The sequence below is a fragment of the Entelurus aequoreus genome, linkage group LG17, assembly GCF_033978785.1.
Source record: "Entelurus aequoreus isolate RoL-2023_Sb linkage group LG17, RoL_Eaeq_v1.1, whole genome shotgun sequence".
In the NCBI taxonomy this organism is placed as follows: Eukaryota; Metazoa; Chordata; class Actinopteri; order Syngnathiformes; family Syngnathidae; genus Entelurus; species Entelurus aequoreus.
The window spans coordinates 12823221-12941912 of NC_084747.1; the positions used below are offsets into that span (position 1 = coordinate 12823221).

Sequence of the window (118692 nt, forward strand, 5' to 3'; positions counted from 1 at the left end):
AAAATAATACTGTCTTTTTTTTTAAAGAAATGGGATGTAGCAATAGGAATTGCTTGTTTGTGTGTTGTTCCTGCCCGGAAGGTTTAGAGTGACGCACCGGAAGAAGTGTGCCGGTTATGTGGTATGACAACTGCTGAATAAAAGTTCCCTGTGAGTAGGGTAAAGCTCAACCGTCCAGTTTGTAGAGTCATTGAAGACAGAACAAGTGTATCTGATAAAACAGCAATGTTGTGACACTCTTAAACAGGGCATCTACTGTACATGCATATGTGACAACAACATTGTCGATTTTTCTTTAATTTCTATCTCCAAATTATTTTGATAGCAAAAATGTTTTCGCGATAAGGAGCACTTCAATTATGAGCCATAAATGTAAGAAAATATGAAAAGGGTCGCTAGTTATTTAAAAGGTATATTATTTTTTAAAGCGCAGTTGTCGATTGTTAATGACCGGAAGTTGCACACTTCTGGCGCATGCGCACACACATCGAACAGTGGTAAAGCAGAAAGTCCAAGATGGCGGACTAAGCGGCGTGGCTTTCCGGAGAAGTTTCACATTTACGATCCTATAGATTCAAAAATAGCATCAAATACCTCAACTATTCGCCACCAAACGGACTTTGAGTGTGGAGCGACGGCGTGTTATCTGAAGTGAAGATTGAAGACGTGATAGAAGATGGACGACTACTGCTATGCTAAGATGGCGACGTCCGCTAAAAGAGAACATGAAAGAGAATCAGCGCCACCAACGGAGAACAATCTGAAAAGCGAAGATGAAGGTGAGTGTGTTGCGTTCCCTCATTTTAAAGCTATTTGAATTCCAAGCCCTAAAAGTAGAAATCAGCCGACTTTGTTGAACAATGTAAACAAAGAACCTCGATCCAAAATGTCGGAAATGTCTGTTAGAAGTTACCGCAGTAGTAAACAGTAGGCAAGCAACGATACTTGCTATAATCCTGCGTGAATCCGCCTTTATTGACCGTGATCCTGTGTGTGTGAGAATGTGTGTGTGAGTGAACTACTGTATTCGTCCTAACTGGGAGATTAAACACACCCACTAATTTAATCAGAAAAAGGCATTTGTACATGTCAATATTGTTGTACTAAAAACTCTGCAGACACTCTTTTTTTAAATCATTTTTGAGTTTGTGGATGAAAACATTTTGTCCCTGAAATAAACATTCAACTTGTTTAATGTGTTGGTACACATTATTTTACAGTACCTCAAATTCAAACTGCACTTTAATGTACTTTTATTAAAAATAAAACTCCACAATCGGGGCACCGCTTGCCTTTTTCCAAGCACTGGCAAAAAGTACTGACGTTTTCAAGTAATTAAAGAATATAAATAATTTATTATTTGAAAATATTGTTCAGTAAATGTTGACTTGAAATAAGAATCCTACATTATTTAGTACACCACTGATACTTTGTTTCCTGCAGAATGTTTGTGATGACAAGCAAAAAAAAGGAAAAAAGTTTGTTCTCTTTACCCCCACAAAATGTACAGAAAATAAGCAAAACTGTGGTCCTAAAACCAGGTATGGACCGAAACGTGGGTGACCTGTACCGTTACACCTCTAGTAAACACAATTATAGATATGAACAAAATGACAGTTGTCAGCTGTGAGCATATATTACCTCCATCAAACATGGCGGAAATGTCTGTTACAAGATACTGTGGTAGTAAATAGTAGGGATGCAACTGTACTCGCTATTATCCTGCACGGGACAATCTGCCTTTAATTAAACAAAAAAAGTGACATTAATCAAGATCGGATGGTATGCAAAAAATAATCGTGATAATTTTTTTGGCCATATTGCCCAGCCCTATTCCATCAGCATTTCAGTTCAGTTTCAGCATTTGGACAGTTTCTACAGAAATGAGTTATGTTCATACGTTGTATTTTTTGTTTAGCACTTAGCAATAGTGGTAGTTGCTTGATCTGCTCATCAGTCAGCTTCTAAAACTTGTAGCTCATCCTCCTTATATTCAGGCTAAAAAATATAAGGTTCTGGATCATAATTTGTCCCAAAGTATTCTTTGATGGCACTCATGAAGTCTGCCTTTATTAGTAATAGTTGGTGGTGTTGTTGAAGGAAATAGCGAACGTTGTGATGTGTCTGTGAAAATAATGCGGCCACCGTTTGCTTAAAATGATGAAAATACGTAAATATTACATGTTATTATGAATAGGCTTGGGTATCGTTTGAATTCGACCGATTCCGATTCTTTGTTTCGATTCCGATTACTGACGGTTCTCGATTCCGATTCTTTTAAGAGGTAGGGTCAAAAAAAAGTTTAGGATATTTTAAATGAGCTAGCTAACTTACAGTCTTTCTGAATGAAATAGTCTGACATTCTCCATCAATTTTAATTCTATTAACTTTTTATGAACTTTACTATAAATTCCTCACAGGGCTGTTTTCAACTAGAATATAAATATAAAATCTATGAACTTGAATATAAATATTATAAATTATGAATACATTTTCCCAGGGGTACACTTTCCTCAAGAGAGCTTTATTTTTGAAAACCTCATGAAAACACATTTACACATAAGTGTATGATGCTGCAGGAAACCTCATGAAAACACATTTACACATGAGTGTATGATGCTGCAGGAAACCTCATGAAAACACATTTACACATAAGTGTATGATGCTGCAGGAAACCTCATGAAAACACATTTATACATAAGTGTATGATGCTGCAGGAAACCTCATGAAAACACCTTTACACATAAGTGTATGATGCTGCAGGAAACCTCATGAAAACACATTTACACACAAGTGTATGGTGCTGCAGGAAACCTCATGAAAACACATTTACACATAAGTGTATGATGCTGCAGGAAACCTCATGAAAACACATTTACACATAAGTGTATGATGCTGCAGGAAACCTCATGAAAACACATTTACACATAAGTGTATGATGCTGCAGGAAACCTCATGAAAACACATTTACACACACAAGTGTATGATGCTGCAGGTACTTAAACATGTTACCATGCTCCCACTGATGGGCTAACCTGGTGCAGAAAAGCAAATAAACAATAAGAAACAACTTGCAAAACCCAGTCCAGATTAGCAGCAGGTACAGTATAAAATCAGAGGCAGTTCTTGTTTAGGAAAATGACCATATTCAGGCAGGATGCGTGAGCGTTCTGGACAGATAGTGTCTCCTGCTGTGGAAAATACACGTTCGCTGGGTGTGGAAGAAGCTTGAACGCATAAATAGGAGAAAGCTAGATCTGACAGCAAAGGATAAGTCTTTTGTTGGTTCCACCGGACAACCACCATGCAGCAGGGTCGTCAGACATAAGTATCGGTGAAACGTCCTGGTGCATCTGCAGCTCTCTCTCCACTCGTTTCTTGATGGACATGGAGCTCTGTTATTTCGCGGTTATTTCATTTTTTTTGTAAAGAAAAGCCACACTTTCGACCGCCGACACCCGCTATCCATGCTTGAGCTTGATTGACTCGCTCGGCTATGCTAACACTTCCGGCGGTGGGCGCTTCTTCGTTGGTGTTCAGCGGCTTCTTCTTCCGGTTTGGCGGACATATTTTTTTCCGGTCGGCGGACTGGGTATTGTCACGCCAATTCGTGACAGTATCGAAAATAGGAATCGAAATTTAAACTTTTGAACGATTCCGGGAGAATCGGAAAGTTAGTCCCGGTTCCAATCGATACTCGATACCCAACCCTAATTATGAATGTGCCTGTTATTACATTATATATATACTTACAGCGTGTATATAAAAAGTTGCTGGAAGCTTTTGGATATTTTTTAGAGTTTTTTTATAGGCGAAATAGAGTGCATCTCCATTACCTGCATTGTTAGCTGACTTTGCTAACGTTTATTTACGAGTTAGAATGAGTGATGGGCAGTAGTGCACAACAAGTAGCGACGCTATGTAGCTTAACTACAGTTCCCAGTAGCGTGGCGTTAGCTTCACTTCTTTTTGAACCCGTAGTGATTCCTGTAACTTAGCTATTTTTCGACCCATGTAGTGACATAGCGTCCATCAAACGCTACAAAGAGAGAAAATAGACTGCTAATCAAGGGCTGGGAAAAAAAGCCTGTTGTTCTTTTAGATTATATTTAAAATTGAGTTTTTGTGGTATTGTTTTTACGTTTTCTAATTAACAAATAATTGTTTTATTTATTTTGACTCCAAAATCACTCAAAATCATTGTGATTATTATGTTTTGCCATAATTGTCCAGCCCTAGACGAGGTATTGGAAAGGACTTCATGATAAACTATGTATCACGGTACTTGAGTCACGATACAATAGTCTACTGCAATATTGTGACATGGAGTTTTACTACGATTTTTACAAAGTTACTGAAAAATGTAAATTTAAACAGCTTAAAATAAATGTTTAAATATGTACACTAGATGCCAGTTATAATATATTGTACAAATTGTGTCAAAACCAAAGTAAATAAAATGATCATCGCAATTATACAGAAAGTGAATCACATTTTTTGCATTTAATATCTAAAAAAGTCCTCTACTTCTTAACTATAGACTTCTTTGAGATAGATATTATCTTTTTTAGTTTTGTGATGTTCACTATTTTGCCAAAAGTATTTGGCCACCAAGCCAAATGATGACAATCAGGTGTCCTAATCACTTGGCCCAGTGTATAAAATCAAGCACATAGGCATGGAGACTGTTTCTACAAACATTTGTGAAAGAATGGGTCGCTCTCAGTGATTTCCAGCGTGGAACTGTCATAGGATGCCACCTGTGCAACAAATCCAGTTGTGAAATTTCCTCGCTCCTAAATATTCCAAAGTCAACTTTATTATAAGAAAAGTGAAGAGTATGGTATGGTGTCAGAGGTCTTGCTCGTGATTGGTTGAAAAGGTATCTTGGTGGCAGAGAACAGTATGTACATATGAACAATGTGGATTCAGATAAAAAGATTATAACACTTGGAGTACCCCAAGGTTCTGTACTGGGACCAAAATTGTTTTTATTGTATATTAATGATATCTGTAAAGTCTTTAAAAAAACTCAACTGTCTTCTCTTTGCTGATGATACAAGCCTGTACTGTTCTGGGCAAGACCTTGGTCAGCTCCTAGAGATTGTACAGAGTGAACTCCACATACTAAAGCAATGGTTTGATGCCAATAAACTATCAATCAACCTAAATAAAACAAAATATATAATTTTTGGAAATAAGAAAAATAACATACAGTGTCACATAAGAGTTGATGATCTGGAGATAGAAAGGGTGTATTCTACAACATTTTTGGGAATCTATATAGATGATAAATTAAATTGGAAACTGGACATAAATATTCCCAAGACAAAGATGGCAAAATGATTGCTATGTTACATAAAATTAAAAACTCTGTAAATCAAAAGGCTCTTAACATGCTATATAATTATTTTGTACTCTCATATCTTAACTATTGTGTTGAAATCTGGGGTAACAATTACAAATCAAACATAAACTCTATGTTCCTACTTCAAAAGAAAGCCATTAGAATTGTAAATTATGCGGATTATCATGACCATACCAATGCTCTTTTCATTAAATTAAAAACATTAAAACTGCACGATCTTGTTGACCTCAACACTGCTATTGTGACGTATAAAGCTCATAACCACATGCTGCCTGGGTGTCTACAGGAGAGGTTCAAACCTAGGGAGAGTCCCTATGACCTCAGAGGTTCAGCTGTCTTTCAGCAAGCAAACATAAGAAGGAGCTTAAAAAGTAGATGTGTTTCTGTCAGGGGGGTTCATCTGTGGAACAGCTTGGATGATTCCTTAAAATGTTCCAGTTCCATTCACACATTTAAAAAACACTTTAAGACCAATGTCTTGGAAAAATATATCACTCTTGAATCAACACTGTAGTTAATACTATGATCAATGTTAATTACAAACTAAACGTGGGATATAAATAATAATGGAAGTATAATAGTTTGTATATAGTATATAATTGGTACAAAGGTTTAACTAACACGTGTACAGGGATATTTCACATGTCTTTACTGTGTATATAATTGAACAGTGTTTATGTTGTGTACAAGGTGTATTTATAATATGTTGTGCAAAGGAAATTTCATATTTTTAGGAAACTCATCTTGTATTTGACATTGTTTATAGGGTTAGGCGCAATAAGTGTTCAACTTCAGCCTAAACCCTTTCGGTCTGCAACATTTTCAATTTATGAATGTACAACTGTTTGTTTTTGTAAAGCTGTTTGTTAATTTTGTTGACCACTGACCGAATAAATAATAAACTAAACTAAACTAAGAGTTTGGGAACAACAGCAAGTCAGCCACCAAGTGGTAGGCCACGTAAACTGACAGAGAGGGGTCAGCTGATGCTGAAGCGCATAGTGCAAAGACTTTCTGCACAGTCAGTTGCTACAGAGCTCCAAACTTCATGTGACCTTCCAATTAGCCCACGTACAGTACGCAGAGAGCTTCATGGGTTGGGTTTCCATGGCCGATCAGCTGCATCTAAGCCATACATCACCAAGTCCAATGCAAAGCGTGGGATGCAGTGGTGTAAAGCACATTGCCACTGGACTCTAGAGCAGTGGAGACGCCTTCTCTGGACTGATGAGTCACACTTTTCCATCTGGCAATCTGATGGACCAGTCTGGGTTGGGAGGTTGCCAGGAGAACGCTACATTTCGGACTGCATTGTGCCGAGTGTGAAATTCGGTGGAGGAGGAATTATGGTGTGGGGTTGGTTTTTCAGGAGTTGGTGCTTGGCCCGTTAGTTCCGGTGAAAGGAACTTTGAATGCTCCAGGATACCAAAAATTTTGGGACAATTCCATAGAATGGCACTTCAAGTTCATATGTGAGTAAAGGCAGGTGGCCAAATACTTTTTTTTACAATATAGTGTATTTCAATATTGTCGAAGCAAATTTTTTCTACTTTCTGTGACTCTAGCTTAGCTTTTCTGAGTCTATGACAAGTCATGTAAACATTGATCCATCATTCTGGCAAGGCACTAAATGAATGGCCATGAAACACTACACACTAGGGTTGTCCCCATACCAATAATTTAGTACCGGTACCGGTGGTACTTTAACTTTAACTTAAATGTTTGGATACTTTTCCAAATAAATGTACACAGATAAGCCATGTAGCAGGTAAACCACATTTATTAAAGACAAAACACAAATTGTAGACATTTGTTACAAAATGTAGTCATTTCACTTGCATTAGTTGACTGCTAATTGGGCAGTTTTAACTGCACTAATATTTGGCATCAAGCCAAGCAGCTGTGTGCGCGTCTACGTATCTACATGTGCACAGCAGGGGAGCTGGTTAACTTATGAGAGTAGTATGTGTGTTTGTGAGAATGTCAACGTGTTGTCTGAGTGACGTCAGTGAGTGAGCGGGCGAGTAAAGAGAGAGCAGCAGGACAGGTGTAACAACTACATTATACCTGTCACTATTTAAACTCCTTGTGCAGATCTGAATGCTTATTATTTAAATGTTGACCTAAGTCTGAAGCAAAGGTGGTAATACTAATCACCACATTTGGCGAGGCGTGTTTTAAAGCAGCTGATGAGAGGGTAGTGTATGTGTGTGTGCACCTTTAAGAGTGGCATTATGTGGGGTGAGTGACGTGAGTAAGTGAGTGGGCAAGTAAGGAGAGGTAGTGGTAGCATGTGCAGGAGTGTTAATAGCATGGTGGATGTCCGGGTGTGCCCTGTGGAAATAATAAATAAAGTGAGCAAGTTGTAACTAATCGACGGCCTTGTCCTTCCGACCAAAGAGCGGAGCTTTATGGACCCAGTGTTACCCCAGACAAAACATGGGCCCTGGAGGGAACGTCTCCCCTGCGCTCCTCGACCACGGTCTGGGAGCCGATATACTGTACAACTCTACTACACGTACAGTACATAAAAGAAAGTGTGTTTTTGTTGTTTGTGTCTTGCAGACGTCCAGCAGCTGATCGGCAATCCAGAAGAAGTTTCCCCTCAGTTAGGGGGGAGCTCCACTTTGAAGCAGGAGACTCCACAACCACCCTGCATTAAAAAGGAAGAGGAGGAACTCTGCATCACTCAGGAGGGAGAGTGTCTTCTAGGACGAGAGGAAGCTGATCACACCAAGTTTCCACTGAGTATTCTCTCTGTGAAGACTGAAGATGATGAAGAGAAACCACAAGTAGACAACCTCTTAGCTCCACTATCAGATAGTGAGGCTGAAGACGAGGTTGAAGAACCTTTGAGCAGCGATACAGACTGTGAAGGTGATATGAGGACTCACACTGACAACAAACACTCTGAGTGCTCTTCAACGAAGAGAGGTAAAACATGTTTGAGCTGCTCAGTTTGTGCTGAAAGTTTTACTAAAAATTGCCATTTGACTCAACACATGAGAAGACACACAGGTGAAAAATCATTTAGTTGTTCAGTTTGTGGCGTAAGCTTTTCACAAAATAGCCATTTGACTCGACACATGAGAACACACACAGGAGAAAAACCATTTAATTGTTCAGTTTGTGGCGTGAGCTTTTCTCAAAATAGCCATTTGACTGCACACATGAGAACACACACAGGAGAAAAACCATTTAACTGTTCAGTTTGTGGCAAAAGCTTTTCTGTTAAGAGGAATTTGACTGAACACATGAGAAGACACACAGGAGAAAAAACATTTAGTTGTTCAGTTTGTGGCAAAAGTTTTTGTGGTAAGAGCAATTTGACTCAACACATGACAACACACACAGGAGAAAAAACATTTAGTTGTTCAGTTTGTGGCAAAAGTTTTTGTGGTAAGAGCAATTTGACTCAACACATGACAACACACACAGGAGAAAAAACATTTAGTTGTTCAGTTTGTGGGAAAAGCTTTTCTAAAAATAGCAAATTGACTCAACACATGAGAACACACACAGGAGAAAAAACATTTAATTGTTCAGTTTGTGGCGTAAGCTTTTCTCAAAATAGCCATTTGACTCGACACATGAGAACACACACAGGAGAAAAACCATTTCATTGTTCCTTTTGTAGCAATAGCTATTCAGTTAAGAGGAATTTGATTGAACACATGACAACACACACAGGAGAAAAAACATGTAATTGTTCAGTTTGTGGCAAAAGCTTCTCTGTTAAGAGGAATTTGACTGAACACATGAGAAGACACACAGGAGAAAAAACATTTAGTTGTTCGGTTTGTGGCAAAAGTTTTTTTGGTAAGTGCAATTTGACTCAACACATGAAAACACACACAGGAGAAAAAACATTTAGTTGTTTAGTTTGTGGCAAAAGCTTTTCTGTTAAGAGGAATTTTACCGAACACATGAGAACACACACAGGAGACAAAACATGTACTTGTACGGTTTGTGGGAAAAGCTTTTCTGTTAAGAGGAATTTGACTGAACACATGAGAACACACACAGGTGAAAAACCATTTAGTTGTTCAGTTTGTGGCAAAAGCTTTTCTGTTAAGAGCACTTTGCTTGAACACATGAGAACGCACACAGGTGAAAAACCATATAAGTGTTCCATTTGTGGCAAAAGCTTTCCATATAATAGCTCTTTGTGTCGACACATGAGAACACACCCTGGAGAAAAAAACATTTAGTTGTTCCGTGTGCTGTAAAAGGTTCCCACATAATGCAGACGCAGTAAAACACATAAGATCACACAAGGGAAAATAACCAATTAGCTGTTTAGTTTGTGGTATGTTGCTCATATGTGGCGACATCCACCCTACCCAGGACCTCCTCACTGCTTCTTTCACAAATATCTGAGGTATTCATACAAACTTGGATTATTTGGAGCATAATCTTATCCACTCATGACCCCATGTCTTCTCTGTATCTGAAACCTTCCTGAACAGTAAGATAGATGATGCTTCAAGTGCTTGGTTACTCCTTCTTCAGTCTAGGGACCTGGGGCCTCATGTGTCAAGTTTGTGCACGCTCTAAATCCTGCACTACACCCTTTTTCACTGCATAACTAACTGCCAACTTTTACTCCTCAGACTGATTGATTGATGTGCAAATCAGAGACATATGAACAATTAACCCCCAACACCCACAACCCAACCCCCACCTCCCTCGACATTCGGGCATAACAGGTTCAATCCGGCCCCCGAGATGAGTTTGCGAAGTGTAAAATGCAGCTGCATTTTTTAATGAAAGAAACTGCTGTTCTAATTGTGTCCACTGGATGTCGCAATAGCAATTATGTTAGGGAAGCATTGATACCGGGGCGAGTAAGTATACCAAGTAAGAGGTACACGGTAAAGCGGGGCTGTGACTCCTCCCCCTCCACCCAACGTAAAACAGGAGTAAAATAAGCAATCAGTAACCCCACTTAAAATGCAGCATGAGACACTGCACACTGATATAGTTCTGTGAAAATGATTGTCTTCTGTGCAAATGTAAAGAAAGTGAACAGTGTGTGATTTACTGCAATACTGTCAGTCTTTTAACTTTTTATTTGTGCTTTGTTGAAATTGTTCACACTTTGCACTGCTTTGATTTTCCTATCAATACACATTATGTCTAGAAGACAGGAAGTAACTCAACACTCTTGAATAGTTTCTACCTCAGTTTGTATGGTTTGTTGAGTTAGCACAGGATTAATATGTGGAAATGACAAATGAGGTAGTTGATACATAGAATAGTTTTTATTCATGCTTTATTTTGTTTTTTGTTCAATCCTAGATGGGTTGTGACTTAAAGTTTAATTGCTTTGTAGAAACACTGAGATTAAGTCTAAGTTCATTGTGTTCTTTAAGGTGTTTTTGAAAATGCACCATTTTTTTCCTTCTAAATGTTTAACTAACTTGAAGTGTTTTGTCAAGATGATTATTTGTGATATGTACATTTTCAGAATGTGCTTGTTCTATTTTGGGCCAAAGTAAAACAAAGAAAACAATCTGAAGTTGTCGTAGTCCTATTCTTATCATGCCATGATTTTACCCGTGCCACCCACGTGGAAATAGATTTTCCTCCATGCGGCCCCTGAGCTAAAATGAGTTTGACACCCCTGCTGTAATGTGACTCATGTGAGCAGGTTACTGTATAAACACATTTTGTTATAAGTTATAAAAATGTGTTCAGTTCTCAGAGACACATCAATGTCAGGCTGACAATCGCTCTTCCGCTTTCTCCAAACACGAGAACAAAGCAGCTCCTACTGACTTGTGATTGGTCAGACCGTGCCCATCTTAATCACATGGCTAATTTCAATATAATAAATTGCGATGTAACACAATTGAATATCTTACATTCTTAGACAGTAATGTGTTTATATAAATTTAGATTGGGTCCAATCAATCAAGCAATGTTTATTTATATAGCCCTAAATCACAAGTGTCTCAAAGGGCTGCACAAGCCACAACGACATCCTCGGTTCAGAGCCCACATAAGGGCAAGGAAAAACTCACAACCCAGTGGGATGTCAATGTGAATGACTATGAGAAACCTTGGAGAGGACCACAGATGTGGGTGACCCCCCCCCCCCCCCCATCTAGGGGAGACCGGATGCAATGGACGTCGAGTGGGTCTGACATAATAGTGTGAGAGTCCAGTCTATAGTGGATCTTTAATCTCTTTTCTAATGAGTTCGATTTTCTTATTAAAGAAATTCATAAAGTCATCTGCCGAGTGGGTGGCGCTACTGGGAGGAGTCCCTTGGTCTGTTAGCGATGCTACTGTACTGAACACATATTTAGTATCATTTTTGTTGACGCGGATGAGATTTGAGTAGTATTTAGCTTTAGCTAAGGTAAGCATGCCTTTATATATTATTAAAGACCTACTGAAACCCACTACTACCGACCACGCAGTCTGATAGTTTATATATTAATGATGAAATCTTTACATTGCAACACATGCCAATACGGCCGGGTTAACTTATAAAGTGCAATTTTAAACTTCCCAGGAAACTTCCGCTTGAAAACGTCGCGGTATGATGACGTATGCGCGTGACGTTACGAGGGCAAGGGAAGTGTTTGGACCCAATTCAAATACCTCTGTTTTCTTTGACAAAATTCCACAATATTCTGGACATCTGTGTAGGTGAATCTTTTGCAATTTGTTTAATGGACAATGGAGACTGCAAATAAGAAAGTTGTAGGTGCGATCGGTGGAGCGGCGGACTACAGCAACACCAACACCAGGAGGTTGTATTGTGTTTTGAGCAGGATAGCAGACGCACTACAGTGAGTAAGCCCGCCGCCGCATCTAAGTTAGCTTCTGTTTTTTTAGCTTCGCCAAGCTGAATATTATTAATCGTGTATTTACATGTTCATGGTTTAATATTATTTTTGATCTTCTGTCTATCCATCCAGTCAGGGTTTTTTTTAATTTAGTTTCTATCTGCATTTGAGACTGCTATGCTATCATGTTGGCTACATAGCTAGGTTAGCTTCTATTTTTTTTAGCTTCGAAAAGCTGAATATTATTAATCGTGTATTTACATGTTCATGGTTTAATAGTATTTTTGATCTTCTGTCTATCCATCCAGTCAGGTTTTTTTTAATTTAGTTTCTATCTGCATTTGAGACTGCTATGCTATCACGTTGGCTACGTTGCTAGGTTAGCTTCTATTTTTTTAGCTTCGCAAAGCTGAATATTATTAATTGTGTATTTACATGTTCAGTCACTGTGAATGTCCATTTCGCGTGCTCGACTCTCATTTTCAAGAGGATATAGTATCTGAGGTGGTTTAAAATACAAATCTGTGATCTACAATAGAAAAAGGAGAGTGTGGAATCCAATGAGCCAGCTTGTACCTAAGTTACGGTCAGAGCGAAAAAAGATACGTCCATCACTGCCTCTGTAGTCCTTCACTGTAACGTTCCTCATCTACGAATCTTTCATCCTCGCTCAAATTAATGGGGTAATTGTCGCTTTCTCGGTCCGAATCTCTCTCGCTCCATTGTAAACAATGGGGAATTGTGAGGAATACTAGCTCCTGTGACGTCACGCTACTTCCGGTACAGGCAAGGCTTTTTTTATCAGCGAGCAAAAGTTGCGAACTTTATCGTCGATTTTCTCTACTAAATCCTTTCAGCAAAAATATGGCAATATCGCGAAATGATCAAGTATGACACAGAATGGATCTGCTATTCCCGTTTAAATAAAAAAAATTCATTTCAATAGGCCTTTAAACTATCACTCCATGCTTGATGGAAAACCTCAAGTTTAGTTGCGCGCCATTTGCGTTCCAGCTTTCTACATGATAGTTTAGGAGCTCTAGTTTCTTCTGTAAACCAGGGGGTACGCCTTTTAGGGGCCCTTTTTAGCTTTAGCGGTACTATACTATCAATGGTTTCGCGCAAGGCGTCATCAAAGTTGTTAGTGAGGTTATCAATATGTTCATACAATATGTTCAATATGTATCAATATGAGGTTATGCTGTTTGTAATGAGGAAAGACGTTAATGTGTCTTGTTTTCATGTTTGCATTTAAGATAGTTGGCATTTAGCATGATAGCTGTTAACTTGCGATTAACATGCACCTGGGGATAGGTTGATTGGCAACACTAAATGGAATGGTGAATGTGAGTGTGAATGTTGTTTGTCTATCTGTGTTGGCCCTGCGATGAGGTGGCGACTTGTCCAGGGTGTACCCTGCCTTCCGCCCATGTGCAGCTGAGATAGTCTCCAGCACCCCCCGCGACCCCGAAAGGGACAAGCGGTAGAAATTGGATGGGATGGATGGATAGTAATGTTAAGTGCCTAAGATGGTAGTTATTGATTAGCAGTGCGATGAGGGCTTTCTGCTGGTGAGTGATTAGCACTACAGTTAGAGCCACCTATCGCTAGGTAGAAATGAGCAGTTTCACCAACATTTTTATGTGAAACCATATTACTAACTGTCTGGTGTTTTACAGGATTCATGGAAGTTTATTGTCATACCAGCACACGATACACATGAGATGGCACACAATTTAGTAGCATGTGAACAATAGGATTGGTCCTGGTGGAGATCTACACTCTTAGTGCTTTTCTTCTTTATTCAGAGTAATCATTTGACTTTCTAAAGGTTTTTAACTAAAACAACTAAGTAGGTTGAAAAATATTTCTGTGTTTCTTGTAGTATTTAAAATGTAGGTGATTTTTGTCTTCGATGTTTGCCCTTTTTCTGGTTTTAACAACAGCCATCGAAAAAGTCTGTGCACGTGCTTGTATATATATATTTTTTTATTTTCAAAGAGTCGTTGTCGATTATTTAATGTTAGATACAAGATTAAAATGCTTTTATTTTGAAAAACAACTGCTGTGGTGTGGGAAACGGAAGTTGCTGGCTTATAGCGCATGCGCAAATGTACGTAAAGCGAAGCAAAAAGACGAAGACTGCATGCTATGGTTGTTCGGAGATTCTTTGAATTCACGATCTTAAAGTCAAATATCAACAAATATCTCAATTCATATTTTCCAAAGTAACGAAACGTGCATTGAGTTTGGAGCGATATCTGAAGTGAAGATTGAAGACGTGATAGAAGATGGACGACTACTGCTATGCTAAGATGGCGACGTCCGCTAAAAGAGAACATGAAAGAGAATCAGCGCCACCAACTTCCAGCAAATCACCAACGGAGATAAAGACGAAAGATGAAGGTGAGTGACTTGAAGTTTTGTCGTTTGAAAACTATTTGAATTCCAAGCCCTTAAAATCGAAATTAGCCGACATTGTTGAAGAATGTAAAGAAAGAGCCGCCATGATTGTTAGCTTGAAGAATTTGAGTTTGAGTTTATTTCGAACATGCAAGCATACAACATGATACATCACAATTTCCAGTTTCTCTTTTCAACATGTTCGAAAAGGAGTAGGAAGAAGCAGAGCTTATTTAATCCTACCCCTTTTCTATACATAACAGTTGCTAAAACTTTTTGTTCACTTCCTGTTCACTTTGTAGTTCAGGTTCTTCATCACGTACACAGCTACTTTTCCTCTATTTGTGTTGGTTCTGTTGATGTAGTTTAGTTCATATTCTTCCAGATCAAAATCTATTCCTTTTTTTATCATCAATCCATGTTTCTGTGACAGCAATCACCTTGAAGGGTTCGTTGATGTGTTCCAAAAAGTTCTTAATGTTGTTGTAGTTTGCATACAAGCTTCTGCTATTAAAATGAATAATTGACAATTTGTTATCACATTTATTGTTGCCATTATATTGATCATCTGTATAATAAAAACAATTACTGATGTGGGAGAAAAATGTTGTATCTGGATCTATATCATTTTCCAAATCCTGCTTTTTGTGATCTTTGTTGCAGACATTTTTTTAGTTCCATATTTTCTTGTTCAACAATCTTTGATGTTGTTTCAATAATCTCTATAAGTGTAGGTGGATGCAATCCTGAATCTAGGTCCTCTTGTTTAGTCGTCCCTTGGAACATAGTAGTGTCCATGCTGAATTTAGGTGCTTGTTTTCTGTCAGAGTCCATTATCATCGTTGTTGTGGTAGCTGTGTAAACTTGAAAAATTGTCCAGGTCTTTGATGTCATGGACAACAAATACTCTTGCTTCTGGACTTCCATTCAGCTTGATGTAGATTTTACAGTTGGCGCTCCAAGTTCCCTGGATTTTCCCCTGCTTTCTCAAGTTGCATGCTTTCTTGGCGATTCCAGCATTATGTTTTGTGAGATGCTCATCCATGTACACATTTGTTCCCTTCAACTTCTTTCCCTGTCTCAGCAATGCCATTTTAGACTTTCTGTTTTACGAGTTTCACGAGCACGACTGGAGTGGCGTTGTTGTTTCTTCCGTTCAGTGGGATGCATGTTTCGATGGTATTAATGTCAATTTCAATTTCTTTTGATTGCAGAAAGTTGACCACTTGCTGTTCTGCTGAGACCATATCCATTTCATCTGGTTCACCTTCATTATTCACAGCTTTCGCATAGGATCTTGGTTTAATTCGGTGCCCTGTCACGATGATATCATTCACTCGTTTATCCTGATCCATTTCATCTATGATATTCCTCAGCATGTTGTTGTCTTCTTGAAGGGTCTTCATTTGTTTGCTCATTTCAGTGGCTTCATTATTTCTGGAGTTGTTCTCTTTTTTCATTTCTTTAATTTCTTCTTTAATTTCTTTTATATCATCTTTCCATCCATCCATCATTTCTTTCCATTTTTCTATCATTTCTTCTTTAAATTCCTGGAGTATTTTTTGTAGTATCCCTTCTTGATTCCCATCATGTTCTGTATCAGTCTTTCCTTTAGCTTTTGGCATTGCGGCAGTCGCTGACGGCAGTTGCTTCTTTAGCGACTTGCGGCACTTTTAACTTGTTTTTTCAACAATTCCGTACCTTGCGCCGTTCAGAGATCAATTTGAGGTGTCAGCCTGTCAACTTATATCACTCTGCGACGTCTGAATCACTTTAAAGCAGCTGTAAACTCGCCGTAGCTTTTGATTGCATCAAGGCCATTCGAGGGAGTCAAATCGTAGATTAAGATGTTGTTTTCCTTCGAGCAGTCAAAACAATGGTCCGTGCTGGCTCTCTCAGCTAGGCTAACGGCTCTTCCAACTCGCCTTATTTCAGCGTATCCGTGCCTCTCAACTGACCAAAATGAGATCGAAGATGCAGGGTGACTCTCCTGTGGCTGTGATCGCAGTGGCAGTGGAGTTCACATCAGAGGAGATGAAAGAATACAAAAGTCAAATTTAGAAACTAAAAGCAAAACAACAACTCTGTTAGGCTCGTTTGGTGTGTTTTTATATTATTGAGGTAAGGTGAGTATTTAGTCACATTTAACAAAGTCTCTGTACAGTTTGTCGTGTCGTCAAGTAACAGAAAAGAATGGACGTGTTCAAGTCGCGAGCAACGACTCGTTAGCAGCGTGTTTTGAAGACTAGCCTACAGTTGTTTGGTCGATGTCTGAATTTTTTCATCAAAACAGAAGAGTTCCTCATTTATGAATTGTATTTCCTTGTTCTTAGTAGATAAAGGGAACTGCGAAAAATGTCAATATTGGCTTTATTTTAACAGAACATCTTACACTACATTAAACACTCACAGTCAAAGAACAATTTTACAAGGTTCAAATATAAATTAAAGGGCATTAAACACATTGGGCTCAAAGAAAAATTTACAATTTTCCATATTACATATAGTCTGCTATAATCAAGGATTAGATTAGAATAGAACATCAAGTTTTACAGACATTCTATTAAATTATTCATGATTTGAGGTTGCCACTCCTGGTCTGTGCTTTAAGAAAAATAAAATGTTTAATTATTAATTAAGTACTAAAAACCAAAATATGGATAAATGTACACAGATAAGCCATGTAGCAGGTAAAACACATTTATTAAAGACAAAACACAAATTGTAGGAATGTGTTACAAAATGTAGTCATTTCACTTGCAATAGTTGACTGCTAATTGGGCAGTTTTAACTGTGCTAATATTTGGCATCAAGCCAAGCAGCTGTGTGCGCGTCTACGTATCTAAATGTGCACGGAAGGGGAGCTGGTTAACTTATGAGAGTAGTATGTGTGTTTGTGAGAATGTCAACGTGTTGTCTGAGTGACGTCAGTGAGTGAGCGGGCGAGTAAAGAGAGAGCAGCAGGACAGGTGTAACAACTACATTATACCTGTCACTATTTAAACTCCTTGTGCAGATCTGAATGCTTATTATTTAAAGTTAAAGTACCAATGATTGTCACACACACACTAGGTGTGGCGAAATTATTCTCTGCATTTGACCCATTACCCTTGATTACCCCCTGGGAGGTGAGGGGAGCAGTGAGCAGCAGCGGTGGCCGTGCCCGGGAATCATTTTTGGTGATTTAACCCCCAATTCCAACCCTTGATGCTGAGTGCCCAGCAGGGAAGGTCATGGGTCCCATTTTTATAGTCTTTGGTATGACTTAAATTTTGACCTAAGTCTGAAGCAAAGGTGGTAATACTAATCACCACATTTGGCAAGGCGTGTTTTAAAGCAGCTGTTGTGAGAGTAGCGTATGTGTGTGTGTGTGCACCTTTAAGAGTGGCAGTATGTGGGGTGAGTGACGTGAGTAAGTGAGTGGGCAAGTAAGGAGAGGTAGTGGTAGCATGTGCAGGAGTGTTAATAGCATGGTGGATGTCCGGTTGTGCTCTGTGGAAATAATAAATAAAGTGAGCAAGTTGTAACTAATCGACGGCCTCGTCCTTCTGACCAAAGAGCGGAGCTTTATGGACCCAGTGTTACCCCCGACAAAACATGGGCCCTGGAGGGAACATCTCCCCTGTGCTCCTCGACCACGGTCTGGGAGCGGACAAACAGGAAAGGTGTAAAGCAACCCTTGCAGAGCGGCGCCTTCCTGTTTAAAGTGTCACCTTTATTGTTAGTTTAGAAGCCCAAATACCTCCATATTGCACTTCACGCACCCTCTTTATTAACCGGTAGAATTGTCCTTTGTTGCCTTTCTTCCTCTCCACCATGTTATTGCTTGTATGCACTTTGTGTGTGCGTTTTGACACACTCAACATCATGCGCCTCGGCTCTGTAGTCACCGCCACACAGCGGCATTCAGATGAAAGAACGGTACCGGTACTTTTCAAAGGTGGTATAGTACCGATTTCAATTGATTAGTACCACAATACTTTATTAGTAGCAGTATACTGTACAACCCTACTACACACACATACAGTACATAGAAGAAATTGTGTTTTATTGTTTGTGTCTTGCAGACGTCCAGCAGCTGATCGGTAATCCAGAAGAAGTTTCCCCTCAGTTAGGGGGGAGCTCCACTTTGAAGCAGGAGACTCCACAACCACCCTGCATTAAAAAGGAAGAGGAGGAACTCTGCATCACTCAGGAGGGAGAGTGTCTTCTAGGACGAGAGGAAGCTGATTACACCAAGTTTCCACTGAGTATTCTCTCTGTGAAGATTGAAGATGATGAAGAGAAACCACAAGTAGACAACCTCCTAGCTCCACTATCAGATAGTGAGGCTGAAGACGAGGTTGAAGAACCTTTGAGCAGCGATACAGACTGTGAAGGTGATATGAGGACTCACACTGACAACGAACACTCTGAATGCTCTACAAAGAAGAGATGTAAAACATGTTTGAGCTGCTCCATTTGTGCTAGAAGGTTTAATAACAAGAGCCTTTTGACTCGACACATGACAACACACACAGGTGAAAAACCATTCAATTGTTCAGTTTGTGGCAAAAACTTTCCTCTAAATTTTCGTTTGACTGAACACATGAGAATACACACAGGAGAAAAAACATTTTACTGTTCAATTTGTGGTAAAAACTATTTTTGTAAGAGCCGTTTGACTCGACACATGAGAACACACACAGGTGAAAAACCATTCAGTTGTTCAGTTTGTGGCAAAAGCTTTTCTCAAAGTTCTGATTTGACTGAACACATGAGAACACACACAGGTGAAAAACCATTTAGTTGTTCAGTTTGTGGCAAAAGCTTTTCTGTTAAGAGCAATGTGATTGAACACATGAGAACGCACACAGGTGAAAAACCATATAAGTGTTCAATTTGTGGCAAAAGCTTTTCCGTTAGGAGTAAATTGACTCGACACGTGAGAACACACACTGGAGAAAAAACATTGAGTTGTTCAGTGTGCTGTAAAAAGTTCTCACGTAATGCAGATGCAGTAAAACACATAAGAACACACAAGGGAACATAACCAATTAGCTGTTTAGTTTGTGGTATGTTGCTCATATGTGGTGACATCCACCCTACCCAGGACCTCCTCACTGCTTCTTTCACAAATATCTGAGGTATTCATACAAACTTGGATTATTTGAAGCATTATCTTTTCTACTCATGACCCCATGTCTTCTCTGTAAAAACCTGCACTACACCCTTTTTCACGGCATAACAAGCTGCCAACTTTTACTCCTCAGACTGATTGATTGATGTGCAAATCAGAGACATATGAACAATTAACCCCCAACACCCACAACCCAACCCCCACCTCCCTCGACATTCGGGCATAACAGGTTCAATCCGGCCCGCGAGATGAGTTTGCAAAGTGTAAAATTCAGCTGCATTTTTTAATGAAAGAAACTGCTGTTCTAATTGTGTCCACTGGATGTCGCAATAGCAATTCTGTTAGACAAGCAAATAGTTTATACCGGGGCGAGCAAGTATACCAAGCAAGAGGTACACGGTAAAGCGGGGCTGTGACTCCTCCCCCTCCACCCAACGTAAAACAGGAGTAAAATAAGCAATCAGTAACCCCACTTAAAATGCAGCATGAGACACTGCACACTGATATAGTTCTGTGAAAATGATTGTCTTCTGTGCAAATGTAAAGAAAGTGAACAGTGTGTGATTTACTGCAATACTGTCAGTCTTTTAACTTTTTATTTGTGCTTTGTTGAAATTGTTCACACTTTGCACTGCTTTTATTTTTGTATCAATACACATTATGTCTAGAAGACAGGAAGTAACTCAACACTCTTGAATAGTTTCTACCTCGGTTTGTATGGTTTGTTGAGTTAGCACAGGATTAATATGTGGAAATGACAAATGAGGTAGTTGATACATAGAATAGTTTTTATTCATGCTTTATTTTGTTTTTTGTTCAATCCTGTGTGGGTTGTGACTTAAAGTTTAATTGCTATGTAGAAACACTGAGATTAAATCTAAGTTAATTGTGTTCTTTAAGGTGTTTTTGAAAATGTACCATTTTTTTCCTTCTAAATGTTTAACTAACTTGAAGTGTTTTGTCAAGATGATTATTTGTGATATGCACATTTTCAGAATGTGTTTGTTCTATTTTGGGCCAAAGTAAAACAAAGAAAACAATCTGAAGTTGTCATAGTCGTATTTTTAAGTTATCATGCCATGATTTTACCCATCCCGCCCACGTGGAAATAGATTTTCCTCCATGCGGCCCCTGAGCTAAAATGAGTTTGACACCCCTGCAGTAATGTGACTCATGTGAGCAGGTTACTGTATTAACACATTTTGTTATAAGTTATAAAAATGTGTTCAGTTCTCAGAGACACATCAATGTCAGGCTGACAATCGCTCTTCCGCTTTCTCCAAACACGAGAACAAAGCAGCTCCTACTGACTTGTGATTGGTCAGACCGTGCCCATCTTAATCACATGGCTCATTTCAATATAATAAATTGTGATGTAACACAATTGAATATCTTATATGCTCAGACAGTAATGTGTTTATTTAAGTTTAGATTGGGTCCAATCAATCAATGTTTATTTATATAGCCCTAAATCACAAGTGTCTCAAAGGGCTGCACAAGCCACAACGACATCCTCGGTTCAGAGCCCACATAAGGGCAAAGAAAATCTCACAACCCTGTGGGATGTCAATGTGAATGACTATGAGAAACCTTGGAGAGGACCACAGATGTGGGTGACACCCCCCTCCACCCCCATCTACGGGAGACCGGATGCAATGGACGTCGAGTGGGTCTGACATAATAGTGTGAGAGTCCAGTCCATAGTGGATCTAACATAATAGTGAGAGTCCAGTCCATAGTGGGGCCAGCAGGAGACCATCCCGAGCGGAGACGGGTCAGCAGCGCAGAGATGTCCCCAACCGATGCACAGACGAGCGGTCCACCCCGGGTCCCGACTCTGGACAGCCAGCACTTCATCCATGGCCACTGGACCTTTGCCCCCCTCTCCATTGTGGAAGGGGGGGGGCAAAGGAGAAAAGAAAAGAAATGGCAGATCAACTGGTCTAAAAGGGGGTCTATTTAAAGGCTAGACTATACAAATTAGTTTTAAGATGAGACTTAAATGCTTCTACTGAGGTAGCATCTCTAACTGTTACCAGGAGGGCATTCCATAGTACTGGAGCGCGAATAGAAAACACTCTATAGCCCGCAGACTTTTTTGGGGCTCTTGGAATCACTAATAAGCCGGAGTTCTTTGAACGCAGATTTCTTGTCGGGACATATGGTACAATACAATCAGCAAGATAGGATGGAGCTAGACCGTGTAGTATTTTATACATAAGTAGTAAAACCTTAAAGTCACATCTTAAGTGCACAGGAAGCCAGTGCAGGTGAGCCAGTATAGGTATGTGTATATATATATATATATATATATATATATATATATATATATATATATATATATATATATATATATATATATAAACGTAATATGATCAAACTTTCTTGTTCTTGTCAAAAGTCTAGCAGCCTCATTTTGTACCAACTGTAATCATTTAATGCTAGACATAGGGAGACCCGAAAATAACACATTATAGTAATGGAGACGAGACGTAAAGAACGCATGAATAATGATCTCAGTGTCGCTAGTGGACAAAATGGAACACATTTAGCGATATTACGGAGATGAAAGAAGGCCGTTTTAGTAACATTCTTAATGTGTGACTCAAACGAGAGAGTTGGGTCGAAGATAATACCCAGATTCTTTACAGAGTCGCCTTGTGTAATTGTTTGGTTGTCAAATGTTAAGGTGGTATTATTAAATAGATGTCGGTGTTGAGCAGGACCGATAATCAGCAGTTCTGTTTTTTGGGCGTTGAGTTGCAAAAAGTTAGCGGACATCCATTGTTTAATTTCATTAAGACACGCCTCCAGCTGACTACAGTCCGGCGTGTTGGTCAGCTTTAGGGGCATGTAGAGTTGAGTGTCATCAGCATAACAGTGAAAGCTAACACTGTATTTGCGTATGATGTCACCTAGCGGCAGCATGTACATGCTGAAGAGTGCAGGGCCAAGAACCGAACCCTGGGGAACTCCGCACGTTACCTTAACATACTCCGAGGTCACATTGTTATGGGAGACGCACTGCATCCTGTCAGTAAGATAAGAGTTAAACCAAGACAAGACTAAGTCTGACATACCAATTTGTGTTTTGATACGCTCTAATAAAATATTATGATGGACGATGTCGAAAGCAGCACTAAGATCAAGAAGCAGCAACATAGATGACGCATCAGAATCCATCATTAATAATAGATCATTAGTCATTTTTGCGAGGGCTGTCTCCGTAGAGTGATTTGCCCTGAAACCGTATTGAAAGGGTTCACAGAGATTGTTAGACACTAAGTGTTCACTTAGATGCTGTGCAACAATCTTTTCGAGGATTTTCGAAATAAAGGGAATGTGGGACACCGGCCGGTAGTTTACCATGAGGTCAGGATCGAGGTTAGGTCTTTTGAGCAGAGGAAGAATAACTGCTTTTTTGAATGCTAGGGGAACAGTGCCAGAGGAAAGTGATACGTTTATAATATTTAGCACTGATGGCCCTAATATTACAAAAAGCTCCTTCATAAGTTTCCCAGGAAGTGGGTAAAGTAAACATGTTGTTTGTTTTATCCCACTTACACGCCTCAACAATTCCTCTAATGTTATTTCATCAAAAAGAGAGAGTCTATTTTGGAGGGCAATATCCGTCGTACATACAGTCATATTAATGTGTTAATAGAACCCAGTTGTAGCTGGGATGCGTTGTCTTTAATCTCTTTTCTAATGAGTTCGATTTTCTTATTAAAGAAATTCATAAAGTCATCTGCCGAGTGGGTGGAGCTACTGGGAGGAGTCCTTTGTTGGGTTAGCGATGCCACTGTACTGAACACATATTTAGTATCGTTTTTGTTGAGGTGGATGAGATTTGAGTAGTATTTAGCTTTAGCTAAGGTAAGCATGCCTTTATATATTATTAAACTATCACTCCATGCTTGATAGAAAACCTCAAGTTTAGTCGTGCACCATTTGCGTTCCAGCTTTCTACATGATAGTTTAAGAGCTCTAGTTTCTTCTGTGAACCAGGGGGTACGCCTTTTAGGGGCCCTTTTCAGCTTTAGCGGTGCTATACTATCAATGGTTTCGCGCAGGGCGTCGTCAAAGTTGTTAGTGAGGTTATCAATATGTTCATACAATATGTTCAATATGTATCAATATGAGGTTATGATGTTTGTAATGAGGAAAGACGTTAAAGGCCTACTGAAATGAATTTTTTTTATTTAAACAGGGATAGCAGATCCATTCTATGTGTCATACTTGATCATTTCGCGATATTGCCATATTTTTGCTGAAAGGATTTAGAATAGAACAACGATGATAAAGTTTGCAACTTTTGGTCTCTGATAAAAAAAAGCCTTGCCCCTACCGGAAGTAGCGTGACGTAGTCAGTTGTTCGCCTCCTCATATTTTCCTATTGTTTTCAACACAGCTAGAGCGATTCGGACCGAGAAAGAGACGATTACCCCATTAATTTGAGCAAGGATGAAAGATTCGTGGATGAGGAACGTTAGAGTGACGGACTAGAATGCAATGCAAGACATATCTTTTTTTGCTCTGACCGTAACGTAGGTACAAGCTGGCTCATTGGATTCCACACACTCTCCTTTTTCTATTGTGGATCACGGATTTGTATTTTAAACCACCTCGGATACTATATCCTCTTGAAAATGAGAGTCGAGAACGCGAAATGGACATTCACAGTAATTTTTATCTTCACGACAATACATCGGCGAAGCTCTTTAGCTACTGAGCTAACGTGATAGCATCAGTCTCAAATGAAGATAGAAACAAAATAAATAAACCCCTGACTGGAAGGATAGACAGAAGATCAACAATACTATTAAACCATGGACATGTAAATACACGGTTAATAATTCTCAGCCTGGCAAAGCTTAACAATGCTGTTGCTAACAACGCCATTGAAGCTAACTTAGCAAGCGGACCTCACAGAGCTATGATAAAAACACTAGCGCTCCACCTACGCCAGCCAGCCCTCATCTGCTCATCAACACCTGCGTTCCAGCGATCGAAGGCGCGACGAAGGACGCACCCGATCACAGATGCGGTTGGCGGCTAGCATCGGCTGGCGCGTCTGCTATCCAAGTAAGTTTTCTTTGTTGTGTTGCTACAGCCAGCCGCTAATACACCGATCTCACCTACAACTTTCTTCTTTGCAATCTCCATTGTTCATTAAACAAATTGCAAAAGATTCACCAACACAGATGTCCAGAATACTGTGGAATTATGAAATGAAAACAGAGCTTTTTGTATTGGCTTCAATGGGCTACCGATACTCCTGTTTCACTGGCTACGTCACGCGCATACGTCATCATCCAAAGGCGTTTTCAACCGGAAGTTTAGCGGGAAATTTAAAATTGCACTTTATAAGTTAACCTGGCCGTATTGGCATGTGTTGCATTGTTAAGATTTCATCATTGATATATAAACTATCAGACAGCGTGGTCGGTAGTAGTGGCTTTCAGTAGGCCTTTAATGTGTCTTGTTTTCATGTTTGCATTTAAGATAGTTGACATTTAGCATGATAGCTGTTAACTTGCGATTAACATGCACCTGGGGATAGGTTGATTGGAAACACTAAATGGAATGGTGAATGTGAGTGTGACTGTTGTTTGTCTATCTGTGTTGGCCCTGCGATGAGGTAGCGACTTGTCCAGGGTGTAACCTGCCTTCCGCCCATGTGCAGCTGAGATAGTCTCCAGCACCCCCCGCGACCCCGAAAGGGACAAGCGGTAGAAATTGGATGGGATGGATGGATATAGATGTTAAGTGCCTAAGATGGTAGTTATTGATTAGCAGTGTGATGAGGGCTTTCTGCTGGTGAGTGATTAGCACTACAGTTAGAGCCACCTATCGCTAGGTAGAAATGAGCAGTTTCACCAACATTTTTATGTGAAACCATATTACTAACTGTCTGGTGTTTTACAGGATTCATGGAAGTTTATTGTCATACCAGCACACGATACACATGAGATGGCACACAATTTAGTAGCACGTGAACAATAGGATTGGTCCTGGTGGAGATCTACACTCTTAGTGCTTTTCTTCTTTATTCAGAGTAATCATTTGACTTTCTAAAGGTTTTTAACTAAAACAACTAAGTAGGTTGAAAATATTTCTGTGTTTTTTGTAGTATTTAAAATGTATGATTCTTCGTTGTTTTCCATTTTTCTGGTTTGAATAACAGCCATCGAAAAAGTCTGTGCACGTGCTTGTATATATATATATTTTATTTTCAAAGACTAGTTGTCGATTATTTGATGTTAGATACAAGATTAAAATGCTTTTATTTTGAAAAATAACTGCTGTGGTGTGGGAAACGGAAGTTGCTGGTTTATAGCGCATGCGCAAATGTACGTAAAGCCAAGCAAAAAGACGAAGACCGCATGCTATGGTTGTTCGGAGATTCTTCGAATTCACGATCTTAAAGTCATATGATTCACAGCAAATATAGCAACAAATATCTCAATTGGTATTTTCCAAAGCCACGAAACGTGCATTGAGTTTGGAGCGATATCTGAAGTGAAGATTGAAGACGTGATAGAAGATGGACGACTACTGCTATGCTAAGATGGCGACGTCCGCTAAAAGAGAACATGAAAGAGAATCAGCGCCACCAACTTCCAGCAAATCACCAACGGAGATAAAGACGAAAGATGAAGGTGAGTGACTTGAAGTTTTGTCATTTGAAAACTATTTGAATTTCAAGCCCTTTAAGTCGAAATTAGCCGACCTTGTTGAAGAATGTAAAGAAAGAGCCGCCATGATTGTTAGCTTGAAGAAGGCAGTGGAGTTCACATCAGAGGAGATGAAAGAATGCAAAAGTCAAATTTAGAAACTAAAAGCAAAACAACAACTCTGTTAGGCTCGTTTGGTGTGTTTTTATATTCATCATGTCGTGGTTTAGAGGTAAGGTGAGTATTTAGTCACATTTAACAAAGTCTCTGTACAGTTTGTCGTGTCGTCAAGTAACAGAAAAGAATGGACGTGTTCAAGTCGCGAGCAACGACTCGTTAGCAGCGTGTTTTGAAGACTAGCCTACAGTTGTTTGGTCGATGTCTGGATTTTTTCATCAAAACAGAAGAGTTCCTCATTTATGAATTGTATTTCCTTGTTCTTAGTAGATCAAGGGAACTGCGAAAAATGTCAATATTGGCTTTATTTTAACAGAACATCTTACACTACATTAAACACTCACAGTCAAAGAACAATTTTACAAGGTTCAAATATAAATTAAAAGGCATTAACCACATTGGGCTCAAAGAAAAATTTACAATTTTCCATATTACATATAGTCTGCTATAATCAAGGATTCAATTAGAATAGAACATAAAGTTTTACTGACATTATATTAAATTATTCATGATTTGAGGTTGCCACTCCTGGTCTGTGCTTTAAGAAAAATAACATTTGCAATTATTAATTAAGTACTAAAAACGAAACAATGGATAAATGTACACAGATAAGCCATGTAGCAGGTAAAACACATTTATTAAAGACAAAACACAAATTGTAGAAATGTGTTACAAAATGTAGTCATTTCACTTGCAATAGTTGACTGCTAATTGGGCAGTTTTAACTGTGCTAATATTTGGCATCAAGTTCTACGTATCTACATGTGCACAGCAGGGGAGCTGGTTAACTTATGAGAGTAGTATGTGTGTTTGTGAGAATGTCAACGTGTTGTCTGAGTGACGTCAGTGAGTGAGCGGGCGAGTAAAGAGAGAGCAGCAGGACAGGTGTAACAACTACATTATACCTGTCACTATTTAAACTCCTTGTGCAGATCTGAATGCTTATTATTTAAAGTTAAAGTTAAAGTACCAATGATTGTCACACACACACTAGGTGTGGCAAAATTATTCTCTGCATTTGACCCATTACCCTTGATCACCCCCTGGGACGTGAGGGGAGCAGTGAGCAGCAGCGGTGGCCGTGCCCGGGAATCATTTTTGGTGATTTAACCCCCAATTTCAACCCTTGATGCTGAGTGCCCAGCAGGGAAGGTCATGGGTCCCATTTTTATAGTCTTTGGTATGACTTAAATGTTGACCTAAGTCTGAAGCAAAGGTGGTAATACTAATCACCACATTTGGCAAGGCGTGTTTTAAAGCAGCTGTTGTGAGAGTAGCGTGTGTGTGTGTGTGCACCTTTAAGAGTGGCAGTATGTGGGGTGAGTGACGTGAGTAAGTGAGTGTGCAAGTAAGGAGAGGTAGTGGTAGCATGTGCAGGAGTGTTAATAGCATGGTGGATGTCCGGTTGTGCCCTGTGGAAATAATAAATAAAGTGAGCAAGTTGTAACTAATCGACGGCCTCGTCCTTCCGACCAAAGAGCGGAGCTTTATGGACCCAGTGTTACCCCCGACAAAACATGGGCCCTGGAGGGAACGTCTCCCCTGCGCTCCTCGACCACGGTCTGGGAGCCCACAAACAGGAAAGGTGTAAAGCAACCCTTGCAGAGCGGCGCCTTCCTGTTTAAAGTGTCACTTTTATTGTTAGTTTAGAAGCCCAAATACCTCCATATTGCACTTCACGCGCCCTCTTTATTAACCAGTAGAATTGTCCTTTGTTGCCTTTCTTCCTCTCCACCATGTTATTGCTTGTATGCACTTTGTGTGTGCGTTTTGACACACTCAACATCATGCGCCTCGGCTCTGTAGTCACCGCCACACAGCAGCATTCAGATAAAAGAGCGGTACCGGTACTTTTCAAAGGTGGTATAGTACTAATTTCAATTGATTAGTACCACGATACTTTATTATTAGCGGTATACTGTACAACCCTACTACACACACATACAGTACATAGAAGAAAGTGTGTTTTTGTTGTTTGTGTCTTGCAGACGTCCAGCAGCTGATCGGTAATCCAGAAGAAGTTTCCCCTCAGTTAGGGGGGAGCTCCACTTTGAAGCAGGAGACTCCACAACCACCCTGCATTAAAAAGGAAGAGAAGGAACTCTTCATCACTCAGGAGGGAGAGTGTCTTCTAGGACGAGAGGAAGCTGATTACACCAAGTTTCCACTGAGTATTCTCTCTGCGAAGACGGAAGATGATGAAGAGAAACCACATGTAGACAACCTCTTAACGCCCCTATCAGATAGTGAGACTGAAGATAAGGTTGAAGAACCTTTGCGCATCAATAAAGACTGTGAAGGTGATATGAGGACTCACACTGACAACAAACACTCTGAATGCTCTTCAAAAAAGAGAGGTAAAAAATGTTTGAGCTGTTCAATTTGTGCTGAAAGTTTTACTAAAAAGAGCCATTTGAATCAACACATGAGAACACACACAGGAGAAAAATTATTTAAGTGTTCAGTTTGTGGCAAAAGCTTTTCTCAAAATAGCCGTTTGACTCGACACATGAGAACACACACAGGAGAAAAACCATTTAATTGTTCAGTTTGTAGCGAAAGCTTTTCTCAAAATAGCCATTTGAATCGACACATGAGAACACACACGGGAGAAAAACCATTTAATTGTTCAGTTTGTGGAGAGAGCTTTTCTCAAAATAGCCATTTGACTCAACACATGAGAACACACACAGGCGAAAAACCATTCCGTTGTTCATTTTGCGGCAAAAGCTTTTCTCAAAATAGCTCTTTGACTCAACACATGAGAACACACACAGGCGAAAATACATTTAATTGTTCAGTTTGTGGCAAAAGCTTTACTATTAAGAGGTATTTGACTGAACACATGAGAACACACACAGGTGAAAAACCATTTATTTGTTCAGTTTGTGGCAAAAGCTTTTCTGTTAAGAGCACTTTGACTGAACACATGAGAACACACACAGGTGAAAAACCATTTAAGTGTTCAGTTTGTGGCAAATACTTTTATAAAAATACCTCTTTGACTGAACACATAAGAACACACACAGGTGAAAAACCATTTAATTGTTCAGTTTGTGGCAAAGGCTTTTCTGTTAAGAGGAATTTGACTCAACACATGAGAACACACACCGGTGAAAAACCATTTAATTGTTCAGTTTGTGGCAATAGCTTTCCTCAATTCAGCTCTTTGTGTCGACACATGAGAACACACACTGGAGAAAAAAACATGTAATTGTTCAGTGTGCTGTAAAAGGTTCCCACATAATGCAGACACAGTAAAACACATAAAAACACACAAGGGAAAATAACCAATTAGCTGTTTAGTTTGTGGTATGTTGCTCATATGTGGTGACATCCACCCTACCCAGGACCTCCTCACTGCTTCTTTCACAAATATCTGAGGTATTCATACAAACTTGGATATTTTGGAGCATAATCTTATCCACTCATGACCCCATGTCTTCTCTGTATCTGAAACCTTCCTGAACAGTAAGATAGATGATGCTTCAAGTGCTTGGTTACTCCTTCTTCAGTCCAGGGACCTGGGGCCTCATGTGTCAAGTTTGTGCACGTTCAAAAACCTGCACTACACCCTTTTTCACTGCAAAGTTGAGATGTATTAAAACTGACGTTGGGATGCTGGTTAACTGTTCCCATAACAAACTGCCAACTTTTACTCCTCAGACTGATTGATGTGCAAATCAGAGACATATGAACAATTAACCCCCAACACCCACAACCCAACCCCCACCTCTCTCGACTTTCGGACATAACAGGTTCAATCCGGCACACGAGATGAGTTTGCGAAGTGTAAAATTCAGCTGCATTTTTTAATGAAACAAACTGCTGTTCTAAATGGGTCCACTGGATGTTGCAATAGCAATTCTGTTAGGCAAGCAAATAGTTTATACCGGGGCGAGCAAGTATACCAAGCAAGAGGTACACGGCAAAGGGGGGCTGTGACTCCTCCCCCTCCACCCAACGTAAAACAGGAGTAAAATAAGCAATCAGTAACCCCACTTAAAATGCAGCATGAGACACTGCACACTGATATAGTTCTGTGAAAATGATTGTCTTCTGTGCAAATGTAAAGAAAGTGAACAGTGTGTGATTTACTGTCAGTCTTTTAACTTTTTATTTGTGCTTTTTAGAAACACTGAGATTAAGTCTAAATTCATTGTTCTTCAAGGTGTTTTTGAAAATGCACCATCCCCCCCCCCCCCCCCCCCCCCCATAATTTTCAACTAAATTGAAGTGTTTTGTCAAGTTATTTGTGATATGTACATTTTCAGAATGTGCTGGTTCTATTTTAGTCTGAAGTCAAATAAAGAAAATAATCTGAAGTTGTCATAGTTGTATTTTTAAGTTATCATGCCATGATTTTACCCGTCCCGCCCACGTGGAAATAGATTTTCCTCCATGCGGCCCCTGAGCTAAAATGAGTTTGACACCCCTGCTGTAATGTGACTCATGTGAGCAGGTTACTGTATAAACACATTTTGTTATAAGTTATAAAAATGTGTTCAGTTCTCAGAGACACATCAATGTCAGTGTAGCTGCTGACAGAAGCAACATGTATATTTGATATATGAATGAATGATCTTTATTGTCATTGTGCATGTACAGGTACAGGTCCAACGAAATTTACATTGCTTCCCTGAGGTGCTTTGCTTTTTTTTTTTTTTAAAAGAAGAAACCACACAATATACAAAAACAACACAATATACAATGTGGCCTAAGACCACTCTAAGAGGCAATGTAAAAGAAAACGAGACAGAAAAAAGTATAAAGTGACTAGAGAGGAGTAATGCTGAATCCCAGTGTGCTAAGGGGGTGGGAGTCAGCATTTCCTACCTCCTATGCTGTGCAGGCTTTTTATTGTGGATTAATTGTGTGAATAAATATGATAAATATTGTCCAGTTGGCATGTAATCGCTGATTGCACAGTCCCGGATCGTGATTGCTTCCTTATGTTGCACGTGAGGGAGTTTTTTTTATTTTATTTGTTTTTATTTACAATTTAGCTGCGTTTAGTGCAGTTATGGCCAGGGGGTAGAAACTGTTCTTGAGTCTATTTGTGCGGGTTCGCATGGTTCTGAAACGTCTGCCGGAAGGCAGCCGATCGAAGTGGCTGTTGCCGGGGTGGGATGGGTCCTTGAGTATGTTGGCTGCCTTCTTCAGGCAGCGGGAGTTATACAGTTCTTCCAGGGAGGGGAGGGGGCACCCGATGATTTTTTGGGCCGAGTTGACGACCCTCTAGAGAGCTTGCCTCTCTGCTGCTGTGCAGCTGCAGAACCATACGCAGATGCAGTATGTGAGGATGCTCTCCACAGAACAGCGGTAGAAGGACACCAGCAGATCCTGTCTCAGGTGGAGATTCCTGAGTACTCTCAAGAAGTAGAGCCTCTGCTGTGCCCTCTTGACGATGGCCGTGGTGTTGGTCCTCCAGGACAGGTCCTCCTCCAGGTGAACTCCCAGGAAGCGTAGGGATGAGACTCTTTCCACACAGCCCCCGTCGATGTACAGGGGCTGTATGGTAGTTTTTCTCCTCCTGCTGTCCAAGATCACTTCCTGGGTCTTGAGCTGGTTCAGCTTCAGGTTGTTCACCCTGCTCAACACTGCCGTCTCGTCGACCCCAGAGATGCAGCCCACCACCGTTGTGTCATCGGCAAACTTTATGATGTGGTTGCCGGGGTGGGTGGCTGTGAAGTCGTGGGTGTAGAGTGAGTAGAGCAGGGGGCTCAGCACACAGCCCTGAGGTATATAATGTCATAGTTGGTGAGAATAAACAAATACAATGCATAAAGATAAGTTCATTTTGTACACATAATGTGATTAAAAAGGTATTTCCTTGGGTTAATTCATGAAAGTTTATTTTAACTTTATTTTTGTTACAAACCCATGTCAATTGAGTGGGGAATATATTTTTGTTTCCGGTTTGGTCACGTTGGGGGGACAATTAATATGTGAGGGAATTAAAGGCCTACTGAAAGCCACTACTACCGACCATGCAGTCTGATAGTTTATATATCAATGATGAAATCTTAACATTGCAACGCATGCCAATACGGCCGGGTTAACTTATAAAGTGCAATTTTAAATTTCCCGCCACACTTCCGGTTGAAAAAGCCTTCAAAGGATGACGTATGCGTAAGCCCGAGGAACAGAGGTATGCCTTCTCCATTGAATACAATACAAAAAAGCTCTGTTTTCATTTCATAATTCCACAGTATTCTGGACATCTGTGTTGGTGAATCTTTTGCAATTTGTTTAATGAACAATGGAGGCTGCAAAAAAGAACGTTGTAGGTGGCTGTAGCAACACAAGGACCACTTACTCGGATAGCAGACGCCTAGCCGATGCTAGCAGACACCTAGCCGATGCTAGCAGACGCCTAGCCGATGCTAGCAGACCCACCGCACAGATGATCTGGTTAAGTCCTTCGTCGCGCCGTCAATCGCTGGAACGCAGGTGAGCACGGGTGTTGCTGAGCAAAGCAGATGAGGGCTGGCTGGCGTAGGTGGAGCGCTAATGTTTTTATCATAGCTCTGTGAGCTCCGGTTGCTAAGTTAGCCTTAGCGTCGTTAGCAACAGCATTGTTAAGCTTTGCCAGGCTGAGATCTATTAACCGTGTAGTTACATGTACATGGTTTAATAGTATTGTTGATCTTCTGTCTATCCTTCCAGTCAGGGATTTATTTATTTTGTTTCTATCTGCATTTGAGACAGATGCTATCACGTTAGGTCATGCTAAAGATGCTAAAGAGCTTCGTCGATGTATTGTCGTGGAGATAAAAGTCACTGTGAATGTCCATTTTGCGTTCTCGACTCTCATTTTCAAGAGGATATAGTATCCGAGGTGGTTTAAAATACCAATCCGTGATCCACAATAGAAAAAGGAGAGAGTGTGGAATCCAATGAGCCAGCTTGTACCTAAGTTACGGTCAGAGCGGAAAAAAAAATGTATTTCACTGCATTCTAGTCCGTCACTCTAACGTTCCTCATCCACGAATCTTTCATCCTCGCTCAAATTAATGGGGTAATCGTCACTTTCACGGTCCGAATAGCTCTAGCTGCGTTGAAAACAATAGGAAAATATGAGGGAGTGAACAACTGACAACGTCACGCTACTTCCGGTAGGGGCAAGGTTTTTTTTTATCAGAGACCAAAAGTTGCGAAATTTATCGACGTTGTTCTATACTAAATCCTTTCAGCAAAAATATGGCAATATCGCAAAATGATCAAGTATGACACATAGAATGGATCTGCTATTCCCGTTTAAATAAATAAAAAATCATTTCGGTAGGCCTTTAAGGAAGCAGCATGAGACGACAAGTGTTTGATGTGGAAGACGTTAATGGAGTCTCGGATTGAAAATAAACTTTATTCCCTTGGAGTTTATGAGGCCAACGAGGTATGATTACTTCTGATATGTTTGTGAAATCTATGTGTTTTCTTTTTTGGATGTCAGACTAATTGTAAGTTCTGTTTGCTTATTTTATTACTTCTGACGGCATTATATTTGGCATCGTTGGTAACGTGAAGAAGACGTGGCTGAAATAAATGTCTGAGAAAAACGAACGACTTGAGCCTTGATTAAGACCTCGGAGGGAGTAACACTGATAATGGGCCACAATTTACAGGTCAGTGATTTGATGAGTTTTAAAAAAAAAAAGTATGGGTTTCAACTAAGGCTGTCAATGTTAACGTGTTAACGCATGTGATCATTAAAAAAGAATATATCGCGTTACCATAAATGAATGATGATTAATCACAGTGTTGGTTTTGACCGGCGCAGGAAGGCAGTGCGCATCGCACAGGCAGCGATGACGTCACACACCAGTGGTAGAGGGATGTGCTCTGCGCCCACTTTCGCTTCAAAACAAACCTCGATGGAACTTCAGATAAAAGTGAGGTTATTAGTCAGTAATGCAGCGACAAACTTTCTTATCATCGGCACACATCAAGTTCAAAATAGAATCAAAGAATCAGGACGCACTTTGTCCTGTATGTTTATTAAGTAAGTGGCCAACAGAGCCCATTATTTTGTTTTCATGTTCCCGGGTGTGTGTAAAAGAAAAAGGTCAATGGTGACGTCACACGCCAGTTTTGACACAGCAGTTTGGCTACAGTCGCCAACACGCACCGAGTAGGCCTCTTGTCAGTGATTGTAAACCAAATAATGATCAAAAACATTATATTTACAGAAATTTTCATGAAACGTTTTGCGGAAAAAAATCGTAACTTTACAGATTTTTACTAAATTATTAAGATCAACCACCTTTAATAAAGTGACGATGCAAACAGTTCTGCAGAAAAATACCTTTATTCTACAGAGTTTTTCCAAATTATTATGATCAAACACATTTAATGAAGTGACAATGCTGGCAGTTCCACAGAAAAATACCATTATTTTACAGATTTTTTCTGAATTGTTCAAATCAACCACCTTGAATAAAGTGACGCTGCAAACCATTCTGCAGAAAAATACCTTTATTCTACAGCATGGGTGTCAAACTCTGGCCCACCGTGTAATTTCACTTGGCCTTCCAAACCCCGGTCAGCCAGCCAGCCAGCCAAACGAGTGCTGGTCCAGTCACATAACATGTGCGGCTTCTGCACGCACACAAATTAGAATGCAACGCATACTTCATCAACAGCGATACAGGTTACACTGAGGGTAGCCGAATAAAAAACTTTAACACTGTTAGAAATATACGCCACACTGTGAATCCACACCAAACCAGAACCCTTTGCAGCACTAACTCTTCCGGGACGCTACACGGAGGTTTGGTGGTAGCGGTGGTGTATTTTGTAGCGTCCCGGAAGAGTTAGCGCTGCAAAGGATTCTGGGTATTAGTGATGTTGTGTTTATGTTGTGTTACGGTGCGGATGTTGTCCCGAAATGTGTTTGTCATTCTTGTTTGGTGTGGATTCACAGTGTGGCGTATATTTCTAACAGTGTTAGAAAAAATGTATACTGGCACCCTCAGTGTAACCTGTATCGCTGTTGATGAAGTATGCGTTGCATTCACTCGTGTGTGCGTACAGAAGCCGCACTTTTCTTGTGACTGGATCTGAACGATGTTAGAATGGATGAAAAGCGGACGTGACGATAGCTCGTAGAGTACGTTAAAGGTTAATTTGTTTAACCTTGGCCCGCGGCTTTGTTCGGTTTTAAATTTTGGCCCACTCTGTATTTGAGTTTGACACCCCTGTGTTAGATTGTTAGTATGGACATAGACTTTTATATAACAAGCTACATATTTAATGAAAGATCATTACTGTAATTTTACATGAATTATTTGAAAGTAATTTAAGAAAACAGAAAATGCTATGTATAATTAATTTGGTATTTTTCTTTAAAAAAATTGAAATATACATAGTTTGTCATTACTGGCATATTACGTAAAATAACAGGCGGATTGTTTATTTACAGATAATGTCTTCAATTCTACAGTTTTATAAACTATTTTTTTTAAAAAAAGAAAAATTACAGTAGAAATTTAGAGTAAATTAACCATAAAAATAGGATTTTTTTTTTACAGTGTAAAGTCAGTGTACAAAAGTGAAAATAGAAGTGTTCTGCTGTCTATGCTTGCAATAAGAGCAATATTTATGTGAGCGTGTTTGTTTCCTCACTGAGTGCAGTTGGTCCGAGGTCGAGTACAAGTCATCCTTCAAAGAGGATATTACTGATAAAAGTCAAGAGGAAAAAACGTTTTTGTATTTTCAAAAGGGTGAAATGCTATAATGTTGAAAATGTATACTGGGGTAGTGTGAGTTTCACACTTTCACAACACTTACTTTGTCAAACAACTTGCCATTTGCTTGAACCCACTAAAAGACAGAATGCAACATTTTCGATTTTTGTTTAATTTCTATATCCAAAGTATTTTGATATACATTTTAAATGTGAAAAAAACCAAGTTTATGATTTTTTGTAAAAGGAAAAGGGAGGAAACGATCAAACTGTCAATAGATGGAATTGATATTGAAAGGGTTTCTGAACTTAGAATTTTAGAAGTGATACTGGATGACGGTCTGACATGGAAATCTCATATTGCACATGTGCGGAAAAATATGTCTAAGAGTAATTTTATATTCAACAAGGTCAAATATGTGTTAGATTATAGGGCAATGTGTATATTGTATTGTGCACTTATATTGCCATACATCAGCTACTGTGTGGAAGTGTGGGGGAACACATATAAGAGTAACATAAAGACATTGTATCAACTACAGAAAAGAGCTATAAGGATTATTCATAAAGAAGATTACTTAGAACACACTAACATATTATTTATTAATTCTGGTTTCTTGAAACTACAGGAGCTAGTAAAGTTACAGACATTATGTGTCATGTTTAAGGCTAAAAGTAAAACATTACCAGCAAATATACAAAAAATGTTTGTCATCACTTCTGAGAATGAAGAGCGTAGAAAAAAGGTCATTTCAAATATCAGTATTCAAGGACAACTTTAAAACAAATGTGTATATCAGTGGTGGGGGTTAAACTATGGAATTCTCTTTACAATGAGATAAAAGACTGTAAAAATATATTCCAATTGAAAAATATATAAAGACAGAACAATAAGATCATATGGACAGCCATAAGTGTTTACATTTTGCTTTATATTGATTATTTTACTTGTTTTTTTTTTCCGGTTTTGTATTTGTTTTGTATCATCCCTTGAGGTGTAGATTACTTTTTTTGTTCGGTTTGTACTTTGCACTTGTTGTGTTTTTTTGTGTGTTTTTTGTTTGTTTTCATTATATTTGTTTGGTTTGAATGATATCCATTAAATAAGACTATGTATTATGTTGAAGGGGGCAGGAAAATACAATATTTTTCTTCATCCTGCTCCTTCTCAGGCATTGGTGTGTAAATGTGTGTTTAGTTTCTGAGGTTTAATTGTCTATCGATCAAAGATGCACATCAATGAAGGAGATAAATAAAAAAATTAAAATGAATGAAAATATCAAAAATGTTTTCGCGATAAGGAGCACTTCAATTACGAGCAGAGATGTAAGAAAAGATGAAAATGGCCGCTAGTTATTTAAAAAGTATTTTATTTTTTAAAGTGCAGTTTTGTCGATCGGAAGTTGCAAACTTCTGCCGCATGCGCAAACACATGGAACAGTGGTAAAGCGGGGACTGCGGTCTGGTGGCCTGCCATTTCCGGGAAGAGACCTTGCTGAGGGTGTGAGGCTTTTATTCATTTATTATTATTATTTATTTTTTTTAAATGTAATTATTTGTTTGTGTGTGGCGTCGCGCGGGTCTCGCTCCCTGTTGGGTGGGGTCCGTGCCTGTGTGGCCCGACCTTGCGCTGTGCGGGGTCTGTGCTGGTGACTTGATGCGGTGGCGGCGCGGCCCCCTTGTCTGGTCTGGATGTGTGTCTCGGTTGTTTCACTGTACAAACATACATATACACATACATGTACATATACATTCACTGTACAAACATACACATACATGTACATATACGTACATTCACTGTACAAACATACATAAACACATACTGTACATATACATTCACTGTACAAACATACATAAACACATACTGTACATATACATTCACTATACAAACATAAATATACACATACACTACCGTTCAAAAGTTTGGGGTCACCCAAACAATTTTGTGGAATAGCCTTCATTTCTAAGAACAAAAATAGACTGTCGAGTTTCAGATGAAAGTTCTCTTTTTCTGGCCATTTTGAGCATTTAATTGACCCCACAAATGTGATGCTCCAGAAACTCAATCTGCTCAAAGGAAGGTCAGTTTTGTAGCTTCTGTAACGAGCTAAACCGTTTTCAGATGTGTGAACATGATTGCACAAGGGTTTTCTAATCATCAATTAGCCTTCTGAGCCAATGAGCAAACACATTGTACCATTAGAACACTGGAGTGATAGTTGCTGGAAATGGGCCTCTATACACCTATGTAGATATTGCACCAAAAACCAGACATTTGCAACTAGAATAGTCATTTACCACATTAGCAATGTATAGAGTGTATTTCTTTAAAGTTAAGACTAGTTTAAAGTTATCTTCATTGAAAAGTACAGTGCTTTTCCTTCAAAAATAAGGACATTTCAATGTGACCCCAAACTTTTGAACGGTTGTGTACATGTACATATACATTCACTGTATAAACATACATATAACATACATATACACACACTACACATATACACTCACTGTACAAACATACATATACCACATATGCGGTCCTCTCCAAGGTTTCTCATAGTCATTCACATTGACGTCCCACTGGGGTGACTTTCCCTTGCCCGTATGTGGGCTCTGTACCGAGGATGTCGTTGTGGCTTGTGCAGCCCTTTGAGACACTTGTGATTTAGGGCTATATAAATAAACATTGATTGATTGATTGATTGATATAACATACATATACACATACATGTACATATACATTCACTGTACAAACATACATATACACATACATGTACATATACATTCACTGTACAAACATACATATACACATACATGTACATATACATTCACTGTACAAACACATATACACATTCTGTACATATACAAGTACATATACATACATACACTCATGCACATAATCACGTTTCATGAAACATATATTAACGTTGTTGCCCTAGGGTAAACTGCATAACACATGGCACACTGACAAAGCTTAACCTATTGTTACTATAACAATCTACAAGGTTAATATAGGTTGCTTCTCTTTCTTCCCCTCCATTTTTCTGCATTCTTTCGTATCTGAAGTTATCATTATGTATATGTATTGTTGCATTTGAACAACTGTATTGTTGATAATAGAGGTAAATTATTGGTATTGTTCATTATCAATAGCGCTATTTCTATTGGTATTTGTATTGCTCCATTTGTAGTGTAATAATGCTCATTGTCATTCCTTACATACTTTTACCATCATATTTCTACATGTCGTATTTGCTGATGTTGATCTGTTGTTGTTGTTGTTGTTGTTGTGTTTTTGTCTCTCTGTCTAATCCCCCTCTTGTCCCCACAATTCCCCCCTCTGTCTTCTTTTTTCTCTCTTTCTATCCCCTCCTGCTCCGGCCCGGCTGCACCAAATGATAATATAAATACATTTAATAAAGTCAAAATACAAGTAAGGCAACAAGAGAAGTATCCTACACTTCTCTTTTGTAAAGTAAATCTGAACAGCCGATATGGGCATCTACATCTACTATATGATTTGCCTGAGAAGCTGGACAGGACAAAAAAAAAAAAAATGAAACAGTGGTAAAGCAGAAAGTCCAAGATGGCGGACTAAGCGACGTGGCTTTCCGGAGAAGTTTCACATTTACGATCTTATAGATTCAAAAATAGCATCAAATACCTCAACTATTCGCCTTCTCTTAAGCCCACCAAACGGACTTTGAGTGTGGAGCGATGGAGTGTTATCTGAAGTGAAGATTGAAGACGTGATAGAAGATGGACGACTACTGCTATGCTAAGATGGCGACGTCCGCTAAAAGAGAACATGAAAGAGAATCAGCGCCACCAACTTCCAGCAAATCACCAACGGAGATAAAGACGGAAGATGAAGGTGAGTGACTTGAAGTTTCCAAAAACGTTTAGAGCCTATCGTGAGCCTTGAAACGAGCGTGAATGAGACATTAGCCGAGTTTGTTGAACAATGTAAACAAAGAAGCTGTTAGCATTTTTACCTCGATCAAAAATGTCGGAAATGTCTGTTAGAAGTTACCGCAGTAGTAAACAGTAGGCAAGCAACGATACTTGGTATAATCCTGCGTGAATCCGCCTTTATTGACCGTGATCCTGTGTGTGAGTGAACTACTGTATTCGTCCTAACTGGGAGATTAAACACATCCACTAATTTAATCAGAAAAAGGCATTTTTACATGTAAACATTTTTCAATCAGACTTTTTGTTTGTGTCTGCAAAGTTTCTCATCATCTGATACAACATGTACTAAAAACTCTGCAGACACTTTTTGTTAAAATCATTTTTGAGTTTGTGGATAAAAGCATTTCGTCCCTGAAATAATCATTAAACTAGTTTTAATGTGTTGGTACACATTATTTTACAGTACCTCAAACTCAAACTGCACTTTAATGTACTTTTATTAAATATAAAACTCCTCAATCTGGGCCTTTTTCCAAGCACTGGTAAAAAGTACTGACGTTTTCAAGTGATTAAAGAATCCATCCATCCATTTTCTACCGATTATTCCCTTCGGGGTCGCGGGGGCGCTGGAGCCTATTTATTTAACCAGATAAGAAAACCCATTGAGATCAAGATCTCTTTCACAAGGGTGACCTGGCCAAGAGGTCAATAGCACATGTCACAGAGCAGTTTCAAAAATAATACATTAAGACATACATTTTGAAATACATAAGAGAACTGTAAAACAACAGAGATTTACATCTTCAAACTATCTCAGCTACAATCGGGCGGAAGGCGGTGTACACCCTGGACAAGTCGCCACCTCATCGCAGGGGCCAACACAGATAGACAGACAACATTCACACTCACATTCACACACTAGGGACCATTTATATATATCCCGAGGCCGGGATTGAACTCACGACTACTCAGGTCCTTCGTATTGTGAGGCAGACGCACTAACCCCTCTTCCACCGTGCTGCCCAATAATTTACTATTTGAAAATATTGTTTAGTAAATGTTAACTTGAAATAAGAATCCTACAGTATTCAGTACACCACTGATACTTTGTTTCCTGCAGAATGTTTGTGGTGAGGAGCAAAAAAAAAAAAAAGGAAAAAAAGTTGTTCTCTTTACCCTCACAAAATGTACGGAAAAGAAGCAAAACTGTGGTCCTAAAACCAGGTACGGACCGAAGCGTGGGTGACCTGTACCGTTACACCTCTGGTAAACACAATTATAGATATGAACAAAATGACAGTTGTCAGCTGTGAGCATATATTACCTCCATCAAACATGGCGGAAATGTCTGTTACAAGATACTGTGGTAGTAAATAGTAGGGATGCAACTGTACTCGCTATTATCCTGCACGGGACAATACGCTTTTAATGTAAAAAAAAATAATAAAAAAAATAATCGAGATCGGAATGTATGCAAAAAATAATTGTGATAATTTTTTTGGCCATTTTTCCCAGCCCTATTCCATCAGCATTTCTGTCAAGTTTCAGCATTTGGGCAGTTTCTACAGAAATTAGTTATGTTCATACTTTGTATTTTTTGTTTAGCACTTAGCAATAGTGCTAATTGCTTGATCTGCTTATCACTCAGCTTCTAAAACTTGTAGCTCATCCTCCTTATATTCAGGCTCAAAAATATAAGTTTCTGGATCATAATTTGTCCCAAAGTCTTCTTTGATGGCACTCATGAAGTCTGCCTTTATTAGTAATAGTTGGTGGTGGTGTTGAATAAAATAGCAAACGTTGTGATGCGTATGTGAAAATAATGCGCCGCCATTCGCCTAAAATTATAAAAAATGATGAAAATAGGTAGATAGTACATGTTATTATGAATGTGCTTGTTATTACAGTACATATGTACTTACAGCGTGTATATGAAACATTGTTGGAAGGTTTTGGATATTTTTTTTATTTATTTATTTATAGGCGAAATAGAGTGCATCCCCATTACCTGCATTGTTAGCTGACTTTTGCTAGCGTTTATTTACGAGTTAGAATCAGTGATGGGCAGTAGTGCACAACAAGTAGCGACGCTATGTAGCTTAACTACAGTTCCCAGTAGCGTGGCGTTAGCCTCGCTCCTATTTGAACCCGTAGTGATTCCTTTAGCTTAGCTATTTTTCGACCCATGTAGTGACGTAGCGTCCATCAAACACTGCAAAGAGAGAATATAGACTGCTAATCAAGGGCTGGGAAAACACCAAAAAATATTGCTATAATCATCTTAATTTATTGTTACTATGATTGTTAGTTTACATGTTATTTATTTGTTACTAATGTATATCTGGTTGTTCTTTTAGATTATATTTAAAATTGAGTTTTGGTGGTACTGTTTTTACTTTTTCAAATGAATAAATAATGGTGTTATTTATCGTAATTCCAAAATCACTCAAAATAATCACTATTATTATGTTTTGCCATAATTGTCCAACCCTAGACGAGGTATTGGAAAGGACTTCATGATAAACTATGTATCACGGTACTTGAGTCACGATACAATAGTCTATTGTAATATTGTGACATGGAGTTTTACTGCCATTTTTACAGGTATTGTTTGTGTCTTTGTATCAGATGTCCAGCAGCTGATCGGTAATCCAGAAGAAGTTTCCCCTCAGTTAGGGGGGAGCTCCACTTTAAAGCAGGAGACTCCACAACCACCCTGCATTAAAAAGGAAGAGGAGGAACTCTGCATCACTCAGGAGGGAGAGTGTCTTCTAGGACGAGAGGAAGCTGATTACACCAAGTTTCCACTGAGTATTCTCTCTGTGAAGACTGAAGATGATGAAGAGAAACCACAAGTAGACAACCTCTTAGCTCCACTATCAGATAGTGAGGCTGAAGACGAGGTTGAAGAACCTTTGAGCAGCGATACAGACTGTGAAGGTGATGTGAGGACTCACATTGACAACAAACACTCTGAATGCTCTTCAACGAAGAAAGGTAAAACATGTTTGAGCTGCTCAGTTTGTGCTAAAAGTTTTGCTAAAAGGAGTCTCTTGACTCAACACATGAAAACACACACAGCTGAAAAAACATTTAACTGTTTGATTTGTGGTCGAAACTATTCTGTTAAGAGGAATTTGACTGAACACATGACTAGTGGTTAGAGTGTCCGCCCTGAGATCGGTAGGTTGTGAGTTCAAACCCCGGCCGGATCATACCAAAGACTATAAAAATGGGACCCATGACCTCCCTGCTTGGCACTCAGCATCAAGGGTTGGAATTGGAGGTTAAATCACCAAAAATGATTCCCGAATGCAGAGGACAAATTTCACCACACCTAGTGTGTGTGTGACAATCATTGGTACTTTAACTTTAACTTAACAACACACAGGAGAAAAACCATTTAATTGTTCAGTTTGTGGCAAAAGCCATTCTATTAAGAGGAGTTTGACTGAACAGATGAGAACGCACACTGGACTAAGTTCAGTTTGTGGTAAAAGCTTTCCTCAAAACAGCTCTTTGTGTCGACACATGAGAACACACACTGCAGAAAAACCTTTAGTTGTTCAGTGTGCTGTAAAAGGTTCAGAATCAGAATAAGAATAGTTTTTATTGCCTTTGTTTGAGAACGGGTTCACAAACTAGGAATTTTTCTTGGTGAAAAGATGTTTAGTAGCTCTTTGAGAGTAAGAGAGAAAATGGACACACAATTTATACACAGACACAAACAAAACAGAGCGCACAATAGCACCGAGGCAGCCAGGATCGGCGCCATGATGATCTAAGATCATCATTCCCACATAAAGGGAGAGACCTTGTTGGTCCTGCTTGGAACGAGATGCAATCTTCTCGCTGGCGTAAGAGAGAGTATCGATCTGCCAGAGACGGTCCACATTCTTGAGAAGTTCAATATATGGGGATTCAGTCGTAATGTGCAGACAGGAAGGCTGATGGGAAGAGACGGAGATCACAGACGGACCTTGTAGGGACCAGCCTAGGTTAGTACGGACTGCTATGGGCCCGCCAGATGGGCCTGCTCGCAGCGGCTCTGTCGGAGCAAGGAGCTGAGACATATCAGAACCTATGAGGAGTAGCGGTTGCGCTTGATGGATAGGCAGCAAAGGGAGTCCCTTGTAGCGTAGCATTTTTGGAGGGCCGCTACTGGATTTGCGTGCTACTAGATATGTGTGCTACTGGATATGTGTGCTGAGGCTAAGATTCTCAGCTGTGAAGGCAGTTTCAATCCAATACTTCTTGCTTGGCTTGAAGATGGGGGAGACGTGAAGGCTGACTGACGAACCATTGAGCACCTTCACTTCTTGTTGAACAGTTCTCAGGTGAAGGGTTTCAGGATGCTTAGCAAGTTGTAGCTGCTCTACTGCATAAAGGAGGATGAGTGTTCTCTCAGAACCATCATCCAGCACAGCAAATGTCTCTAGAGTGCGGTCCCCATTTTGTAAGAGCACTTTAACAACTTTCAGCAAAACTATTTGAGGGCTTTGAGGCTGTTCCAGGTAGACTGTGGGTTTTTGGTTCCTCATCATCAGGACTTGTTGAGATGACTCTTGGATTGTGTCATGCAGTACTGTGAGGTGTGTCTCTTTGCATAATTTACAAGGGCATTTAAGTGTACATGCTGCAGCTTTGTGGCCACGACCACACTTCCAACATCTGTCACCTTCTTGGATGCACTTATTGATCTCACTGGTATTCAGTTTCTTGAAGTCCAGGCATGAGTTGAGATAATGCTCCTTACTGTTGCAAAATGGACAATAAGGACTCGGTTTAAAGGGTTGTGACTTTGTCAGATTGGTGCTCTGGCTGCTACCGGTCTCACCAGAACATAAGAGAATTGACGCTGTCCTTTGTTTGGGCCATGGACTATTATAACCCCTCTTGGCAGGAGGAGGCACCGAGTTGTAGAGGTGAGTGGCTCGGCTGGCCAGGCTTGAGCTTTAACTTGGAGCCAGGATGCCAGGTCGGGCAGGGTGTAAGTTTGGTCGGTACCTGGCTGTAGGATACCTTGACAAAGACAGTATTCCACAAATCCGTCTCGGTGAGCAGGAGGCATTTTACTTATGAGGCGGTCAACGTGAGAACCACATTTGAGCTCGTATCCAAGGGGTCCCTCTAAAGTTCGTGGCATACCAACTAAGGTCTGAACTGAGAGAGCGAAGGTGTCGAAAGCTTCTGCATCCCCCACATTGATGGCTGGCGAGTTAAGGATAGCTCCTAGTTCACTCCAGTGTTTCCCACACATTCATTTATTTGTGGCGGCCCGCCACGAAAGAATTAAGGCCGCCACAAAAAAAATATATATATATTTTGTATTCTTTATTTTTTTGTGTCCTGTCAAGCTTCTCAGGCAAATCATATAGTTGATGTAGATGCCCATATCGGCTGTTCAGATTTACTTTACAAAAGAGAAGTGTAGGATCAAGATTTTTGGAGCTCTTTGTTCAGTGGATCAGATGTTTGATGAAGCTTTGTGTCTATCTACCACCACTACTGTTTTCTGTTTATTTGTTACTGACTGTGACAGGACACCTGTGCCTCTGTTTCACTTTATGTTGCTGGTAAATAATATGGTTGTAGTAGTAAGCTAAAGTTAAATTATTTAGTATGCACTAATTAAAGGGGCAGAGCTTTAAGAGACATTTTAGCTTTTATATTTTTATAAGATATATTTTTTGTAAGAACCACAATTAATAAATATATTTCAGTGAATAACTTATTGTTCAAATCTGTATATAAATATGTACATAAAGTGTTGTAATTATATTGTAAAATGGATGTATGGATGGATGGATGGACGTTTAAAACAAAACTGTTATTATTAATTAGTAAGTATACATTTTTTGAGCCTTTTTAGAGAAAATCATATCATTGTAGTAAATTATGCAAATTACTCGATGGTGTCATGGTGACCACGCCCATAGCCACGCCCCCACCGCCACAGGTATCTTGGCAGTTTAGGGGAAACACTGCACTCTGTGCTAGTTGTCTAGGCTGGCCATATTTGTCTTGTAGAGCACCTAGTGCAGCTGTGTACGGTTTTGGGTCATACATGAAGGACTCGGCTAATTGCATAGCGTTAGGAAGTTTGAGCTGATTTAGTAGAACTTGATAATTATATTGCTCGCTGAGGTGAGGGTGACTATTCATCAAGTTCTCTAGCGCCATCTTGAGTGGAGTGAAATCACTTTCCCGGCCACTCTCAAACCTTGGAAGTACTGGTTTAGGAATGCCATAGGATCTAGCGATCAGTGTCTTGATTCCCGGGTAGGACCAGGGTGGTGCTGCCGGGGCTGGGAGTAGCAGATGGTAAGGTGTATTGAACATAGTGCCCAGCTGGAGGAGGTGCACCAGCTGGAACTGGTGGTTGTGGTACAGAAGTTTGCATGGTTTGTGGCACTGCGGCTGCATGTGTCATTGTTGATGCATAACTAAATGTGGGAAAGACTGGCATATGTTGACTTGTGAAAGACACAGTTGCAGGCAAGGTGACAGAGACAGGAGCGATAGTGGGGGCTACTAATGTTGGGACACAAGTTTGTGCACCTTGGACAGGAATGGGAATCGTTGTCAAGGGCTGTGTCATCGGGATAGCGGCAGCAGATTTCATTGGAGCTATTGATGGGAGCTGAAGCATGTCAATGGAGGGCGGAGCTGACGTTGTTGACATTGCATCATCTTCGGACTCTGACAGGAAGGACTTAACAATATGGGCAATGTGGAAGTCTTTCTCCAGTTTCTTTAAGCGTCTACGCCGTTCCATTTCCCTTGCCATACTCTCCTTGGCGAGGTGAGCATCCTCTTGTAGCCTTTGTCCTTCTTTAGCTTGGGCATCCAATCTCTTCGCCTCCATGTCAGCTTTCCTTTCCTCCTCTATCTCTTGCTGTAGGTCAGCGAGCTCCAAACTTTTAATTTGCTCCTGTAGAGCAGCTGTTTGAACATCAGGAATAATGACGTCACAAATGGAATTACCAAATTAAAGGCACAGGAAACATTACATAACTAGTTAACTGCACACGATAGGCTTTCGTACAGTGAGCAAGTTGTAACTAATCGACGGACTCGTCCTTCCGACCAGAGAGCGGAGCTTTATGGACCCAGTGTTACCCCCGGCAAAACATGGGCCCTGGAGGGAACGTCTCCCCTGCGCTCCTCGACCACGGTCTGGGAGCCCACACACAGAAAAGGTGTAAAGCAACCCTTGCAGAGCGGCTGCTTCCTGTTTAAAGTGTCACCTTTATTGTTAGTTTAGAAGCCCAAATACCTCCATATTGCACTTCACGCACCCTCTTTATTAACCAGTAGAATTGTTGTTTGTTGCCTTTCTTCCTCTCCACCATGTTATTGCTTGTATGCACTTTGTGTGTGTGTTTTGACACACTCATCATGCGCCTCGGCTCTGGTCAATTGATTAGTACCGCGATACTTTATTAGTAGCGGTATACTGTACAACCCTACTACACACACATACAGTACAGAGAAGAAAATGTGTTTTTGTTGTTTGTGTCTTGCAGACGTCCAGCAGCTGATCGGTAATCCAGAAGAAGTTTCCCCTCAGTTAGGGGGGAGCTCCACTTTGAAGCAGGAGACTCCACAACCACCCTGCATTAAAAAGGAAGAGGAGGAACTCTGCATCACTCAGGAGGGAGAGTGTCTTCTAGGACGAGAGGAAGCTGATTACACCAAGTTTCCACTGAGTATTCTCTCTGTGAAGACTGAAGATGATGAAGAGAAACCACAAGTAGACAACCTCTTAGCTCCACTATCAGATAGTGAGGCTGAAGACGAGGTTGAAGAACCTTTGAGCAGCGATACAGACTGTGAAGGTGATATGAGGACTCACACTGACAACAAACACTCTGAATGCTCTACAAAGAAAAAAGGTAAAACGTGTTTGAGCTGCTCCGTTTGTGGCAAACGCTTTTCTCGAAATAGCTTTTTGACTGAACACATGAGAACACACACAGGTGAAAAACCGTTTAATTGTTCAGTTTGTGGCAAAAGCTTTTCTCAAAATAGCTCTTTGACTCGACACATGAGAATACACACAGGTGAAAAAACATGTAATTGTTCAGTTTGTGGCAAAAGCTTTTCTCAAAATAGCACTTTGACTCAACACATGAAAACACACACAGGAGAAAAAACATTTAATTGCTCAGTTTGTGGCAAAAACCTTTCACGAAATAGCCACTTGACTCAACACATGAGAACACACACAGGTGAAAAACCATTTAACTGTTCGATTTGTGGTAAAAACTATTCTTTTCAGAGCACTTTGACTCAACACATGAGAACACACACAGGTGAAAAAACATGTAATTGTACAGTTTGTGGCAAAATCTTTTCTCGAAATACCTCTTTGACTCAACACATGACAACACACACAGGTGAAAAACCCTTTAATTGTTCAGTTTGTGGAAAAAGCTTTCCTCATAACAGCTCTTTGTGTCGACACATGAGAACACACACAGATGAAAAACCATATAAGTGTTCAGTTTGTTGCAAAAGCTTTTCTGTTAAGAGCCATTTGACTCAACACATGAGAACGCACACAGGTGAAAAACCCTTTAATTGTTCAGTTTGTGGTAAAAGCTTTCCTCAAAACAGTTCTTTGTGTCGACACATGAGAACACACACTGGAGAAAAAAACATTTAGTTGTTCAGTGTGCTGTAAAAGGTTCCCACGTAATACAGACACAGTAAAACACATAAGAACACACAAGGGAAAATAACCAATTAGCTGTTTAGTTTGTGGTATGTTGCTCATATGTGGCGACATCAACCCTACCCAGGACCTCCTCACTGCTTCTTTCACAAATATCTGAGGTATTCATACATACTTGGATTATTTGGAGCATAATCTTATCTACTCATGGCCCCATGAAACCTTCCTGAACAGTAAGATAGATGATGCTTCAAGTGCTTGGTTACTCCTTCTTCAGTCCAGGGACCTGGGGCCTCATGTGTCAAATTTGTGCATGCTCAAAAACCTGCACTACACCCTTTTTCACTGCAAAGTGGAGATGTATCAAAACTGACGTTGACGCATAAGTGAGGCTGGGTAACTGTTTGCATAACAAACTGCCAACTTTTACTTTTCAGACTAATTGATGTGCAAATCAGAGACATATGAACAATTAACCCCCAACACCCACAACCCAACACCCACCTCCCTCGACATTCGGGCATAACAGGTTCAATCCGGCCCGAGAGATGAGTTTGCGAAGTGTAAAATTCAGCTGCATTTTTAATTGAAAAAAACTGCTGTCCTAAATGTGTCCACTGGATGTCGCATTAGCAATTCTGTTAGGCAAGCAAATAGTTTGTACCGGGGAAAGCAAGTATACCAAGCAAGAGGTACACGGTAAAGCGGGGCTGTGACTCCTCCCCCTCCACCCAACGTAAAACAGGAGTAAAATAAGCAATCAGTAACCCACTTAAAATGCAGCATGAGACACTGCACACTGATATAGTTCTGTGAAAATGATTGTCTTCTGTGCAAATGAAAAGAAAGTGAACAGTGTGTGATTTACTGCAATACTGTCAGTCTTTTAACTTTTTATTTGTGCTTTGTTGAAATTGTTCACACATTGCACAGCTTTTATTTTTCTATCAATACACATTATGTCTAGAAGACAGGAAGTAACTCAACACTCTTGAATAGTTTCTACCTCAGTTTGTATGGTTTGTTGAGTTAGCACAGGATTAATATGTGGAAATGACAAATGAGGTAGTTGATACATACAATAGTTTTTATTCATGCTTTATTTTCTTTGTTGTTCAAATCTAGATGGGCTGTGACTTAAAGTTTAATTGCTTTGTAGAAACACTGAGATTAAGTCTAAATTCATTGTGTTCTTCAAAGTGTTTTTGAAAATCCCCTTTTTTTTCAGAATGTTTAACTAACTTGAAGTGTTTTATCAAGAGGATTATTTGTGATATGTACATTTTCCGAATGTACTTGTTCTATTTTAGGCCGAAGTAAAATAAAGATATAGATGGTATATAAAACCTCATTGGTTTTAAATGGCAGCTTTAAAATGTAGCGTCCATCCTGCAACTTCACAGATTGCTCCATGATTGAATCTTGCCTCCTCTCTGGACATTTCCATTTTGTCCTCCGTATCCTTTTCATTGAAGTCATGCTCGTACTGCCTCCTCAGTAGCAGCTCCAATGACTCCACAGACACTCGGTTCACGGAGACAGAATCATTGTTACCTTCACAGAGTTTATCAGGGCCACTAACAACCCAACCTAGTAGGGTTTTGATGACTATGAACAACCTTCCAGGGTTCCAACAGTTGAGAAGCGTTAGTTCCAATTAACAACTCCACCTGAGCAGGAATCTCTGGGATGTCAATGTGATCAAGGTAAGACCACTCCCTGAAAAAGTCTGTTTGGATTTTATTTCAGAATCCGAATCAGAAGCAGAATCAGAATCAACATAGTTTTATTGCCATTGTTTGAGAACGGGTTCACAAACTAGGAATTTTTCTTGGTGCAATCGTGCAACATAAAACACATACAACACATATTTGGTAATAAAATGAGCTGTAACTGAGCTATCAGATAGACTTAGAAGGAATTCAAGGAGCTATTGAGTTATTGTTCATTTGCCTGATGGCCGAGGGGAAAAAACTGTTCAGGTGGCGGGAGGTGTGGGTCTGGATGGACCGTAGTCTCCTGCCTGAGGGGAGAGGGGAGAATAGTTTGTGTCCAGGGTGAGAAGAGTCAGCTGTGATCCGACCCACATGCCTCCTGGTCCTGGAGGAGAACAAGTCCTGGAGGGATGGGAGCTTGCAGCCAATCACCTTCTCAGCAGCACGTACGATGCGCTGCAGTCTATGCTTATCCTGGACTGTGGCGCCGGGGAACCACACTGTGATGGAGGAGGTCAGGGTGGACTCTATGATGGCTGAGTAAAACTGCACCAGCATCTCGGTCGGCACCTTAAGTTTCCTCAGCTGCCGCAGGAAGTACATCCTCTGCTGGGCCTTCTTGATGAGGGAGCTGATGGTCGGCTCCCACTTGAGGTCCTGTGTGACGGTGGTGCCCAAGAAACGGAAGGAGTCCACAATGGGGACGGGGGTGGAAGAGTCAACCAGGGTGAGGGGGGATGGTGGAGCTGTGACTTCCCTGAAGTCCATAATCATATCCACTGTTTTCTGGGCGTTCAGCTCCAGGTTGTTGAGGCTGCACCAGGACGTCAGCCGTTTGTTGCATTCACTGGCATTGTTTTTTGAGTGTAAGCCTCAGGAAGACTGTAATGCCGTTCTCCATTAAGTTTTGACACTTCCAGGCCACTTACAATATAGGTTGACACAGATGTTTTGGGCACCATTGTTAACAGGCATATTTTTGATCTTTTTTTATTGAGGTTCAGCTTTTTCATGAGACCTTCAGTACAAAATGTACATGTTGATCCATTGTCCAGAAATGCATAGGTTTTAATGCTTTTGTTGCCTTCTCTTGGTTTTACCTGGACTAGTATGATTGACAGCGTTCCATTGCTCCTGGCCCCTGTTTGACTTCTAAAGGTTTTAGCCGTTACAAGTGTGTTATTTACCCTTGGTTCAGGTTCACTGCTGTCACTGGTGCTCACTGCCTTGTCCACTTTGTTAACTTGAATATGTAAAACTGTTGGATGATTTAGTTTGCATTTTCCACAGGTTATGCATTTATCACAACTGCTGCTCCAATGTCCAGTCTTAAGACGCCTAAAAGAAGCTCCTTTTTCCTTTAAGAAGTTGATCTTGTCACGATGTTTGATTTTTATGAACCCTGGACAGTCATTCACAGAATGATGTTGTGAACAGAATAAACAACTGCTTTTGCTTGGACTGATTTCCATTGCTTTGTTATGTTAGACTTAGACAAACGTTAATGATCCACAAGGGAAATTGTTCCACACAGTAGCTCAGTTACAAAGGATGGAAAGGACAATGCAGGTATAAAATAGACTAAAAATGTACCGTAGTAGCAATATAAAATTTAACGTATATGTAATATTTACATAATATATGTACAGTATATGATGTATACTGATATATTATATTATATGTTTATATCATATATACAATATATAACAATTACCATGTACAATATTACAGTAGGGGCAGCACGGTGGAAGAGGGGTTAGTGCGTCTGCCTCACAATACGAAGGTCCTGAGTAGTCGTGAGTTCAATCCCGGCCTCGGGATCTTTCTGTGTGGAGTTTGCATGTCCTCCCCGTGACTGCGTGGGTTCCCTCCGGGTACTCCGGCTTCCTCCCACCTCCAAAGACATGCACCTGGGGATAGGTTGATTGGCGACACTAAATTGGCCCTAGTGTGTGAATGTGAGTGTGAATGTTGTCTGTCTATCTGTGTTGGCCCTGCGATGAGGTGGCAACTTGTCCAGGGTGTACCCCGCCTTCCGCCCGATTGTAGCTGAGATAGGCTCCAGCGCCCCCCGCGACCCCGAAGGGAATAAGCGGTAGAAAATGGATGGATGGATGGAATATTACAGTATATGTAACAGCTGCAGCATAAAATAGAGAGTAGATCCAGCAGAAAATAGACATTACAAACAAATTGAGATAGCTGACATAGAAGGTGTCAGGTAATAGACGGATATCATCTATTGCTGTATGGTGAGTGATTACACAGCTGGATGGAGTGCGGAATTTAGGAGTTTTTGAATTGAACACGTTCTTGTTTGTCAATAGTACAGACATTAGTCGCAAAGTTCCTTCTCCTTACTTGAGGTTTAATTGCGTACACATCCCTCTTGGCATGAATAACCTTTTCTGGTTGTTGAATATCTCCAAATACTGGATCAGACAAGAGTTTGACCTGATGTTCCAGAAAGCAAGCAACATCATTAAAGCATGGTCTGCGTTGTTGATTCTCACGAATGTCATGTGCAACACTTCTGAATCGTTCTCTTACTTTAAAAGGGAAGTTTTGACCGAATGAGCTTGAGATTGGCAGACATGTCCAGCTCTCTCTTGTCAATCATGGCGTTGTTGCAACCACAGAGAAAAAGGCATAATCCTGGAGGGAAGAAACATTTTCTGCTTTAACAACAGGCCAGTGATTAACCTTTTCCATGTAGGCTGCTGTAATCGTTGTGTCATCTCCAAAATGTTCCTTCAGAAGAGCTTTAGCTCTCTCTCAAACCCTCTTTTTGCAGTCATATGTAAGCAACTTTAGACAAGATCTCTTGGTCGCCCCCTAGTGTCTCTTTCCAGATAGTACCGGCACTTTTATCCTCCACACAATGTTTGAATGCATGCATGAAAAGATTGAATTTCAAAGGATCACCATCAAAAACGGGTATTTCTCTTGGTGGAAGTTGTTGTTTTATCAGCAGTTAAAATATTTGTGAAAAGTATAATTATTGTTGGTTGCATGTGCATGTGTGACAGTTGCATTCCTTTGTAACGGGTGTAGTTTCAATTTGGTGCCATTAAGTTGTGCATCTGAACTCTCCCTCCTTATAGCAGGTAAGTGTTCAGGTTTCACAGGTATGACAGATGCTTGCCTTTCATCAGGAAGTTGAATCCTTTCACTTTTTCAAAATAAGACTCCATTCCATCGTGCTCTGAATATGCTCTTAACTTATATTTCGGCATCTGAAGCTTCAATCTGTGTTTCAAGTTGCATTTTCTCCATCCTTTTGCGCAATGACTGCGCCTCCTTTTCCATCGCATGCATCCTTTCCATCGCTGAGATGCGCGGCTCGTTTGGCATCCGCTTTGGCTTGCACAACACTGATGGATGCAGTAGATGTTATACTTGCTTTTGAACTGCTGCTTTTAGATGAGGCATTTGAACCAACATTTGACACACTATCCTTATGGATTGTCAACCATTTTGTCTGTTACACATGCTTGATTTTTTGCAACACTTACAAAATTAATTCACACTCAAAAGTTTTGTTATTAACCAAATTTTGTGTTTTTCTTTTTTTTCCACAGGCAACAACTCAAGCAGTTCGTCATTTTTTGCATCATTAATCAACCTGATACACACACCGAAATGTTGGTTGATGTCTACATGACCAGGTTCACTCATCAACCATTGTATTTTATCCTTTAAGTTGGCGGCCTTACTCAGCTTAGATTTCCTCCATGTCTCCAAGTCTCACACTTTGGCAAGCAGTGCCTTCATTGTAAGCTTTACTGTTCCTTTAACTCCATTGTCGGGTGCATCAGGGAAAGCAGAGAGGAGGAGTTTCTGAGCCTGGTAAGGGACTTTGCTGTCTGGTGCCACAGGAACCTCTTGCAGCTCAATCTGTCAAAGACCAAGGAGCCATCATTGACTTTGAGAGGTTGAGTCCAAAGTCACAACCTATTGTGATCGAGAGAGTCGAGGTACAGACCGTGGACTCATTCAAGTATCTCGGGGTGTGTGGGTGGACAATAAGCTGGACTGGACTGTAAACAAGGACCACTTGTACAGGAAAGGACAGAGCAGGCTGTACTTCCTGAGGAGGCAGCGCTCCTTCAACATTTGCAAAAAACTCTTGTGGATGTACTGCCAGTCTGTGGTTGCCAGTGTTCTGTTCTACATGGTAGTGTGTTGGGGGGGGGGGCAGCACATCTAAGAAGGACAGCTCCAGACTGGAGAAACTGATCAGGTGGGCCGGCTCTACGATCGGAATAAAACTGGACTCACTGGTGACGATGGCAGAGAAGAGGACTGTGGAAAAACTAGTGAGCCTCATGGATGATGCCAGTCACCCTCTGCATAGCGTTATCAGTAGCCAGAAGAGCCTGTTCATAGACTGCTTCATCCCAAGTGCAGGACTAATACACTCAAACACTCCTCTGTCCCACGCCATTAGACTGTACAACTCCCCTCTGAGGGTGAGGGGGGTACTAGGATGATAGGGGATGCAAAACAATAACATATACCCCCATTATTTACTTTTTAAATTATATCTCAATTCTGTACACTGCTGCTGGAATTTAAATTTTCCTGAGGGAACTGTCCTGAAGGAATCAGTAAAGTACTATCTATCTATCAGTTCCATCATTAATAGGTACACCATTTAAATTGCCCCCTTGTGTGGCTGCTTCACGCTACTCAACTTAATCGTTTTGATTTTCATCCTTTTAAATCATTTTATATCACCCTCCATCCAGCCATTTTCTACCGCTTGTCCCTTTCGGGGTCGCTGGAGCCTATCTCAGCTGCATTCGGGCGGAAGGCGGGGTACACCCTGGACAAGTCGCCCCCTCATCGCAGGGCCAACACAGATTGACAGACAAGATTCACACTCACATTCACACACTAGGGACCATTTAGTGTTGCCAATCAACCTATCCCCAGGTGCATGTCTTTGAAGGTGGGAGGAAGCCGGAGTGAACCCACACAGTCACAGGGAGAACATGCAAACTCCACACAGAAAGATCCTGAGCGCAGGATCGAACCCAGGGCCTTCGTATTGTGAGGCAGATGCACTAACCCCTGTTCCACCGTGCTGCCCCATTTTATAACCTACTCAGGGGCCTAGTGGTTAGAGTGTCCGCCCTGAGATCGGTAGGTTGTGAGTTCAAACCCCGGCCGAGTCATACCAAAGACTATAAAAATGGGAGCCATTACCTCCCTGCTTGGCACTCAGCATCAAGGGTTGGAATTGGGGGTTAAATCACCAAAAATGATTCCCGGCCGCACCGCTGCTGCTCACTTCTCCCCTCACCTCCCAGGGGTGATCAAGGGGACGGGTCAAATGCAAAAAACACATTTTACCACACCTAGTGTGTGTGTGACAATCATTGGTACTGTGGAGAATGCATATAAGTTTAAGAGTTATTTCTGTATTCATAGTCATGTTTAAAACAGCTAGTGTTTTTCCATTTGTACTCTTTCTATTTTTTGTCTTATGTCCGCAAGTAAACTATGTGTGTTACCTTGAAGGCTTGCACTGTAGGAGATGGAATACTCCCTTTTGTCTTATCTGGAGTAGAACAATGAGGCCGTGTTCCTTTCCGGGACAGGTGGGGGCTTTCTTCATGTGCAAGAAGTTGGCTCTTCCGTTTGAGTGTCAGATCAACTAGAGTAGCCGATATGAATGTATTGGTTAAGCTGATCTCCTGAAATTTTCAGTGAAACTTGATAATATTCCTATTCTGTCTTGGTGATCTCTTACTCAGCATATATGTCATCGAAAAAACTCGGGATTGACCAGTGACTTTACTTCCTTGGGGGGGGAAGTCTGGTGAGACGCAACAGTACTTTAACTTTAACTTATCACACAAACCCCAAATATGTTTTAAAAAACACCAATAGTTTTTCAACATAGTCAACTTTAACTGTCTTGTTTTAACACCAAAGCTTTGGGTTTTTTCTTGTGTGCACACTTTTTTTTTTTGCTTATGGAGTTGACTCCATTTACCTTCGCTCCTTTGTGGCTCACCACTCCTCGTTGTTGCACCCAATGCGCCGGCAGTGTTCCAGCTACCGTGGCCTTCCTCGGTCCTCCGCTTGGCCTCGCCTCGCCACGCCGCTCACCTGGCTAGCACCCGCTGCACTCACGTTCCTTTCTTCTTGTGCATAACTCAAAAGAGCTTGTTTTTGACTGGAATTATGGAGACGCACTTCCGTTCATGCATTCGCGGCTTTCGGCAGGCTTTCCTTCTTATAACAAACTTGTACCATTAAGTCGTTAAATAAAAGAATAAGCGAAGTTGCTGTGTGATACGAAAATCCATTATATTTTTTTCTTAAACAAAGCATTAATTCTTATAACACAAAAACTCACACTGCCTGCGGTCAAAAACAATAAGTCTCTGGTGCGCCACACCTGAGTGCAATCACTGCGCGACTAAATGTCCTTTGCCTCTGGCTCCACAGCGCCACTCAGGCTTTTGGGCAAAATGGCTCCACCATCAACTATCTTAAATGCAAACATGAAAACAAGACACATTTACGTCTTTCCCCATTACAAACATCATAACGCAATCTAAACTTATATAAACACATTACTGTCTGAGCATATAAGATATTAAATTGTGTTACATCACAAATTATTATATTGAAATTAGCCATGTGATTAAGATGGGCACGGTCTGACCAATCACAAGTCAGTAGGAGGTGCTTTGTTCTTGTGTTTGGAGAAAGCGGAAGAGCGATTGTCAGCCTGACATTGATGTGTCTCTGAGAACTGAACACATTTTTATAACTTATAACAAAATGTGTTTATACAGTAACCTGCTCACATGAGTCACATTACTGCAGGGGTGTCAAACTCATTTTAGCTCAGGGGCCGCACGGAGGAAAATCTATTTCCACGTGGGCGGGACGGGTAAAATCATGGCATGATAACTTAAAAATACAAGTAAGACAACTTCAGATTGTTTTCTTTGTTTTACTTTGGCCCAAAATAGAACAAGCACATTCTGAATATGTACACATCACAAATAATCATCTTGACAAAACACTTCAAGTTAGTTGAAAATTCTGAGGAAAAAAATGGTGCGGTTTCAAAAACACCTTGAAGAACACAATGAACTTAGACTTAATCTCAGTGTTTCTACAAAGCGATTAACCTTTACGTCACAGCCCATCTAGGAATGAATAAAAAATCAAATAAAGCATGAATAAAAGCTATTCTGTGTGTCAACTACCTCATTTGTCATTTCCACATATTAATCCTGTGCTAACTCAACAAACCATACAAACTGAGGTAGAAACTATTCAAGAGTGTTGAGTTACTTCCTGTCTTCTAGACATAATGTGTATTGATAGAAAAATAAAAGCTGTGCAATGTGTGAACAATTTCAACAAAGCACAAATAAAAAGTTAAAAGACTGACAGTATTGCAGTAAATCACACACTGTTCACTTTCTTTACATTTGCACAGAAGACAATCATTTTCACAGAACTATATCAGTGTGCAGTGTCTCATGCTGCATTTTAAGTGGGGTTACTGATTGCTTATTTTACTCCTGTTTTACGTTGGGTGGAGGGGGAGGAGTCACAGCCCCGCTTTACCGTGTACCTCTTGCTTGGTATACTTGCTCGCCCCGGTATAAACTATTTGCTTGCCTAACAGAATTGCTATTGCGACATCCAATTAGAACAGCGGTTTCTTTCATTAAAAAATGCAGCTGAATTTTACACTTCGCAAACTCATCTCGCGGGCCGGATTGAACCTGTTATGGCCGAATGTCGATGGAGGTTGGGTTGTGGGTGTTGGGGGTTAATTGTTCATATATCTCTGATTTGCACATCAATCAGTCTGAGGAGTAAAAGTTGGCAGTTTGTTATGCAAACAGTCACCCAGCATCACTTATGCGTCAACGTCACTTTTGATACATCTCAACTTTGCAGTGAAAAAGGGTGTAGTGCAGGTTTTTGAACGTGCACAAACTTGACACATGAGGCCCCAGGTCCCTGGACTGAAGAAGGAGTAACCAAGCACTTGAAGCATCATCTATCTTACTGTTCAGAAAGGTTTCATGGGGTCATGAGTAGATAAGACTCCATAGATAAGATTATGCTCCAAATAATGCAAGTTTGTGTGAATACCTCAGATATTTGTGAAAAAAGCAGTGAGGAGGTCCTGGGTAGGGTGGATGTCGCCACATATGAGCAACATACCACAAACTAAACAGCTAATTGGTTATTTTCCCTTGTGTGTTCTCATGTGTTTTACAGCGGCTGAATTATATGCAAACCTTTTACCACAAACTGAACAACTAAATGTTTTTTCTCCAGTGTGTGTTTTCATGTGTTTAGTCACTTGGCTGTTAACAGAAAAGCTTTTGCCACAAACTGAACAACTAAATGGTTTTTCACCTGTGTGTGTTCTCATGTGTTTATTCAAACGGTTCTTTAAAGAACAGGTTTTACCACAAATTGAACAGTTAAATGGGTTTTCACCTGTATGTGTTCTCATGTGTTGAGTCAAACGGCTCTTTAAAGAAAATGTGTTACCACAAATTGAACAGTTAAATGGGTTTTCACCTGTGTGTGTTCTCATGTGTTGAGTCAAACGGCAATTTTGAGAAAAGATTTTGCCACAAACTGAACAATTAATTGTTTTTTTACCTGTGTGTGTTCTCATGTGCTGAGTCATATGGTTATTTCGAGAAAAGATTTTGCCACAAACTGAACAATGAATTGTTTTTTTACCCGTATGTGTTCTCATGTGTCGAGTCAAACGGTAATTTCGAGAAAAGCTTTTGCCACAAACTGAACACTTGAATGGTTTTTCACCCGTGTGCATTCTCATGTGTCGAGTCAACATGCCATTTACAGAAAAGCTTTTAGCACAAACTGAGCAGCTGAAACATTTTTTACCTCTCTTCTTTGTGGAGCGTTCTGAGTGTTTGTTGTCAGTGTGAGTCCTCATATCACCTTCACAGTCTGTATCGCTGCTCAAAGTTTCTTCAACCTCATCTTCAGCCTCACTATCTGATAGTGGAGCTAAGAGGTTGTCTACTTGTGGTTTCTCTTCATCATCTTCAGTCTTCACAGAGAGAATACTCAGTGGAAACTTGGTGTAATCAGCTTCCTCTCGTCCTAGAAGACACTCTCCCTCCTGAGTGATGCAGAGTTCCTCCTCTTCCTTTTTAATGCAGGGTGGTTGTGGAGTCTCCTGCTTCAAAGTAGAGCTCCCCCCTAACTGAGGGGAAACTTCTTCTGTATTACCGATCAGCTGCTGGACGTCTGCAAGACACAAACAATAAAAACACACTTTCTTCTATGTACTGTATGTGTGTGTAGTAGGGTTGTACAGTATACTGCTACTAATAAAGTATCGTGGTACTAATCAATTGAAATCTGTAATATAGCATCTTTGAAAAGTACCGGTACCGTTCTTTCATCTGAATGCCGCTGTGCGGCAGTGATTACAGAGCCAAAGCGCATGATACATATAAAAAACTCTAAAAAACATCCAAAAGCTTCCAGCAACTTTGTATATACACACTGTAAGTATATATGTAATGTAATAACAGGCACATTCATAAAAAACATGTAATATTTACGTATTTTCATAATTTTTTATCATTTTAAGCAAACAGCGGCACATTATTTTCACAGACGCATCACAACGTTCGCTATTTCCTTCAACAACACCACCAACTATTACTAATAAAGGCAGACTTCATGAGTGCCATCAAAGAAGACTTTGGGACAAATTATGATCCAGAACCTTATATTTTTGAGCCTGAATATAAGGAGGATGAGCTACAAGTTTTAGAAGCTGAGTGATAAGCAGATCAAGCAATTAGCACTATTGCTAAGTGGTAAACAAAAAATACAAAGTATGAACATAACTCATTTCTGTAGAAACTGCCCAAATGCTGAAACTGAACTGAAATGCTGATGGAATAGGGCTGGGCAATATGGCAAAAAAAATGATCGGGATTATTTTTTGCATACATTCCGATCTCGATTAATATATATATATATATTTTTTTTTACATTAAAAGCGTATTGTCTCGTGCAGGATAATAGCGAGTACAGTTGCATCCCTACTATTTGCTACCACAGTATCTTGTAACAGACATTTCCGCCATGTTTGATGGAGGTAATATATGCTCACAGCTGACAACTGTCATTTTGTTCATATCTATAATTGTGTTTACTAGAGGTGTAACGGTACAGGTCACCCACGCTTCGGTCCGTACCTGGTTTTAGGACCACAGTTTTGCTTATTTTCTGTACATTTTGTGGGGGTAAAGAAAACGACCTTTTTTCCTTTTTTTTTTTGCTTGTCATCACAAACATTCTGCAGGAAACAAAGAATCAGTGGTGTACTGAATACTGTAGGTTCTTTGTTTACATTTCTGTTTTTAGGGATTGGAATTCAAATAGCTTTCAAATGAGGGAACGCAACACACTCACCTTCATCTTCGCTTTGCAGATTGTTCTCCGTTGGTGGCGCTGATTCTCTTTCATGTTCTCTTTTAGCGGACGTCGCCATCTTAGCATAGCAGTAGTCGTCCATCTTCTATCACGTCTTCAATCTTCACTTCAGATATCGCTCCAAACTCAATGCACGTTTCGTGGCTTTGGAAAATACAAATTGAGATATTTGTTGCTATATTTGCTGAGAATCATATGACTTTAAGATCGTGAATTCGAACATTCTCCGAAAGACCATAGCCTGCGGTCTTCGCCCTTTTTTTTTCTGCTTTGCTTCAAGTACATTTGCGCATGCGCTAGAATTCAACAACTTCCGTTTTCTACTCCACAGTAGTTGTTTTTCAAAATAAAGGCATTTTAATCTTGTTTTAAAGCATCCATCCATCCATTTTCTACCGCTTGTCCCTTTAGTATCTATCATTCAATAATGGACAACTACTCTTTGAAAATAAAAAATATATATATATAAAAGCAAACTGACAATATAACCTGGTCCCTACACACTGGAGCTCTTGTAAAAAGAGTTCAGCAGCGCATGCACTTTTTGCGTGGGATGAAAAGAGCACAGCTCCCTCTCCCCATTCTCAGCACATTTTACAGAGGCACTATAGAGAGCCTACTGACCAACTGCATCTCTGTCTGGACTGGAGCCTGCAGTGCCTCAAACTGGAAGTCTCTCCAGAGAGTGGTGAGGACGGCGGAAAAGATCATCAGGACTCCTCTTCCTCCTATCCAGGAGATCGCAAAAAGCCGCTGCCTGACCAGGGCTCAGAAAATCTGCAGAGCCTCCTCCCACCCCCACCAAGGACTGTTTTCACTGCTGGACTCTAGAAAGAGGTTCCGCAGCCTCCGTAGCAGAACCTCCAGGTTCTGTAACAGCTTCTTCCCTCAGGCCGTAAGACTCTTGAACGCATCATAATTAAATTATCCCCTCAACTCCCCCCAAAATGGATTAACTCGCTGGAATAAAAAAGACAATATAACATACATCCATAAACGTGGACGCATGTCAAAAAGTGCAATATATTTATCTGTACAGTAATCTATTTATTTATTTATATATATTTATTTATTTTATATATATATTTATATATTATTTATATATATTTATTTATTTATATATGCACCTTATTGCTTTTTTATCCGGCACTACCATGAGCTAATGTAACGAAATTTCGTTTTTATCTGTGCTGTAAAGTTCAAATTTGAATGACAATAAAAAGGAAGTCTAAGTCTAAGTCTAAGTGCACAGACATGTTTGATGGCTGTTGTTCAAACCAGAAAAAGGGCATACATTTAAGAAAAAAATCATACATTTTAAATACGACACAAAACACAGAAATATTTTCAATCATTCAATCAATCATTGATTGAATATTTTCAACCTACTGAGTTGTTTTAGTTAAAAACCTTTAGAAAGTCAAATGATTACTCTGAATAAAGAAGAAAAGCACTAAGAGTGTAGATCTCCACCAGGACCAATCCTATTGTTCACGTGCTACTAAATTGTGTGCCATCTCATGTGTATCGTGTGCTGCTATGACAATAAACTTCCATGAATCCTGTAAAACACCAGACAGTTAGTAATATGGTTTCACATAAAAATGTTGGTGAAACTGCTCATTTCTACCTAGCGATAGGTGGCTCTAACTGTAGTGCTAATCACTCACCAGCAGAAAGCCCTCATCGCACTGCTAATCAATAACTAACATCTTAGGCACTTAACATCACTAATCGCCAGTTAACAGCTATCATGCTAAATTTCAACTATCTTAAATGCAAACATGAAAACAAGACACATTAACGTCTTTCCCCATTACGCACATCATAACACAATCTAAACTTATATAAACACATTACTGTCTGAGCATATAAGATATTCAATTGTGTTACATCGCAATTTATTATATTGAAATTAGCCATGTGATTAAGATGGGCACGGTCTGACCAATCACAAGTCAGTAGGAGCTGCTTTGTTCTCGTGTTTGGAGAAAGCTGAAGAGCGATTGTCAGCCTGACATTGATGTGTCTCTGAGAACTGAACACATTTTTATAACTTATAACAAAATGTGTTTATACAGTAACCTGCTCACATGAGTCACATTACAGCAGGGGTGTCAAACTCATTTTAGCTCAGGGGCCGCATGGAGGAAAATCTATTTCCACGTGGGCGGGACGGGTAAAATCATGGCATGATAACTTAAAAATACGACTACAACAACTTTAGATTGTTTTCTTTATTTTACTTCGGGCCAAAATACAACAAGCACATTCTGAAAATGTACATATCACAAATAATCCTCTTGACAAAAAACTAAATAAAGCATGAATAAAAACTATTCTATGTATCAACTACCTCATTTATCATTTCTACATATTAATCCTGTGCTAACTCAACAAACCATACAAACTGAGGTAGAAACTATTCAAGTGAGTTGAGTTACTTCCTGCATTCTAGGCATCACTGTGAGAGAATATACTTTCTGTCAAAAAATTATGACGTCATATAAATTTAATACGAAAAAATAATACAAAAAACTAGAGTCCTGCCCCCTAAATTCGGTGTATATGTCCCGCCTTCTGGCATCTGGCTATGATTTATATATATTTAAAATATTTAATTTGACAGGTCTTTGAAAGATTAAAAAAAACAATAATCTATATATTTACTCTATTTAATATGAATTTATTGCAGCTATAGTCACTGTGTGTAGACTTGAAGGGGGTCTCGTAACACTTAGTAAGGGCTTTTTTCTAACAGGAAAATTGTGGGTCGGTTTTATCAAATTTTAGGTGAATTGAGATAAAGATGACCTGTTATCAAAGCCCTACAATGGGTGGTGTGGGGGTCCCCACCCTCCTGTCTGTTGTAGTCTAAACCCGATCTTGACAGCTGTTGATTGAGATAACAATGAAGGGGTTTGTCGAACCTGGGGTGTGGAAAACTATGAGCATATAACCATGTACACGTGTTTGTGGATTTTATAAATCGCGTCTCAGCGTTCTGTTTCAGTTTCTGTATATTTATTTATATAGCACATTTGAAAACAACCTCAGTTGGTGCTGTAGAAATATACCTTAAAACGAGTGCAGAATATATCACCTAAAATACTAACATGTAATATATAAATACAAAGGATAAAACAAGAAATAAAAACAACCAAGATATCCTGTCTAACTGGATTTGAATGCCAGGGAGTACAAATGTGTTTTTAGTCTAGATTTAAATTGGATCTACACTCTTCAGAGTAATTATTTGAGTTTCTAAAGGTTTTTAACTAAAACAACTAAGTAGGTTGAAAAATATTTCTGTGTTTCTTGTAGTGTTTAAAATGTATGATTTTTTTCTTCGATGTATGCCCTTTTTCTGATTTGACAGCCATCGAAAAGGTCTGTGCACGTGCTTGTACATATATATTTTTTATTTTCAAAGAGTAGTTGTCCATTATCTGCTGTTAGATACTTTTGCAAACCTGTGTTTTAAAACAAGATTAAAATGCCTTTATTTTGAAAAACCACCGCTGTGGAGTAGGAAACTGAAGATGCTGACTTCTAGCGCATGCGCAAATGTACTTGAAGCCAAGCAAAAAGACGAAGACTGCATGCTATGGTTTTTCGGAGATATTTCGAATTCACGATCTTAAAGTCATATGATTCACAGCAAATATAGCAACAAATATCTCAATTGGTATTTTCCAAAGCCACGAAAAGTGCATTGAGTTTGGAGCGATATCTGAAGTGAAGATTGAAGACGTGATAGAAGATGGACGACTACTGCTATGCTAAGATGGCGACGTCCGCTAAAAGAGAACATGAAAGAGAATCAGCGCCACCAACTTCCAGCAAATCACCAACGGAGATAAAGACGAAAGATGAAGGTGAGTGACTTGAAGTTTTGTCATTTGAAAATTATTTTCAAGGCCTTGAAGTCGAAATTAGCCGACCTTGTTGAAGAATGTAAAGAAAGAGCCGCCATGATTGTTAGCTTGAAGAAGGCAGTGGAGTTCACATCAGAGGAGATGAAAGAATGCAAAAGTCAAATGAAGAAAGTGGAAGAGCAAATAAAATAATGATGTGAAAGAAGAGATGTTGGGGAAGAGTAAGAGATGTGCAGTGTGTGAAGAGAAGACTGGACCACATGTCTACATCAACGTGCAGAGGTATGCTGTGTTCAAACACTAATGGTAAAATAAGATAGCTGGTAGTGTTTTTGTTATATTTGTGGTTTGAAAAATGTAACTGAGAGCAAGTTACAAACATCTGAGCCTCTTTAAATATTTGTATTTCTTTCTAGTTCTTATTTTTTGGTTTTTCTAAAAAAAATTGTATTGAATTCCTTTGGTGGTGGTATGGTATGATATGTTTTAATAACAGATAGTTTATGTTAAAAATGTGTCTGAATTTAAACAAAGCCCCAAATTTGAAAAGACAACTTTCACGAGGGTGTGACACGAATATTCAAATGAAATAACATTTTGTAACAACATAAATAACACCTAAATAAATGAACAATAAAATAAACTAGTACCAAACAATATCAATAAAATTGCTGATTTTAACATAAACAGCATTTTCAACACCACACCTTTGTGTGGTGTTCGGGTCTGTGGGACTCGTTTTAAATTTTTATTAAAAGAAAAATTATATAATTAATAAATTTTTCAAACGGAAACTCACTGACTTTGGCTCATTTTCTGTGAAGAACATATATCAGAATACAAATTTAATGAACACACACCATACACCCCCCCTACACATTTCTATTACATATAAGATGTCCGGGGTCCACTGGACCCGGGGCTAATAGAAGTGTGGAAATTGATGTTTTGTGTACCACACACACACACACGCACGCACGCACACACACGGCAGGCCTGGACAGGAGGAGGACAGAGTGTAGGTATACAGAACATCAGCGGGTCAAATGTGCGAGAAAATGAGAGCAGACAGTGTTGACAAACAATGTTGCAACCTTGTGTGGGAACCGCAGGTGCAGAAACACAAAAGAATAATCCCTGTGGGATGCAGAAACTGGCAGAGAAATGTTCCATGCAACGTTCATATTGTTGTTACTCAGCCAGCGTTTGTGGGTCTGATGGACCCGTTGCATTTTGTGGCTTTTAATGCCTCACAATCAAACACTTTTATTTTAAAAAGTGAACAGATGTTTATTGGGATAAGGTAAACATCTGTTCAGTATTTTAACATAAAAGTGTTTGATTGTGAGGCATTAAAAGCCACAAAATGCAACGGGTCCATCAGACCCACAAACGCTGGCTGAGTAACAACAATATGAACATTACACAAGGGTTAAAACACAATTGATGTGCCTGTTTTGTTGAGAGTAGTGCAAATGTTGCAGTCCATGAAATTGTCATCTGAAAAGTGTTTGTAGTAATGAACCACAGCTGGAGAAAATGTAACTCTTTTTGGAGGGAAGGTAGATGGACTTATTTTTTTTCCATGGTTTTGAGATAAGGTGAGTATTTTGTCACATTTAACAAAGTCTCTGTACAGTTTGTCGTGTCGTCAAGTAACAGAAAAGAATGGACGTGTTCAAGTCGCGAGCAACGACTGGTTAGCAGCGTGTTTTGAAGACTAGCCTACAGTTGTTTGGTCGCTGTCTGAATTGTTTCATCAAAACAGAAGAGTTCCTCTTTGCAAATTTTGGCAAATGCCACTAATAAAAAATTTAGCGAGCATTATTACTAAGCTAAGTTAAACATCGAGTCCATCAAGTTATTCGATTGATTTTTGAGTGGACATAACACCCACTATCTCTAAGGCACCTTCTACACTAAGCCAGCTAAGGTTATCCAGGGTATATCTCACCTAACCTTATCCTTGTCCACACACACACAATGCCACTGTTCAAGACCCCCTCACCCCTACGTCCGCCGGGAAAAAATTGCGCGCGTCATAGTCACCTCTGACCTGGAAGTGTATCCTTACCCTGTGTTTCAATGTAGACTATTGCCACATTTCTTTGAACAGTAAACCTTGCTTGCCTCACCATCAGCAGCTGTTCGACTATTGTAGTGAATCACACCTGATCCATCATACATGAATCATATCTTTAATGGACGTGTGAAAGTAAACAATGTGATAAAGAACATTTTACAACAATCAATCTAGGGATCTAGATATCTGGTCAGGACACTGTGCTTGTAGGCTGAACTTGGCGGTCGTACTTGACGGCCACAACCACTTCATGGCTTCACAATAGTTATGGAGTACAAAACTAGACGTTGAATAATCGCTGGACATACATCGCGGACAATTACTGATAGTCTGCTTTGCCAGTCCAAATGCATTCACTGTTTGTCGTAGTTTTGAGGATTGTTAATAGCATGGTGGATGTCCGGTTGTGCCATGTGGAAATAAGAAATAAAGTGAGCAAGTTGTAACTAATCGACGGCCTCGTCCTTCCGACCAAAGAGTGGAGCTTTATGGACCCAGTGTTACCCCCGACAAAACATGCGCCCTGGAGGGAACGTCTCCCCTGCGCTCCTCGACCACGGTCTGGGAGCCGACAAACAGGAAAGGTGTAAAGCAACCCTTGCAGAGCGGCGGCTCCCTGTTTAAAGCGTCACCTTTATTGTTAGTTTAGAAGCCCAAATACCTCCATATTGCACTTCACGCACCCTCTTTATTAACCAGTAGAATTGTCCTTTGTTGCCTTTCTTCCTCTCCACCATGTTATTGCTTGTATGCACTTTGTGTGTGCGTTTTGACACACTCAACATCATGCACCTCAGCTCTGTAGTCACCATCATTTCATTCAGATGAAAGAACAGTTTTCAAAGGTGCTATATTATCGATTTCAATTGATTAGTACCACGATACTTTATTAGTAGCAGTATACTGTACAACCCTACTACACACACATACAGTACATAGAAGAAAGTGTGTTTTTATTGTTTGTGTCTTGCAGACGTCCAGCAGCTGATCGGTAATCCAGAAGAAGTTTCCCCTCAGTTAGGGGGGAGCTCCACTTTGAAGCAGGAGACTCCACAACCACCCGGCATTAAAAAGGAAGAGGAGGAACTCTGCATCACTCAGGAGGGAGAGTGTCTTCTAGGACGAGAGGAAGCTGATTACACCAAGTTTCCACTGAATATTATCTTTGTGAAGACTGAAGATGATGAAGAGAAACCACAAGTAGACAACCTCTTAGCTCCACTATCAGATAGTGAGGCTGAAGACGAGGTTGAAGAACCTTTGAGCAGCGATAAAGACTGTGAAGGTGATATGAGGACTCACGCTGACAACAAACATTCTGAATGCTCTTCAAAGAAGAGAGGTAAAACATGTTTGAGCTGCTCAGTTTGTGGCAAAAGCTTTTCTCGAAATAGCTGTTTGACTCAACACTTGAGAACACACACAGGAAAAAAACCATTTAATTGTTCGGTTTGTGGCAAAAGCTTTTCTCAAAATAGCTCTTTGACTCGACACATGAGAACACACACAGGAGTAAAAACATTTGATTGTTTAGTTTGTGGCAAAAGCTTTTCTCAAAATAGCTCTTTGACTCAACACATGAGAACACACACAGGAGAAAAACCATTTAATTGTTCAGCTTGTGGCAAAAGCTTTTCTCGAAATAGCTCTTTGACTGAACACATGAGAACACACACAGGTGAAAAACCATTTAACTGTTCAGTTTGTGGCAAAAGCACTTCTCGAAAAAGCATTTTGATTGAACACATAAGAACACACACACAGGAGAAAAAACATCTAATAATTCAGTTTGTGGCAAACGCTTTACTGGTAAGAGTAATTCGACTCAACACATGAGAACACACACAGGTGAACAATCATTTAAGTGTTCAGTTTGTGGCAAAAGCATTTCTGTTGAGTGGAAATTGACTCGACACATGAAACAACACACTAAGACCATTTAGTTGTTCAGTGTGCTGTAAAAGGTTCCAACATAATGCAGACGCAGTAAAACACATAAGAACACACAAGGGAAAATAACAAATTAGCTGTTTAGTTTGTGGTATGTTGCTCATATGTGGTGACATCCACCCTACCCAGGACCTCCTCACTGCTTCTTTCACAAATATCTGAGGTATTCATACAAACTTGGATTATTTAGAGCATAATTTTATCTACTCATGACCCCATGTCTTCTCTGTATCTGAAACCTTCCTGAACAGTAAGATAGATGATGCTTCAAGTGCTTGGTTACTCCTTCTTCAGTCCAGGGACCTGGGGCCTCATGTGTCAAGTTTGTGCACGCTCAAAAACCTGCACTACACTCTTTTTCACGGCAAAGTTTAGATGTATCAAGTTGACGTAAGAATGGGCACTGCCTCACAGCAGCTTCATAGCTGTCATACGCACACTTCTACAGGCTGTGGATACTTAAGCGACACACACATGTGATGCTGGGTAACTGTTCCCATAAAAAAGTGGCAACTTTTACTCCTCAGACTGATTAATGTGCAAATCAGAGACATATGAACAATTAACCCCCAACACCCACAACCCAACCCCCACCTCCCTCGACATTCGGGCATAACAGGTTCAATCCGGCCCGCGAGATGAGTTTGCGAAGCCTAAAATTCAGCTGCATTTTTAAATTAAAGAAACTGCTGTTCTAATTGTGTCCACTGGATGTCGCAATAGCAATTTTTGTTAGGCAAGCAAGTAGTTTATACCGGGGTGAGCAAGTATACCAAGCAAGAGGTACACGGTAAAGCGGGGCTGTGACTCCTCCTCCTCCACCCAACGTAAAACAGGAGTAAAATAAGCAATCCGTAACCCCACTTAAAATGCAGCATGAGACACTGCACACTGATATAGTTCTGTGAAAATGATTGTCTTCTGTGCAAATGTAAAGAAAGCGAATAGTGTGTGATTTACTGCAATACTGTCAGTCTTTTAACTTTTTATTTGTGCTTTGTTGAAATTGTTCACACATTGCACAGCTTTTATTTTTCTATCAATACACATTATGTCTAGAAGACAGGAAGTAACTCAACACTCTTGAATAGTTTCTACCTCAGTTTGTATGGTTTGTTGAGTTAGCACAGGATTAATATGTGGAAATGACAAATGAGGTAGTTGATACATTGAATCGTTTTTATTCATGCGTTATTTGGTTTTTGTTCAATCCTAGATGGGTTGTGACTTAAAGTTTAATTGCTTTGTAGAAACACTGGGATTTAGTCTAAGTTCATTGTGTTTTTCAAGGTGTTTTTGAAAATGCACAATTTTTTCCCTCTTAATGTTTAACTAACTTGAAGTGTTTTGTCAAGAGGATTATTTGTGATATGTACATTTTCAGAATGTGCTTGTTCTATTTTGGGCCGAAGTAAAATAAAGAAAACAATCTGAAGTTGTTGTAGTCGTATTTTTAAGTTATCATGCCATGATTTTACCCGTCCGGCCCACGTGGAAATAGATTTTCCTCCATGCGGCCCCTGAGCTAAAATGAGTTTGACTCACCTGGTTTGGGTAAAGATGTTTGTAATGGGGAAATACGTTAATGTGTCTTGTTTTCATGTTTGCATTTAAGATAGTTGAAATTCAGCATGATAGCTGTTAACTGGCGATTAGTGATGTTAAGTGCCTAAGATGGTAGTTATTGATTAGCAGTGCGATGAGGGCTTTCTGCTGGTGAGTGATTAGCACTACAGTTAGAGCCACCTATCGCTAGGTAGAAATGAGCAGTTTCACCAACATTTTTATGTGAAACCATATTACTAACTGTCTGGTGTTTTACAGGATTCATGGAAGTTTGTTGTCATAGCAGCACACGATACACATGAGATGGCACACAATTTAGTAGCACGTGAACAATAGGATTGGTCCTGGTGGAGATCTACACTCTTAGTGCTTTTCTTCTTTATTCAGAGTAATCATTTGACTATCTAAAGGTTTTTAACTAAAACAACTAAGTATGTTGAAAAATATTCTGTGTTTCTTGTAGTATTTAAAATAGGGCTAGGCGATATGGCCTTTTTTTAATATCGCAATATTTTAAGGCCATATCGCGATACACAATATATATCTGGATATTTTGCCTTAGCCTTGAATGAACACTTGATGCATATAATCACAGCAGTATGATGATTCTATGTGTCTACATTAAAACATTCTTCTTCATTCTGCATTAATATATGCTACTTTTAAACTTTCATGCAGAGAAGGAAATCACAACTAAAAAAATCACTTTTTTTTCATACGGTGTTGATCTGGAAATGTTTGCCTCTGCATTTTGATGGTGTGGGCGTGTGGCACCGAACGGAGATGTTGACATGCGGAGTAAGCACTCTTCATTCTCTAGCAGGTGACTTTTCAAATGATGCTACATATTAGCAGTAATGCTACTTTCAATAGCAACGCTTTCGCCCCACACTTGACAAATTACGGTCGTCTGTTCGACATATTCCCGCTCGAAGCCAAACCACCACTGCGCTTGCTGTCTGTGAGAAGGAGAGACAGGAAATAGCGAGGAGAGCCTGTAGTGTAATGCCAGCAGCTAAAAGCAACTGCGTGAGAACGTATACTCGAATATCACGATATAGTCATTTTCTATATCGCACAGAGACAAACCCGCGATATATCGTGCAAATCGATATATCGCCCAGCCCTAATTTAAAATGTATACCAAAGACTATAAAAATGGGAGCCATTACCTCCCTGCTTGGCACTCAGCATCAAGGGTTGGAATTGGGGGTTAAATCACCAAAAGTTATTCCCGGGCGCAGCCACCGCTGCTGCTCACTGCTCCCCTCACCTCCCAGGGGGTGATCAAGGGTGATGGGTCAAATGCAGAGAATAATTTCGCCACACCTAGTGTGTGTGTGACAATCATTGGTACTTTAACTTTAACTTAAATATAGGATTTTTTTTGTTCGATGTATGCCCTTTTTCTGGTTTGAACAACAACCATTGAAAAAGTCTGTGCACGTGCTTGTATATATATATTTTTTATTTTCAAAGAGTAGTTGTAGATTATTTGATTTTAGATACTTTTGCCAACCATTGTTTTAAAACAAGATTAAAATGCCTTTGTTTTGAAAAACAACTGATGTCGAGTAGGAAACGGAAGTGGCTGACTTCTGGCGCATGCGCAAATGTACTTGAAGCGGAGCAAAAAGACGAACACCGCATCCTATGGTTGTTCGGAGATTCTTCGAATTCACGATCTTAAAGTCATATGATTCACAGCAAATATAGCAACAAATATCTCAATTGGTATTTTCCAAAGCCACGAAACGTGCATTGAGTTTGGAGCGATATTTGAAGTGAAGATTGAAGACGTGATAGAAGATGGACGACTACTGCTATGCTAAGATGGCGACGTCCGCTAAAAGAGAACATGAAAGAGAATCAGCGCCACCAACTTCCAGCAAATCACCAACGGAGATAAAGACGAAAGATGAAGGTGAGTGACTTGAAGTTTTGTCATTTGAAAATTATTCCAATCCCTTAAATAAGAGACCTTTGCCGATTTTTCAAGAATGTAAAGAAAGAGCCGCCATGATTGTTAGCTTGAAGAAGGCAGTGGAGTTCACATCAGAGATGAAAGAATGCAAAAGTCAAATTTAGAAAGTGCAAGAGCAAAACAATCGCTTCCTATTTTTAACAAATGCCACAAATAAGATATTTAGTTAGCATTACTAAGATAAGTTATTCATCGAGTCCTCGAGCATTTTTGAATTGTATTTCCTAGTTCTTAGTAGGGTTGAGTTAGTGCTGGACAATTAATCCCATTTTAATCTCAATATCAATTAAGTATATGTAAATAAATATGAAAAAGAAGAAACACTACACACTAGGGTTGTCCCGATACCAATAATTTAGTACTGGTACTAAATGTATAAATACTTTACCAAATAAAGGGAACTACGAACAATGTCAATATTGGCTTTATTTTAACATGAAATCTTACACTACATTAAACACTCACAGTCAAATAACAATTTTACAAGGTTAAAATATAAATTAAATGGCATTAAACACATTGGGCTTTTCTTGTTGCACTCAAATAACAATTTACAATTTTCCATATTACATATAGTCTGCTATAATCAAGGAATAGATTAGAATACAAATTAAGTTTTACTGACATATTAAATTATTAATTATTTATGGTTGCCACTCCTGGTCTGTGCTTTAAGAAAAATACAATTATTAATTAAGTACTAAAAACGAAACAATGGATAAATGTACACAGATAAGCCATGTAGCAGGTAAAACACATTTATTAAAGGCAAAACACAAATTGTAGGAATTTGTTACAAAATGTAGTCATTTCACTTGCATTAGTTGACTGCTAATTGGGCAGTTTTAACTGTGCTAATATTTGGCATCAAGTTCTACGTATCTACATGTGCACAGCAGGGGAGCTGGTTAACTTATGAGAGTTTTTGTGAGAATGTCAACGTGTTGTCTGAGTGACGTCAGTGAGTGAGCGGGCGAGTAAAGAGAGAGCAGCAGGACAGGTGTAACAACTACATTATACCTGTCACTATTTAAACTCCTTGTGCAGATCTGAATGCTTATTATTTAAATGTTGACCTAAGTCTGAAGCAAAGGTGGTAATACTAATCACCACATTTGGCAAGGCGTGTTTTAAAGCAGCTGTTGTGAGAGTAGTGTATGTGTGTGTGCACCTTTAAGAGTGGCAGTATGTGGGGTGAGTGACGTGAGTGGGCAAGTAAGGAGAGGTAGTGGTAGCATGTGCAGGAGTGTTAATAGCATGGTGGATGTCCGGTTGTAACTAATCGACGGACTCGTGCTTCCGACCAAAGAGTGGCGCTTTTTAAAAAAAAAATGTTTTATTTATTTATTTATTAACAGACAGACATAGTTTTGTAGTTCATTATTGTTTCTTTTGTTAATATCAGAGTCCGTTCTGCAAAAAGGTCATCCCTTGAAGTATACATCATCATACAAAATGCAATACAATACATTTCCAAATCTACCCACCAAATACCCATTTACAATTTCATTTATAGATTTAAAAAAATAAGGAATCTTTAAATCCACCAAATCAGTCTCAATATCCTATTATTCAAATTTTATTAAAAGGTTGCATCTTGAAGATCTGCGATAATCTCATCATACATACAGTGGTCAAGACCAAAATTATGCAACTGATGTTCATTTTTTAACCATAAGGGGTGTGTTAAAAGTACTAAGCATAACATCGCAATAAATTTAGCTTAAAACGCTTTTTAAAAATGTTTAAATAATTTGATTCTTTTATAGAGCTATCAATCTTATTGCAGATCATCGGACCTCTACAGGCTGTACTAAAGCTTGTACACTTTAGAGGACGATTTTTCCCTCTTAATAAAGGTTTACTTCTAATGTTATATCTATGAGAAGTAGTGGTCACTGGAATGAGCTGGCAGAGTCTAGAATTGAATCCATATACTACGCTATACATAATACAAGCACTGTGGAATCTGTTGCCCTCCGTAAGCTTCAGAAGATTGTACCCATAACAAAGAGGATTTGAGGGAGCATTAAAGTGGGCCCATGATATAACACGTATGACTTTCTTCTAAGGATCTCCAGTTTTTTAAGATAACTGGGATACGTGTTACACCATACGACATTGCAATAGTTTATATATGGTTCAAATAGAGTCCGATACAGAATTAAGAGAGCGTTAAGAGGAAGAAAGTGTCTCCATTTTGAGAGTAGACCGACATATTTAGATAATTTATTCATTAAATATTCAATATGGATTTTAAAATGTATAAATCCATCTATGTATACTCTAAGGAATTTGGTGCTCTCAACTCTCTCAATTGCTTTACCACTTATTTTAATCAGTACCCTATCAAAGCTTTTACGGCTTCTATTTGAACGAAATATAATAGTTTGTTTCATTTATATTTAAAGATAATTTATTACATTTGAACCAAGTGTCTACTTTAACTAATTCACTATTGACAATAGCTTGAAGGCTTTCAGGATTTTTGTGTGACATAAATACCTTTCAAATAAATCTCAGCCTTCCCGGTAAGGTATATTCAGGTGTGCTGGAGAGGAGGCTACGCGGGATAGTCGAACCTCGGATTCAGGAGGAACAGTGTGGTTTTCGTCCTGGTCGTGGAACTGTGGACCAGCTCTATACTCTCGGCAGGGTCCTTGAGGGTGCATGGGAGTTTGCCCAACCAGTCTACATGTGCTTTGTGGACTTGGAGAAGGCATTCGACCGTGTACCCTGGGAAGTCCTGTGGGGAGTGCCCACAGAGTATGGGGTAACGGACTGTCTGATTGTGGCGGTCCGCTCCCTGTATGATCAGTGTCAGAGCTCGGTCCGCATTGCCGGCAGTAAGTCGGACCCGTTTCCAGTGAGGGTTGGACTCCGCCAAGGCTGCCCTTTGTCACCGATTCTGTTCATAACAATTATGGACAGAATTTCTAGGCGCAGTCAGGGTGTTGAGGGGATCTGGTTTGGTGGCTGCAGGATTAGGTCTCTGCTTTTTGTAGATGATGTGGTCCTGATGGCTTCATCTGGCCAAGATCTTCAGCTCTCACTGGATCGGTTTGCAGCCGAGTGTGAAGCGACTGGGATGGGAATCAGCACCTCCAAGTCCGAGTCCATGGTTCTCGCCCGGAAAAGGGTGGAGTGCCATCTCCGGGTTGGGGAGGAGATCTTGCCCCAAGTGGAGGAGTTCAAGTACCTCTGAGTCTTGTTCACGAGTGAGGGAAGAGTGGATTGTGAGGTCGACAGGGGGATTGGTGCGGCGTCTTAAGTAATGCGGACGCTGTATCGATCCGTTGTGGTGAAGAAGGAGCTGAGCCGGAAGGCAAAGCTCTCAATTTACCGGTCGATCTACGTTCCCATCCTCACCTATGGTCATGAGCTTTGGGTTATGACCGAAAGGACAAGATCACGGGTACAAGCGGCCGAAATGAGTTTCCTCCGCCGGGTGGCGGGTCTCTCCCTTAGAGATAGGGTGAGAAGCTCTGCCATCCGGAGGGAGCTCAAAGTAAAGCCGCTACTCCTCCACATGGAGAGGAGCCAGATGAGGTGGTTCGGGCATCTGGTCAGGATGCCACCCGAACGCCTCCCTAGGAAGCTGTTTAGGGCACGTCCGACCGGCAGGAGAACACGGGGAAGACCCAGGACACGTTGGGAAGACTATGTCTCCCGGCTGGCCTGGGAACGCCTCGGGATCCCCCGGGAGGAGCTGGACGAAATGTCTGGGGAGAGGGAAGTCTGGGCTTCCCTGCTTAGGCTGCTGCCCCCGCGACCCGACCTCGGATAAGCGGAAGAGGATGGATGGATGAATAAATGTGTGTCATCAGCAAAAATTACTTTGTGAAAAAATAATTGATGAATTCACAAAGTCATTTATATATAATATAAGAAGAAGTGGTGCCAATATGGAGCCTTGTGGAACTCCACATGTTATACTTTTACTTGAAGATTTGCTGTTGTTTATTTGCACATATTGCTCCCTTTCAAATAAATAACTTCTGAACCAACTGAGTGCAACCCCTCTGACACCACAGTGTTGCAATTTACCCAATAAGATATCAAAAATCAATGGTGTCAAATGCTTTTGATAAATCAAGGAAAACACCGATTCCACACTCACCATTATCAACAGCAGCATGGATTTTTTTCAATTAGATCAAGGATTGCCATACAGGTGGTATTCTTCTTCCTGAAGCCATGTTGGCATGGGCTGAGTATGTTTAGTTTATCCAGGTATCCGCTTAGTCTATTGGGCACTCTCGAGTACCTTTGAGAATGTTGGTAGAATCGATAATAGGTCGATCATTTTGCAAGTTGTTTTCATCACCAGCTTTGTGAATTGGTATAATTTTTGCAATCTTAGTCATTTTAGGTACCACTCCGTGGAGCAGAGAGAGATTTATACAAAATACAAGCGGATCCACAATTTCTTCTTCAAGGAATTTGACAATTTTACCACTCACATCATTCACACCGGCAGCATGGGAACTTTTCAGGTTCGTAATAATTTTGATAACTTCTGATTTATTAGTAGGTGTAAGAAAAAGTGAGTTGAAATAGTTACCTTTGAGGTAATGTTGGTATGCTGTTCCCTTGTGTGGGGTTATGATTTTTGAAATAGTTTCACCTATAGGAGTGAAGTAATTGTTAAAACAGGTGGCGAGATCAACATCATTGGGATAATAACTATCATTTAGTTTAATTATGGTGTCAGGAAGGACAGTGGATTTTTTTACCCCGACTGAGCATATTATTTAATACAGCATTGCTTTTGATCACCACAAGAGGCCTTAAAGGCCTACTGAAAGCCACTACTACTGACCACGCAGTCTGATAGTTCAGTGATTTTCAACCTTTTTTAAGCCGCGGCACACTTTTTACATTTACAAAATCCTGCGGCACACCACCAACCAAAATGACACAAAATGACACTCTTAACACAGTATATAATACATATAGTTAATAATATAGTTTTCTAAATGTATTTATACTTACTACTATTACAATGGCTTTACAAGCTCGCAGTATTAATGTTTCTGCCACAGTGTGGGACTTTTTTGATTTAGCTACGAGTTCAACAACAAGGTAGCAAGCTTTGAGGGCTCTCTTGTTTACCTTTGTGGTTTTTCTCAGAAAACTTGCCTATTTCTCATTGTTTGTACGTAAGCGTACAAAATAGTCCATCGTGGTGTTTCGTTTGGAGATGGCGTTTAAGCTTGCTTGGCACCATGGCGCTATTGGATAGCTTCTCACCACACACCAAGCACTGCGGAGTCAGTGCTCTCGCATCCCCGGTGAAAGTCAATCCAAATGAAAGATAGCTTTCGCTTTATTGCCTCGAGCTCACCGTCTTTTTTTATTTTGTAGACCACTCATACTAGAGCCTTCATCTGGGTCAGAATTGTGTCCAGGACCCTGTTCGCCATTTGCATTTTCCCTTCTCAAAAACTTCTCCATCACTGTCACTTGCTCGCATCATCTTGCTGCGATCCCAAACTGTCACTGTCACGTGATGCGCAGCGCTAACTCGATTGTCTTTACAGGTATTTATCGCCCTCTGCTGCCACCTACTGAAATAGATGAGTATTACATTATCTGCCGCACTTTATTATAGCACGGACACCCGACAATGGTTAATTAGGAGATATTAAATAATTTCTCACGGCACACCTGACGATCTCTCACGGCACACTAGTGTGCCGCGGCACACTGGTTGAAAATGACTGTGATAGTTTATATATCAATGATGAAATCTTAACATTGCAACACATGCCAATACGGCCGGGTCAACCTATAAAGTGCAATTTTAAATTTCCCGCTAAACTTCCGGTTGAAAACGTCTATGTATGATGACGTATGCGCGGGACGTCAATCGTTGAAACGGAAGTATTGGGACACATTGTATCCAATACAAAAAGCTTGGTTTTCATTGCAAAATTCCACAGTATTCTGGACATCTGTGTTGGTGAATCTTTTGCATTTTGTTTAATGAACAATGAAGACTGCAAAGAAGAAAGCTTTAGGTGGGATCGGTGTATTAGCGGCTGGCTGCAGCAACACAACCAGGAGGAATTTGACTTGGATAGCAGACGCGCTATCCGACGCTAGCCACCGACCGCATTGACGATCGGGTGTCCTTCGTTGCGCCGTCGATCGCTGGAACGCGGGTGAGCACGGGTGTTGATGAGCAGATGAGGGCTGGCTGGCGTAGGTGGATAGCTAATGGTTTTAGCATAGCTCTGTGAGGTCCCGTTGCTAAGTTAGCTTCAATGGCGTCGTTAGCAACAGCATTGTTAAGCTTCGCCAGGCTGGAAAGCATTAACCGTGTATTTACAGGTCCATGGTTTAATAGTATTGTTGATTTTCTGTCTATCCTTCCAGTCAGGGGTTTATTTCTTTTGTTTCTATCTGCAGTTAAGCCCGATGCTATCACGTTAGCTCTGTAGCTAAAGTGCTTCGCCGATGTATTGTCGTGGAGATAAAAGTCACTGTGAATGTCCATTTCGCGTTCTCGACTCTCATTTTCAAGAGGATATAGTATCCGAGGTGGTTTAAAATACAAATCCGTGATCCACAATAGAAAAAGGAGAGAGTGTGGAATCCAATGAGCCAGCTTGTACCTAAGTTACGGTCAGAGCGAAAAAAGATGCGTCCTGCACTGCACTCTAGTCCTTCACTCTCACGTTCCTCATCCACGAATCTTTCATCCTGGCTCAAATTAATGGGGTAATCGTCGCTTTCTCGGTCTGAATGGCTTTCGCTGCTGGTGTAAACAATGGGGAAATGTGAGGAGCCTTTCAACCTGTGACGTCACGCTACTTCCGGTACAGGCAAGGCTTTTTTATCAGCGACCAAAAGTTGCAAACTTTATCGTCGATGTTCTCTACTAAATCCTTTCAACAAAAAAATGGCAATATCGCGAAATGATCAAGTATGACACATAGAATGAATCTGCTATCCCCGTTTAAATTTAAAAAATCATTTCAGTAGGCCTTTAATACGATCAGTATGATAGTTCTGCTTACTTGTTTGTGAAGTGAAGTGAATTATATTTATATAGCGCTTTTCTCTAGTGACTCAAAGCACTTTACATAGTGAAACCCAATATCTAAGTTACATTTAAAGCAGTGTGGGTGGCACTGGGAGCAGGTGGGTCAAGTGTCTTGCCCAAGGACACAACGGCAGTGACTAGGATGGCGGAAGCGGGAATCGAACCTGCAACCCTCAAGTTGCTGGCACGGCCACTCTACCAACCGAGCTATGCCGCCCCAACCGAGCTATGCTGCTGTTTGTTTGACACTAATTAGTTTATTTTTATATTTAGTGTACTTGGTTTTATTTTCCTCAGTTGGACTTTTGATAGAGATTATTTTTCTTATTGATTGACTTCATTATGCCTTTAGTGAGCCACACATGTTGCACTTCTATATCGTTTTTGACATTCTTTTCTGGTATCTCAGTGATAACACTATTAGTTATTTCATTGACAAAGGCATTATAGGCCTCTTCCGGAGTTGTACAGCTATAGACAGAATCCCACGTTTTGTGCCTAAGATTTTTAGATTATCTATTTAAAGGCCTACTGAAATGAATTTTTTTTATTTAAACGGGGATAGCAGATCTATTCTATGTGTCATACTTGGTCATTTCGCGATATTGCCATATTTTTGCTGAAAGGATTTAGTATAGAACAACGACGATAAAGATTGCAACTTTTGGTATCTGATAAAAAAAAGGCTTGCCCCTACCGGAAGTAGCGTGACGTAGTCAGTTGAACATATACGCAAAGTTCCCTATTGTTTACAATGATGGCCGCATGAAGTGAGAGAGATTCGGACCGAGAAAGCGACAATTTCCCCATTAATTTGAGCGAGGATGAAAGATTTGTGGATGAGTAAAGTGCAAGTGAAGGACTAGTGGGGAGTTGAAGCTATTCAGATAGGGAAGATGCTGTGAGAGCCGGGGGTGACCTGATATTCAGCTGGGAATGACTACAACAGTAAATAAACACAAGACATATATATACTCTATTAGCCACAACACAACCAGGCTTATATTTAATATGCCACAAATTAATCCTGCATAAAAACACCTGCGTGTTTGTTACGCTAGCTCCTAGCTCCTCTGCTAGCTCCTAGCTCCATAGAACACGCCAATACAATTCAAACACCTGATCAACACACACAATCACTCAGCCCAAAAGACCGTTCACCTAACCCAAGGTTCATAAAGCTTATATATTTTTAAAAAGTTACGTACGTGACGCGCACATACGGTCAAGCTATCAAATGTTTAGCAGCCAAGGCTGCATACTCACGGTACCTGATATTCAGCTGGGAATGACTACAACAGTAAATAAACACAAGACATATATATACTCTATTAGCCACAACACAACCAGGCTTATATTTAATATGACACAAATTAATCCTGCATAAAAACACCTGCGTGTTTGTTATGCTAGCTCCTAGCTCCTATGCTAGCTCCTAGCTCCATAGAACACGCCAATACAATTCAAACACCTGATCAACACACACAATCACTCAGCCCAAAAGACCGTTCACCTAACCCAAGGTTCATAAAGCTTATATATTTTAAAAAAGTTACGTACGTGACGCAAAAAAAAGTTGCGCACATACGGTCAAGCGATCAAATGTTTAGAAGCCAAAGCTGCATACTCACAGTAGCACGTCTGCGTCTTTGTCATCCAAATCAAAGTAATCCTGGTAAGAGTCTGTGTTGTCCCAGTTCTCTACAGGCGTCTGTGTATCGAAGTCAAAAGTCCTCCTGGTTAGAGTCTCTGTTATCCGAGTTCTTCCATCTTGACTGCATCTTTCGGGAATGTAAACAAAGAAGCGCCGGCTGTGTACTGTTGTTGCTGACTACGTTCGAAAAATACGTCCATTTCGCACCGACAACTTTCTTCTTTGCTTGCTCAGCTTCCTTCTCCATAATGCAATGAACATGATTGCAACAGATTCACGAACACAGATGTCCAGAATACTGTGGAATTATGAAATGAAAACAGAGCTTTTTCGTATTGGCTTCAATGTGGAAGGCATACCCGTGTTCGCCGGGCTACGTCACGCGCATACGTCATCCTCAGAGGCGTTTCGAACCGGAAGTTTAGCGGCAAATTTAAAATGTCACTTTATAAGTTAACCCGGCCGTATTGGCATGTGTTATAATGTTAAGATTTCATCATTGATATATAAACTATCAGACTGCGTGGTCGGTAGTAGTGGGTTTCAGTAGGCCTTTAAGTATCTTTTTGATAATACTTTTACTTTCTTTTTAGAAGGAAGTTTGCTGTGTTGATCCCCATATTTTAGTTAAAGATCGACAAAGAGAACAATAGGAAAGTGGTCAGAAATGTCTGACAATATTACACCTGAATCAAAGCGAGCATTTTGAGTGTTGGTGATAATATTGTCAATGATGGATTTGGAGGTTTCCGTCTCTCTAGCATATGTATTAATTGTTGGAAAAAATGATGAAGAATACAGACAATTTAAAAAAAATCTTTTTTCATGTCATTATTTTTAGGTAAATTAATGTTAAAATCTCCAAGAATAAAACAAGTATGATTTTGTTATTATTCATACTATTTAATAAGTCATCCAATTTGGTAAAAAAAACAATTTGGGTCAGAATCCAGAGGTCGATATACCTATAATCATATTTTTCTTATTTTCAACATATACTGACTGTATTTCTATAAATAAGGCATCTGATAAACCATCGTCTATATGTAGGTCATCACGGCTGGTCACAGAGTATTTTTGAGTCCACATATATGCACACACCCCCACCTGGTCTACCTGTTCTGTTTTTATTGTAAAGGACATAGCCATCCAGGTTGAGTGTGTTCAAGTATGATCTGTCGTTCCCCCAAGTTTCACTACAGATGATTTAAACTAGCTAACAAAGCCAGTAAGTCATCGTGATGTTTTATCAAACTTCTTACATTTAGGTGTAGCAGAGAAAATGGAAGATTTCCAAAATCTGCTACGTTTTCGTGTGTAGCACGTTTACTGTTAATTTTCTCAAAGCAATGATGGTCAGGTATGGCATAATTTTGGTCATGAGTTATTTCTTCAAAGCCCATTCAGTAATTTTATTAGAAAGTAGATGAGATCTGATGTATACAGTTTGGAACATTTAACAAACCATTTCAAGATCAGTGTTTCCCATAAACTGCCAAGATACCTGTCGCGGTGGGGGCGTGGCTATGGGCGTGGTCACCATGACATCATCGGATCATTTGCATAATGTACTACAATGATATGATTTTCTCTAAAAAGGCTCTAAAATGTATACTTACTAATTAATAATAACAGTTTTGTTTTAAACGTCCATCCATCCATCCATTTTACAATATAATTACAACACTTTATATACATATTTATATACACATTTGAACAATAAGTTATTCATTGAAATATATTTATTAATTGTGGTTCTTACAAGAAATATATCTTATAAAATATAAAAGCTAAAATGTCTCTTAAAGCTCTGCCCCTTTAATTAGTGCATACTAAATATTTTAACTTTAGCCTACTACTACAACCATATTATTTACCAGCAACATAAAGTGAAACAGAGGCAGAGGTGTCCTGCCACAGTCAGTAACAAATAAACAGAAAACAGTAGTGGTGGTAGATAGACACAGAGCTTCATCAAACATCTGATCCACTGAACAAAGAGCTCCAAAAATCTTGAACTTTAGACTGCCATCAGTTTTACTCCCTACACTTAACCATGTGTTTCCTACTGCCTGCAGACTTTGCATCCTTTGTTAGGGCAATGAATTTTTCGGGGCTTCCGAAAAAAATTGTGTAAGGCCTTATCGTAAGGAAAGTCCTTGGGGTCAGGTCAACTATACATCAACTATATGATTTGCCTAAGAAGCTGGACAGGACCAAAAAAAGCCGAAAAATCTATTTGTGGAGGACGTAATTCTTTCGTGGCGGGCCGCCACAAATAAATGAATGTGTGGGAAACACTGGAGATTCCCAGCTAGTAAATTCTACAAGTTAAACCTAATAGTGGCGAGTTGTAATTGATTAACCCTTAAATTACAAATCTGCATTGACTAAATTATCTACAGTGACAAATAATCTAATCTAGACAAAACCAACAAACAGAAAATAAGATGAAAAATAAACCCATGTTAAAATATGAACAAAACACTGTGGAATCAAAACAAAGTAAAGAAAAAAATATCAGTAATATCAATCTCTTGTTTGCCGGATCAGAGCCAAGACAATTAAATAATAAATCAGGTTTACTCACGTAACCTATAGTCCAGCTGGCAGAAATCACATATTCAGTTTTTTGGCATCAGAAAGATTATTCAAGACATGTTTGTGATAGGATTTTGTGAGCAAGTACAAACGCCCATCCTGAGTCCAATAGGCTAGGCTGTAAGGTGATCCTTGTGCGCTTTGCGCAAGTCGTCCAGCAGTTTAGCCCTCTCCGCAGTTAAACTCTCCAGAATATGCATCATTGGTGTAGTCCTTTTTGAAAAGTTGTTTTGCCTTGTAGACCCGGTCTCTGATGGTGTAGTGGGCAAACTTGACAATGATTCCTTTTGGCTTAACCCGTTTGAATTTGGATCCTAAGCGATGGCTCCTGTCGATGTCTCCAGCCATCACATTAATGTTCAACTTGTTTTTAATGACTCCCATCACCACTTACTTGATGGCTTCATCTGGTCCAAGTTGTGGTAAATCCTTCGATGAATGGGTTGTTTTAGCACTGTTGTTGCGTTGCATCCAGAGTTCTTTGTTTTAGCGTCACACGTGTCACGCACGCCGCAGTGGAAGCAATGCCGCCTTCCCGTGTATGCTATCCCAACACAAACAACCGCCGTCCCAAATGTCGAATCTGGATTTCAGGCACCGTTGGTATGGAGCAGAGGCAGACGTAGATTAAAGTTTACATAGAATCATACTTTTGTTGGATGATCCAAGCAGCGTACTTTAATGCTGCACGTCTCGTCCTGATGACATCAGCTGTATGGACCCAGTGTTATCCCCAGGGACCGTCTCCCCTGCGCTCCTCGACCACGGTCGACAAACAGGAAAGGTGTAAAGCAACCCTTGCAGAGCGGCGGCTCCCTGTTTAAAGTGTCACCTTTATTGTTCATTTAGAAGCCCAAATATCTCCATATTGCACTTCACGCACCCTCTTTATTAAACAGTAGAATTGTTGTTTGTTGCCTTTCTTCCTCTCCACCATGTTATTGCTCGTATGCACTTTGTGTGTGCGTTTTGACACGCTCAACATCATGCGCCTCGGCTCTGTAGTCACCGCCACACAGCGGCATTCAGATGAAAGAACGGTACTGGTACTTTTCAAAGGTGGTATAGTACCGATTTCAATTGATTAGTACCACAATACTTCATTAGTAGCAGTATACTGTACAACCCTACTACACACACATACAGTACATAGAAGAAAGTGTGTTTTCCTTGTTTGTGTCTTGCAGACATCCAGCAGCTGATCGGTAATCCAGAAGAAGTTTCCCCTCAGTTAGGGGGGTGCTCCACTTTGAAGCAGGAGACTCCACAACCACCCTGCATTAAAAAGGAAGAGGAGGAACTCTGGATCGCTCAGGAGGGAGAGTGTCTTCTAGGACGAGAGGAAGCTGATTACACCAAGTTTCCACTGAGTATTCTCTCTGTGAAGACTGAAGATGGTGAAGAGAAACCACAAGTAGACAACTTCATAACTCCACTACCAGATAGTGAGGTTGAAAAACCTTTGATCAGCTATACAGAATGTGAAGGTGATATGAGGACTCACACTGACAACAAGCACTCTGAATGCTCTAAAAAGAAGACTGGTAAAAAATGTTTAAGCAGCTCAGTTTGTGCTAAAAACACAAAATGACACACACAGGAGAAAGTGTGTAGTTAGTTTAAGGAGAAACATCTAATGGATCATTTCTGAGCTAAAGTGTGCTTGTGTTGTTTGTGTCTTGCAGACGTCCAGCAGCTGATTGGTCATCCAGAAGAAGTTTCCCCTCAGTTAGGGGGGAGCTCCACTTTGAAGCAGGAGACTCCACAACCACCCTGCATTAAAAAGGAAGAGGAGGAACTCTGCATCACTCAGGAGGGAGAGTGTCTTCTAGGACGAGAGGAAGCTGATTACACCAAGTTTCCACTGAGTATTTTCTCTGTGAAGACTGAAGATGATGAAGAGAAACCACAAGTAGACAACCTCTTAGCTCCACTATCAGATAGTGAGGCTGAAGACGAGGTTGAAGAACCTTTGAGCAGCGATACAGACTGTGAAGGTGATATGAGGACTCACACTGACAACAAACACTCTGAATGCTCTACAAAGAAGAGAGGTAAAACATGTTTGAGCTGCCCAGTTTGTGCTGAAAATTTTACTAAAAAGAGCCATTTGACTCAACACATGAGAACACACACAGGAGAAAAATTATTTAAGTGTTCATTTTGTGGCAAAAGCTTTTCTCAAAATAGCCATTTGACTCGACACATGGGAACACACACAGGAGAAAAACCATTTAATTGTTCAGTTTGTAGCGAAAGCTTTTCTCAAAATAGCCATTTGACTCGACACATGAGAACACACACAGGAGAAAAACCATTTAATTGTTCAGTTTGTGGTGAAAACTTTTCTCAAAATAGCCATTTGACTGAACACATGAGAACACACACAGGTGAAAAACCATTTAACTGTTCGATTTGTGGTAAAAACTATTCTCTTCAGAGCACTTTGACTGAACACATGAGAACACACACAGGTGAAAATACATGTAATTGTTCAGTTTGTGGCAAAGGCTTTTCTGTTAAGAGGAATTTGAATCAACACATGAGAACACACACGGGTGAAAAACCATTTATTTGTTCAGTTTGTGGCAAAAGCTTTTCTGTTAAGAGGAATTTGACTCAACACATGAGAACACACACAGGTGAAAAACCATTTAAGTGTTCAGTTTGTGGCAAAATCTTTTCTCGAAATACCTCTTTGACTGAACACATGCGAACACACACAGGTGAAAAACCTTATAAGTGTTCAGATTGTAGCAAAAGCTATTCTGTTAAGAGCAAATTGACTCAACACACAAGAACACACACAGGTGAAAAACCATTTAACTGTTCGATTTGTAGTAAAAACTATTCTTCTCAGAGCACTTTGACTGAACACATGAGAACACACACAGGTGAAAATACATTTATTTGTTCAGTTTGTGGCAAAAGCTTTTTTGTTAAGAGGAATTTGACTCAACACATGAGAACACACACAGGTGAAAAACCATTTATTTGTTCAGTTTGTGGCAAAAGCTTTTCTGTTAAGAGCAGTTTGATTGAACACATGAGAACCCACACAGGTGAAAAACCATTTAGTTGTTCAGTTTGTGGCAAAAGTTATTCTGGTAAGACCACCTTGATTGAACACATGAGAACCCACACAGGTGAAAAACCATATCATTGTTCAGTTTGTGGCAAACGCTTTTCTATTAAGAACAAATTGACTCAACACATGAGAACACACACTGGACTAAGACCATTTAAGTGTTCAGTTTGTAGTAAAAGCTTTCCTCATAACGGCTCTTTGTGGCGACACATGAGAACACACGCTGGAGAAAAAACATTTAGTTGTTCAGTGTGCTGTAAAAGGTTCCCACATAATGCAGACGCAGTAAGACACTCAAGAACACACAAAGGGACATAACCAATTAGCTGTTTAGTTTGTGGTATGTTGCTCATATGTGGTGACATCCACCCTACCCAGGACCTCCTCACTGCTTCTTTCACAAATATCTGAGGTATTCATACAAACTTGGATTATTTGGAGCATAATCTTATCTACTCATGACCCCATGTCTTCTCTGTATCTGAAACCTTCCTGAACAATTAACCCCCAACCCCCACCCCCTTCGACATTCGGGCATAACCGGTTCAATCCGGCCCGCGAGATGAGTTTGCAAAGTGTAAAATTCAGCTGCATTTTTTAATGAAACAAAATGCCATTCTAAATGTGTCCACTGGATGTCGCAATAGAAATTCTGTTAGGCAAGTAAATAGTTTATACCGGGGCGAGCAAGTTTACCAAGCAAGAGGTACACGGTAAAGCGGTGCTGTGACTCCTCCCCCTCCACCCAACGTAAAACAGGAGTAAAATAAGCAATCAGTAACCCCACTTAAAATGCAGCATGAGACACTGCACACTGATATAGTTCTGTGAAAATGATTGTCTTCTGTGCAAATGTAAAGAAAGTGAACAGTGTGTGATTTACTGCAATACTGTCAGTCTTTTAACTTTTTATTTGTGCTTTGTTGAAATTGTTCACACATTGCTCTGCTTTTATTGTTCTATCGGTACACAGTAGAGAATAAAGGAAATACTTTTTGTCAAAAAGTGATGACGTCATATAAATTTAATATGAAAAAATAATACAAACAAACTAAAGTCCCGCCCCCTGACTTCCGGTGCATAAGTCCCGCCTTCTGGTATCTGGCTATGGTTTGACAGATCAATCTGTGAAAGATGTGTCTATTTCACCGCTAAATATAATATATATTTAATTTGACGGGTCTTCAAAACATGTGAAAACAATAATCTATATATTTAATATATTTACTATAATTAATATGATTTTTTTGCAGCTATAGTCACTGTGTGTAGACTTGAAGGGGGTCTCGTATCCTTAGTAAGGGCTTTTTTCTAACAGGAAAATTGGGGGTCTGTTTTATCAAATTTTCAGTGAATTGAGATAAAGATGACATGTTATCAAAGCCCTACAATGGGGGTTGTGGGGGTCCCCACCCTCCTGTCTGTTGTAGTCTAAAACTGATCTTGACAGCTGTTGATTGATGAAAGAAAAATAGAAGCAGTCATATAAGCATGCGTGCAATCCCATTAATTAAATCAAATGTGCTGGGTCGTAGGAATGGGAACAGTCACATCCTTCATGATTGAATGTAACCACGCTCCCCATCGTTGGATGATGCTGAGACAATCGATCATACGATGACTTCTCATCATAGGGCAGCACGGTGGCACAGTGCTGTATTGTGGCTCACAATACAAAGGTCCTGAGTAGTCCTGAGTTCAATCCCGGTCTCGGGATCTTTCTGTGTGGAGTTTGCATGTTCTCCCCGCGACTGCGTGGGATCCCTCCGGGTACTCCGGCTTACACCCACCTCCAAAAACATGCACCTGGGGATAGGTTGTTTGGCAACACTAAATGGTCCCTAGTGTGTGAATGTTGTCTATCTATCTGTGTTGGCCCTGTGATGAGGTGCCAACTTGTCCAGGGTGTACCCCGCCTTCCGCCCGAATGCAGCTGAGATAGGCTCCAGCACCCCCCGCGACCCCTGAAAGGGATAAGCGGTAGAAAATAGATGGATGCATGGACTTCTCATCATTCCATCAGTTTCTACCTAACACTGTCCACTATTCTCAAGAAAATGTTGTAATGTTTTATTATGCTACATTTAATCTTACTTTATATCATAGTAAAACTAAGGCAGTTATGAATAAGTTTATCTTTGTTTCTGAAATATATCTAGATTTTGAATACCGCCAACAGATTATATATGTTTCACCAACATATGCAACACTAGTTTTAACAATATTACAAATAATATTAAAGTCATGTTGTTGATTGTGTGGTTTAGTTTAGGTTTTAAGCCACATCCTGCAGTTAAAAAAATTGTTTCATATGAATGGTAACTGTTAAAAGCTATTAATGCCAACGTTTTTCAAATCTTCCAATACTACTTTTTAAACTTTCAATGTCTACTTTTTATCATTGTAAGATTTTCAGGAAAATGTCTTTAGTTTATTTTTCACATTACAATATTTTTGATCCGTGCCTTGTGTAAATACCGTTAATGTTTAATCCACATATTTTTTGGTAATATTCAACACTATGTTTTTATTTGCCTGTCACTATAATGTAGGAATATTGATAGTTTTCTTCTTTTTGTAATGTTCACATGTTTGATATACGTATTGTGACTTTAAGTTGCGTTATAAGTGTAGCTTTTTTTGTCATTGTACAACAATGCAACACAATTGAATGAATAGCTGCAAGTCAACTTTAGCTTGCTGATTGTACAATATTTGGTGTAGTGTGACTTTATTGGTGCTTTTAGACTGCCAACCATTCCCATGTTTTTATCATTGCTTTTTCCTAAATCTAACCTTGTTTGCGTATATGTTCTTCACAAACAGATAATAGTTTATTGATTGTTAAAATACTAACAGATGGTGGAATAACAAGGTGACTTTAATAGTAGTCTTCACATCAATAATATTGCAAACTATATTTGTATGTGTGTCTCACTTTTTCCTAGTTGAATCATTGGTATTACAATTGTACACATGCACATGTGTGCATTAGTACACATCATGATAAGCAGGGTACTCCTACTGCATTTGTACATCTATTCATTAAAGTTATGTTAAACCACACCCAAACCTGCTCACCCAATTACTTTTTTCAATGACTTTTTCTGTTTCCTTGTCATTCACTACTCAGTTTGTCAGTGTTTTAGCAAGTGTGTTTTTCAAAACCTATCCACAATGTTCAACATTTTAGGATTGTATTATTTTTTGGTAGCAACATTTGACCATACTTGCCAACCCTCCCGAATTTTCCGGGAGACTCCCGAATTTCTGTGCCTATCCCGGAAATCTCCCGGGACAACCATTCTCCCGAATTTCTCCCGATTTCCAGCCGGACCTGAGTGAGGACAGCCTGTTGTCACGTCCACTTTTCCTCCATATAAACAGCGGGCCGGCCCAGTCACATTATAACATCTACAGCTTTTGGAGCTCAGTGCACAACTGCACACACAACAAGAAGGAGACTATTATATATGTCTCCGTTATCCATAGGTTTATCTATAACCCATAAAGTAGGCAGGCACGGAGCTATTGCTCAGCGTGTGTTTATTCCAGCCGGCACGTTAATACACTGACACACAACATCCGGATTCCCATCTTGCATTGCTTCAAAACTACGGTAAGTAGTAATGTTAAAAAACATAGCAGAGACGAAGCAGAAGAACGACAAACAGACAGTCATGGCGACGACGAGTAAGAAGAAGAAGTACGCTTGCAAGTTCCAAAATGATTGGAAACAAAAATTTCAGTTCATCCAGGACAGCTCGAAGGAGAAGGGATATGCTAGGGAGAGATGGAAGATTCCAGACTGGTGCATTTGATGAAGGCACTTTTGTGCGTGCCACACAGCAATGCATCATCAGAGAGGGTGTTCAGCATGGTTAGAAAGATAGTGACAGAGAATAGAACGAGGATGGACAATTCAACCCTAAACTCACTCCTTTCCTGCAAATTAAATTTCACAGATGCTGCACATACCTATGCTCCTTCAAAGGCTGTGCTACTGGCTGCAAAGCATTGCACTTTCAAATACAACAATGAGTAGAGGAGTGATATATATATATATATATATATATATATATATATATATATATATATATACATATATATATATATATATATATATATAGCTCGATTTCTAGCTGTAAATATACTCCTCCCCCATAACCCCGCCTCCCAGACCGCCCCAAACCCCACCCACCCCCTAATGCTAAAGTTTTACAATGCATTCACTTTTGTGTATTTACTTTTGTTTAGCTGCATCATTTTTAAGGGATTTCTACTACTTCTTGTAGGAACATTGATGAATCTCTCCATATACCGTGTAATCATTATAATAATAAATAGATTGCAATGTAATTGTACTACTGCTATCGTCCAGGCATATGTTCTCCTTATGGTATAAAACACACACCACAAGACAGCATTAAACTCTTATAGCAACATATTCATGTACACATGAAAGTCTATTTTTAAAGGTAATCAACACTGTAAGTGTTTTCACATTGAAGTCAGGATCATGATACCCAAATAATAGATTGATGTTAATATAATTTCAATGGTTTATCAAACTAGCTGTGTATTTACCTTTATTTGAAGACGTTTTATACGTTTGTAAAGTTTCTTTTGTTGTCACATTTTCCTAGGTTGATGATTTGTATTACACTGACCTGTACATCTTGTGCATTTGTACACATCACAAATAAGTTATATAATTTCACTTATGCTTTTAACTACTGCAAACCATCCATGTACTGTATGTGCTTCATGTGCTTTGGCATTCATTCGTTTACTATTTTCAGTATCTTCATGGATTTAATCCTTTCCTAAAACAACAATATTACAAACTTGTCCCAAAAACTAGGCTAAAAACCAGAGGAGATAGAGCTTTTTCAGTGGCAGGGCCCAGACTATGGAACAACTTTCCATTATCTATTAGGTCCTCTCAGTCTCTGAGCCAATTTAAATCTAGGCTAAAAACATATTTGTACTCCCTGGCATTCAAATCCAGTTAGACAGGATATCTTGGTTGTTTTTATTTCTTGTTTTCCATCCATCCATTTTCTACCGCTTATTCCCTTCGGGATCGCGGGGGGCTCTGGAGTATTTTAGGTGATATATTCTGCACTCCTTTTAAGGTATATTTTACTGTTGTGTTTTATTCATCCTTCCGTGTTAGTAAATGTAAATAGGACACTATGTGACCCTTTTCTTATGTCTGTACAGCATTTTGGCCAACTGGGGTTGTTTTCAAATGTGCTATATAAATAAATAAACTGAAACTGAAACAGAACGCTCAGACATGGTTTATAACGCATGGTTATATGCTCATAGTTTTCCACACCCCAGGTTCGACAAACCCCTTCATTGTTATCTCAATCAACAGCTGTCAAGATCGGTTCTAGACTACAACAGACAGGAGGGTGGGGACTCCCACACCCCCATTGTAGAACTTGGATAACAGGTTATCTTATCTACCTTATCTTAATTCACCGAAAATTTGATAAAACAGACCCCCAATTTTCCTGTTAGAAAAAAGCCCTTACTGAGAATACGAGACCCCCTTCAAGTCTACACACAGTGACTATAGCTAAATTCTAATTAAATAGAGTAAATATATAGATTATTGTTTTTTTAATCTTTCGAAGACCTGTCAAATTAAATATATTTAATATATATAAATCCTATCTTATCAAATCCTAGCCGGAGGCCAGAAGGCGGGACATATACACCAGAATTTAGGGGGCAGGACTTTAGTTTTTTTGTATTATTTTTTCGTATTAAATTTGTATGACGTCATTATTTTTTGACAGAAAGTATATCCTATATTCTCTCACATGAGATGGCACACAATTTAGTAGCACGTGAACAATCGCAAAAAGCCGCTGCCTGACCAGGGCTCAGAAAATCTGTAGAGACTCCTCCCACCCCCACCAAGGACTGTTTTCACTGCTGGACTCTAGAAAGAGGTTCCGCAGCCTCTGTAGCAGAACCTCCAGGTTCTGTAACAGCTTCTTCCCTCAGGCCGTAAGACTTTTGAATGCATCATAATAATCCCCTCAATTCCCCCCAAAACGGATTATATAACAATATAACATACATCCATAAACGTGGATGCATATGCAGAAGTGCAATATATTTATCTGTACAGTAAGTAATCTATTTATTTATATCTGCACCTTATTGCTCTTTTATCATGCATTACCATGAACTAATGCAACGCAATTCTGTACTTATCTGTACTGTAAAGTTCAAATTTGAATGACAATAAAAGGAAGTCCAAGTCTAATAGGATTGGTCCTGGTGGAGATCTACACACTTAGTGGTTTTCTTGTTTATTCAGAGTAATGATTTGACTTTCTAAAGGTTTTTAAGTAAAACAACTAAGTAGGTTGAAAAATATTTCTGTGTTTTGTGTCGTATTTAAAATGTATGATTTTTTCCTTCAATGTATGCCCTTTTTCTGGTTTGAACAACAGCCATCGAACAAGTCTGTGCACGTTTGATTGATTGATTGATTGAGACTTTTATTAGTAGGTTGCACAGTGAAGTACATATTCCGTACAATTGACCACTAAATGGTAACACCCGAATAAGTTTTTCAACTTGTTTAAGTCGGGGTCCACTTAAATTGATTCATGATACAGATATATACTATCATATATACTATCATCGTAATACAGTCATCACACATTTAATTATTTACATTATTTACAATCAGGGGTGTGGAGGGGGAGGATATGGACAGCAAGTAGTGGACAGAGAGAGAGCGAGAGAGAGAGAGAGAGAGAGAGAGAGAGAGAGAGAGAGAGAGAGAGAGAGAGAGAGAGAGAGAGAGAGAGAGAGAGAGAGAGAGAGAGAGAGAGAGAGAGAGAGAGAGAGAGAGAGAGAGAGAGAGAGAGAGAGAGAGAGAGATCAGAAGGCATAAGAAAAAGTATCTGCATTTGATTGTTTACATTTGATTATTAGCAATCCGGGGAGGGTGTTAGTTTAGGGTTGTAGCTGCCTGCATATACGTGCTTGTATATATTTATTTTTTATTTTCAAAGAGTAGTTGTCGATTATTTGATGTTAGATACTTTTGCCAACCATTGTTTTAAAACAAGATTAAAATGCCTTTATTTTGAAAAACTACTGCTGTGGAGTAGAAAACGGAAGTTGCTGGCTTCTAGCGCATGCGCAAATATACTTGAAGCGAAGGAGAGAAAAAAGACAAAGATCGCAGGCTATGGTCTTTCAGAGAATCTTCGAATTCACGATCTTAAAGTCATGTGATTCACAGCAAATATAGCAACAAATATCTCAATTGGTATTTTCCAAAGCCACGAAACGTGCATTGAGTTTGGAGCGATATCTGAAGTGAAGATTGAAGACGTGATAGAAGATGGACGACTACTGCTATGCTAAGATGGCGACGTCCGCTAAAAGAGAACATGAAAGAGAATCAGCGCCACCAACTTCCAGCAAATCACCAACGGAGATAAAGACGAACGATGAAGGTGAGTGACTTGAAGTTTTGTCGTTTCAAAACTATTTTCAAGGCCTTAAAGTCGAACTTAGCCGACCTTGTTGAAGAATGTAAAGAAAGAGCCGCCATGATTGTTAGCTTGAAGAAGGCAGTGGAGTTCACATCAGAGGAGATGAAAGAATGCAAAAGTCAAATGAAGAAAGTGGAAGAGCAAAACAAGCGCTTGTGTAAAGTGTCGTGGTATGGGTTGTATTGTAATGATCAGACGGTTTGTACAAGCAACGTGTTTATTCAGGCCAGCTCTCAGTGTAGCATAGGATTCAATGTGTCCCAACAACAAGCCTAATAACATAACATCCGGTCGGGGACATCCTGTATGCTTTGATTGATTGATTGATTGAAGCTTTTATTAGTAGATTGCACAGTACAGTACATATTCCGTACAATTGACCACTAAATGGTAACACCCGAATACGTTTTTCAACTTATTTAAGTCGGGGTCCACTTAAATTGATTCATGATACAGATATATACTATCAGATATATACTATCATCATAATACAGTCATCACACAAGATAATCATCAGAGTATATACATTGAATTATTTACAATCCGGGGTGTGGGGGGGGAGTTAGGTTTGGTTGATATCAACACTTCAGTCATCAACAATTGCATCATCAGAGAAATGGACATTGAAACAGTGTAGGGCTGACTTGGTAGGATATGTACAGCAAGTAGTGGACATAGTGAGAGAGATCAGAAAGCATAAGAATAAGTATCTACATTTGATTATTTAGTTCAAGTTCAAGTTCATTATTCTTCGGTCAATCGTCAACAAAATAAACAAACAGTTGTACATTCTTAAATTGAAAATGAAAATGTTGCAGACCGAAAGGGTTTAGGCTGAAGTTGAACACTTATTGCGCCTAACCCTATAAAGTGTGAATTATATTTATATAGCGCTTTTCTCTAGTGACTCAAAGCGCTTTACATAGTGAAACCCAATATCTAAGTTACATTTAAACCAGTGTGGGTGGCACTGGGAGCAGGTGGGTAAAGTGTCTTGCCCAAGGACACAACAGCAGTGACTAGGATGGCGGAAGCGGGGATCGAACCTGGAACCCTCAAGTTGCTGGCACGGCCGCTCTACCAACCGAGCTATACTGCCCCAAACAGTAAACAATGTCAAGTACAAAATAAACTTCCGAAAATTATTGAATGTCCATTGTACAACATATTATAAATACACATTATACATAACATAAACACAGTTCAATTATATACACAGTAAAGGCATGTGAAATATCCTTGTAGACATGTTAAACCTTTGTACCAATTTATATACTATATACAAACAATTGTACTTCCATTATTATTTATAACCCACATTTAGTATTTGAATTAACATTGATCATAGTATTTACTACTGTGTTGATTCTAGAGTGATGTATTTTTTCAAGACATTGGTCTTAAAGTGTTTTTAAATTTACAATCCGGGGAGGTGGGATGTGGAGGGGGAGGGTGTTAGTCAAGGGTTGAAGTTGCCTGGAGGTGTTATTTTATTGCGGTTTTGAAGGAGGATAGAGATGCACTTTCTTTTACACCTGTTGGGAGTGCATTCCACATTGATGTGGCATAGAAAGAGAATGAGTTAAGACCTTTGTTAGATCGGAATCTGGGTTTAACGTGGTTAGTGGAGCTCCCCCTGGTGTTGTGGTTATGGCAGTCATTTACGTTAAGGAAGTAGTTTGACATGTACTTCGGTATCAGGGAGGTGTAGCGGATTTTATAGACTAGGCTCAGTGCAAGTTGTTTTACTCTGTCCTCCACCCTGAGCCAGCCCACTTTGGAGAAGTTGGTAGGAATGAAGTGTGATCTGGGGTGGAGGTCTAGAAGTAATCTGACTAGCTTGTTCTGGGATGTTTGGAGTCTAGATTTGAGGGTTTTGGAGGTGCTAGGGTACCAGGAGGTGCATGCGTAATCGAAAAAGGGTTGAATGAGAGTTCCCGCTAGAATCTTCATGGTGCTTTTGTTGACCAGAGAGGAGATTCTGTAGAGAAATCTCATTCGTTGGTTGACCTTTTTGATTACCTTGGTTCCCATTTTATCACAAGAAAGATTAGCCTCTAGAATGGAACCTAGGTAGGTGACCTCATCTTTCCTGGTGATAACAATGTCACCCACTTTTCTAGTGAAGTCACTGACTTTCTTAAGGTTGATGTGGGACCCAAACAGGATGGATTCCGTTTTACCCAAGTGAATGGATAGCTTGTTGTCAGCGAGCCAGGTGCAAATTCTACAGAGTTCAGCACTGAGGATTTTCTCCACCTGTGACTTGTCCTTGTCTGATACCAGCAAGGCAGAGTCATCCGCAAACTGGAACAATTCACAGTCGCATGCTGATGACATGTCGTTTACGTATATTAGGAACAGTAAAGGCCCTAATATACTGCCTTGGGGGACTCCACAGCTTACTGAGGGGGGGGGGGCATGGTGCCGTTCAGCTCTACCTCCTGTTTCCTCCCCTCCAAGTAAGATTGCATCCAGCTCGATGAGGTTTTATCAAATCCGATTGCTCTGAGCTTATCCAACAGTATAGCGTGGTTAACGGTGTCAAAGGCCTTCTGAAGGTCCAGCATGACCATGCCGCAGTATTTGCCCGCGTCCACCTCATGTTTGATGTGGTCGGTCAGATAGAGAAGGCATGTGTCAGTGGAGTGGTTAGTTCTGAAGCCGGATTGGAATTTGTACATGAGTTTTTTTAGTGGCAAGGTAACTATCGACCTGTTCATAAACTATTTTTTCCATTACTTTCGAAATGGAACTGAGAATAGAAACAGGTCGGTAGTTGCCAGGTTCCAATTTGCTTCCTTTTTTTAAGGAGGGGAGTTACTCTTGCTTTATTGAAATATTTTGGTACTTGGCCTTGTGTAATTGAGAGGTTTATTATGTGTGTGATGATTGGGGCAATGATGGAGGCAGAGTCCCTGAGGAATCTGGAGGGGATATTGTCAGCTGCGATCATTTCTAATTTGAAATCGTTGTTGGATACTCCTAGCTTTCTGTAGAAGGCTTTAATGTGTTCTACACCAAAGCAACCAGAGTGGTGGGACAGCTTGTTGACTAGAGTTGTGGCTATGCTGGTGAAAAAGGTGTTAAGTCTGCTTACTACCTCCATTTTGTCTGTAATGAGGGAGTCACCCTCCTTGATGTTGATGTTGGTGAGTCTGGTTTTTTAAGTTTCTGGCTGCATCCAGGAAGCTGGTTGTTGAGGATTTTCCAGAGCTCACGTGGCTTATTTGTGTTTTCCTCTATTTTGTCGTTAATGTAATTTTTTTTAAAGGATTTAGTCTGGTTGGTTGACTTATTTCTTAATTTATTGCATTGCTTTTTGAGTGTTGAAAGGAGTGATTTTAGGTTATTATTAGGTTGTTTATCTACTTCGGTTTTACATTTTTGGTATTCTGAGTATTTTCTGTCTCTGTCTTTTAGGGCAGCTAATAGGTCCGGATTCATCCATGGTTCAGAGCGGGCTTTGATCCTGACTGTTCTCACGGGAACCATATCATTTAGTATCGCTAGGATCGCTGTTTTGAAGCGATCCAGAGCATCATCGACCAGGTTGCTCGTGAGCACAGGGGACCAGTCCCACTCACCTAATTTTAGTTTGAAATTATCACTGGAGTATGTTTTAAGGGATCTGGATTGAGCTGTTATGTGGCTGTTGGCTTTGGGTTTAGCTATTTTGCAGGTGCAGAAGGTTAGATAGTGGTCGCTAAGACCACAGATCATGACCCCACTATTTTTTATTTTAGGCTGGTCTGATGTGAGAATGAGATCTATGGTTGATTGGGTGGAATCACACACCCTTGTGGGTAGTGTTATTAGCTGGGAAAGACCGTGCAGATTACAAAGCTTGCTGTAGGATCTGAAGACAGGCGCATCTCTGCGTTGAATATCTGTGTTCAGATCTCCAGTTATAATTTTCTCCACGTTGTCTACCCCAGCCAAGCACTCCTCGAGAGCACCATAGAAATCACTCTGATTAGGGGTCTGTATACAGTCCCTATCAGTACCGGCTTAGCGTTTTTAAATTTGATTTCCGCCCACACAGATTCAAGGGCATTGTGGTTGAGATCAGTGCAAGTTATGTATTTTATATCCTGGTGAATATACATACAAACACCCCCACCATCTTGTCCTTTCTCATAACCGAGAAGTTTTCTATCTCTATCTCTGAGTCAGAAACACTTTGATCTAATTTGGTTTCAGAGAAACAAAGGATTTTTACCATGTTGTTATGGAACATTTCTCTGATTTGGTCGAGTTTGGTTCCAGAGAGGCTGTTTACATTAAGGTGGATGATGTGTAGTCCACTGGAACCAAAAAGAGCATCAGAGTCCGCTGTGTAGTGGTAATGTTTGGAAAAAGGAGGGATGGCTGTGTTGGTTGTTGTTGAGGTTGAAGAGCAGTCAAGTTCAAAATAAAGTGCTATTAGAATAAAGGCATAACAGACAATGCCACATCTCCCTTTCTAGAAAACTGAACTGGACTTTAACAATTACAGCTGTAAGTCAGATAATGTCAAATCTGTAAACCTTTGCATGAAATATAACATGTATATTCACTCAGAATGGAAAAATGCACTCCTAAGACTGCTCAAGAAAAATAACAAAAACTAACATTATCTTATCAGACAATATCTTTGGAGGCAAATAGTGTAACCAGCAGAACACAAAACATTCAACAGTCTTTCTTGTTTCACATCAGGTTTTTTTTTTTCCACTTTTTTTTTTTAAACTCTCCCCCTCCCACAGTTTACAAGTCCATTCTGTGAGGTTTTCTCACCACTCTGCCACACCTATTGGTAGGACCATGTACACTATTTGATTTCCTATTATGCAGCTCATTTTTATTTGACAGTTATTGAAATATCTTGTGTGACATCATGCACAAAAGTGCACTTTATAAGTTTTAAACTATTGTAGTGTAGTTTTGTACAAAAAGTGCACTTTAATTTAGTGTTGTTTTGATATGTCATCTTAGTGACATCATGCACAAAAGTGCACTAATAGCTTGTTTTAAAATGTCTCTGACAATCTTGCACTTTCTGTTTTGGAATTTACATGAATGTTTGTGCCACTGCTTAATAACTGTTTAATAAATACACTTTTGGTAAATTGACTTAGTTGTGATTTCCCTCTCTGCATGAAAGTTTAAAAGTAGCATATATTAATGCAGTATGAAGAAGAATGTTTTAATGTAGACACATAGAATCATCATACTGCTGTGATTATATGCATCAAGTGTTCATTCAAGGCTAAGGCAAAATATCCACATATTGTATCGTGTATCGTGACATGGCCTAAAAATATCGAGATATTAATAAAAGACCATATAGCCCAGCCCTACTTCCAGGCGTGGAATCTTCCTCTGCATTCTCCTTCCTGGACTCCGACTTCATATCTGGTGTTGTCCTTCAGACCACGACAAAGAAGCCACGTCAACAGTGGCAAGAATGTGGGCGATAAGAGTGTATGTGCGTATGTTTGAACTTGGACCCAGTTCCAACTGGAACTTGGAGAATATGATTAGTTGCACGGCCTATTCTAAGCATATACAAACCCTGTTTCCATATGAGTTGGGAAATTGTGTCAGATGTAAATATGAACAGAATACAATTATTTGCAAATCCTTTTCAACCCATATTCAGTTGAATGCACTACAAAGACAAGATATTTGATGTTCAAACTCATAAAATTTTTTTTTTTTTTTGCAAATAATGATTAACTTAGAATTTCATGGCTGCAACACGTGCCACAGTAGTTGGGAAAGGGCATGTTCACCACTGTGTTACATGGCCTTTCCTTTTAACAACACTCAGTAAACGTTTGGGAACTGAGGAGACACATTTTTGAAGCTTCTCAGGTGGAATTCTTTCCCATTCTTGCTTGATGTACAGCTTAAGTTGTTCAACAGTCCGGGGGTCTCCGTTGTGCTATTTTAGGCTTCATAATGTGCCACACATTTTCAATGGGAGACAGGTCTGGACTACAGGCAGGCCAGTCTAGTACCCGCACTCTTTTACTATGAAGCCACGTTGATGTAACACGTGGCTCTGCATTGTCTTGCTGAAATAAGCAGGGGCGTCCATGGTAACGTTGCTTGGATGGCAACATATGTTGCTCCAAAACCTGTATGTGCCTTTCAGCATTAATGGTGCCTTCACAGACGTGTACGTTACCCATGTCTTGGGCACTAATACACCCCCATACCATCACAGATGCTGGCTTTTCAACTTTGCACCTATAATAATCCGGATGGTTCTTTTCCTCTTTGGTCCGGAGGACACGACGTCCACAGTTTCCAAAAACAATTTGAAATGTGGACTCGTCAGACCACAGAACACTTTTCCCCTTTGTATCAGTCCATCTTAGATGAGCTCAGGCCCAGCGAAGCCGACGGCGTTTCTGGGTGTTGTTGATAAACGGTTTTCGCCTTGCAAAGGAGAGTTTTAACTTGCATTTACAGATGTAGCGACCAACTGTAGTTACTGACAGTGGGTTTCTGAAGTGTTCCGGAGCCAATGTGGTGATATCCTTTACACACTGATGTTGCTTGTTGATGCAGTATAGCCTGAGGGATCGAAGGTCACGGGCTTAGCTGCTTACGTGCAGTGATTTCTCCAGATTCTCTGAACCCTTTGATGATATTACGGAGCGTAGATGGTGAAATCTCTAAATTCCTTGCAATAGCTGGTTGAGAAAGGTTTTTCTTAAACTGTTCAACAATTTGCTCACGCATTTGTCGACAAAGCGGTGACCCTCGCCCCATCCTTGTTTGTGAATGACTGAGCATTTCATGGAATCTACTTTTATACCCAATCATGGCACCCACCTGTTCCCAATTTGCCTGTTCACCTGTGGGATGTTCCAAATAAGTGTTTGATGAGCATTCCTCAACTTTATCAGTATTTATTGCCACCTTTCCCAACTTCTTTGTCACGTGTTGCTGGCATCAAATTCTAAAGTTAATGATTATTTGCACAAAAAAAAAAGTTTATCAGTTTGAACATCAAATATGTTGTCTTTGTAGCATATTCAACTGAATATGGGTTGAAAATGATTTGCAAATCATTGTATTCCGTTTATATTTACATCTAACACAATTTCCCAACTCATATGGAAACAGAGTTTGTATATACTAAACATTTCTTAATCACTTCATCATCTTGATTATATCCCAACATAATACATCCCAACATTCCCCCTTTAGCTCTCTTTTAAGAGATCAACACAAAATATAAACAACTTTGGCATGTGAGAGCTTACGGGGACAGAGGGATGTCAGGGCCAAGATCCTCACTGCCTTGGCGTTTCAGGAGCACATACTCACCCCTTGTTGGACCCCTTCCGGGATGCCTAATTAGGATAAATTGGCCGCTAACCCCAAACGTGGAGTTGATCATTCTCCCTATCATAGCCCGCAAGCAGGGCAGCACACAGACTGCAAAAACACAGAACATAATTAAGGTGATAAGGAAGGGAGTTAGGTATTTGAGCAGGAGTTGCCACCATTTGCCAGTGTTCAACCAATTCCACAAATTCCATGACCCATCAGCCTGACTATCCATTTTTCCGCTTCAGATTCTCCAATTGGTTCATGATAATAGAATAATTAGTTCCAACTGGAACTCAGAGGATAGGATTAGTTGCACAGCCTCTTCTAAGCATATGCATACTAAACATCACTTCATCCTTCATTATCTTAATTACATCCCATAATATATCCCAACAGTACACATTATTTTACAGTACCTCAAATTCAAACTGCACTTTAATGTACTTTTTATTAAAAATAAAACTGATTGTGATCGGGGCACCGCTTGCCTTTTTCCAAGCATTGGTCAAAAGTACTGACGTTTTTAAGTAATTAAAGTGAAGAGTGAAGTGAATTATATTTATATAAAGAATATGAATAATTTATTATTTGAAAATATTTTTTATTCAATCCATCCACCAATCCATTTTCTACCGCCTGTCCCTTTCGGGGTCGCTGTACCCTATCTCAGCTGCATTCGGCGGTAGGCGGGGTACACCCTGGACAAGTCACCACCTCATCACAGGGCCAACACAGATAGACAGACATCATTCACACTCACATTCACACACTAGGGCCAATTTAGTTTTGCCAATCAGCCTATCCCCAGGTGCATGTCTTTGGAGGTGGGACAAAGCCGGAGTACCCGGAGGGAACCCACGCAGTCGCGGGGAGAACATGCAAACTCCACACTGAAAGATCCCGAGCGCAGGATCGAACCCAGAACCTTCGTATTGTGAAGCAGACACACTAAATGTTAACTTGAAATAAAAATGCTACAGTATTCAGTACACCACTGATACTTTGTTTCCTACGGAATGTTTGTGATGACAAGCAAAAAAAACCTTAAGAACTTTGAGAAGAAAAAGGGTTGTTCTCTTTACCCCCACAACTTGTACATATAATAAGCAAAACTGTGGTCCTAAAACCAGGTACGGACCGAAGCTTGGGTTACCTGTACCATTACACCTCTAGTAAACACAATTATAGATATGAACAAAATGACAGTTGTCAGCTGTGAGCATATATTACCTCCATCAAACATGGCGGAAATGTCTGTTACAAGATACTGTGGTAGTAAATAGTAGGGATGCAACTGTACTCGCTATTATCCTGCACGGGACAATTTGCCTTTAACTAAATGTAAAAAAAAAAGTTATATTTATCGAGATCGGATGTAGTAATATTGTCTATATTAGCAACAGTACTAATTGCTTAATATGCTTATCACTCAGCTTCTGAAATTTGTAGCTCATCCTCCTTATATTCAGGCTCAAAAATATAACGTTCTGGATCATAATTTGTCCCAAAGTATTCTTTGATGGCACTCATGAAGTCTGCCTTTATTAGCAATAGTTGTTGTTGGTGTTGTTGAAGGAAATAGTGAACGTTGTGATGTGTCTGTGAAAATAATGCACCACCGTTTGCTTGAAATTGTAAAAAAAATTATGAAAATACGTAAATATTACATGTTATTATGAATGTGCCTGTTATTACATTACATATATACTTAAAACAGCGTGCATATAAAAAGTTGGTGGAAGATTTTGGATATATTTTAGAGTTTTTTAAAGGCGAAATAGAGTACATCCCCACTACCTGCATTGTTAGCTGACTTTTGCTTGCGTTTATTTACGAGTTACAATCAGTGATGGGCAGTAGTGCACAACAAGTAGTGACGCTAGCTTAACTACAGTTCCCAGTAGCGTGGCGTTAGCCTCGCTCCTTTTTGAACGTGTGGTGATACCATACAACCCTACTACACACACATACAGTACATAGAAGAAAGTGTGTTTTTGTTGTTTGTGTCTTGCAGACGTCCAGCAGCTGATCGGTAATCCAGAAGAAGTTTCCCCTCAGTTAGGGGGGAGCTCCACTTTGAAGCAGGAGACTCCACAACCACCCTGCATTAAAAAGGAAGAGGAGGAACTCTGCATCACTCAGGAGGGAGAGTGTCTTCTAGGACGAGAGGAAGCTGATTACACCAAGTTTCCACTGAGTATTCTCTCTGTGAAGACTGAAGATGATGAAGAGAAACCACAAGAAGACAATTACTTAGCTCCACTATCAGATAGTGAGGCTGAAGACGAGGTTGAAGAACCTTTGAGCAGAGATAAAGACTGTGAAGGTGATATGAGGACTCACACTGACAACAAACACTCTGAATGCTCTAAAAAGAAGAGAGGTAAAACATGTTTGAGCTGCCCAGTTTGTGCTGAAAGTTTTACTAAAAAGAGCCTTTTGACTCAACACATGAGAACACAGACAGGTGAAAATAAATGTATTTGTTCAGTTTGTGGGAAAAGCTTTTCTCAAAATACCTCTTTGACAAACCACATAAGAACACACACAGGTGAAAAACCATTTAATTGTTCAGTTTGTGTAAAAAGCTTTTCTGTTAAGAGATATCTGACTGAACACATGAAAACACACACAGGTGAAAAACCATTTAATTGTTCCGTTTGTGGCAACAGCTTTTCTCAAAAAAGCTCTTTGACTCAACACATGAGAACACACACAGGAGAAAAACCATTTAATTGTTCAGTTTGTGGCAAAAGCTTTTCTCTAAATTTCTCTTTGACTCAGCACATGAGAACACACACAGGTGAAAAACCATTTAGTTGTTCAGTTTGTGGCAAAAGCTTTTCTTTTAAAGGCAGTTTGATTGAACACATGAGAACACACACAGGTGAAAAACCATTTAATTGTTCAGTTTGTGGCAAGAGCTGTTCTGTTAAAAGGTATTTGACTGAGCACATGAGAACGCACACAGGTGAAAAACCATTTAGCTGTTCAGTTTGTGGAAAAAGCTTTTCTTTTAAGGGCAGTTTGATTGAACACATGAGAACACACACAGATGAAAAACCATATAAGTGTTCAGTTTGTGGCAAAAACTTTTCTGTTAAGAGAATATTGACCCGACACATGAGAACACACAGGACTAAGACCATTTAATTGTTCAGTTTGTGGTAATAGCTTTCCTCAAAACAGCTCTTTGTGGCAACACATGAGAACGCACGTTTGAGAAAAACCATTTAATTGTTCAGTGTGCTGTAAAAGGTTCCCACATAATGCAGACGCAGTAAAACACATAAGAACACACAAGGGAAAGTAATCAATTAGCTGTTTAGTTTGTGGTATGTTGCTCATATGTGGTGACATCCACCCTACCCAGGACCTCCTCACTGCTTCTTTCACAAATATCTGAGGTATTCATACAAAATTGGATCATGTCTTTTCTGTATCTGAAACCTTCCTGAACAGTAAGATAGATGATGCTTCAAGTGCTTGGTTACTCCTTCTTCAGTCCAGGGACCTGGGGCCTCATGTGTCAAATTTGTGCACGCTCAAAAACCTGCACTACACCCTTTTTCACTGCAAAGTTGAGATGTATCAAAACTGACGTTGACGCATAAGTGATGCTGGGTAACAGTTCGCATAAAAAAGTGCCAACTTTTACTTCTCGGAGTGATTGATGTGCAAATCTGAGACATAAGAACAATGACAAATGAGGTAGTTGATACATAGAATAGTTTTTATTCATGCTTTATTTACTTTTTGTTCAATCCTAGATTGGTTGTGACTTAAAGTTTAATTGCTTTGTAGAAACACTGAGATTAAGTCTAAGTTCATTGTGTTCTTCAAGGTGTTTTTGAAAATGCACCATTATTTTCCTCTAAATTTTTAACTAACTTGAAGTGTTTTGTCAAGAGGATTATTTGTGATATGTACATTTTCAGAATGTGCTTGTTCTATTTTAGGCCGAAGTAAAATAAAGAAAACAATCCGAAGTTGTTGTAGTCGTATTTTTCTGTTATCATGACATAATTTTACCCGTCCCGCCCACGTGGAAATAGATTTTCCTCCATGCGGCCCCTGAGCTAAAATGAGTTTGACACCCCTGCTGTAATGTGACTCATGTGAGCAGGTTACTGTATAAACACATTTTATTATAAGTTATAAAAATGTGTTCAGTTCTCAGAGACACATCAATGTCAGGCTGACAATCGCTCTTCCGCTTTCTCCAAACACGAGAACAAAGCAGCTCCTACTGACTTGTGATTGGTCAGACCGTGCCCATCTTAATCACATGGCTAATTTCAATATAATAAATTGCGATGTAACACAATTGAATATCTTATATGCTCAGACAGTAATGTGTTTATATACGTTTAGATTGTGTTATGATGTTTGTAATGGGGAAAGACGTTAATGTGTCTTGTTTGCATTTAAGATAGTTGACATTTAGCATGATAGCTGTTAACTGGCGATTAGTGATGTTAAGTGCCTAAGATGGTAGTTATTGATTAGCAGTGTGATGAGGGCTTTCTGCTGGTGAGTGATTAGCACTACAGTTAGAGCCACCTATCGCTAGGTAGAAATGAGCAGTTTCACCAACATTTTTATGTGAAACCATATTACTAACTGTCTGGTGTTTTACAGGATTCATGGAAGTTTATTGTCATACCAGCACACGATACACATGAGATGGCACACAATTTAGTAGCACGTGAACAATAGGATTGGTCCTGGTGGAGATCTACACTCTTAGTGCTTTTCTTCTTTATTCAGAGTAATCATTTGACTTTCTAAAGTTTTTTAACTAAAACAACTAAGTGGGTTGAAAATATTTCTGTGTTTTTTGTCATATTTAAAATGTATGATTCTTCGTTGTTTTCCATTTTTCTGGTTTGAATAACAGCCATCGAAAAAGTCTGTGCATGTGCTTGTATATATATTTTTTTTATTTTCAAAGAGTAGTTGAGTATTTTATGTTAGATACTTTTTCAAACCATTTTTTAAAAACAAGATTAAAATGCCTTTATTTTGAAAAACTACTGCTGTGGAGTAGGAAACGGAAGTTGCTGACTTCTAGCGCATGCGCAAATGTACTTGAAGCCAAGCAAAAAGACGAAGACTGCATGCTATGGTTGTTCGGAGATTTTTCGAATTCACGATCTTAAAGTCATATGATTCACAGCAAATATAGCAACACATATCTCAATTCGCATTTTCCAAAGCCACGAAACGTGCATTGAGTTTGGAGCGATATCTGAAGTGAAGATTGAAGACGTGATAGAAGATGGACGACTACTGCTATGCTAAGATGGCGACGTCCGCTAAAAGAGAACATGAAAGAGAATCAGCGCCACCAACTTCCAGTAAATCACCAACGGAGATAAAGACGAAAGATGAAGGTGAGTGACTTGAAGTTTTGTCATTTGAAAGCTATTTCAAGCCTTTAAAATCGAAATGAGCCGACCTTGTTGAAGAATGTAAAGAAAGAGCCGCCATGATTGTTAGCTTGAAGAAGGCAGTGGAGTTCACATCAGAGGAGATGAAAGAATGCAAAAGTCAAATGAAGAAAGTGGAAGAGCAAAACAAGCGCTTGTGTAAAGACAATAATGATGTGAAAGAAGAGATGTTGGGGAAGAGTAAGATATGTGAAGAGAAGACTGGACCACATGTCTACATCAACGTGCAGAGGATTGGAGGTAATAAAGAACAAGAAAATAAAAAATGTATGCTTTGTTCAAACACTAATGGTAAAATAAGATAGCTGGTAGTGTTTTTGTTATATTTTTGGTTTGACAAATGTAACTGAGAGCATGTTACAAACATCTGAGCCCCTTTAAACATTTGTATTTCTTCCTAGTTTTTATCTTCTTGTTTTTCTAAAAAAATATATTGAATTCCTTTGGTGGTGGTATGGTATGATATGTTTTAATAACAGATAGTTTATGTTAAAAATGTGCCTGAAATTAAACAAAGCCCCAAATTCGAAAAAGACAACTTTCACGAGGGTGTGACACGAATATTCAAGAAACGGAAATCAGAAAAATATAAACGGAAAACCTGAATTGGATTTGTTTTTCATATTGCAATAGTCGTTTTTATTTATTGTTACTATAATTTTTATTTTACGTGTTATTTATTTTATGCTGATGTATATCTGGTTGTTTTTTTAGATTATATTTAAAATTGAGTTTCTGTGGTGCTGTTTTTACGTTTTGAAATTAATAAAAAAAAAAGTTATTTATCGTGATTCCAAAATCCCTCAAAATAATTGTGATTATTATGTTTTGTCATAATTGTCCAGCCCTAGACGAGGTATTGGAAAGGACTTCATGATAATCTATGTATCACTGTATTTGTACGAAAGCCTGTTGTGTGCCGTTAACCAATGTGACTGAAATTAAACAAAGTCCCAAATTTGAAAAGACAACTTTCACGAGGGTATGACACAAATATTCAAATGAAATAGCATTTTCTAACAACATAAATAACACCTAAATAAATGAGTAAAATAAACAAGTACCAAACAATATCAATAAAAGTGCTTCTTAAAACGCAATCGATGTGCCTGTTTTGTTGAGAGTAGTCCGTCCATGAAATTGTCATCTGAAAAGTGTTTGTGGTAATGAACCACAGCTGGAGAAAATGTAACTCTTCTTGGGGGGAAGGTAGATGGACTTATTTTGCATCAGGCGCAGTAGAGCTGACAGAAGTGCGTACATCAAACTATCAAAAGTTCTTCCATGTAATTTCTGGCTGTCTTCAGGACTGCTTATCATAGACGGGGCCTTTGGACAACAACTCTGTTAGGCTCCTTGGGTGTGTTTTGATTTTCATCATGTCGTGGTTTTGAGGTAACGCGAGTATTTTGTCACATTTAACAAAGTGTCTGTACTGTTTGTCGTGTCGTCAAGTAACAGAAAAAGTTCCTCTTTCCTGTTTTGGGCAAATGCCACAAATAATATATTCAGCTACCATTACTAAGCTAAATTATTCATCGAGTCTGTTGATCAGATGTTATTACATGTTTGACCGCTAGGGGGCAGTACTGGTTAGTATTCAGCTTACCGTGCCACATGATGTGGTAGAGCAAGACTGCATGACGACACATGTATGTTGTAAAGCAGTGATTTTCAACCGCTGGTGTGCCGTGGGAAATTATGCAACTTCAGCTAATTGGTTCAAAAAATATTTTTTGAGATTCAATAACTATAATAATGTGCCGTTGACTAGTTCCTGTGCTGTTTAGAGCTTGGCAGGGTAATCTTGTAATACTCCATATCAGTAGGTGGCAGCAGGTTGTAGGCATTGCTTTGTAGAAGTCGGAACGCGTCGAGGATGGTTTGTCGTGATCCCGATATACAGAGCACAGCGGGAGGTAAAAAGGTATGTAACGCTTAAACCAAAAATTAACAAAAGGCAAGTCCCGCTAGGAAAAGGCACTGAAGCATAGGGATGGCTATGTAAAACAAAAGTAAAACTGAACTGGATACAAAGTCAACAAATACAGAATGCTGGACGACAGCAAAGACTTACAGCATGTGGAGCAAAGACGGCGTCCACAAAGCACATCCGTACGTGACATGACAATCAACAATGTCCCCACAAAGAAGGATATCATACGCACAACTTAAATAGTCTTGATTGCGAAAACAAAGCAGGTGCGGGCAATAACACTCAAAGGAAGGCGTGAAGCTGCTACAGGAAAAAAACAACAAAACAGGAAGGGTCACCAAAATAACAGCGCAATACAGGAACTAAAGCACGACACACAGGAAACAACAACAAACTCAAAATAAGGCACGACAACCTGGTGGAGTTTTATTTTTTAACCTTTTCTGCTGGTGGTGTGCCTCCGTATTTTTTTTTATGAAAAAAAATGTGCCTTGGCTCAAAAAAGGTTAATAATCTGGACTGAAAGACTACATTGTGGCTTATTTTTCATTGCCTTTACATCACAATTAAATGTTTGGGCACATGCAGGTTGAGTGTCACAGTTAAAGGAAAAGTGCACCACCTATGCTTCTTTGTTGTGAATGAGCGACGTGAATCACTTCTGTGAAGAACTGGCACTTGTGAAAAGAGTGTATAGCATTATCCCAACAAATGACTCTATGGAAACAATTGTTCAGAAATGTTCAGATGTTTTCAAGGGTTTTGGTGTTTTGCCTTTCACATATAAAATACAGTTGAAAGAAGATGCCCAACCAGTTGTGCATGCAGCACGCAGAGTTCCAGCCCCACTGAAAGACAGCCTAAAGAAAGAACTCGACAGAATGATCATGCTGGGGGCGATCAAAAAGGTTAATGAGCCTACAGACTAGGTCAACTCAATGGTCATCACAAAGAAAAACAAGGGTGAGTTGAGAATATATATGGACTCTAAAGATCTAAATGAGAGCATAAAGCGTGAACACTATCAAATACCTACACGAGAAGAGATCATCAGTGAAATGTCAGGTGCCAGCTACTTCACAAAGCTTGACGCCTCACAAGGCTTCTGGCAGCTGAAACTGAGTGAAAGCAGCACAAAGTACTGTACCTTTAATTCGCACTGCCTTTTGGAATAAAGTCAGCACCTGAAATATTTCACAGAGCGATGGAGCAAGATCATCGAGGGCTTGGATGGAGTTCGAGTCTATATTGATGACATCATCATATGGGGATCCACAGCCCAAGAGCACAATGAGAGACTGAACAGAGTTATGCAACGCATACAAAAGTATGGACTAAAACTCAACAAGAGTAAATGTGAGTTTGGTGTTCAAGAGATTATTTTCCTTGGAGACAAGCTGTCTGCATGTGGTGTCCAACAAGATTAAGAAAAAATATGTGCAATACAGAACATGCCAAGGCCCACAGAAAAAAACGGTGTGCTACGCATCATGGAGATGGTCAATTTTATAGGTAAATTCATTCCCAATCAGGCAGCAAAGACTTCTTGCATATGAGAGCTTCTGCAGAGGGACTATGAGTTTAAAGGCCTACTGAAATGATTTTTTTTTATTTAAACGGGAATAGCAGATCCATTCTATGTGTCATACTTGATCATTTCGCGATATTGCCATATTTTTGCTGAAAGGATTTAGTAGAGAAAATCGACGATAAAGTTCGCAACTTTTGCTCGCTGATAAAAAAAAAAGCCTTGCCTGTACCGGAAGTAGCGTGACGTCACAGGAGCTAGTATTCCTCACAATTCCCCGTTGTTTACAATGGAGCGAGAGAGATTCGGACCGAGAAAGTGATGATTACCCCATTAATTTGAGCGAGGATGAAAGATTCGTAGATGAGGAACGTTACAGTGAATGACTTGAGAGGCCGCAATGGACGTATCTTTTTTCGCTCTGACCGTAACTTAGGTACAAGCTGGCTCATTGGATTCCACACTCTCCTTTTTCTATTGTAGATCACAGATTTGTATTTTAAACCACCTCGGATACTATATCCTCTTGAAAATGAGAGTCGAGAACGCGAAATGGACATTCAGTGCCTTTTATCTCCACGACAATACATCGGCGAAATGCTTTAGCTACGAGCTAACGTGATAGCATCTTGCTTTAACTGCATATAGAAACAAAATAAATAAACCCCTGACTGGAAGTATAGATAGAAAATCAACAATACTATTAAACCGTGGACATGTAAATACACGGTTAATGCTTTCCAGGCTGGCGAAGGTTAACAATGCTGTGCTAACGACGCCATTGAAGCTAACTTAGCAACCGGACTGCACAGAGCTATGCTAAAAACATTAGCTCTCCACCTACGCCAGCCAGCCCTCATTTGCTCATCAACACCCGTGCTCACCTGCGTTCCAGCAATCGGCAGAAGGACGAAGGACTTCACCCGATGCGTTTGGCGGCCCGGAGACGTAGGAAGTCAAGGTGAAGTCGCCGGCTAGCGCGGCTAGCGCGGCTAGCGCGGCTAGCGCTCCAACAAAGTCCTCCTGGTTGTGTTGCTGTAGTCCGCTGCTAATACACTGATCCCACCTACAACTGTCTTCTTTGCAGCCTTCATTGTTCATTAAAAAAATTGCAAAAGATGTCCAGAATACTGTGGAATTATGAAATGAAAACAGAGCTTTTTGTATAGGATTCTACAGGGTACCATAACTTCCGTTACTCGGACTTCGTCACGCGCATACGTCATCATACCGCGATGTTTCAGCCGGATATTTCCCGGGAATTTTAAAATGTCACATTATAAGTTAACCCGGCCGTATTGGCATGTGTTGCAATGTTAAGATTTCATCATTGATATATAAACTATCAGACTGCGTGGTCGGTAGTAGTGGCTTTCAGTAGGCCTTTAAATGGACAGTGAAACATGAGCATGAGTGGCAAAAACTCAAGAACACACTGACTACACACCTGTGTTGTCATTTTATGACCACACAAAGAGGATAAAAGTGTCAACAGATGCTTCCAAAGATGGTATTGGTGCCATTCTATTCCAGGCTGAGGCTGAGCACTGGAAACCGGTAGCCTATGCATCTCGAGCTATGACAAAATCTGAATGTCGATACGCTCAGATCGAAAAAGAATGTTTGGGACTGGCATATGGTTTGGAGCGGTTTCATAGCTATGTGTATGGCCTGCCGTCCTTCACAGTTGAAACTGATCACCGACCGCTGGTTGCCATCATCAAAAAATAATCTGAATGAAATGTCACCGCGGATTCAACGGTTAATAATGAAGATGCAAAGGTATGATTTTGAACTGATATATACTCCAGGTAAACACCTAGTCCTTGCTGATGCCCTATCCAGAACAACTACAGGTGACAGTGTGAGTGCAACAGACGAGGACATACAGTGTCATGTAAACATGGTGTTTGCTACACTGCCTGTGTCAGACACAAAGTCAAGACAAATAGCTGTGGCTAAGGCAACGGATGCTGAGCTACAGCATGTCATGAGGAACATGGATGAGGGATGGCCGGCTGGTTCATGTCCACGATTTTACCACATCAGAGGTGAGCTCAGTACTTAGACTTAGACTTCCTTTTTATTGTCATTCAAATTTGAACTTTACAGCACAGATAAAGATAAATAACTGTGGATGGACTGCTGTTGAAAAAGGGCAGGATTGTTATTCCACAGGCTTTGAGAATGGACATTTTGCACAGGATACACGAAGGCCATCTCGGCATCAAAAAGTGCAAAAGGAGGGCAAGAGAGTGGGTTTTCTGGTCCTTACTGAACAAAGACATTGAAAGACTCATAAATAAATGTGAAACATGCCAGAAACACAGGAACAAGCAGAGCAAAGAGCCTATGGTGGTTGCTGAGGTGCGAACCGCACCATGGCAAAAAAGTAGGAATGAACTTGTTTCATCTCAGAGGTAAAGACTATTTAGTGGTAGTGGATTACTACTCAAACTTCCCTGATATGGCGCTACTAGCAAGCTTAACGTCAACTTTTGTAATAACACATGCTAAATCTATCTTCGCCCATGCTTCAGCAGCAAAGAATGGCAGAAGTTTGCAGTGCAATATGATTTCCAGCATGTGACGTCAAGCCTACATTATGCACAGTCAAACGGGCAAGCGAGAAAAGGAGTTCACATTCTCAAGCAACTCCTAAAGAAGGCAGCTGACAGTGACTCGGACCCGTATCTGGCTTTACTGAGCTACAGAGCATCACCTCTTCAGTGCGGCCTATCACCAGCTGAACTGCTGATGAAGAGGAAGCTACGAACAACCTTGCCGAGTCATTCAAACAACAAAATAAAGCAAAAGAATCCCTCAAAGATTGAACATAAGCTACGACAACAGAAGATGATGCAAAAGTCATTCTATGACAAAACAACCAAGCGTCTTCCTCCACTGACTACCAACAACACAGTCAGGATTGAGGATACTGATGGATGGAGTACAAAAGCATCGGTCCTGCAAGAAGTTGCTCCACGATCGTACACGGTGAGAACTGATGATGGACAAATCCTCAGACGCAATCGTCGCAGTCTGTTAAAGACTCCTCAAGGGACTGTTGGTGTGCTCAGTGTAACTTGGGATGAATCTCAGGTAATACCCACCCCTGTTATGGACTATAACGCTGACTGTAACACACCTACTCCAAATGAACCTGAGTTAAGAAGGTCCACAAGAGAAATCAAAAGGCCTGATAGACTGAACTTATAAGCAAAGAAAAGTCAATAAGCATGTTAAAGATGTTGAACAAAATTTATATTGATTGTTGTGAATGTGTTATAAATAGTATTGGCTTGGATTTGAGATAGCCTATGCAATCTGAAATTGTTCACACTGCACATACAGTATGTGTCAGGGTTAGACTGAATAAGAAGTTGTTAAAATAACTGACACAGCTAATGTGATAAATCATGTTAATACATTTTGTCTTAGAAAAAGGGGGATGTTATGATCAGATGTTATTACATGTATGACCGCTAGGAGGCAGTACTGGTTAGTATTCAGTTTACCGTGCCACATAATGTGGTAGAGCAAGACTTCATGGAGACACGTGTATGTTGTAGAGAACGTGAGTCATTAAACTAAGTTACTTGCTATCAACACTGCATAGTCTATTGCTACACATACAGTACATAGAAGAAAGTGTGTTTTTGTTTGTTTGTGTCTTGCAGACGTCCAGCAGCTGATCGGTAATCCAGAAGAAGTTTCCCCTCAGTTAGGGGGGAGCTCCACTTTGAAGCAGGAGACTCCACAACCACCCTGCATTAAAAAGGAAGAGGAGGAACTCTGCATCACTCAGGAGGGAGAGTGTCTTCTAGGACGAGAGGAAGCTGATTACACCAAGTTTCCACTGAGTATTCTCTCTGTGAAGACTGAAGATGATGAAGAGAAACCACAAGTAGACAACCTCTTAGCTCCACTATCAGATAGTGAGGCTGAAGACGAGGTTGAAGAACCTTTGAGCAACGATACAGACTGTGAAGGTGATATGAGGACTCACACTGACAACAAACACTCTTCAAAGAAGAGAGGTAAAACATGTTTGAGCTGCTCAGTTTGTGGCAAAAGCTTTTCTCGAAATAGCATGTTGACTCGACACATGAGAACACACACAGGAGAAAAACCATTTACTTGTTCAGTTTGTGGCAAAAGCTTTTCTCAAAATAGCCGTTTGACTCAACACATGAGAACACACACAGGTGAAAAACCATTTAATTGTTCAGTTTGTGGAAAAAGCTTTTCTCAAAATCGCATTTTGACTCAACACATGAGAACACACACAGGTGAAAAACCATTTATTTGTTCAGTTTGTGGCAAAAGCTTTTCTCAAAATAGCGTTTTTACTCAGCACATGAGAACACACACAGGTGAAAAACCATTTAACTGTTCGATTTGTGGTAAAAACTATTCGGTTAAGAGCACTTTGATTGAACACATGAGAACACACACAGGGGAAAAAACATTTAGTTGTTCAGTTTGTGGCAAAAGCTTTTCTGTTAAGAGGAATTTGACTCAACACATGAGAACACACACAGGTGAAAAAACTTTTGGTTGTTCAGTTTGTGGCAAAAGCTTTTCTGTTAAGAGGAATTTGACTCGACACGTAGGAACACACACTGGACTAAGACCATATAATTGTTCAGTTTGTGGTAAAAGCTTTCCTCAAAACAGCTCTTTGTGTCGACACATGAGAACACACGCTGGAAAAACCATGTAGTTGTTCAGTGTACTGTAAAAGGTTCCCACATAATGCAGACGCCGTAAAACACATGAGATCACACAAGGGAAAATACCTAATTAGCTGTTTAGTTTGTGGTATGTTGCTCATATGTGGTGACATCCACCCTACCCAGGACCTCCTCACTGCTTCTTTCACAAATATCTGAGGTATTCGTTCAAACTTGGATCATGTCTTTTCTGTATCTGAGACCTTCCTGAACAGTAAGATAGATGATGCTTCAAGTTCTTGGTTACTCCTTCTTCAGTCGAGGGACCTGGGGCCTCATGTGTCAAGTTTGTGCACGCTCAAAAACCTGCACTACACCCTTTTTCACTGCAAAGTTGAGATGTATCAAAACTGACTTTTGGATGCTGGGTAACTGTTTGCATAACCAAGTGCCAACTTTCCTCAGACTGATTGATGTGCAAATCAGAGACATATGAACAATGAACCCCCAACACCCACAACCCAACCCCCACCTCCCTCGACATTCGGGCATAACAGGTTCAATCCGGCCCGCGAGATGAGTTTGCGAAGTGTAAAATTCAGCTGCATTTTTAAATTAAAGAAACTGCTGTTCTAAATGTGTCCACTGGATGTCGCAATAGCAATTTTTGTTAGGCAAGCAAGTAGTTTATACCGGGGTGAGCAAGTATACCAAGCAAGAGGTACACGGTAAAGCGGAGCTGTGACTCCTCCCCCTCCACCCAACGTAAAACAGGAGTAAAATAAGCAATCAGTAACCCCACTTAAAATGCAGCATGAGACACTGCACACTGATATAGTTCTGTGAAAATGATTGTCTTCTGTGCAAATGTAAAGAAAGTGAACAGTGTGTGATTTACTGCAATACTGTCAGTCTTTTAACTTTTTATTTGTGCTTTGTTGAAATTGTTTACACATTGCACAGCTTTTATTTTTCTATCAATACACATTATGTCTAGAAGACAGGAAGTAACTCAACACTCTTGAATAGTTTCTACCTCAGTTTGTATGGTTTGTTGAGTTAGCACAGGATTAATATGTGGAGATGACAAATGAGGTAGTTGATACATAGAATAGTTTTTATTCATGCTTTATTTTGTTTTTTGTTCAATCCTAGATGGGTTGTGACTTAAAGTGTAATTGCTTTGTAGAAACACTGAGATTAAGCCTAAATTAATTGTGTTCTTCATGGTGTTTTTGAAGCTGCACCATTTTTTTCCTCTAAATGTTCAACTAACTTGAAGTGTTTTGTCAAGAGGATTATTTGTGATATGTATATTTTCAGAATGGACTTGTTGTATTTTGGGCTAAAGTAAAATAAAGAAAACAATCTGAAGTTGTCATAGTTGTATTTTTAAGTTATCATGCCATGATTTTACCCGTCCCGCCCACGTGGGAATAGATTTTCCTCCATGTGGCCCCTGAGCTAAAATGAGTTTGACACCCCTGCTGTAATGTGACTCATGTGAGCAGGTTACTGTATAAACACATTTTGTTATAAGTTATAAAAATGTGTTCAGTTCTCAGAGACACATCAATGTCAGTGTAGCTGCTGACAGAAGCAACATGTATATTTGATATATAATGTCATTGTTGGTTAGAATAAATAAATACTATGCATAAAGATAAGTTCATAATGTGATTAAAAAGGTATTTTCTTGAGTTAAGTTTATGTTAACTTTATTTTTGTTACAAACCCATGTCAATTGGAACATGTTTTGTTCCGGTTTGGTCACGTTGTTGGGGGGACAATTAATATGTGAGGGAATTAAGGAAGCAGCATGAGACGACAAGTGTTTGATGTGGAAGACGTTAATGGAGTCTCAGATTGAAAATAAACTGTATTCCCTTGGAGTTTATGAGGCCAACGAGGTATGATTACTTCTGATATGTTTGTGAAATCTATGTGGTTTGGTTTTTTTGGATGTCACACTAATTGTAAGTTCTGTTAGCTTATTTTATTACTTCTGACGGCATTATATTTGGCATAGAAAATGTGGTAAAATAAATAAATGTCTGTGAGAAAAACAAATGGCTTGAACCTTGATTAAGACCTCGGAGGGAGTAACACTGATAATGTATGGAAGTAGTATTGTCTCACATCAACTTCTATATATATCAATATGATATTAATACATATGCATATATTAATAAATATACAGATACAAATGTGGTTAAAAAATAAATAATTTGTATAAATAAACGTAAAAATGTAACGTACAAATAAATCAAGAATTTGTATAAATAAACGTGTAAATATATTTTTGAGATTTGAATAGAAATATGCTTGATTTTGTATTTGTATTGAATTTGCATATGTGGATCGCCTAATACAACGCTAACATTAGCTAGCTCAGGACCGTTGTGCGTTTTCTCTGTAAAGACGTGGATTTTTGGTGTGCAGAAAACTGCGAATTTTGCATAAAATGCATAAAATGCTCTGTGACCCAGACCGCTCTGGCAGCAGTGCACTCTGCTGGTTGTTCAGGGGAGTGTGTAGGTCACATGCATTTGTGCATCTGGTTTGTGGTAGAAATGTCTCAACACAAAACAAAAAAGCGATCCACATATGCAAATTCAATACAAATACAAAATCAAGCATATTTATATTCACATCTCAAAAATATATTTACAAATACACGTTTATTTATAGAAATTCTTGATTTATTTGTATGTCACATTTTTATATTTATACATTTTATTTGTATATATTTTCAAATCTCAAAAATATACTTACAAATATGCGTTTATTTATACAAATTATTTATTTATATATCACATTTGTATTTGTATATTTATTAATACATGCATATGTATTAATATCATATTGATAAACTGTATATATAAGTTGATGTGAGACAATTCTACTTCCATAATAATGGGCCACAATTTACAGGTCAATGATTTGCTGAGTTAAAAAAAAATAAAGTATGGGTTTCAACTAAGGCTGTCAATATTAATGCATTACCATAAATGAATGATGATTAATCACAGTGTTGGTTTTGACCGGCGCAGGAAGGCAGTCAGCGATGACGTCACACACCAGTGGTAGAGGGATGTGCTCTGCGCCCACTTTCGCTTCAAAACAAACCTCGATGGAACTTCAGATAAAACTGAGGTTATTAGTCAGTAATGCAGCGACAAACTTTCTTATCATCGGCACACATCAAGTTTAAAAAATAATCAAAGAATCAGGACGCACTTTGTCCTGTATGTTTATTAAGTAAGTGGCCAACAGAGCCCATTATTTTGTTTTCATGTTCCCGGGTGTGTGTAAAAGAAAAAGGTCAATGGTGACGTCACACGGCAGTTTTG

General features: G+C 39.7%; 4 protein-coding genes and 1 pseudogene across 5 annotated transcripts; 4 read left to right on the plus strand and 1 right to left on the minus strand.

Moving 5' to 3' along the window:
• The first annotated feature begins 515 nt into the window (after nt 1–515).
• Nucleotides 516–90580, plus strand: LOC133632368 (gastrula zinc finger protein XlCGF57.1-like). Of its 2 annotated transcripts, XM_062024755.1 has the most exons (3): nt 516–779; nt 84976–85332; nt 85474–90580. In XM_062024755.1, exons 1-3 carry the CDS (start codon nt 677–679, stop codon nt 87192–87194), a joined length of 2181 nt encoding a protein of 726 aa, XP_061880739.1. In that variant the 5' UTR covers nt 516–676; the 3' UTR covers nt 87195–90580. The 2 variants fall into 2 exon arrangements, with proteins under 2 accessions (XP_061880739.1, XP_061880740.1); XM_062024756.1 differs by lacking the exons at nt 84976–85332; nt 85474–90580 and adding an exon at nt 7934–10668.
• LOC133632066 (zinc finger protein Xfin-like) lies at nt 28534–70283 on the plus strand (annotated as a pseudogene).
• LOC133632426 (zinc finger protein OZF-like) lies at nt 57601–61275 on the minus strand. The gene is made up of 2 exons (XM_062024832.1): nt 61001–61275; nt 57601–59818 (listed from the first exon to the last, which is right to left on the minus strand). Exons 1-2 carry the CDS (start codon nt 61101–61103, stop codon nt 58770–58772), a joined length of 1152 nt encoding a protein of 383 aa, XP_061880816.1. The 5' UTR covers nt 61104–61275; the 3' UTR covers nt 57601–58769.
• Nucleotides 90581–94080: 3500 nt separating the features above from the next.
• Nucleotides 94081–105721, plus strand: LOC133632409 (zinc finger protein 501-like). The gene is made up of 2 exons (XM_062024815.1): nt 94081–94375; nt 103761–105721. The coding sequence occupies exons 1-2, from the start codon at nt 94261–94263 to the stop codon at nt 104897–104899; spliced, it is 1254 nt and encodes a 417-aa protein (XP_061880799.1). The 5' UTR covers nt 94081–94260; the 3' UTR covers nt 104900–105721.
• Nucleotides 105722–114344: 8623 nt separating this feature from the next.
• On the plus strand, nt 114345–116800 carry LOC133632451 (gastrula zinc finger protein XlCGF8.2DB-like). Its single transcript, XM_062024864.1, has one exon. It carries the CDS (start codon nt 114661–114663, stop codon nt 115387–115389), a length of 729 nt encoding a protein of 242 aa, XP_061880848.1. The 5' UTR covers nt 114345–114660; the 3' UTR covers nt 115390–116800.
• Nucleotides 116801–118692: the final 1892 nt, after the last annotated feature.

Bases quoted from the DNA above. Each gene is read 5' to 3' on its own strand.
- LOC133632368 (XM_062024755.1), top strand. From the start codon at position 677: ATGGACGACTACTGCTATGCTAAGATGGCGACGTCCGCTAAAAGAGAA. The intron at 780-84,975 runs GTGAGTGTGTTG...TGTGTCTTGCAG, and splicing joins TCTGAAAAGCGAAGATGAAG to ACATCCAGCAGCTGATCGGT. The intron at 85,333-85,473 runs GTAAAAAATGTT...TGTGTCTTGCAG, and splicing joins ATGCTCTAAAAAGAAGACTG to ACGTCCAGCAGCTGATTGGT.
- LOC133632426 (XM_062024832.1), bottom strand. From the start codon at position 61,103: ATGGACGACTACTGCTATGCTAAGATGGCGACGTCCGCTAAAAGAGAA. The intron at 59,819-61,000 runs GTGAGTGTGTTG...TGTGTCTTGCAG, and splicing joins TCTGCAAAGCGAAGATGAAG to ACGTCCAGCAGCTGATCGGT.
- LOC133632409 (XM_062024815.1), top strand. From the start codon at position 94,261: ATGGACGACTACTGCTATGCTAAGATGGCGACGTCCGCTAAAAGAGAA. The intron at 94,376-103,760 runs GTGAGTGACTTG...TGTGTCTTGCAG, and splicing joins GATAAAGACGAACGATGAAG to ACGTCCAGCAGCTGATCGGT.
- LOC133632451 (XM_062024864.1), top strand. From the start codon at position 114,661: ATGAGGACTCACACTGACAACAAACACTCTTCAAAGAAGAGAGGTAAA.